Below are 144,179 nucleotides of genomic sequence, written 5' to 3' on the forward strand. Positions count from 1 at the left end.
TGGCCAAAATAAATTAATTAATTCAATAAAATATTTTTTAAAAAAATAAATAGGGACTTCGCCAGTGGTCCAGCGGTTAAGGCTCTGCACTCCCAATCCAGGGGGTGCGGGTTTGATCCTTGGTCAGGGAACTAAGATCCTGCATACCACACGGCCAAAAAAAAGAAAAGAAAGAAAAAAAATTAAATTAAAATAATAAAAAGCAAAAAAAAGGCCAAATACAAAGCGCCATTTTCAATCCACATCTGGCACACTTGCAAGTGTTGACACAGGCACCTACTCTTTCTTTAAGTCCTTCTCTTACTTTTCATGACATCGTTTTCTCCAGGTCCCCCCACCCTTCTCAATCTCCTCCAGAGATGCCCTGGAGCTGCACTCCCACTAGCCCCCTGTCCCTCCACCCGCACCCAAGGGAGATTCACAGCCACTTACGTTCTGATGACCCCCGACTTTTCTCCACCCCGACCACCCCAGCTCCTGCCTGTCTAGCCAGCAGCCCATTGGATGTCACACGCTGATAGCCGGGCACCTCACTTTCACATGCCCCTTCCTCCAGCATCCTTTATCACTCTCACGCCTAAACCCACTCATATTGCTCAGGGTTCTTAGTTGCAAATAACAGAGTCAGTCCACTGGCTTAAGCAAAAGGGAATTAATAAAGATTAGTAAGTAGTTTACTGAATGGCTTGGGGTCTGGAGAAATAGGATGGAGCTTCACATCCAGGAACAGTGCCCAGAACCACACCACAGAATCAGCTAACAAGGAAAGTGTCTCCCCCGGGGCAGATCGGCTGATATCCAGGCCCCACGCAGAGCCACTTTCTTCCTGCTGCTTCGTTCCTACAGAAGGGAAGGCACGCGTGGGCTGGTTACAGGGCGCAGGTCCCACACGTGCCCTTCTGCAAGGACCCTGGGAAGTAATCAACTCATAACTGAACACAGGGAAGATGTTCAAAGCTCTCGCGCAGCTACAAAGCATGGGTGCCCGCTGCCCCATCCTTCCTGCTGTGTTCCCTTCTCCAATAGTGACACTGCAACACACTCAGTGGCCCAACCTGGGAGTTTCCTAGATTCCTGAATTTCCCTGCTTTCATCAGTCATGTCATCCTGTCACTCAGCCCTCCCCTGGACCTCAGACTCTACCACCATTTCCATCTTCACCACCAGCGTCTCCTAACATCTTCCTGACTGGCCCCCTCCTTCCAGGCTTACCCATCTTCCATACAGCCCAGAGATCTGGTCTTCACTCTCGGAGATTCAAAGTTCTCCAAGGAGTCCTCACCAACCTCAGGATCAAGCCCAAACTCCTCGGGCCGGCAGCCAAGGGTATGAATGACCCAGCCCTGCTCCCCCTCCAGCTTCATCTCCATCACCCCCACCCTCACACATTCCCCTTTCCAGCAACACAAAACCGCTCACAGCTCCTCCCTTGGCCAATCTGCTTGGTTCCTCCATACCTTCCACCTGCTGGTCTCCTTCCTTCTTGTCTGGGTGCATAAGCCCTAGGTTTCCATCCCAGTCCAGCCACTTACTGATGGGTATAAACTTGCACAAGTTATCACACCTCTCTGAACCTCAGTTTTCTCTTCTGAAAAATGAGAATGATACCCTCCCCCCAGGTGCATTGTGAAAAGTACATGACACAACCGGCCAGAGTGCTTAGACACTATTACAGGTTGAAAGGTGGCCCCCAAAAGACATGACCCCATCCCACTCCAACCTGTGAATGTGACCTTATTTGGAAAAAGGGTTTTTGCAAATGTAATTAAGTAGAGGATCTTGACATGAGATCATCCTGGGTTACCCAGTGAGTCCTAAGTCCAATGGCAAGTGTCCTTATTAGGGAGAAAAGAGGAGAAGGCCATGTGAAGATGGAGTTATGCTATCACAAGCCAAGGAATGCTAAGAGCTACCAGCAGCTAGAAGAGGCAAGGGAAGATTCTCCCCCAGAGCCTAGGAGGGCAAATGGCCCTGCCAACACCTTGATTTCAGACCTCTGGCCTCCAGAACTGTGAGAGAATACATTCCTGTTGTTTTAAGCCATCAGGTTTGGGGCAACTTGTTAGGCAGCCGTAGGAAACTAGCACAGACACTCACGCAAAGGCTATCCATCTCTTTCTGTTCCTCATCTCTTCCAGTGGGGGTCTCATCAGGGATGCTCCTGGAATGGGGACCCACACGGCCAGGTTCTGGCCACTCGACAGCACATCAAAACACCCCATTTCCTCTACAAGCAATCGCCACAGAGATGGCCTCTCTGAAGAGCAAGTTTGAATAGAGACATTGCTCTGCCCTCACCTCGGGAAGCGAACAGGCTTCTCAGACGGTCCAGAGCAAGTGAACCCAGGGGACCAGAAATAAACAGATAGTCCACCAGCTTCACCGCTCAGGGGTCAGACAGGATGACTAGTTCTCATTTATCTTGGCTTCTTGAAGACGCCCCAGGAATTTACAGCTTATGTTTGTTTGTTTATTTCTTTTTCTTTTTTAAAATTTATTTATCTTATTTATTTATTTTTGGCTGGGTTGGGTCTTCATTGCTGCACGCAGGCTTTCTCCAGTTGCGGTGAGCAGGGGCTACTCTTCGTTGCAGTGTGCGGCCCTCTCATTGCGGTGGCTTCTCTTGTTGCGGAGCACAGGCTCCAGGCTCACAGGCTTCAGTAGTTGTGGCTCGCGGGCTCCAGAGCGTAGGCTCAGTAGTTGTGGCGCACAGGCTTAGCTGCTCCACAGCATGTGGGATCTTCCCGGACCAGGGTTCGAACTCGTGTCCCCTGCATTGGCAGGCGGATTCCTAACCACTGTGCCAGTAGGGAAGCCCCTGTTTGTTTTTTCCTCATGGAAATCTGAGGGCCCGGTGGCATCTGATTATTTTGACTAAACTCCTCCATCAGGATTCCTCAGGGTCTACATAGGAGCTTAAAGTCCCAGGCATTGTAAGGACACTGGTGTCACTGCCCAGAGTTATGATAGGCCCGGGCTGGCCAACAGCGTCTGGAAGAAGCCAGCTATGGGAAGGAGAGGCCTTTCGTTCCACTCTCGCCAGCATCCACTGTAGGTATCACTTGGCATTTTCACTCTCAAGTCTGAGTCCCAAGGCAACCTAGTGTCTCCCTACCTCCTCACTCCACAGAGAAGGAGCTCAGCTCAGAAGGGTTATGGAATCTCCTGAAGCCACATCGCAAGACAGCAGCAGAGCCCAAACTCTACATCCAGCTATGGCAGAGGAAGAAGAGAAGGAGGTGTAGAACGAAGAAGCCTGGTTTTGGATCCTGGCTCCGCCACTTACATTAGCCAGGATTCCCTCACTCCTCCCCTCCCGTGTTTTTGAGACGCCCAAAGGGAGAGGGCGTGCTAACACACTTGCCAACTGTGATGTCTTTCCCGGAAGTGGGACATCGGTCCTCAGCCCAGAGGGAGCCCCCATCATTTAGGTCTAAAGTCGAAAACGACAGTAACATGACCATCTTCTGAGGTCTTGGGGTTGGGACTCTTGTTAAAGAAAATCCGTGTTGATTTGGCAGAAGCCTGGAAAGGAGGCGACCATGCCCGCCCATCATAAGCCGTGCTTGTACCGCCTCAGTGCCTGGCCAGCATCAGACCCAGGATGCGGGCTCACTTGGGAACTGCCAGGCTGGCAGATCAGCCAGTAAGGACTGAAGAAGGGACACAGAGGAGATCAATAAAATCCACTGTCTTCTCCCAGACCCACCACATTATTCCATCCCATGGCCCCTCCCCTGTCCCACTCTGGGGCTCTCCCACCCACCCACAAAGCCAGGCTTATTGCTGTCCAGTCCAGCCCTTTCCCTGCTCCATGGAGGTTCATATTCGAGGGACTCTGGGGCACAGGAGGGACAGGACAGCAAGGGGCCTTGAGCCCAGAGGCTTGCTCCACGGTCTGGACTTGGGGAAAATGCCTGGGGGCCCTTCTCTCTTAGACTGTGTTCCCAAACTGTGGGGATCCCAGTTGAGTTTGAAGGTTAGATGATGGGCAGGACAGTTTCCTATCCCACCTGCCTTACAGTCCTTGGGTCCCACCCAGAAGTGCTGCTTGCTAATCTCCTGACCACCTGTCTCCCCAGACAGCCCATGAGTTGTCCCCTCTCCCACCACCCTCACCCCTCAGCTTCCAGACCCTCTAGCCCTAGATGGCAGAGTCCCAGAACCCACGCTGGCTCCCCGTCTCACCACAGGCCCATCTGTAGCCAGAGGGGGAATGTGGGCTGTTTTAGGGCAGGTCTTGAAATGGCAACCAAGCAACCAAGTAAGGGAGAGGTGAGGGGGCTTTAGATGCTTAAGCCTGGAAAAGCAGGCAGGAAGGCGACCTCAGTAGCGCTTCATTACTGAGCCGTCTACAGTATCACCTGATTTAATGCTTACCACAGTCCTGAGGAGGTATAATTACCCACTTCATAGCTGAGAAAATAGAAGCTTGGTAATTATCTAAGTCAAACAGATGGCAAGTCACAGGGCTGGAATCTGATCCCAAGTCTGACTTTAAACGCTTACTCCCGACCACCATGCTACACGGCCTCTTACGTAGGAGAAAGGCTGCTAGAAGGAAGGTGGCTGAAGCTCACTCTGCATTGCTTCAGAGGGCGAAAAGTGGGATGACAGTGTGGAAGTTACTGGGAGAAGTTTTGAGCCCGGGACAAGGAAGATGATTCCAGCAGGTAGAGATATGAGCTGCACAGAGGCAGGGAGCCTCTTGTTTCCAGATGTGTTCAAAACAGGAACACGGCTTACTGTCTGGGAGAGAGGCAGAGACAATTCTTGCCTTTGGTAGCTTTTAAGATCCTAAGAGACTGAATATACCAATGGGCAGTGGCCAGACCATATATAAAAAGAGAACTCTGACCCCCAATATCTGAAGCCACCAGCCCAGGAACTCACCCCTTAGCTAGAGTAACTGGCCCAGCAAGCCGGTTAGAAGTCAGGCTTGTAGGAAGCGTGCTTGCTGTCTCTAGCAATAGTCCAAGAAGCCCAACGATAACCTGCATAAACAATCAGCTCCAGATGCCCAGGATTGGATTAATAACGAACAGCTTCCCTAATTTTTGACTAACCAGAGAAAGTCAAATATACTCCCCTAGCCAATCACACAGGATGCCCCCTGTCGGCTCACCTACAGCTTCCCTCAGCCAGCGGTCTCCAAACAGGGCACACCTGAAGCCTTCTTTTTCCCACTATAGAGCTTTCCCACTCTTCTGCCTGCCTTTGTGTCCCTGCCAAAACCCAAGGCTGGTGGCTGACTCCCTTGCAATAGTAAGCTCAGAATAAATAGTCTCTGCTTCTCTCCTTTGGTCTTCGTTCATTTCCATAGTCCTTGCGAATGCTAAGTGTCAAATGTCTGAGTGTGTGTATGAGACAGGGAGAGAGATGTGTCTGTGATTTTATGTCTGTGTCCGATGGTGCACAGTCAGTTACATAGGCAGAAACCTCCTGTTATTCTTGCTTGGTAAGCCCTGCTCCTAGGCCCAGCTCACTGATTTTCTTGACCTTGGACAAGTCCCTCATAGCAGGCTCTGTTGGGGCCTCACGACAGATGTCACATCCCCTGGGCTTGTCTCTGATTTCAGGGTCAGCTGAGGTGGAAAGCTCCACACGAGCTCAGATTTACCTGTGCTGACAGGGTCGGTCTCCGGAAGACAACTTCTTCCCATCTGAGACCCCAACATCTTCTCTGCCCTGCAGGAGCTCAGCCTGCAAGTACAGGGAGTTAATTTCCACCCAGTCCCAGGAAACCTTCAACCAGGAGGGTGGGAGCCAGTCGATAAATGCTCCAACCAACCTAGAAGACCCTGGAAGAATCCAGGCTGCATCAGAGAGAACACATTTTTCATTAGCATCTCCTCCGTCCCTGCCTCCTTTCCCCTACTCCTCACTCCTATTTTCTAGAATCACCTCCCAAATAAACCACCAGCAGCCACATGTTTGTCTCAGCCTCTGTTTCTGGGGAAACCCAAGCCAGGTTGCCACTCACCATGTTCAGACTTCATCTGCATCCTCCACAAAATAGGAGTTTGCAGACGCTGTGCCTCAGGGACTCTCCTGGGGGAGGGGGAGCTCCCACGGCTAGTGAGGTCCAGCCAAGGGCCCCTACCCTGTCCCGCAGAGCAGCTACCCTCAGCCGTCACATTCTGGGGTTCCATGTCAGTTCACTTTTTCAAAGGACTTGTGCTTTGACTTGTTAAAAGACCACTAGGCAACTGGTCTTGAATTGTCCCTTAAAGCCCTAGAGGCAGTTCTAGAAAGGAGAGCCCAGTCCCCCAGAACACCTGCTGAGGTGGAGCCCCCTCATCTGGGTGGCATTACTGAAGCCTCCTCTCCATGGACATGCTCAGAGCCCTCTGCCTGTCTCGTCATGAGGTTACATCAGAAATACCGTATGCTAACACATATATATGGAATCTAAAAAAAAAAAAAAAGGTGCTGAAGAACCTAGGGGCAGGACAGGAATAAAGATGCAGACGTAGACAATGAACTTGAGGGGGAAGGGTAAGCTGGGACGAAGTGAGAGAGTGGCACGGACATATATACACTACCAAATGTAAAATAGCTAGTGGGAAGCAGCTGCATAGCACAGGGAGATCAGCTAATGCTTTGTGACCGCCTAGAGGGGTGGGATAGGGAGTGTGGGAGGGACACGCAAGAGGGAGGGGATATGGCGGTATACGTATACATATAGCTGATTCACTTTGTTATACAGCAGAAACTAACACACCACTGTAAAGCAATTATACTCCAAAAAAGACGTTAAAAAAAGAAAAAAAAGAGGAAGCATGGGGTTAGTATGTGCCCTTGGCTGGGTATTTCCAACAAATTTCTGAACATTCCTATCTGGGATGGATTTCTTCTTCCCATAAGAGTATCTCCCAGGCACCAGAAATCTCTCTGGTTCATGAACTGGTTGGTTCCCCTATAAATGTCAAAGCCACCCGTCTATGGGAGCCTAGCAATGTCTTTGAAGTGGCAGCAGCCATAAACAGGCTCGTGCTGCCTTGCTAACAGCAGGGCAGGGAGGTCTGGGAGACAGTTGCGTGACTTCAGCCTGCTTGCCCTCTAATTACTCCCAGCTCAGCAAAAGGATGGCCCAGAGATGGAGGACAAGGAAGGCAATTGCTAACAGCCAGAGGCCCAGAAACAGGGAAACCTGTGGTGGGCCAGACCCCTTTTCCTGGGCAGCTGGAGAGATTTCCTCCCCTTTGTGCAGGTCAGAGCAGGGTCCTCTGGAGAGGAAAACCCGGTGATCAGTACTCCCAGACAGTTCCCATCTGGTCCGGTCCACACAAGCAAATTCCTAGGCATAGATGGAGCTTGAGCCAAAGAAAACTCAGGGTCAGGAGGAAGGTGGGTAGAAAGCCCCTGAGTGGCTAGAGCCCCTAATCCTGCCCCTGAGTTCTCGGAGGGGGATCTCCTCTGGTCCTTGGTTTTCCATCCATGGAATGAGGTGGACGTCCCTCTGAAAGTCACAGACTGTTAGGATAGCAGCAGCTCAGAGGTCTTCCTTCACTTTGACAAGAGGCAGGGGACTTGCTGGGCTGGGCTGTGGTGGAAGCTACAGTGAGGGCCGGGACTCCTGCCCCAGCCCGGCATGCCTCCGCCTCCCAGCCTGGACCTTCCTGAGTCTGACTCTGCCGGCCAGCTTTCTTCTTGCCAGACTCCTGCTCAGCCGGCACTCCCAGGTCACTACCGAAAACTGGTTTCATGGCCCGTCTTGTTAACTCAAGGCATCTGCCCTAGCCTCTCATCACCTAGCCTCTCAGGTAGGTAGGTGACACCCAAACCAAGGGACAGCACTATTACAAACAGACCTCCTTAAAAAGCTATTTCGGGCTTCCCTGGTGGCACAGTGCTTGAGAGTCCGCCTGCCGATGCAGGGGACACAGGTTCGTGCCTCAGTCCGGGAGGATCCCACATGCCGAGGAGCGGCTGGGCCCGTGAGCCATGGCCGCTGAGCCTGCGCGTCCGGAGCCTGTGCTCCGCGACGGGAGAGGCCACAACAGTGAGAGGCCCGCGTACCGCAAAAAAAAAAAAAAGAAGCTATTTCTATGTGAAAAATGAATGGTGCTTTTATTTCACAATGTATACAAACATCAAATCATTACATGGTACACTTGAAACTAATATAATGTTATATGTCAATTATACCTTGAGAAAAAGAAGAAAGAAAGAAAGAAACAAAGAAAGAAACAAGAAAGAAAGGAAGAAAGAAAGAAAAAAGGAAAATGATCAGTGCTCTAGAGCAGTTTTTCAAACTGTTTTACCATGATCTACCTTAAGAAATAAATTATAGCCCAGCACCCACAAGTATGGATGTATGTTTATATAAAATTGAAAGCTTTCATTCAGTAATACTCATTCTTGTCACATGCAATGCACTCTGATATTTTCTGATGCTCTAGTCTGTTTCATCCTTTAATGCTTGTTGCAACTCTCTAGTCAGGGATCAGCAAACTTTTTCTGTAAAGGTCTAGTTAGTAACTGTTTAAGGCTTTGAGGACCATATAATCTCTGCTGCAAGTACTCAAGGTTTCCATTGTGGTGGGAAAGCTGCCATAGACGACAGAAAAGAAATGGGCCCTGCTGTGCTCCAGTAAAACTTTATTTACAAAAATAGGTGGTGGGCTGAATTTGGCCTGTGGGCCATAATCTAACCTGATTTCATGACCACCAATGGGTTAAACCATAGTTTGAAAAACACTGCTCTAGGAGACCATTTCCCACATCTTTCCTCCTAACAGAAACCAAATTTCATTCAGTGTGTACTTCTTCTCCACGTAGCACAACCCCCAGGGAGCTTATAAACTGTGACTCAGGAAAGTGACGGTTACTCCTCGTACCAGCGCTGGGTATACATAGGTCAAATCAGCCCATCACGTCACTCATCCAGTAACCACTGTGGTTCCAGGGTGGATGCAGGACTTAAGATGGCCCAATCAGCCTAAAGAGAAGGACGTAAAGTCTGTGCTTGGAGAGTGTTTTCTTTCTCCCAGATGATACCCAGGAGCATGGTGCCTGTTTCTCCCGTCATTGGGTTTGGAGGATTGGGCCTATCAGGGTAACCAGTCTTCAGAAAAACCCAGTGCTGAGGAAGACAGAGCGGAAAGATGAAAAGACTCTGGATCCCTGATTTGACCACATGTTAAGTTGCTTTAAGTCAGTGCTTTCTATTTCTGGTGGCCAAAATTACCCTGACACCAGGGGGCTTGGGCCTCCATCAACAGATGGAAACTTGCTCCATTCCAAACAGGTTCAAGCTTCCTGCAAAAGACCCATCCTCGCTCTAAGAAGCTGAGGCCTCAAACCTCCACATCCACGGACCAGTGCCCCTCTCCCCCAGCGGTACCCGCGCTACAGAAACCAGTGGCCTTCAGGGCATTGTAGGTTCTGAGTCTTCCCTTATACATGCTGGGAAGAGTAGGTTGGCACACTCTGAAATCAGGACCAACTCACTCCAATTTTTTATTTGAAAAAATAAAAAGGCCTCCCATTAGCCTTCAGCTGATGAAAGACAGGCTCAGCAGGAAATTTACATCTATCAAACGGGCTATTATTGGGAAATTAGACAAGGAGGCCATTAGATTGGGGTGGTTCTGATGCCTTGGTAGCTACATAAACACCCCCAAGCCTAAGTCAGAATCAATGTACTCGAACCTGAGAAAATGACACTTAGGGACAACCAATCACAAACAGCCAACTGAGCTTTCCCAAGTAAGGCAACTGCTTCAGCTACAGCCAAGCAAATAATTTCTTCATTTTGCTTCAGCATCTTCTCTATAAAAAGTTTGCCCCTAGCTCCTGTCAGTGGTGTGCTCTTAACCACCTTTGGTTTTGTGCTGCCTGATTCGGATGGATATATGTTCAAATACACTCGAAAATTTTTAATGTGCCTCAGTTTCTTTTTAACACGGAACAGAAACTCTTAATTTAAATGGGAGATATCGGACATCCAAGCTGACTCTCCCCTTTGACCCGGGAAAGAGTTTCTCATTCAGGCTGCTAAGAGCAAGGATAAAACAGAGTATTTAACACCACTGAATTGTGCATTCAAAAGTTAATCAAAATGATAAATTTTATGTTATGTATATTTTACCACCAAAAAGGAAAAGGAGAAGCAGGGAAAAGAGATAAGTGAGGGGCTCTGAGAGCAGCAGGGCAGGGGGCAGCAGGGCAGGGAGAGAGCATGTTGACATCCTACATAACCTCCTTAGAAAGGCAGCCATGAAATACTCCTGTGAGTCTGTTGATGTGACTTCATTTCCAGGAAGGCCTGGGTGGGGACTGGCTCTGGGGACATTAGGCTGATGAACTGGAAATACGGGGAAAGGCCTGGGACTGAGTCAGTAGCAGCAACCAAAGCCAGACCCTTCCAGTAGGCCTCTTTCTCCCACGCCCCAGGCTTCCACATCACACCCCTACCCCTACCAACACTGCCATGAACTGGGAGGCCAGGAGGAGCATCCTTTTATTTATTCATGTATGTATGTATGTATGTATGTATGTATTTATTTTTATTGAAGTATAGTTGATTTACTATGTTGTGTTAGATTCAGGTATACAACAAAGTGATTCAGACAGATAGATAGATACATACATACATACTCTTTTTTCATATTCTTTTCCATTATAGTTTATTGCATGCTATCGAATATAGTTCCCTGTGCTATGCAGTAGGTCCTTGTTGTTAACTATTTTATACATAGTGGTATGTATATGTTAACCCCAAACGCCTAATTTATCCCTTCTCCCTCTTTCCCCTTTAGTAACTATAAATTTGCTTTCTATGTCAGCGCCTCTATTTCTGTTTTGTGAATAAGTTCATTTGTTTTGTTTTGTTTTGTTTTTTAACATCTTTATTGGAGTATAATTGCTTTACAATGGTGTGTTAGTTTCTGCTGTATAACAAAGTGAATCAGTTATACATATGTTCCCATATCTCTTCCCTCTTGCGTCTCCCTCCCTCCCACCCTCCCTATCTCACCCCTCCAGGCGGTCACAAAGCGCCGAGCTGATCTCCCCGTGCTATGCGGCTGCTTCCCACTAGCTAGCTATTTTACGTTTGGTAGTGTATATATGTCCATGCCTCTCTCTCGCTTTGTCACAGCTCACCATATTTTAGATTCCATCTATAAGCGATATCATGTGATTTTTGTCTTTCTCTTTCTGACTTACTTCACTTAGTATGATAATCTCTAGGTCCAGCCATGTTGCTGCAAATGGTATTATTTCATTCTTTTTTATGACTGAGTAGTATTCCATTGTATATGTATACCACATCTTCTTTATCCAGGAGAAACAATCTATTGGGAAATTACTGTCAGCAGGCACCATGACAGGAAGGGCAGGGGGGATGGAGAGGACTAAGAAAAATGCCAGGCTCACCAAAGCCCTTGACTTGTTTCCACCTCTAACTTGCAGGTTCCTACTAGGGCCAGGAGGAGGGAAAGGAGGAAAAGGATGCTCAGGTCCCAGCCATCTGAGGCAGGGGCTCTCTGGTTTCACTCAGATACTGATGCTTGTGAGGGACATCAGAAAAAAGGCACAATCTCCCCTCACTCCACCCAACAGCCCAGCCTGGCAAATGCGGGTCTCTAAGGGGATGGGCTCTGGTGTGCGAGCAGCGAGGCTGAGCTCAGGAAGCAGCTCCTCTCTGTTCTTGGTATTTGGGAGGAGAGAGGAGATGAGGTTCATAGCAGTTATCCCTTTCATCAGCTACATCCCCACTAAGCAGGAGAAGGAGCCCTGTAATTCCCTATGTCCCCATAATGACCGGCTATCTGCTCTTTCCCTCAGCTTCTACAGGCTGAACTGTAGGGGCTTTCCCTAAAAATGAAATTCCACCACATATAACAAAATATGGGAGGTGGTCGAGGTCTCTCAATGCTAGGCAAGTAGAGTCATGGAATTAAGGTGCCCTATTTCAGAAAGAAAGAAAAATAATTTTTCTGGTTCTGGGAAGGACCCATGTGGGATTTCCAAAGAAAGTAGGAATTTAGAGATAGAGTCGAGTGAGGCCAGCAGCTAGGCAAGACTGCTGGGGGGCAAGGTCCATCTTCCTGCCCCTGATGGATAGCACCTCCTCAGCACGTTGACGCAAACACAAACACACACACACACACACAGACTCACCCAAAGTGCTGCCCATCACTAACATTTTCAATTTCGGACCTGACAAGCCAGGCTTCCTGACAGCTGGCCCAGTATCCAATCTTCCTGATGGAGCTTCATCTCTGACTAGAGGCTCAGCAGTTTGTCCAGAAACGTACTTTAGGTGTGGGAGGCAGGAGACCAGAAGGACCAGGAGATGCACAGAAAATAAGAGATGAGATAGGGGGACTCCCAGCCTGGTCTCTCATTCATAACAGTATGTATTGAGCTCCTGCTGTGTTTCAGGCATTATCCCCAATAACCCCATGAAGTAGCTATTCTTGTGGGGAGCAGGGTACAGGGTGGTGGAAGGGGCGTAAGCTTGGGAATCAGCTCTTGGATTCAACTCCTGCTCTGCCATACATCAGGTGGAGAAGCTGGTGAGCAAACAGACGATCCATTCCAGGAAATGGACAGGCTATCATCAAAGCACTGGGTTCAGCGGCGGCCAAATGAACAGGCCCCATGGAGGAGGGGGTGCTGGAGCCAGAGGCTGAGTGGAGTTCACTCAACAGACGTGGAGAGAAGAAGCTCCAGCCAGCATGAGTCATGTTTATGAAGGCAGAAGGACAGACAGAGCCCAGTGCATTTGGGGGCAGTGCACAGGGGTACAGATTGGAAGTGACGAGCAGCAGGGGTGAGACGGGAGCCTGGTCAGGCATGCTGATACAGGTAGATTTCTTCTTGTGGATGATGCAGGACTATTATATTTGAAGGAATCTTCAGCAAGGACGAGATGGATGAGCGGAGTCAAGTGTGGAGATGCTCTGTCGACCAGTGAGGCTACGTCAATAGATGGGGTGAGCGTGGAGAGAGCCCAGCCCTAGGTGGCAGAGGTGGGGTGGGACCGTGGGACAGGCTTGAGAAACCTGCGGCTGTGCGAGTGGGTGGAGGGGGAGGGAGAGTAGCAGATAATGGACGTTTGGGGAAATGCGTAGGAGTCGATGTAATTCACCGATTCAGGGCGTGCGGGAGAAGGAACACGCATCTGTCAGGGTCCCCGCAAGAAGCGGGGAGGGACCCAAATTAGGACAGTGCAGGGAGAGTTTTCTCATAAAAGTGTGTGTGGGTTTGGTGTAGGGGAAAGACAAGGGCTAGTGCAGCAACTTGGGGCTGGTAACGGCAGAGGGGAGGAGTTCCAGGCCAGAAGACAAGGGAGAAGACAGTTGCATAGACCAGAAGGAGAGAGCCACTTAGAGGAGTTCTCTTGAGAGGTTCTGCGACCTTCTGGCCAAGGGACTGCCAACCCAGGTGACCTCACCGGGAGCATGCCAGAGGAGTAAATGCCTAGTTCCATTTTCTTCCTTTCCTCCAGTGATGTGAGGGACCTACTAGCCAAAGCCAACTGGAGACCAGCCAGCACAGGAGCCCACGGATGCCATTCCCCAGGTCAGCCTCCAGGAGGCAAAGCAAGGCAAAGAAGTGGGGGAGTGGACCTGAGGAGCAAAGAGCAGATTAGAGGGGTGCAGCACTCTGCCTGAGAGCAAGCCCCGTCTCTGCTGCTCGTCACTGTGTGGCCTCGGCCAAGTCACTGAACCTCTCTGATCCTCACACAGAGGCTGGGCCTGAATACTTAGGAGTCATCAGCGGAAAGGTAGACACCTTGGTGTGGCCGCCATTTCCTAGAGAATGTGTAGTAGGGTCAGAGAGACTGCGGACCTGGGGGAGGTTGAGGAAGGAGCCCAGGGAAGGACACTGGGAAGGAGCAACCAGAGAGTGGGCAGCGTCCTCCTCTGGCCTCCTCAGCACTTATCTCTCAACCTCTCTCACTGGATTTTGTTGTCACTGTTTCCATGTGGCTCCACTCAAAGTGTGAGCACCTTTGTCCCCACCCCCTGCCCAGCTAGGCTGACACCTACTCAGTCCTCGTGGGTTGAGTGGCTAAGTCAAAACTGAAGAATCTGCTTCTGAGAACTGGGGGACTGGTCAGTGGGCTCCAGCAGAAGGTAGAAGACAACCTGGGGTTGGAGTCAGGATCTCAGGCTGAGGAATGACCCCAAGACCTTGCGTCCACTCGATGGACACCTACTAGGGATTGTGAAAAGGAAATCAAAATGGAGTCGGTTTTGGTAAGTGAGCTCTCTAAAACAGAGCCAGGAAGCCTCTGAGGAAGTGTGACTTATGCACGTCCCAGCCTGGGTGGAAGCTGAACTTTTGACCACTTAGTGTCCTGACAAAGACATCCAGAACTTCTGCCAGAAGCTCAAGATGCTTATCAGACCCTAACCCTAAAACAACCCGTGATGGTCTATCCCTGAAGGACAAATATTTCCTTTCTCGTGTCAGAAGGCAGCCTCATGGCTTTTGCCTTTATAAGCCCCTGATTGTTTTTTTTCCCCAGAACACTTTTTCAGTTTTACCCAAATCTTTCTCCCAAACTGCAATTCTTAAGACCCCCAAATAAAGTTCTTTGTTCTTTGCAGCCTTGATACTGGTTATTGTGCAATAGGATTACCACGTGACCGGCACTGTGCTCAAGACTAGAGGCTCTGACCTGTGCTCGGAGAGATGGCCACCGGGGTAAGTGTGACAGTTCCCCACAACAGAGCCATCCACATGGCCTCACTGAGCGCAGACCGTTGTTAGTGGGATGTGGGCCGGGGCCGGGTGGGGGGCGGGGGGTGATATTAGGCAGGTTGGAAGGTGAGGGAAGTTGAAAAGCATCCTGGGAATGAGCAGAGCCTGATTTTGGAGGGAGGGGGGAGCGTGTGTGGGAATGTGCAGAAATGAACTCAGTTTAGTGTTGTTTAAAGTTTTTTTTAATTTAGTTAAAAATTCAATGCAAGAAGGAGTGAGAGACCAGATTCGGTGGGTAAGCAGGCAGGAGCTCATGAAGGAACTGAGTGCCCAAACTTGGACTTTTAATCAAGTTCAAGACAATGGGGACCCCTGAAGTGTTTTGAGAGGAGAAGAACATAGTCAGGTGTGCTCTGGAGTGGCCTGCTGCAGAGGGAAGGTTAGCAAGCATCACCCAGATGGTCGTTATAACAACACGTACTGTGAAAAGCTTCTCTGAGTGCAGCTTTTGCACTTGCAGATGCTAGAAAGGTCCCAACCCACCTGGCTGGGATGCAAAGTCCAGGTCCCTGGTGAGGGCGAAAACACAAGAAAGAAAACATGAAACAGTTCGTCTTCTCCTACTAGGAACCCATCCACCTGGAAGAGCTAATATAAGCGCAAGACCCAACACAGCCCTCCTGCCCGCTCTGGGCTATGCCATTAAAAACCCAAAAGGCTGTGGTCTGTGAGCTGCCGTGAGGAAGCAAATGGTTGTTTCCCAGTCCCCGGAAAAGAGTGAGCTCCACAGTCCCTCACACAGGATGAGCCATGGAAACACGTGGCAAGTAAAAACTCAGGGTGGTCCGAACACGGCGATGATGGAGCATCAGAGCAGACAGCTGCAGGAGCCACCTGCCCATGCAGCCCGTGAGGACACAGAGGCAGGGCCTCACAGAAAGGAAGCAGGTATCATTTCCAGCCGGTGCTGACTGAACAATACAATAAATGGAAGCTGCTCTATATTGGGTCATAAATCTGAGCTGGCCAATTTCCCACTGAAATAAGTCAGCTGCATCCTCCTGGAGAGCCCCGGGGGGCCCCTGGCCCAGTTCAGGCCCTGCATTACTCTCTTCTTCTCATGAAAGAATAATCCTTCAATTTCTGAAGCCGCAGAGAGTATGTGGGTGATTGTTTTAATATTATTCTTCAACCCATGTTGAAATATTTCATTAAATAAAAGCAGTTAAATTAAAAACAAATAATTCTCTTGGTGGCATATTGGGGACCCTCTTCAGCCGAGGGACATTTTCTACTTTCCTCTATTTTTTTTTCTCATGTAAGAGTTAGCAACTGGGGCTTCCCTGGTGGCGAGTGGTTGAGAGTCTGCCTGCTGACGCAGGGGACACGGGTTCGTGCCCTGGTCCGGGAGGATCCCACATGCCGCGGAGCGGCTGGGCCCGTGAGCCATGGCCACTGAGCCTGCGCGTCCGGAGCCTGTGCTCCGCAACGGGAGAGGCCACAACAGTGAGAGGCCCGCGTACCGCAAAAAATAAATAATGATAATAATAATAATAGTAAGAGTTAGCGACTGAACATAACTTTTCTTGAGAACATCTTGAGATCAGCAGGGTATGAAGTGGCACAGTTGAATCCTTTAAAGTAGGGGGTCTTGGGAAGCATAGCCAGCCAGGGGTCAGTACTCGACCCGAGGGCATGGGCCAGCTGCAAATCACCAGGGACAGAGCTCTGCCCCTTGCCTACCCTCAGGAAGAAGGAAACCCCAGCCCCGCTTCAAGCTGCCCTGCCTAGAGATGGAAAAAGTCCTAGGGCTGGATGAGGAACAGGCAGGAGCAGAGGCTGCCTGTGGCAACGTGAGAAGAGTCATATCAAGTCTTAAATCAGAAAATGGTAGGAGCAGAAAAAGACGCGTGGCTCTCCTTAACCCAACTTCCTCCATCTCCCTCCACCTTTCTGGGTTAGTCTCTGATGTACAGCAAGGTGTATACATATTCTTTTTCATATCCTTTTCCATTATGGTTTACTACAGGATAGTGAATATAGTTCCCTGTGCCATACGGTAGGACCCTGTTGTTTATCTATTTTATATATAGTAGTGTGTATCTGTTAATCCCAAACTCCTAATTTATCCCTCCCCACTCTTTCCCCTTTGATAACCATAAATTTGTTTTCTATGTCTGTGCATCCGTTTCTGTTTTGTAAGGTCATTTGTGTCATATTTTAGATTCCACATATAAGTGATGTCGTGTGATATTTGTCTTTCTCTTTCTGATTTTCTTCACTTAGCGTGATCATCTCTAGGTCCATTCATGTCACCTCAAATGGCATTTTTCATTCTTTTTTTAATGGCTAATAGTCCATTGTATACATGTCTAACATCTTCTTTATCCATTCATCTGTTGATGGACATTTAGGTTGCTTCCATGTCCTGGCTATTGTAAATAGTGCTGTTATGAACATTGGGGTACATGTACCTTTTTGAATTAGACTTTTCTCTGGATACATACCCAGGAGTGGGATTGCTGTATCATATGGCAAATCTATTTTTAGTTTTTTAAGGAACCTCCATACTCTGCCCTCATTCTTATTGGGAAAAACAAACAGACAAACAAAACAGGAAATCCTGCCTATGATTATAAACTAATTCAGGAAAGTCAAATGATTTCATTCCATATGCCAATGCTGATTGATTATAATGGCTGCCTAGAGGAATGTGTTGAGACTGGGTCTGAAGTCATCTCTGGGCTCCGTGGGAGAGAACGCCAGCACTGACTGGTGATGTCTGTCACGTGTACAGGATGGGAAACTGTTGGCACACGTGCCATGTATTTTCTAATCACGGAACTGTGTTCAGAAATAATCCATTTATACTGGATTTATCCTTGAAAATATCAATGAGATAACAGCCAAAGGCTCAGGATCAAGGGAGTTTCAACTCCTAGTAGGAGGCCCCAGTTACGTTTTTGTCTCTAATCACAGAAATGAATTCTAGCAGTGCATTTAGCCTCCTGGTTCAGGTCAACGAGTTGGAATTACAGTTCTTCCTTTGAGAGCTATAGATTGTTGGTGCGGGGAATGGGGTTATGACTCATCAACGTTTTCCCCAGCTCTAGTGGTTCATGAAATAAACTGCTTAAAACAAACAAACAGGGCTTCCCTGGTGGCGCAGTGGTTGAGAGTCCGCCTGCCGATGCAGGGGATGCGGGTTCATGCCCCGGTCTGGGAAGATCCCACACGCCACGGAGCGGCTGGGCCCGTGAGCCGCGGCCGCTGAGCCTGCGCGTCCGGAGCCTGTGCTCTGCAACGGAAGAGGCCACAACAGCGAGAGGCCCGCGTACCGCAAACAAACAAACAAACAAACAAACAAAAACACCTTTTGGCAAAGAGGTCAGGGCTGAACCTTGGAAGGCTGCCCGGGAACATTGCCTCCTGGACTGCCAATCCTTTCTAAGGACGTGGCCCCCCTGGGTGGCCACCCTGGGCGGAGGCCAGGTGACACATAAACATGGGCCAAGATGATTCCCATAGGCTCAGAGGATTCACCACAAAGTGAAATACTCTTCTTTTCCTCAGTTAGTGGTTCATTTCAGCTGAAAATAAGACCTAGCATGTGCAGGTCTCAAGGTCAACAGTTCCTACCATGTCCATGCAACAGTCCTTTGAGAATTCTTTCCCCGAGGCCAGCAATTAATTCCCTTTAGGAAACAGGACTGGAGTGGCTGGAAGGGGGTCAGCCATCCTAACAGGGCTGGGCCCCATTCTCTGCTCTTGCTGTTCTGGTTCCAAATCCAGTATGGACAGAGGGGTGTGCACACAGTCTTGGAGCATCCTTGTGGGAAAGGCGCTCTCTCTCTCTCTCTCTCATAGGATTTGAACAAGATAACAGGCCCATCCTGAATACAGTTCGATAGATTTACAGACAAAAGGAGTATGTGTCACTTGCAAAGCAAGCCCCTCAGTACCAACAAGCTCAGTCTGCTGGAAAAGGCTCCGTGTCCCCCTGGGGTGCAGCCCAGAGAGGAGGCATATGGCTGGACACAGAAGAAAACAAAGTTGGGCAGAACATGCTTTGGATGAGTTAATGAGCCCAGGACTGAAGCTCCTTTATTGATGTGGGGAAATGTTAACATTATATGGCTAAGTGGAAAAAGCTGGAAACAAAAAAGAATATACAATGTAATCCCCATTTTACACGTGTGTGTGTGTGTGTGTGTGTGTGTGTGTGTGTGAAGGCATGGACACACACAAAGAACAAGATGGAAAAGAGAGGAACTAAAATGTTCACATTTTATCTTGGCAAGGAGGAACTGCTAATGACCCTGGGTTTGGTTTATTTGTCTTGGTGGTTCTTTTGTCTTCATACGTTTCTACATTTTCTGTTTTCTATTTGCGCACACATTCTTTCGGTAATAGAAAATGAAGTAAGTGTTACTTTAGAATAATTATAAAAGAGTGGGAAAGGGAATAATAAAAAAGAACATGAGTATTGGAATTATTTAGAACTAATAATAATCCTCATTCTGTCCCATCTTAGCTGGTGTCCTTGGACAAATTATCCTCCCTGGCCTCTGGTGCTCTCCCTAAAGCACCTACACAGTACATGCTTAGACAGAGAAGGCAGACCTACTGTTTTTATGGTGGTTGGTTATTGTTTTCAGAGCAAGGGTGCTTAGCAGCCAGCAAAAGATGATTGTGGTGCTAGGGAGAGATTTTTGGTTTCCCCTGCTGAGACCGAGGGTCTAGAGTGGACGTGAGGCAGCCTGGTGGATGCCAGGAAATGGTGCAGCTGGGAGGTGCCCACACTCACCATCCAAACCCTCCGCAGTGCCTCCAACCCAAGCATGGGGAGTGCAGACCAGCAGAGACCTTTGGGACCTGGTCAGCAAGATTCCAGCCGCATCCGTGGCCATGACTAATGTGAGCTGACATTCAAGAGTCTGGGACACAGCCAGCAGACATTTTCTTTGTGAAATACTGTGTAAGTGCTTATGAGTAGGGGGCCAAGCCAGGCTGGAAGGGGGGATAGATGGATTCACCTGCAAGTTGTTGAGACCCACAGCCAAGTAAAGTTGCTGGACCTCCATGGCAGAGGCACGAGGGACACAGGGGATACCAGGATGGGGCTGAGCATGGCTCCAAGGGCTTTGGGGACATCGTGCAACGTGGGAAAGATCATCCACAGTGGCCCAGCAGCTTCTGCCAAAAGGAGCAGTCCCAGGTCCATTCTGCCGTGTAAATCTGGCTCCAAAACGCTCAATTTCAGCAAGAGCTCCCCAGAGTTCCCAGCTGGGCACATAATTTCACCTTCTTAATAAATCACCAGGAGTCCTCCTGTCCTAAGAAAAACAAGAAGAGGAACAGCCAGAATCTGTCAAGAAATTAATTGAAAACAGCAAAATAAGACAATATAATTCCTTTCTCAAGGGCAGCCTTGGAAGTCGGGTACTGTCCCTCTGAGGCCTGCTGACCCAGGGGCCCCCAGCTGCTGGGAGGAGGTGCTCCGGCCTCCAGCAAACTGTAGCTCTTCCCTCTCTAGCAAAGCTACAAACAGCACATCTTTGTGCACCTCCCAACCCAGGAGCCAGGGCCACAGACATCACGTGGCATCAAGAATGGCTCTTCTAAGAAAAGCTAGAAAAAAATGCCTCTGTGTATTATATGCACCTGAAAAAGGCGCTTGTGTGTGTTCATTATATGTTTCATTTATGTGTTTGCATCCTTTCTTGTGTGATGATGACCAAACTAGGATCCGAGCATCTTAGAGCTGGACGGAAACCCTGAGATTAGACAGCACCCCCAGTGCCCAGCATTGCACCCAGGACTCAGGTGCCATGTCCTCATTTGATGGGTAGGACTATGGTCATGGTCACAGACACAGTTAAATGCAGGTCTTCTGCTCCCAAGTGGCTCTATCCCATTGGTCCTTCTTCAGTTCCATTCAGCAAACCAGAGCACACAGTGAGAAGGCAAAGCTGAATAAGACAGAGCCCCTACCCTCGAGGGGCTGGTGGGAAAAGCAAGGATGTACATGACTGTGATGTTAAGAAATAATACTAATAATTCAAAACCTGGAAATAAGGCCACAAGAGGACAGTAAGTCCTTCCAATGTCATTTGGTCATTGTTTCGCAAGTCCACCCAAGGATTATTTAATCACCCAGGGGAAGGTATCTTTGTTTAATGGCTATTTACCATAAATTAAGGGCTCAGACTCTGTGAAGTTACATGTTAACTTGTAGATCATGTCCAGTAAAGGTATAAATAATGTCTATTCAATAGAAAGCATAACATTAAAGACTGATTTTTTTAACTGCCTTGTAAGACATTAACTAGTTGTTTTGTTTTTATTTGGGTAAAATACACATAAGATAAAATTTTACCATCTTAACCATTTTTAAGTGTACAGCTGTGTCATTAACTATATTCACATTGTGACCATCACCGCCATCCATCTCAAGGACCCCTTTCCTCCTGCAACACTGACACTCTACACCCATTAAACATAACTCCCCATTCTCCCCTCCCACCAGCACCTGGCAACCAAAGTCTACTTTCGGTCTCTATGAATTTGACTATGCTACATATCTCATATTAGTGGAATCGTGCAGTACTTGTCCATGAGACTGGTTTATTTCACTTAGTATAATGTCCTTAAGTTTCATTCATATTGTAGCATGAGTCAGAGTTCCTTTCCTTTTTAAGGCTGAATCATATTTCATTGTACATATACACCACATTTTGCTCATCCATTCGTCTGTCCATGGACACTTGGGCTGCTTCCACCTTTTGGCCGTTGTGAATAATACTCCTATAAACTTGGGTGTTCAAACATCTGTTGAGACTCTGCTTTCCGTTCTTGTGGATATATATCCAGAAGTGGAATTGATGGATCATATAATAACTCTACGTCTAATTTTTTGTGGAACTACCATGCTGTTTTCCACAGTGGCTGTCCTGTTTTACATTCCCCCCAACAGTGCACAAAGGTTCCTATTTCTCCGGATCCTTCCCAACACTTGCTACTTTTTGGTTTTTTTATTCTAATGGGTATAAGGTATCTCATTGTGGTTTTGATTTGTACTTCCCCAGTGATTAGTGATGTTGAGTATCTTTTCATGTGCTTATTGGCCATTTGTATATCTTCTTTGGAGAAACGTCAATTCAAGTCCTATGCCCATTTTTTAAACCAGGTTGTTTGGGTTTTTTGTTGTTGAGTTGCAGGAGTTCTTTTATATATTCTGGATATTAATCCCTTATCTGATACATGATTTGCAAATGTTTTCTCCCATTCCATGGGCTGTCTTTTCACTCTGTTGATAGTGTGTTTCCATGCACAAAAGTTTTTAATTCTGATATAGTCCAACTTATCTATTTTTTTCTTTTGCTTCCTGTGCTTTTGGTGTCATATCCAAGAAATCATTGCCAAATCCAACGTCATCAAGTTTTTCCCTTACGCTTTCTTCTGAGTTTGATAGCTTTAGCTTTTCCATTTAGGTCTTTTGATCTGCTTAGAGTTAACTTTAGTACATGGTATAAGGTAAGAATTCAACTTCATTCTTTTACACATGGGTGTTCCACTTTCCCAGCACCAGTTGTTAAAAAAGACCATCTTTTCCCCATTGAATGGTCTTGGCATGCTTGCCAAAAATCATTTGACCATACATGTGAGGGCAACCAGTTTTGTTCTTAACCTAGATATTTTACTTGAACATTTCCTTTTAAGTGCTTATAAATACCCAGTTCCTCAAAATGCTCTTTGAACCAGCTTTGCCAACTTATTGGTTCCCTCATTCGTGAATTACTAAATCTTTGACACCTGCCCATTCCATATTTTATGAGAGCCATGTTTTTAAATGTGTGAACATTATGCTTTGACAGTAACATACAAAGTGCTGTGGGTGTCGGGGTGAAGATCATCTCTAACCGAGGGATTCAAACACCTTTTCACTTTTGAAATCAGCCTGATGATTGATGGGTAGACTTTTGGCAGATAGACATGGTGGTTTGGAGCGAACATTAAAGACCGCGGAAACAGCAGGAAGAGTGTTTTCCTTCCTGTTTGCTTCCTTTCTTGTGTGTCTTAGCCAACAAAGTCTGTTGGCCAACACAGATGTGACACTTTCCATGAGAAAGCCTTAGGGAAAAAAAAGCCTCTTGCCTCTTTCATATGTCATTTCTCTTCAGGACAGCTCCCTGCTACAGCTCCAAGTCCTCTCAAGCCTCCACCTCCACCGCACCCCCTTCCCCTACCTGACAAGAGGCTAGAAAGGGCCTAGGCCTTTCCATCCATACTTTAGATTCATCTCTGATTCTGCCTTAACTAGGGAATTGCATTTCCTGGCTGTCTCCATCCCACCACATGGGGCCTCCATGAAATATCTCCCTGACAGACTCTAAAGGTTACCAGCAACAATCACAGGGATAAACAGCAAACAAGCCCGGGACAGAGCAGCCACCTCTGTCTGATCCAAAGTGGTATTAATTAGAAACCTTAACTTCTGGCCACAGAGGATAAGAGCTGCCGCCCTCAAGTGACCTTTGCCTTGGCAGAGTGTCCCCAGCCACGGCTGGCGGCAAAGCCCCTCTCTTTGGGGATCTTTACTCTGCAGGGTGCTTCTGTCCCGCTTGAACTTAACGCTGAGACTTGTGTTCCCTGAGGATCTCAGGTGTGCACATTCCTCCTTGGGTTTTTTCTTTTTGCGTTACGCGGGCCTCTCACTGTTGTGGCCTCTCCCGTAGCGGAGCACAGGCTCCGGACACGCAGGCTCAGCGGCCATGGCTCACGGGCCCAGCCGCTCCGCGGCATGTGGGATCTTCCCAGACCGGGGCACGAACCCGCATCCCCTGCATCGGCAGGCGGACTCCCAACCACTGCGCCACCAGGGAAGCCCCCTCCTTGGGTTTTTGAGATCACATTGTTGTGGCCCCCAGGCCATTCCCACCTGAGCTTCCTAGCCCATGGCCGTGGCATTTCCTCAGGCTCTCGGCGGCCACAGCAGCCTGTACGGTGGCTTGACACTGGATGTCCCAGCTTCTGGCTTGCTGAGAGGCTGTCGCTGACCTCCCCCTCCTCCATGGGAACCCATGCACAGCGGTAACCCAGAGGAGCCTCAGCAGAGCCTGTGCCTTGCGTGCTGCTGAGACCCATGGCCTTGGGCCTGCCCACTCCTCTACCGCTCCCAGAGCCTCAGCTGTCCAGACACCCTGACTGAGGCCTCCAGGCATCCCAGACCCTCAGACTTGGCTCAGCCTCTACCACTGGTAAAGACACCTCCCCGCTGGGGTCAGCAGGGCTCCCTAAGGGGCTGACCAAGGAAGGAGTGAGTGGGGTGAAGACTCAGTGATCTCGAAGCAGGGCTGCTGGGCTACTTTCCTGGCTGGGTAACCAGTGCGTTCTCTGAGTGGTTGAGGGCAGACTCAGGGTGAGCCAGCCTCCACCCTTTCACCCTTCACTAGCTCAGCAACCTTGGGCAAATCACTCAACCTCTCTGAGCCTCAGTTTCCACATCCGTAAAATGGTGCTCATAATAACACCTCAGAAAGCTGCTCGACAGTAAATATAAAACACTTAGTACGGCACCTGGCAATAATCAATCCTCAACAAATGTTAACTATTTCTTGGGGGTCAGGGGTGGGTTTTGTCCCACTTGTGCAGTTGTATGTACACAAAGAACACGAAGTCCTAGGGGAAGGACAAGTGGAACAAAGGCCAGAGATCGTGCAATTCATTTCTCCAGGCCTTCTCTTTGCTGACCAATGTTTCTACCAACTCATAGAGAAGGCTGTCCTACTTTCATATTTGCTTGTCCAGAGAGTGATAAACTGTTATCTCCTTAAAGTCATCCAGCCTGCGTTCAGACGGGCCCTTCTCCACCTTGACAGATGGGATTACATTCATCTCCCTTCCCCTTTGGCAACTGGAAAGATCAATGAGACATTAGTCTCCCTGACTCTGACTTTCTCCTGGGGGAAATGCTGACAGCCCAGAATTAATGTGTCAATTGATTTACTCCTGGTGTCTAAAGGAGTAGACAAGACAAGTCCTCCCACTGCTGGGAGGGGAGATGGGGAGAGAGCAGCCTCTGGCCACTTTCTGGGTCCGGCTCACAGGCCTGTGCTGTCTGGACAGGTTGAGGAGACAGTTGCAGAGAGACTGATTCACCTTGGATCTACATCCTGGAGACTGGCCGGCCCTAGCTCTGGAGTCCCAAAGCCATGGACACTCTCAAGTTCTACGGCCTTGACAAGCTATAGACCCCTCCAGACCTCAGTTACTTCATCCACAAAATGAGGATGGAGATCCCTGATGGGATGACTATGGAATTAACAAGAGATAATGTGTGTGAAGAGATGTGCTTTGTAAATGTTAATTTTTTATCTTTAAGTACAAGAGTAAATGGAATGTTCTTGAGTGAGAAACCAACCAAGTTTACAGATATTAAAACTGAGGCCTAGAGAGATGAAATCCATTTTCTTTTTTTTTTTTTTTTTTTTTTTTTGCGGTACGCGGGCCTCTCACCGTTGTGGCCTCTCCCGTCGCGGAGCACAGGCTCCGGACGCACAGGCTCAGCGGCCATGGCTCACAGGCCCAGCCGCTCCGCAGCATGTGGGATCTTCCCAGACCGGGGCACGAACCCGTGTCCCCTGCATCGGCAGGCGGACCCTCAACCACTCCACCACCAGGGAAGCCCTGAAATCCATTTTCAGTCAGGTAAGTTATGAAGACTGTCCACTGCTTTCACTGCTTTTGACACTGTGATTGCGTCCCTGCCCCCACTTTCTACTGGTTCCTTGGGAGCTAGAATAATGGACAGATGAAGGGTTGGAGAGGGTCACTTTCCTGAGATTTTCAAAGGGATTCCCCGCCTAACAGAACATTTGCTGGACACTTGCTGTGTGCTAGATGCTTTCCTAGGGACCGTGGAGGGCAAAGACAACACACTCAAGTTCTGATAAGCCCTTGACCTTGAGGGTTTGGTGTTTCTCTTTTCATCCTTCTCTCTCTCACTCACTCGTTCGTGTGTCTTCTCCCTCCCAGAAGCAGCTCTGCCTGCCCCACTGAGTCCTTTCCTTACAATGTGGCCCCAGACTCGGGTCTGGGCCAGACACTCAGGTTGTTGTTGGTAATGATCATTGGTTCGAACAGCTTCTCTTACCCAAAATAAAACTTGGGTTTTGTTTTGTTTTTTTCCATGATCTCTAGCTTATTTACTGTATAGAACATAAACTCCTTGAGTGAGGAAGCTCTGCCTGATTTATTACTACTACCCACATAGAAGTTGGCAAACTAGGAGTGAGAAATCAATTTTAAAAAATGAAACTACAGATCTACAGTGAGGACACGGCACGAAACTGGCGGACATACATACTCTGAGATGCATTTCATGGCCCTTATCTCTAGAAGCACAAAGCAAAATGACCAACCTCTCGAATTCCATATTCTTATACTCAAGCAGAAGAAAGGGCAGATAGCTCTCCCCTCCCCTTGCCAGGGCGTGGAACTTTGCCCGGTAAAGTTGCTCTCTGGGGTATGGAAGGAGCTGTGCGTGCCTCACCTAAGAGCTCTCCCTCACGCAAAGAAGGAAGCCCCCTCCCTGTAGGAGACACTTGAAATGCTCTCTTGCTGCCCGGCCCCAGGTGAATACCTTTGCTTTGCTCAGGCACTTGCAGAACAGATATAGAAAGCAGACATTTCCTCTTCAGCCTCCTTTGCAACTAAAGCCAGGGATGTGATTCAGGCTGCATTGCTTAAACTTACCCACACAAGACTTCAATTCAGAGGCTCTGGGAAAATTCCACTTTGCTGGCAAGGGCAGCAGCAGGGGGGGTCTGGCTTCGGGGGCGTAGCGGGCATAGGGTTAGGTTCCTGCCACAGTAATGGCCTTGGTGCCGCAAGCTGTTGTGGGCTGCCACGAGACCAGTGGCAGGGGTGGCATGGTGGGCTTGGAGCTTTGTCACTGGAAGCTTAGACTGAGCTCTCCAGCCCTCCCAACAATTGGGTAACCGTGAGCTACCCAGTGTCATTTTAAAATTTCCTTTCCTACTCTATAAGCCAAAGTCAGCTTCTGTTGCTTGCAACTAAGAGCCCTGAATGACAGTCTAGTTCAACTTTGCCTCAGCTATCATTTCCTGAGGTCCTGGCAACAATAGTAGCTCTCACCTGTTCACTGTCTGCGGTGGCCCCAGAGACTGTGTGAGGGCCTTCACATGCATCGTCTCATGGAGTTCCCACACCACTGCTATGAGGTGGATACTATTCTTATCTTCAGGGAGAATTGAAAAAAATCTGAGATATCAAGGCATTAGAGGACTTGTCCAAGGTCTTACAAGAGGGTAATTCAGTGTTGTAACAATAGGTAAGCTCCCGAAGCTAAATTCAGATTCCAAGAGAGACGGTGGCAGCCAACAAAAAAGCTTCTCGCTCCGCTCTTCATGGCAGGATGTGCAGAACTAGATGGGTCATCTTGTCTTCACGACATTCTCTACTCTGAAGTAAGGACCAGTAACACTTCACTAAGTTCGTAGACGCTGAAATAAAGACACGAAGATATTTCACTGCCCAAGAAGGATTTTTCCGGGACAGTGGCAGACATGATTGACAAGGGAACACATTGTTACCCCACAAGCATGTTTTCTGAAACTCCCCAGGGGCTAAGGGAGTCCATGCTGGGTAGACAGTGACGGGTAGTCAAAGAAGTTGAAAGCCTGCATTTAACTAAAAGCATCAGTGTGCAGGTCGGCACTGCAAATACATTTTAATACAGGTAATTTCTTTCCCATTCATTTTCAAGCACTTATTTCATTTACACAATCCCAAGGGCCAATAAATCTTGGCATTAAGGCTGATTTGATGTGTGATGCAGACAGTCTAATTAAGGATAGGGTATTTTATCAGCTCCTCTAAATTTCCTTTTCTCTAGTCTACAATTTTTTATACTGGGCTGATCTTTTTTTTATTCATAAGGGTCTCATTCCCATTTGTCATGGCTGCATCAACTGGGCATCTAATGAAGACTTGGATATGGAAGTCTGCATCTCATCTGTCCTCAGTAGCAAAATTAATAAAGCAGCAGGAAAACAGCTTCCTGAACTGAAATGTCCTTGGCCCACCCTGAGTCATCTAAAATATATTTTGCTTGTGTCTTCCAAAATTGGGGCTTAGCTATAAACTTTAGGAGGCAGTGCTCAATTTCACCTTCCATCCACTGATAGCCTGTACCCTACTCCCCTGCCCAACCCATTGCTTGGAGAGGCTTGGACCAGAGTGGCCAGAAGCCTATTTTCCCACTATCCCCTCTGCACACATTTATTGAGCACCTTTTATAGGCCAGGCTCAGGGAGATATAAAACAGGCTCTAGAAGGCCACAGTCAAATGCGTCATGCCACCACTGTTGGCCAATGCAAGAAAAACATCTTAGTTAGCCAAGTATCAAGGCTGGAAGCAAGCTGGAATGATTATCTGCCCTACCCTTTTGCCTCTGAGAGGGTGAGCCTCCCAACCAGTTTCTCTGTAATTAAGGGCGGCCAAACGCCTGTGATCACAGACATTGACTTGTAGACTTTATGGGTATATGAGTATATTGGTTTCCCAGGGCTGTCATAACACAGTACCACAAACTGAATGGCTTAAACAACAGAAAGTTATTGCCTCACAGTTGTGGAGTCTAGATATTCAAAATCAAGGTGTCCTTCTGAGGGCTGTGAGGGAGGGATCTGCTCCAGGCCTCTCTCTTTGGCTTGGAGATGGCTGTCTTCTCCCTCTGTCTTTTTACATTGTCTTCCCTCTATGAATGTCTGTGTCCAAATTTCTTTTTATAAGGACATCAGTCATAGCGAATTAGGGCCCACCCTTATGACCTCATTTTACCTTGATTACCTCTGTAAAGACCCTGTTTCTAAATAAGGTGACATTCTGAAGTACTGGGGGCTAGGACTTCAACATATGAATTTTGGGGAGACACAATTCAACACGAGTGTCTCTAAAATTGGTTTAACTGGGCTTCCCTGGTGGCGCGGTGGTTGAGAGTCCGCCTGCCGATGCAGGGGACACGGGTTCGTGCCTCGGTCCGGGAAGATCCCACATGCCGCGGAGCGGCTGGGCCCGTGAGCCGTGGCCACTGAGCCTGCGCGTCCGGAGCCTGTGCTCTCCAATGGAGAGGCCACAACAGTGAGAGGCCCACGTACCGCAAAAAAATAAAAAATAAAATAAATAAAATAAAATAAAATAAAATTGGTTTAACTAAAGCTCTAAGACAACCTGTAGCAACACGATATAGTTAGAGCACTGCATGGAGGGTTAAGAATTCCATGTTCAAGTTCTAAATTAGCCACTTCCCCTCTCTGAGCCTCAGATTTCTTCTCTAGAGAATAAGAGAGGTGGACTGGGCCTCCAGAACCCTCTCACGTCGCCGGGATTGTGTTGCTGATGACGTAAGAGAAGTTGAGGCAGCACAGGGGGCAGGTTAATGGTGAGGCTCCACCACTCACAAGCAGGCTGATCCTGAGCAAGGATGGATCTTCTGAGTCTCAGGGAGTTTTTTTAACTCTTAAATGAGGACAGCGACAATAGCTACTTCAAAAAGGTTCTCAGGACTAATGAGGCCTGTGAAATGCCCGGCAGGCAGCTGTCCCTCCATGTGTACGAACTGCTAAGGGTATTACTGCTCTTATTACTATCAGGAGCTAGGCTTTGGATCTAGCACTCAGCTCTCAGGCAGTGACCACGATCGGAAGACAGGGGTCTGCACCCCAGTGTCCTATCCAGTAGCTCATGTGGAGTGAGAGGCTTTAGCTGGCAGGACTCTTGTGAACCTTGTGACATGCCTTTCCCCATCTCCACCTTCCAAATCCCATCCCATTCCATTTGGCTTTTCACATTCATGTCATTAGGGTTAGGGCTAGGATTTCAGGTGATTTTTTTTTCTCACTGTTTTATTAACTTTACACACCCTAGAAAAGTATAATAACACATATTTCATCATCTCATTTAAATGCAGCCCTGCGACCTCACACCCACATGAACACTAGATTGCTTGAGGTCTGTAGTGGTCATTCGGCTCTTACCGTCTTTGAACTGTCAGTTATTTGCTCACGTGTGTCCTCGCCTAGACTGTAAGCAACTTGAGGAGACATATGGGTTTTCTTACTGAGATTTAGCAAACCTTATTGATCGACTCCCACAAGGCACCGGCCCTCTTACATGAAAAATCTCATATCAACCTCCCCACAACCTGATGAGGCAGGTAATGGTGTTACCATGTCACAGATGAGCCCCTGAGGCTTGGGGGTCACATGTGTAGGCAGTGGCTAAGCCAGGATCCAATTCTACATCGCCTGACTCCGAGGCCACCAATCTAGCCTAGTGCTATCCTCGGCAAGCTGTACCAGCTCAGGAGGCTCGTGGGTCCCTGTAACTCACTTAGGATCCTCCAGCCTGAGCAGAGTTTTCCATGGCCTTGGTGCCCCCTGGTGGCATGTGAGGGCTCGTTCCCAGCCCGGCTTCAGGCTCATTCCACTGCAGGCCTGCGACCCCTAAGCACTTGAAAGAGTGACCAAGGGGGCTGGCCCTGGCGCAGCAGGGCCCTCTGCACCCGGGGAAGGGCTAGTGACACTAGAGTGTCACTTTTTAAATGGACCGCCCCCACCCCGAGGATTCTGCTCCTGATAGGTCAAAGAAGAGCGCTTAGGGTCTCAGGCCAACAGCCGTGAGATGACCTACAAGGTCTGGTTCACACCACCCAGCTTCTCATCTCCCCTTTCCCAGTCAGGACATGTGGGCATGGGCAATCTCTGCAGCACCCTCCTGGGATTTCCATTTTCCAAGAGCTTGTTTATGGAGTGGGGGAGGGAGAAGAGGATAAAGGTGGTTAAAGTTGAAGACTTAAAAGCTTCTTTACATAACACAGTCTTTTTCTCAAAAAACCCAACAAGATTCTTCAGTAAATATTACTGGAGTCCTATTGTGCTCCACAGCGCTCAGGATGCAGAAATGGAGAAAACACCCTTTCTGTCTTGAAAAGTAAACATATAAAAAATTACAATGCAATGAGGCAAGTACTCTGATATGGGTGTCCTGGGACTTCTCCTGTCACACCCAAGATGGTTATCAGTACTCAAAACTGAGAATAAAGAGTCATCAAATACCTCACAAGCTGAAGTAGAAAACAATTAGGGGTCAGACACCTTGTCCAACTAACCATCACTCCAGCCAACAGCACTTCCCCAGCTTATATAAGCCACTGCTCCTTCTGCAGGGACAAAACAGCAAGAAGACACAGAAAGAGGGGGTGGTGTGGAATAGCCTGCCCTCCCACCTCCGGAGCAACAAGGATGTTTGAGCCAGCGGTCATCCTCTTCCTACGTGCTCATTTTCCCCTTGGAGGCCTTCCTTAGCACGTAAAAAGTGATCACCAGCTTTTCCGGGAATCCTATAATCACTGATCTGGCTTTGAGATAATCACAGATATCCTAGAGCTGCATTAACCAATGGTAGCCACCCATCACACACATAGCTATTGAGCACTTGAAATGTGGCTAGTCTGAATTGAAACACGCTGTTAGTGTGAAATATACACCGGATTTTGAAAACTTAGTCCGGGGTGGGGCAGGGGAATGCAAAACATCTCTGTATTTTAAAAATTGATTACATGTTGAAATGATAATATTTTGGACATAGTATTTGGATAAATAAAATATATTATTAAAATTAATTTCACCTGTTTTACTTTTTTTAGCGTGGCTACCAGGCCATTTAAAATTACAGCTGTGGCTGGCTCACATTCAGTTGCTATTGGACGTCGCTGCCCTGAGGGTTAGAAAGCCAGAGCTGAGATGCCCCAGTCCAGCAAAGCTTACACCACATTGGGACCACAAGGGGGCGGTACTGTGGTGCCGAGCTGCCTGGGGCAGGACTTCAGCAGCAAGCAGGCCGGCTCCTCACATTTTCTGACGCTATCTTTTAAGGGTAGTTTTAAACAGCTTTTTCTAAAATTTAAATGGCCCATATTATGTGACCCCGAGGTTAATATAAATCATTTCTCTAGGGCAGGAGTCTAAAACTCCTGAATTACAATATTCAAGACTGGAATTTTAAGGCAGCTGCAAGTTTCTCACCATCACAGCTAGGGAATGAAGAGGGACTGTGAATTCAAGTCGAGAGAAGCCTTAAAGCTGGGCCCCAGAACAGAAGGTGGACTGTGAGTAAAAGGTGGAGGTAAGAGGGTTGGAGAAAAGGTAGCTCCAGGAGTGATGTTAGGAGGACTTAAGCACAAGGAGTGGGTATTGGCTTATGGGCGATGGGTGACCTCTGGACATACTCCCATTTTCATCAAAATGCTACCAATCTGAGTGTAAATTGTTACCACCTTTCTTCGGGGCAATTTGTAAGTGTATTTTAAAAGCCTTAAAAATGTCAATATCCTTTGACCCAATAATTCCATTCTAGTAACTCATAAGGAAAATTTTAAACTGCACAAATATTTGGCTATAAGGATATTCATCCAGCATTTGTAATAGCCAAAGAACCCAAAATAACAATAAAACTATAAGCAACCTAACTGCACATTGATATGGGTTGGTTAAATCAATTAACAGTTATAATATGGACTATTTTGTAAGTGTTACAGAGGTTGTGTAAATGAATACTTACTGACATGAAAAGACATTTATGCTAAATTCTGTGAAAAGGGTCAGCTACAGAATTGTATGTCCAGTATGTGTGTCAATTTTGCTTAAAAAAGAAACAACAACATTAAAAGCATACATCTGCAAAGACAACTGGCTGAAAGAATATTCTCCAAGGGATTAATAGTCATCTCTGGACAGAGGCTATGGGTGGGCTTTCTTTCCTTATTTTTTAAAACTGCTTTTATAATTAACTTTTTTAAAGATTATTTATTTATCACAAGTGACACGTTCTTTCCCAAGCCCTCGCCAAAGGGGAAGAACCAACGTTTTCGTTAAAATCCCGACACCTTCCCCATACCTATTAGCATTGTTCCATCTCGTCCTCTAGTCCCTGTGTCCAGTCTTTTCCCCTATAAGCCTGGGGACCCTTCACCGGGGTCCTGTGTCTCTCTTGTCTCTCTCTGCCCCACCGCCTGTATGAGGCCCCGTCGGACCGCCCGGGTTGTTGTAAAACTTCAACAGGGTCTGGCCCGACTTCTTGGAGTCGGTGGAATTGTAATCCAAAGGTCTTTATGGAGGAGACAAAGGGACAGGCCAGGAGGCCGGCTCCGAGAGACGACTGCAGGCCTCCCTCTTACGGCGGCATTCCGCGCCGTCCCCTCGCCTGTTGCACAGGCAGCAGAACCTCCGCCCGGCTCGCGGTGGCGGGCGCGTAAAGATGTCATCCTGGACACAACGCGGAGGCTGCGCCACGAAGTTTGTCCCTTTGGAGGCACCGTCCTTGCCCACGGCCCGCTCGCGTCATGTGAACGACCGAGGGGCACCCGAGACCAGCGGCGAAGAAGAAGGCGACTCGCGGCGGGATGGAGGCAACTTTAGAGCAGCACTTGGAGGACACGTGAGTACTATTCTCGTCGGCCTGTCCTGGGGTCGCGGCTGGGGGATTTGAACGGGACAGAGGGCGCGAGCTGCGAGCGCCGGCCGGGCGTCTTGGGGACGCCCTGTCCCGGGGCCTCCGGTGTGGGTGCGAAATGACCCGGAATTAAATCCCGCCGGGGCTCCGCACACTCCCTCCCGGGCGGGTCTCCGCGGCCCGAGCTCAAACCCGACTCTCGTGCTGAAATTGTCCGGACAGGGTCGTTCTTCGGGAGTTTTAGGAACCGGGTTCGTTTGGGAGAAGGAAGTACCACTTGTGCAGAGCCCTGCCTTATAAACATAAACACACACAGCGTATTTCCTTCCGGGTGTAACCAGTTACTTGCTGAAAGGCATCCGTTAAATTTTTCGAATGAGTAATATCTACGGAAAATCCAAAGTTGGAAAAATAGAAGGCGTACAGGGAAACACCTCCCTCGCATCAGTGCCCCTCAGCTTCCCACTACCCCTCCAGGAGGCAGCCCGTGTTACTTAAGAGTTTTTCAACAGTTGTTTCAAGTGAGTATGTTAACATATGCAGTTTTAACGAAGGCAACAAAATCCCAACTATTGCAATGTTTGTGGCCCTCCAGAGCTCAACAGTACCTGGGCACGGTCTTTATTCTCATGAGAGAGAAACTGGTTTAACTATTTAAATCAGTTATTTGTAATTTAATTTTTCTTGGGACAGGAGTGGGCGATAGTGAAAAAAGATTAACACTGATTTCAAGTACTACAATGCCTGATACAGAGAAAGCATATTTGTGTTATAATTATTTAAATTCATTTTCCCACATCATTTGCTTTCTTCTTCCTGCGTTCCTGGAATTAGAATGAAGAATCCATCCATTGTTGGAGTCCTGTGCACAGATTCACAAGGACTCAATTTGGGCTGTAAGTATCTCACATCAACCCTTTGGTGGATTGCACAGCATTTGATGTTGACTGGGAGCCTAGTGTGCTATTATTCTCTAGTTTTTATTTCCTGTTACCCTGCCACTTTCTGGGGACTTTTGCAAGCGTAGAGATCATCCCCAAATAACAAAATTAGGAAATTGAAACTTCTCTATAAAGGGAGAAATGTTCCTTGCAGTTCTAGCACTACAGAGTCGTTTCTACTAAAGTAGTATTTTAATCATTTTAAATTGGGTCTAGAAAGGACTTCAGACAATGACAGCAGTTACCATTTATTGAATTTATGCCATATGGTGGGACTGTGAAGCTTTGTATACATTATCTCTAATTTTCACAATAACCCTGCTAGATGGGTGGTGTTACTTTTTAGTCCAACTTCACTTAAGAGTAAGTGAGTAGGTAGTAAAAATGGGGCCTGCAGGGTTGGACACACCTAGCTTCAACCCCTTGCTCTTCCATTTACTAGTGGTGTCAGCTTGGACCAAAAAGAACCTTTCTGAGCCTCAGTTTCTTTACTGAGTTGTTGCTTAATAAGAATTATTATTATGGAATTGCATTTATTGAGCTCTTACTATGTGCCAGGCACCGTTCTAAGTGCTGTGTGTATACTAAGTCATTTAATCCTCATGACAACCCTGTTAGGCAGATAAAGAAATGGAGGCACAGAGGTTCACTAACTTGCCTAAGACCATACAGCTAGTAAGTAGTTGAGCTAGGATTTGAGTCTGGCTCAGAAGCCTCTTAATCAGAATACTATAAAATTATATATGTAAAGCACTCAGCACAGAACCCAGACATAATGCTCAATAAATGGTAACAATTACTGATGAGAAAATAAATCCAGAAAGGTAACAATGGAAGCCTTCAGCTAAGTAATGTCAGAACTGGTAAACTCAGGACACCTTGCTCCTTACTCCTCTGTACTGCAGGACTTTTTAAAGCTCTGAATTTTTGCTGGGAGGGTAATTGAAGGAAGTAGTCTGTAACTCAGGTTTTACACACAAATCAGTTTAGTTGGAAGAAAAAAGGCAGATTTTTTTTGAGGCACTTGCCAGGCTCACAAAGGAAAGGCTGAAATTCAAGTGCAGAAATGTAAAACTAAATGTACTCCTTCAAGAAAACTTCGCCCAAAAGACTGCACTGTGTGTCCAGTTAATGTTTTATGTAACAACAGTAAATGCACCAACTCTGCCATACTGGCATGTCTATTACCTGAGTTAGTTTCAGGCAGATGGGCTTGTGTTGCCTTTATATACAGAAAGATATTGTAAACTTAGTAATTACGTTTTGTACCTGACATCCAAGATTTAGTTATTATCTACAGGCTAAAACAAACATTAGTAAAAAGCCAATTCTGTTGCTATTTGAAAAACCAGTTTATTCTAGTGGAAATAATTGCTCACAGAATATTTATACATGCTGTTAAGGTGATCTTACAGCCAAACTCCTGAGTAAAGATCTTTATATCCTTTGAGGTTGATCTCAGTAGAAGGAAATCAGATTTTCCATGAGGAATTAATTAGTTTCAGCAAGTCTCTTGCCCTTACTGGTTTTTGTCAGTCTCACCTATGAATTTCTTCGTTTCAGTTTGCTTTCAGATTGACTTGAATTACAGCTTCCTTATATGCTTGAGAAGGTGTTTAGAGATGGTGATGGGAATGACTTGGAAAATTGAGTGTTACGGCCTTTTACTGACTTAAAAGCTGTTATTGGCTTTCTCACTGATGTAACCACTGAGTATCAGGGCAGAATCATTTTATGTCAGTACCTAACCTAAGAGACCATGAGCTGAACCTTCTTTTTGTGAATAATTCAATTCAGTTCTACTATACGTCTATACTCATTTTTGGACAGTCAGGCAACGTGATATCATCTCTGTCTTCCAGGCCGCGGAACCCTGTCAGATGAGCATGCTGGGGTGATATCTGTTTTAGCCCAGCAAGCAGCTAAGCTAACCTCAGACCCCACTGATATTCCTGTGGTGTGTCTAGAATCAGATAATGGGTGAGTAGATGGCAGCAGATCCCTTCCTTTCCTTTTCATTCAGAAAAATCAATCCCTGGGAAACTTGACTGGGGCTTGCCCTGTGTTCATCAGTGATTTCTCAAAGTACGTGGAGGAAGGTTCCACCCTTTGGACCACAGGAGCAGATGGATTTATCTCTAAAGCTAATGTGCTTTCACACCACAAAGACATTTAAATGAAGAGTCACGAACTATCAATAAAAGAAGCAATAAATAACACAGAGGAAGACTAAACAAAGAACAGAAACAATGTCTGTAGTAATAGAAATACCAAAGACATTCCAAGTGAGGGTCCTCAGAATAATAGTAAATGAAAAAAGCAGAACTATGCACAGGGACTTCCCTGGTGGTCCAGTGGTTAAGAATCCGCCTTCCAATGCAGGGGATGCGGGTTCGATCCCTGGTCAGGAAACTAAGATCCCACATGCCGCGGAGCAACTAAGCCTGCACGCTGCAACTACTGAGCCCACGTGCCACAACCAGAGAGCCCGTGTGCCGCAATGAAGAACCTTCGTGCTGCCATGAAAGATCCCACTGTGCTGCAACTAAGACCTGACACAGCCAAAAATAAATAAAAATTTTAAATAAATAAACTATGCACATTATGATCACAGTTCTGTAAAGTGAGAAAAAATGTATATATGGTATACATGCATATTAAAAAAGGAAAATATTAATAGTGGTTGTCTTTGAGTGATAGGATTATAGAATTAATTTCATTCTTATATTTTATACTTTTCTGTATTTCCCAAATGTTTTATTGTATTTAGATATTGCTTTCATACATAGAAAAGTAAGTATTATTTTTTTAGTTGTGTCCTAAACCAAACAGCATCTTTAATCTTAACGTCGACTCCCACTTGCAACACTTTACTGAATATCTTCCACTTTGCCTTTCAGGAACATTATGATCCAGAAACACGATGGCATCACAGTGGCAGTGCACAAAATGGCCTCTTGACATCTTGTATCAGTTCTCCAGCAGCTTGTCACGGGGACTCAATCGTACCTTATGTTAATTATCTTATAGAGCTATTAGAGTTCCAGTAATTAGGCCATTCATGTAATGTGCATTAGGCACTTTTCTATTAATTTTAGAGTAAGCTGCTTTTTGACACTCTGACTTATCAAAATTGACTTATCAAAATACTAGTTAAGGGAAGTATGTTTTGAAGCAAGTGTAGGTCACTTTGTATACAGAATTTTGTTATGTTTAATAAAACTGGTTGGAGGAAAGCTTGGATCTTTTCTGAATTCTTTAAACTCTTATCAAATGTTTATTTTTTCAATTATCAAATTGTAATTTTTCTTAAAAAGGTAACTGCTCCAAACCATTCTGTTTCGGAAGCTCCTGAAATACATAGATTCTCACAGAAACATCCATGGATATATAAGACAAGTCAAGCATACTCCTACCCCATAATAAAAACATAATAGTAGATATCATAAGTACTTACTATATGCTAGGAACACATTCAGTTCTCGTTAACAACCCTATATGGGTTCTCAATAGCAAAGAGGTGGAAGCAACTCAAATGTCTGTTGATGGGTGAATGAATAAACAAAATGTATATACATACCATGGAATATTATTCAGTGTTAAAAAAGGAAAGAGATTTTGACACGTGCTATATAGCATGGAGGACTCTATGCTAAGTAAAATAAGCCAGTCACAAAAAGACAAATCCTGTATGATTCCACCTATATGAGGTACCTAGAGCAGTCAAATTCATAGAGATAGTAGAATGGTGGTTGCTAGGGTGAGGGGAAAAAATGGGGAGCTACTGTTTAGTGGGTACAGAGTTTCAGTTTTACAAGATGAAAAGAGTTCTAGAGATGGATGGTGGTGATGGTGGCAACAATAATATCAATGTATTTAATACCTCTAAACTGTACACTTAAAAATGGTTAAGATAAAAAAATGGTTAAGATTGTAAATTTTGTTTTATGTATTTTACCACAATAAAACAGTTTTAATTAAAAAACATGAACTAATAAAAACACCACCTGAACTAATAAAAAATTCAGCAGAATTACAAGATGAAGATCAACTTACAAAAAGTGAAAAAGCTTCTTCTATACCTCAAAATAGAAAATAAGAAAACATTTGCAATAGCGACAAAAACAATAATGCATTTAGGAATTAATAAAGGATGAAAAAAACCTGTATGGAGAAAAAGTTTAAACTCTTAAGCATTAAAAATTGAGCAGAACTAAATAAATACAGAATATTGAATACAATGTAACAAAAGGATATCAAATCTGCAAAGAATTTTTCCTGAATTCAGTGTGTTGTAATAAAGATGGCAGTAGGAATTTTTTTTTGTAAACTTGACAAACTTTTCTAATATTACAGGGAAGCATAAAAGTTTCATAAATAGTTGTCAAAAAAAACCCTATATGGTAGGTACTCTAATTTGACCCATTTTGCATTTGTGTAACTAAGGCTAAGGAATTAGCAGAGTCACCATTTGGACCCAAGCCTCCAAGTCAGAGCCTTACTTTTAACAGCCAGACTACTACAGAAGTAGGTATGTTTGGCCAGAAGAAAATCTACCAGTTTGAAAGTATAGGACATTATCTTCTCTTCAGGCTTTATCATTCTCAACAGAATGGTGCATAAGAAGATACAAAAGACTTCATTTTGTTGAATTTGAATGCAGCTCATATTGCTGTCTAGCAATTTAATATTTGACAGTATACAAAGAATATATATCATTTATTCAAAAATATCAAGCAACTACAAATATATAAAGTGCTAGTTTAAGCACAGTGATCTCTTATAATTTAAGGAATGGTGGGAACCCTCCCCAAATCTTAACTCATTTCTTCACAAAGAGTGAGGACAGGGAAAATAAAATCTTGGTAGTGCTTGTATTATACTCTAAGTCCCTAAGTGCCAAAAAGTTTCATGGACTGTATTTATCAGTGGGGTGAGGGTAATAGTGGTGACAGGAAAATCACGCTGCATCCTTGCTGAATAACTTTAGGGCCAAGAGTTAGAAAGTCAGAGGTTGAGGGAATTATTTTAGTTAAAAATCGTGTAAGCTTTATTAAGTCGATTGGGTACAGATGTCAAAATTTAACTAATATCCCAATGGTGGCTTAAGAACTCTTTGCTCTTGATATAAAGCCCCACATGATTAATAAGAACCATTTTTAATAAACTAAGTACCAATAGCAGGTCTGTTAATGTGCAGTTACTGTATATACATAGTCCTCACAACAAACTTGTAAATAATATTAGCCACATTTTACAGGTTTGGAAACAGATTCAGAGAGGGTAACTTGCCCAGAGCGTGCAGGCTTAAATAATGGCAAAGTTGAGATTCTAACAAAGTCTGCATTTCCCACTATACCTCAAAGCTTTCTGTATGAAAGACATGTTTCAAGGGGTTCATCTCTGACAGCCTCTTTCTTTGCAGCTTTCCTAGCCTCTGGGAATGACTCATTGTTCTGCCACATTTCAAATCTGACCCAGCCCTCAGCATCAGAGCTCTCTAGCAATACAAAGCTAGCCTCATGTCATCCTGTGATCAGAATCATAGATAGCCCTGCTTTAAAAGAGCAACAAGTACCTACCAAAAACAAAGTCTTACAGATGTTTACTAAAAAATGTTTTCTAGATTACGTTAGTAACTACATATAACTCTCTGAAAAACACTCACCTTCCCTCTTTTGGGTTTTGTCTTCTGCTGAAGGTTTGTTTGATCCTTACCACCAGACCCACATAATTGCATAATCTTTTCCATTGTTAACTTAGAGGCCATCTTCCCAAACCACTAAGCTGTGCTTCTGCTAGCGCTTGAATCAAAAATATTATAGAGTTGGTTTTAAGAGCCTGAGAAGCCCCTTACCTTTTAAGGAACATGCATAATAAATATGTGCAGATTTTCCAGATAAAACCAGAAAAACACACATCAGCCTAAAATACACTCTGGTTTAAAACCTGGAACGTTGGTGCTGGGAAGATGAAAGGCAATTTCCTGTTGACTTTTTTTCTTTTTTCTTTTTTGATGTGGAGGGTGGAGCAGAGGAAGGAAATGGGATAAGAAAACTGAATTGTCCCAGTAATGTTCTAGGAGACTCAGCCTTAACCATTTCCAAAATGCAATAGAAAAAAAAGTTTCATTAAAATTAAATATAAGTATACACCTTTCACGGGAGGTGTTTGGAGTTAAGGTAACATGTATAGAAAAGTAATTAAAAGAGGGCTTGGAACTCCAAAGTACTAACCAGAATCTTCAGTCATTACACAGAAGGTACACAAATATGCTGCAGATTGCCATTTATGGCCCAGGAAACGTACTGCCCAACTCTGGGGCCCCACTCCCTGCCTTGAGCATAATGTTAAAAGATAAACTGAGGCATATTAAAAATGATAAGAGCTTATCTGAGCAAAAATCGATGTGAAGCTGGTGCTGACAAACCAGAGGAGGTTAGGAGCGCTCTTCCATTCAGGAGCTCAAGGAGAAGCTTTTGCAGAGAAAATGCAGAAGCAAAGCAAGGAAATTATTGATTGGCTACAGCTTAAAGCCTAGTTGGCTGTATGTGACTGGTTGTCCTTAGGTTTTCATTTCATAACCTTGAGGCATTTACAAGCTTAGGTTTTGGTCTGCTTATGTAGGCCACACAGCACTAGAGCCACCTTAGTCTAATGGCCTCCTGTTGCCTTAGCCAAGTGGCTTGTTAATTTCTTGCATTTGCTACACTACCAGAGGTGTTGATCCAGCTACAGCAAGAGGTATTTGCTATGGCACAGACTCTTCCTTGTTTAGCCAACAAGTAATCTAAAGCAATTCTACTATCTCAAATTATTTTACCAAGAAAACCTAGGGACTTCTGTTTTGTAGGTATGGCCTTAGCAAGATTCAGCGATAGTTGCCAGAGAAGCATTGTCTTGCCGTGCATTAACAGAGAGAAAAAAGCAAGTAGTGAAAAGGCAAAAGGAATAAAGGTTTCAAATAGGAAATAAAGATCTTGATCCGTGACCTCGGGAGAGCTGTCCATCTCAAGATGCTATCTGCTTCTGGAGAGGAACCTCCATAAGCCAATTTTAATTTTAGGTCTCCAGTTGTACAGTTCCAAGAGTCTGGAGGAGCCCTTTTTAACTGGGAGATATGGACCCAAGGTTTAAGGCCCTGAAGTTTGACTGCTGACTTGGTACGGTCCCTTCTAAGGAGGTTCAAGGATAGTCTTTGCTCTTAGTGATTTCAAAGCAGAAGGGTAGGAGAAAACTGGAAATCTTAGTTTGGAGAGTAGCCAGATATTTGAGAAAACTAGAACAATTCAGGATCCAGTCCGGTTTACAGGTATATAACAAAAGCTCAAAGACAGTGAATAGGACTAGAATCTGATATCCACAAGATCGTATTATAATTTTCTACTGCAACATAATTTTTTTTATAATCACCCCCATTTCTATCAAAGATAATCACAGTAAGACTAATTTGTTTGCAGAATAAGTCTAGTCTCATGAAGCTTAGGCTGGTTATTTACAGAGGTGCAGTAGGAAGAGTAATTGACCATATAGGCTCTTTTTAAATCTGTTTTGCTAGGACTTTTCATAAAGAATCTTAGATTGAACTTTTAAAGGCTCTCCAGATTAAGAAGTCAAGTCAAGGATTTGTCATTTCAGACTTCATCTGGAATACCTATAGATTTGGGTGAATTCCTCTCTTCTCAAGGTCCCTAAGATATCCTGAGGTTCTCAGGCCTGCCAGGAAGTGACCTTCCTTACTCACCTGGTAAGGTTTCTTGGAACCCTATAAACAAGATGCCAGGCCAGTTTTTCTTAGGAGCTTTATTGCCTCCATAAAGTCAGCCTTAGTTCCTTAAAACTGTCTGGTCATATCTGATTTTATGCATATTCTCAAATATGACATTCTAGTCAAAGCCTTGGTAATATAACCAAGGCTTCCAACTGTGTCCTGTTATAAGAACATATTCTTATTTGGCTTATGTAAATCACTATATTGCCATGAAAATAAGACTACACAACAAATTTCCAAATTCTGGAGGGATCAGGTAGGGAAAAAAACGTTTCACTTTTGTTTACAAAGGTATAATTTACCAAACTGCCTTAAGTCATAAACAGCTTAAGAGAGAAAGGTTTCCTTAAATTTGGAAAACAAAACATTAAGGAATCAGCAGTGTTTCAAAGAAAAAGTTGTAAAAAACATTATAATCATCCTCATCAGTTCATTTAATCATATGTTATTAATTCTTGTTCAGGATGAATCCAGTTTTTTCATTAGCTCTGAAAATTCTTACCCAGTTCACTTTTATGCTCTTAAACTTATCAGAAACCTGTATTCTAGATCTTTCCATGAAACTCTAAAGACAAAGAAGCATTTCTGTGAAAGCATCAGAGTAAAACAATAACTCTCTGCAAATGACAAAAAGACTTTTAATAAAGTCCTTCCATACCTTTTCTTACCCCCAGACACATTCTACTTTCCTTCCTACTTTTCACACAGTTGTTTCCTTTCACCCCTGTATTTTAGTAGTTTTAAATTACATATAACGATTAGAATTCGTAACCCTTAGAATCCTTACTTCCTAGTGAAAACTAAGCAAGCAACTGTGGACTGTTACACTAGCATTCTGTGGATTGGCACATTTATAAATACATTTCATAATTTCCAGAAGTATATTCTCCCTCACAGTAAATTTTTCGATATGGCATAAAACACGTTTACCAATAAACCCAAATATCTTTAGTTCCTCTGTAATAAGAAGCCAAAGTAGATAAAATGCCAAAAGTAGATAAATTTGTGTTCAGTAATTAATGTTTCAGTATTTTATCTTACTTGGAAATGATCTAGTCAATGAATATCCACAATTTAACTCAGTAGAACTTTCACCTAGTTTCCAAATCGCCCCCCACATACTTTTGTTTTTGTCCTTCTAATAAGAATCACCTCCCTGAAGTCCACATTTCAAAGAAATGGCTCTAAATACTTGAGATGCAGAACGCTTACATCTCAAAGCTCAAAGGCACAGAAAAAGGATGTAAGTTCCACCAAGAAGGACTCTTATTCCCTAAATCCAGATGTTTTATAATATCTGTAAGCCTTCTGAGCTGAATAGGGGAGGTTTTGAGATTGGTAAAAAGGATAGACTTTTCATTGTTTCTAGAGCTGCATTTCTGTTCTTGTCAAAACTCGATTTGTAAGACAAGTAGTTGTTCTTTATTCCTCAAAGAACTGGGCTGCCACCTGAGGCCCAGTGAACCCACCCATCCAACTATATTATCTTCAATTTGCTTCTTTATGTCAGGGAGATTTCCAACTAAGATGAAAATTAAAAGATTCCTATGTTCCAGATTTGGAGCTGTGCATCTTTTGAATGTTTTAGTAAATTCTTCCACAGTGGCCTCAGAATGTTTTTCTTTCCTTCTGGGTACATAATTTCATTTCGGCTTGGTGGAGAAGCCCTTAAAAACAGTTCCTATCAGGCTCTGAATATCAGCTTCCAAAATAACCAACTTTTTTTTTTTTTTTTTTTTTGCATTTTGGCCGCGCTACGCAGCAAGCAGGATGGCATGTGGGATGGTTCCCCGACCAGGGATCGAGCCCCGGCCTCCACAGTGAAAGCACCAAATCCTAACCACTAGGCCATCAAGGAACTCCCCAGAGTGGCCAACTTCTAACCACAAAGATCACTAAAAAAATCCTTTTAAATATTTTATTAACACGTTTTAGGTGGGACAAACAGTAACTATTCCTGGCAATACTAAACAAACTTTTCTTTTACTTTTAAACAAAAGGTATCCCTATCAAATGACTCAAAAACAAAACCATGGTTTAACCATGGATGCAAGAGGCATCCCCAAAGAAAGTACAAAAGATACTACTCCCCCAGCCCCAAGATCCAGAGCCACTCCCAAAGATAAAGAAAGAAAGACTTAGGGCTTCCCTGGTGGCGCAGTGGTTGAGAGTCCGCCTGCCGATGCAGGGGACACGGGTTCGTGCCCTGGTCCGGGAAGATCCCACATGCCACAGAGCAGCTAGGCCTGTGAGCCATGGCCGCTGGGCCTGAGCATCCGGAGCCTGTGCTCTGCAACGGGAGAGGCCACAACAGTGAGAGGCCCGTGTACCGCAAAAAAAAAAAAAAAAAAAAAAGAAAGAAAGAAAGAAAGACAATTCACCTGGTAGCTGATAACCCGCATTTCTGTCCAGCCACATTTTGGGGGTCCCCAATGTGACAGTTGAGCTGCCTGCACACATAAGAACTGCCAACCTGTGTGCCCTGATGGGCAGAAAGCCAAGCCAAGTTCTCAGGACATAACAAGATAAATGAGAAAGCTATAGCTGTCCCTGGGAGTAAAAAGACCAAGAACAAGTGGGGACTTAAATGAAAGTTCACAAACCACCATTCAAAGATCTAATTCTTTTTTTTTTTTAATAAATTTTATTTATTTATTTTTGGCTTCATTGGGTCTTCATTGCTACATGCAGGCTTTCTCTAGTTGCGGTGAGTGGGGACTACTCTTCATTGCGGTGCGCGGGCTTCTCATTGTGGTGGCTTCTCTTGTTGTGGAGCACGGGTTCTAGGCACATAGGCTCAGTAGCTGTGGCTCGAGGGCTCTAGAGCACAGGCTCAGTAGTTGTGGCACACGGGCTTGGTTGCATCGCGGTATGTGGGATCTTCCTAGACCAGGGATCGAACCCATGTCCCCTGCATTGGCAGGTGGATTCTTAACCACTATGCCACCAGGGAAGCCCCCAAAGATCTAATTCTTACAAACATTTTTCTCCTGCCAATCTGAATCTAGAATGGAAGGAACACTGTGAAATTGTACCTTCCTCTCTCAACCAGGCACCACAGGTGGAGGTCCAGAAGAACTGACTCTGGTAAGAATTCTCACCCTTTATGGGCTTCTGCCAGCTTTCCCGGGATCCCATCAGCAGGCTCTAAAGCAAGTGGAGTGTCCCAGCAGGTGTCATCCTGGTCACCAGAAACTGTAGAGGAGGAAGAATAATTTTCCCTCTACCCTTATTGTAAGGGTTGGCTGGGATCCCTTTTTCTCTAGGGCACCTCATAAGTGGATAAACTGTGGCTACTGTAGTACAAGATTATCTTTGGTAAGAATAGCCTACTTGTTCACCCTTAAAACAAAATTTCATTCACCTGAGACCTCACACAGGACCAGCCCAGTTTAAGTCCAACCCAGTCTGACCCCGGACCCAGGCTGACTCCAACCAGTTTCTGGACCCAGTTTGGAAGAAGAAAGGCTCAACTAAAGTCTGACAGTTCATACTGCAAAAGCTTGTGGAGCTGGGGTGGGAGAGGGACTTACCCACACCTCCAGAGGCAGCTAGAAACCAGCAAGCCAATGGGCTCAGCAGATACCTATCTGTGGCTGCTCGGGGTCTCCTTCCTTTGTTCCCTCTTCTGACACCAGAACTGTTAAAAGACAAACTGAGGCATATTAAAAATTTTAAGAGTTTATTTGAACAAAAATGGATTCAAACCAGGCAGTGTCAAACTGGAAGATGTTAGGAGCGCTCCACCAACGGGAGCTCAGGGAGAGGCTTTTATAGAGAGGGCAGAAGCGAAGCAAGGAAGTCATTAATGGGCCACAGCTTAATTCCTGACTGGCTGTTTGTGACTGGTCATCCTTAGGTTCCATTTCGTAACCTGTTTTGATTTTGGTTTGCTAACATAGGCCAACTTGGCATTAGAGCCACCTTAGTGTGAGGGCCTCCAGGTTTAATCAACAACAGTTACCCAAAGGATTTTCTACTTGGTTTACTCTGATGCTTGCTTTTGGGTGGAGGGAGGGCCTAGGATGATGTCAAATTACAGTCTTTCCTCCTCCCCTCAGGAAGTAAAGTCCACTGGCAGGAGTGCCTAAATTGGCTCTAACCCTGGGCTCTCACAATGCTTGCTTGTTTTCACAGGGCAGAAGAATGAAACGCCTTAGAAAAAGAGCAACATTCTGGAAAATTGTATAGTTTCTTTTTCTTCCCAGATTGTCTCAAGTCTGTGGAGGATTCCCTTGCTACACACCACATCAAAGGTAGGATGAAAATGGGTCTGTGTGTTGGGGTTGGTCCTCTATAGTGTTTTGAACAACTGGCATCTCTCCCTGCGCGGCCTGCTCACCAGACAGACGGCCGTACCACACGCCGTGCTGGCAGATTCTCCTTCCCAGGAAGAAAGAGCCTGCCTGCCTACCTGCCGGTGGCAAATAAAGAATGCCGCCCTCTCTCTCAGAATATCTACATTTTCTCTTTGCTTTTTCTCTCTCTATATATTTATTTTACTGAACCACCTGTGAGAAGGCAGCAGACTCTATGACACTTCACTCCTGAGCTTCTTAGCACACGCCTCCTAAGAACAAGCACATTCTTCGGCAGAACCACGAGACCACCGTCACCCCTAAGAGATCTAACCTGGTCTGCTATACAGTCCTCATTCCAATTTCCCCAACGCAGCTCCTAAAGTCCTTTCCAACTTTTTTCTGGCCTGGGATCCATTCGAGGAACAGTCATTGCATGTTGTTGTCATGTCTATTTAGTCCATTAGAACATTTTCATTTTAGCAAGTGCTGTGAAAGGGAATTTCCAAGCCTGAAGTTCCCCATCCCTTTTTTATTTCTCTAAAGTCAAGAGCTTACCCAGAGGACGGTGCACAGCTTGCCCTAGGATTTGGTTTGCAGACCTGGGGGGAGAATAGTGCAAGGAATGGCCACTCCACAATCAGTGAGGTCAGGCTTTGCGATCAACTCCTTTGCTATTCCTGCCTGAAGTGAACTGAGTGGTCATCTTTCAGAGGCCATTCAAGAGAGATTTATGGAAGAGAGATTTATGTGGTGGCTTTGATGTCCCTCACATCACAGCCTTTTGTTATCTTTTTCTCATTTCTCCCATGGTTCTGCCTGGATCATGATTATGGAATAAACGAGGATAAGGGGACAGTCTAGTCGGGCAGACTTTATATGTAACTAAGGACATACTCCAAGAGAACTGTCAGCTCCCTGTGGACTTCCAGGGGAAGCCAGGCAGCAGACCTCCACAAAAATCCGCCAAATGGTACAAAGCCCTGCTTGTATTTTTGAGGTTGAGATCAGAGAGTCTATAAACTCCAGAGAGTCTGTAAACTTTAGAAATGAGGAGAAATCATCTAGTTTCAGAGGTGGGCTGAAAAAAAATTACAGTACAAGTGGTTTTATACCACAGAGGAAATAAAAGTTAAGATCATTTTGTCAACTGAGTCAACTCTGTCTTGGATTCGTCACAGGGATCTTCTGCATTTAAAACAAACGAAGCGTCATGCTGAAGAGGGAGGGGAAGGTCCGACCCTACACGAAAACCCTGGATGGAGGTTGGGGATGGATGGTTGTGTTTCATTTCTTCCTGGTAAGAATTTACTTTCCCCTTTGCTACTGCCTGAAAGAAGGCTCCCTGAGAAAGGCTCAGAGCAGACTAAGATCACTTATGAAATCCTTGACATTTGAATGGAAAGGGGGTTAGAGCAAGGCCAGGAACTGCCAATGAACCCAAGAGAAAGTTGAAAATGTCCTCCTTGAGTGAAAGCAGAAGCATTCCATCCTGTCTCCTACCCCTCCTTAAACCTACAGAGTGCTCTGCTCCAGTTACCATCAGCAGCTCTGCCCTCGCTGCATGGCAATTAGGATTTGGGGACAATCGTACATTTAACCATCCCAGAAGTAGCACTGGAAACCGCTAAAAAGTGCTTTTGCAGGGGTGGGTGGGGAGGGAGTTCCCCAGCTCAGCCCAGCATAGACGTAACCCTGCTGGAAGCAACCTCCGTCTCTCCTAGGGGGCAGGGACTTTTCTTCTGTTCTGCCTGCTGTCCACTTCCCAACCCATCCCCGCCAACCATAACTTATGCTAGAGTTAGGCCCAATGTATATTTCTGACATGTCTGGAAAGGGAGAGAATGATGTGGATTCTGAAACTGGAGCCTGATTTTTCTCCTTCATCCATAAGCAGCTGGACTCCGCACTCTGTTTTTTAATTAACTTCTTTCCTTCATCCTCCCAGAAGCTCTTGGGGTCGTTATGTGAGACAGTGGTGATGTGACTCAGCATGCTCATTCTGATGGGATTGGTGAATCCCATCACAGCTATATCCCAAACCACCCTGAGAATGGCACCAGCTCCCCAATTCCTCTTAAGTGTTCCCAAGTAAGTTAACTTTGAGATGTATTCACAAAGACACCCTTCCCTCCTGATCCTCCTCCCCAGCCCAGCCCTACAGTAAGAAGCTCCCAGGGAAGGGAGTGCAGGTCCTGGTGACTACTAACTACCCTGAAGCCCACAACGTAGAAATACCACACCTCCTCCCTTATGACAGAGAAGGGGAAAGGAGGGGAAGAAGTCCTCAGCCAGGATATACATAATACAAAACTCCGAACCACAGGACTATTTGTTAAACATTAGCTTCATTACCAAAGAATGTGGAATCTCTTTTTCTTCCCTCCCAGAAGTGTTACTAAAGAGGAAACTAAGGACACCCTAAGTCTGAGAGCCTTCCTGTGACTGGGGCCACCTCCCCACATCACAGGCTTTGCAGAACTGGCATTGTTGGTGAGGATCTCTAATTCTCCCACCTTTCTCCCCAATAACCACCCTTCCTTTTCCTGTATTATCCTCTGAGGATAGGAAGTTATTTGATCAATTTAGTTGCTGGTAAGAAAAGTTGTCTAACAACCAGATTAATAAACAATGTCCCACTTTTTTGGGTGTGATGCTACTTATAAAAGCACACACACAAAAAAAACATTTTGGGTCCTCAAAATGTTAACAGTTAACTCAGACCAATCACCCACAGTGGTAATGTGGGTACTTAAGATGACGATGCTTTTGTGTCTGCATAAATTACAAGTCTACTTTTCTATAATAGATGAGCTCCTGAAAAGATGAGTGAAAAACTCAATAACATGTTCTTCAAGAGCTCCCTACTTTAAAAAAAAAAATGACTCATATTCTAACTTACCATACTTTATAACTACATACTTGCATGATTGTTTTCTGTATTCAGCCTGTGTCCCAGGACTGAATGTTCCATGAGCACAGGGGCCAAGTCTGTTTGCTCACCACTGTAAGCCCTAGTAAATAGCCTGGAACACAGTAGGCACTCAATATATACCTGTTGACAGATGGGAGGATGGATGGATGGATGGATGATGGGGTAAGCCCATGTACAGTGTCTGATGTGGACTCTGGAACAGGACTGAAACCCATCAACCTTGGTCCAAAACATGAGATGAAATAGTATAATATAGATTTATCTAGTCTGCTTAGTTAACTAAGGGAATATCTGGACCTTGGGGAAAAGATTTTTAATAGCTCTGAGTCAAAACAGAAACAAAGTTGGAAGGTTACAAGTTAAGGGAGGGAGGCAGGGTGGCTACAAAGGCTATGTCCTTGGCCTTCATGATATACACAGTGGAAGGCACAGACCCAGTTATTAGAGACAAGTCATATCCACTTACAGCTGCTATGCCCAGACACCAAGGAAAGACCAGAGAGGAAAGGTGCTAAATTGGGGGGACCAGTAGCTAGCCAAACTCAGATGGCTAAGAACATAGAGGCCAGCATCGTGTAGATGCCAGCACAGAACCCATGTCCACAGAAAAAGAGGAAGGGTAATTTTATAGAATGACGCCTCATTGTCACATTCCCTGCTCATGAGAGGAGGCAATCACCGCCCTGTATTTTAAACTGAAAGAAACAAGTCTGGGTCATTTAAGGTTCATGTATATTCTCTAGCCTCATTTCCTGATAGAGGTGCCTTTAAGGCACGTTATGATTACAAAGTGCTTGATAAAATGCTTTTTTCATTTTTGCATATATAGCCCTGGTGTCCATAGCATTGTTCACTCTAAATAAGGAAAGTCTTGTAGCTTCTATCAAATCAGAATGGGAAAAAGCACATTAAGAGACTTCCTCCTCACCACCCCATCTTTTGCAACCTTGGAGCACCACCACTGACTCCTAGTCCCTTACTCCAGACAAGAAATAATACTAGTCTGAAGTAAGAGTCTAGCGGAGAGGATGGAGGGGAAGGCCTTGGTTATTTTATTCAGTAGGTAGAGGCTGAGGGAAGGAGGTTCCTAAGTGGAGGCAGGTCTCTGATTTGGGTGAGTGGGTGGATGGTACCAATCAAGAGAAATGAAAAGGAAGAGTAGGCATGGGATAAGAGAAAGATGAGTTTAGTTTTGGATAAGTTAACCTGAGTTAGAAAGATATGGTAGACATTAATATGAGTCTCGAGCTCTTGGGAGAGCAGAATGGTTACACAAGATAACAAAAACATAGTTAATAGTTTGAGTATTAAGTGCTAAGTATTACTTTACCAGAATTTTCTCAGTCTTCACAGTCCTATGAGCTAGGTGACATTTACTTTTCCTCTACTTTATAAAAGAGGAAGCTTAACTTCCGTAGTTTGCCCAAGGTCACACCCCTAATAGGAAGCAGAGCCAGGATTCTGGCCGAGGCAGGCTGACTGCAGATGGAACACAGTATTCACAACTACACCATGAGTTCAAGGGTGGTAATTAAAACCTTGAGACTGAATGGTTGTCTATGGGACAGGTATAAAGTGAGATGACTGCAGAACCACAGGGGGAAATATTTACCAGGTGAACAGAGAAAGAATCAGTGAAAAGGAACCCAGGATCTGTGGTCCTTCCACAATGCCTAGCCAGCTTGACAGCAGAGAAAGTGGCCTTGAAACACCAAGGCCACTGAAAAAAAGGAAAGGAAAGGGGCCACTAAGAAGCCCCTGGAGACAAGAGTGAGTACAAGTGGCTCCTGGGCTTTGACTGACTGCAGAGCCTGGCTAGGCCTCCCTTCTAGTTCCCCTCAGAACCTTGCTCCTCACTGCCCCACTTCTAATCAGAATTCCAAGAAACAAACAGCTGGTACTCCACTGAAAGAAAACCTGACCTCAAAAGAGGAGCTCCCCCTAGTGGAAGGAAGGAGGGTGGTGCGGGCAAAAGGGTTAGATGGGACAGAAAAAAAGGGTGGGGCACATGACCCAACTGTAAGGTGACCATACATCCTCATTACCCTTGCTGTCCAGGCATCAATTAATAGCACTACTTTTCACTCTCAAAGAGCTTCAACTGGGTGATAAATTATTATGGTTGCCGTATTTATATACCAGGTGAGGGAGGGTACTCAGCTCAAAAGCAGAGTTAAAGCAAAGCTAACCTAAGGACTGACAGAACAATTCTTTTGGATCAACACACATCTCTCACAAAGGTAACTGGAATTAGCTGTTTTTAACAGATGCTACTGTAACAGGATGGTATAGTGGTTGGTCTGGAGTCAGTCTATCTGGGTTCAAGTCTTAGCTCCAGCATCCCCATCTTGAGCAACTTTTAAGCTAAATCTCAATTTCCTGAATTTCTAATACAATATTGACACACCTATTCCATGCCTTTGTAATGAGAATTAAATGAGATGCTTTCATGTAAAGTGATTAGACACTCTAAGTGGACAACCCGCCCCTAAAATTTAAAATGTTACAAAGAGGAACTGGCAAACAAACTGGTAAAATACAGGTGACACAGAGAATCAGAGCCTCCAGCAGTTCCAACCTCCCCTGTAATGGCTTACTCACCACCCGACTTGGACTCTTTGGTCTGCTTTGATTTAGGTAAATGTATTCGTGATGGGGATGACCAAGACTTTTGCAATTTTCTTTGTGGTTTTTCAAGAAGAGTTTGAAGGCACCTCAGAGCAAACTGGTTGGATTGGATCCATCATGTCATCGCTTCGTTTTTCTGCAGGTATAAAGCCATCAATAAGCTTGCTGTCCAAGGAAAAGGACCACCAAAGGGCAATCCCAAGAAGACTCACCTGTCAGTCAATCAAGACTGAAGCTTTGCTAAAACTCAGGTTCATTTATCAACATGTAAAGCTGAGAAAAGGACTTGCAGTGTTTAGCCTCTGCTTGACTTGGAAAAACTAGAAAAATTAGTGCTTAAACAAAGAAAGGTGAAGAATCCAACTACTTAATTCCATGATTCAATTTTCATGCCTTGTTTCTTTCAACAGTGTCTTAATAGAGGTCCAGTGAGCCAGCCTCTCAACTGGAATGTCGACCATAAAGCTCTAAAAGACAGAACCAATTCCTCTTCCTTTAGTTCTAGTTGGAGCTAGAACATGGTGTAGATAAATAATTGAACTTAGTCATAGGTCGCTAGAGGCAACCGTTTTTTGCAGAGGTTTCACAATGCATTTTCAGCAAGCTTCCTTTCCAAACCTGCTTATTTACAATCTTTTCTTTAAAACAAACAAAAAACAACAAAACTTCTTCCTAAAAGCAAAATAGTGTGGGGCTGGGAATATTAAGAAACTCAATACAGACACCTTTTTGAAGGATACACAAATGTAGAGTCCTCTTATTTCCCTTCAGTTGCCCATTTAAATTGCACACCAGAAGATAAGGGATGCCAGAGCACATTTAACTAGCATTTGTTTCTTTTCCCAAGGTCCCCTAGTTGCTGTTATTTGTGACATAATTGGAGAGAAAACTGCCTCCATTCTTGGGGCTTTCCTTGTTACTGGTGGATATCTGATCAGCAGCTGGGCTACAAGCATTCCCTTTCTTTGTGTGACTATGGGATTTTTACCTGGTGAGTCCATTGTAAAAGTTAAGACTTAAAAAAAAAAATGGAACCAGGAACCTTCCCTTTTACTCTCCATGAGTTCAAAAGGCCTACTTATATTATCTCAGGTCCAGGAGAATATCTTGTCCAGTACCAAGCCACTTAATGTGAAAGTGATTCCAAGCTATTATGTTTTTCTTTTAGGTTTGGGTTCTGCTTTCCTGTACCAAGTCGCTGCTGTGGTCACTACCAAATACTTCAAAAAACGATTAGCTCTTTCTACAGCTATTGCCCGTTCAGGGATGGGACTGACATTTCTGTTGGCGCCTTTTACAAAAGTCCTGATAGATCTATATGACTGGACAGGTGAGTCATTCTAAGTTTCTGAACCATCAACTCTGTAAGATTTAATGTTGAGCCCTCTCTATGATGACTACAGAGGAAGTGAGCATGATTCTAAAGTAAAGTATTCTTCCTTGGAGAATATATGGCAAAAGAGACTCTGAACTACTTGCAGGCTTTGCCCGTCATGCAGGCAACTCAGAGTTCACCATAGAGTTCAAGTCTGAGGGGATGGAGGGCAACCTATGCGGCTGGGGAAACACACCTTTGCAGGGAAAGCGGTACTCCTGCGGAAACAAGGATCCTCTACTCAAAGCATTCTCTTCAAATCTTCTCTTTAAGAAAAAAATCTGCATTTAAAAAAGTCTCCTCCATCAGATTCACTAAAATAGACGGAAAAAAATTGAGTGAAAAGAGGATTATGTTCCTTAATACTTAATCTTTTATATACTGTCAACTATAAATTTTCACAAATGAATAAAAACCATTCACTCCACAATTTTCTTCATACCTGAGATAAAACATTTGGATTAAAATAACCTCAAAGTATTGGGGAAAAAAATCTATGTATATGTACATATATGTGAATATATAAGCCTATTCCTATCCACAGAGCAGTTTTGTTGAACTTTTCCTTTCCTGATTAAAAAAACCACCAGTAGTCTCATGGTGAACAAGACCAGCTGACAAATCCATAAGACAGGATAGCAGAACCTACAGCTAATTCTATCTCTAGAAGCAACACACCCAGGTCACAGCTTTGGTCAGGACACGCTGAAGTCAAGCAACTACTCAGCTTCAAAGGCAACACTGGCATGTCTTCTTTCGAGGACATTTAAAACATCACGGGATGACAGGCTATCTCCTCTTCTAAGGCAGTTTCCAAATGATTCCCGTTACCTAATTCTGTATTTTCTGTACCTAAATCTACACCCTCCCTTCAGGATATTTAAAACACACTGTAATTTTCTAACATTTGAAATGACTTCCCCCCCACCCCAAACCATTTTCTTTCCTTTAGCACAAATAACTCTCCTTCCATGCCCCCTAGTGGCACAGCTTTCCCCTTTTCTATCTGCAAGGACTCCCTGTTTTCACAAGGATACAGCAGTATGTACGGCTAACAGTTAAGTCAATGGATTTAAATGCTTTCAGCTAAATACAAGGACAAAGCAGTGTTTTCAGGAATTACTGCACTATGACTGAATATTTAGTGGTGGGGCCTCTTCTGAGCCTAAGCATACAGAGTATTGTGAAATGAGAGAGGTAATTTTTAGCTTAACTTCTCAATTTCTCTCTCCTGTTTAGGTGCCCTTATATTATTTGGAGCAATCACATTGCATTTGGTGCCTTCTAGTATGCTCTTGAGACCCACCCATATCAAAAGCGAGAGCAATTCCGATATTAAAGATAAAAGTAGCAGCTTTTCTGCAAGTGGTCCAGAGGCAGCATGTGGGACAGAAACATCATGCCGCAGTGAGATACAAGAGTCTGCCATCAGGGACAATACTATGCAGGATGGACAACCTGGTATAAGTTTAACAGTCTCACAAAATCAAAATGAAGAGTTCAACAATGAACCTAACAGGAACAGACTCTTCCAAAAAACTAATGAAGAAAGTTATGGGAATAAGACTATTTTGTGGAGCTGCAAACAAAAACTCTTTGATTTTTCTCTTCTTAAGAATCCTTTTTTCTACATATTTACGTGGTCTTTTCTCCTCAGTCAGTTGGCATATTTCATCCCCACCTTTCACCTGGTAGCCAGAGCCAAAACACTGGGGATTAATATCATGGACGCCTCCTACCTCGTTTCTGTAGCTGGTAAGAAAGTCTACTTCAACCTCACCCTCAAAAGGAGAAATGAACTTAATTTTACAAAAATTTATTAAATTTAATTTTTAAAAAGCTTAAGAAGAATAATTTTTTTAAAAAAAGGAGTTGTGGGAAGGCCAGAAAAGCAAGTTTTTTGAGGCTGGTGGGAGCAGCAGGACTTTCCCTCCAACCTGTCACTGCATCTTGCACACAGGCTCTTCCCTACCAGACAACGGACCCCAAAGCAAGTCTTATTTTCATATGTCAGTATCTAAGTATTTGTTGGATACCGAACTTTAGAAAGCTGGTGCTCAGTGACAACAGCCATTTTAGCAAGCAAAAACAATCCTAGGTAGGCTGCACAGTGCAGTGGTTGAAAGGATTGGTTCTGGAGCTAGACTTTCAAGTTTTTGCAGTGTATGACAGTGTGACCTTGGGCAAGATACTTGCCTTCTCTGTGTCTCAATTTCCTTGTAATATATGAATAATAGCATCTACTCTCAGAAGGTTATTAGGATTAAGCAAGCAATGCATGTAGAGTTCAGAATAGTACATGAACCACTGTAAGCATTCAGTAATGTTCTAGTAGTATCTGTAGCTAAGAATTTTTCCCCCTTTAACTCAAAGTAAGAGGATAAGATAAATAAGCATACTAAGGCTAGTCATTAATGGGTAGGCTGACATTTAAAATGAACTAGAATGAAAAAAAAATCATTTTAGTTGAGTACTTATAAAAATGTATGGAAACAGAATGCTTGATCTAGAAGATATGGATTCTTTCAACTGACAAAATAGGGAGTCTAAAAAAATGAAAATGAATGAAATGGAACTGGTTTGCTCTATCTGGAAATTCTCAGTAGCTCAACATTAACTTTTCCCTTGCTAATTTCTGGAAAAGCCTATTTACCAAGCCCTTGCAAAACTGACTGCACCCCATTTCCAACTGCTTCAGTCAAATAAAACTTGTGTACACAAGAAAAAGATACATAGCTAAACTGACTTTTTTTCCACTAAAGCGTCTGGTAGTTCAATTTAGATCAGATTAGGGCTCCACAGCAGGACCAAAGAACATAATAAAGTTTCAGTATGTATCCTAGGAAATAACTGTAAAAATAGATATAGAGATGGCAGTATGAATTTTTAATTCCTTTTCGTGGAGCAATTTATGTTTGAACCATAGGAAGAATTTTAAGTATAAAACAACTGCAGCTCATGCTCCTCTTGGTGAAAATCTTTCAGTATTTAACTGCTACATTAACATATAATAGGATAAAGGATAAGAATGTCCTGTTATCATAAAACTAAGTGAAAAATGTTATTCTTAAATTTTATTCAAGTTACACCATAGTTCCAGTGTTCAAGAGATGATCTCCCATTTCCAGACTTCCTACATATTTTCAAGTTAAACGTAATAGCCTTTGGAGAAGGACTTAATTACCAAAACCTCATATACAATTATGAGTCTCAACATCTGTTTTTTTTCTTCACCATAAGACTTTATTATTTATACTCCAGTCTTCCACCATATGACTTCCCCAGGACACTAACCTGTGGGTTTACTAATCTTCAAGAAATCTCACTTCCTCACCACTTCAAGGGAGGCCTACTGAGCCCAGCGTTCTCTATAACCTGGTATTCCCAGTTTGGTGGTATGAGTTTCCCAAACACAGTCAGAAAAAATACCTGGTGAGTCCTCTACCCAACTCTGAAGGAGCCTTTCTGGTATTTTATTGATGTGTCTGGAATAGGTAAGTAAATGACAGAATCTATTGATAGACAAATGGAACCGTTTTTTTTTTTCTCTTATGTCCCAGCCTCAGGATGAAGTCATATTACTTAGGAAAAGATGCCTTTTACACTTTTCAAAAGGGCTAGGAAAATGGAATTAGGATTTCATAAGACCTTTTCAATATTGTTCCAGGTATCATTGAGACAGTCAGTCAGATTATCTCCGGATGGGTTGCTGATCAAAACTGGATCAAGAAGTATCATTACCACAAGTCTTACCTCATCCTCTGCGGCATCACTAACCTGCTTGCTCCTTTTGCCACCACATTTCCACTACTTATGACCTATACCATCTTCTTTGCCATTTTCTCCGGTGGTTACCTGGCATTGATACTTCCTGTACTGGTGAGTAGACGTACTCATTAATGTTCTTACACCATTTAGTAAAAGTGTTAACAATCACCTCCCCAAAAGAGAAAACATATTTTGTATTAATTTTATAATTAAAAACAAACATACTCAGAAACCTTGTAGCTATATCTTATCCAGCTATTCATCTTACCTTGGGGGGGTGGGGCCGGGGGGGGGGGGTGAGAGGAGGACTATCCCCCCGTGGGACGGGGGACAGGAAAGAAGAGCAAAATAGGGATGAGAAGGATTCCATTTTGCTTATCAGTCTCCCAGGTTAGACTTCTGTTCACTTCTTTCCTTCAGGTCAAGAAATTTCTTTGGTTCTAAGACACATCTTGGAAGAGTTCCTTAAAAGAAAAAAGGGCTTCCTGACCAGCACTGGCTTCTCTTTTGTTGAGAGAAGTTCTGTATACTTTAATAAGGACATTGTGTTTTTAACTCCTCTCCATCTTTACCCCAAATTGACATAAAGTCCTAGACCTGAACGGAACTGAGTTATACAAATACTTCTGGGTTTTTCTTGGAACCCCATGGGTTCTTAGAACTAGGCCCCCAGTGTGCTGCAACAGAATCCCCCGGAATCTTCTGACCTGATATCAGTATTAGCATAAGTGCTGCAGGATCTTATATGAGGCTTAAGCAAAAATCAAACTTTCTAAAGCTGAAATCAACTCCTGAGATATCTGATTTCTTATAAACCAATGGTTGGTATTCAGCCATAGGTGGATTCAATAATACCACTGTCAGCTCCAACTGTAAATACCATTTCCTAACAGAGAAGAGCAGTGAGGTTCAAGGGAAGAGTATCCCTGAACCAATTAAAAGATTTTTAAAAAGAAACAAAAACCAACGTTCCTTACTAATAAAATGAAAACACTGTCTGCCTACTGAAATTACTATTCCCTATCTGCCTCAGCTCTTTCATAATATCAGGGTAAAATGCCATCCAAATCACCTCAGAAGTCAACTGTTCACAGTTTCAGATGACATACACAGTATTTGCCCCTCTGTAGGCAAAGGTCTCCACAGAATTTCACCCTCAATATGGCTAACATTGGATTCTAATCCCTACAGGTTGATCTGTCTGGGAATTCTATGGTACACAGGTTCTTGGGGCTTGCCAGTTTCTTTGCTGGGATGGCTGTCCTTTCTGGACCACCTTTAGCAGGTAACAGCTTACCCACATTCTGAGTAAACTTCAAAAGCAATGAAACAAAATGCTGATCCATGATTAATGGTAACACGTAACGGTGTTATCAGGTTAAAAGAAACTGATGATTACCTCTGCTGTTCCTATACCAACTCTCACAACTCCATCACTAATCCAGGAGAATCTCAGGGTTAATTCAACAGATGTGCACTAGGCAGATTCTTACATTCTCTTGGGAGTCTTAGAGCAGGGATTGTGTGTATATCTACTTCTCTGGGGAGACAATCCAGAGTTTTATCAGATGCCCAAAGACCTATGATGGTTAAAAACAAAAACAAACAAAAGCTGTCTTGGATTAAGGCCAGAATTTGTGGAGAGGATATGTGGGGCCACTGGAGAACATTAAATACAAGTAGAGTAAAACTTGGGGGAGTTCTGTTTTTAAGTCAACTTTAAGACTGAAGCATTGTTTTACATTCACTTTTTACCTATTGGGACATTTTGTGCTTGCTGAACATTTAATCTAAGACTATTAAAAGACTGCCTACTCACACAAATTTCTTTAGGAAACAGACTTAAGCTTTAGTATCTTACACTATAGGTTCTCAATATAGTTGAATTACAAATTAGTACAGCATTTCCAATCATCCACAAAAAGGAATTCAGCCGAAAGCTTACTTCTGCTTCCCTCAGTCCTGAAGACAGAAAAAGGGTCTGATCTTGTCCCACTATCATTTTTTTAAACTAAGTTTTATAATGACAGTAGATTTACACCTCTATGAACTTAAGACTTAAAGGCAAATATCAAAAGTATAAAAACTTAATAAAAGAAATTATTACTGAAGGTAAAACAATGTACCACTATCTGAGTTTCAATTTAGGTATACCTATCTAAAGGAAAAAATTACACAAATACACAACTAAGTCCTTATTTGCATTTATGAACACACCTCTTCCCATGAGCTCTAACTCAGCCAATACTTCGTAACTGGAAAACAGGCTAGAATTTTATAGCCCAGAATTGTTATACAGGGAGTGGTAAAAGACCAAGCACCAGAGGTGGCTAGCAGAGCTACTCTATGGCTAGTATCCAGGTCAGTGAAATACAGAGTTCAAATACAGTTTGCTGATGAATTTTTTCAATTTTGACCCTTCTTCACTGGCTGTCCTAATGATGTCTTGGAACTTTTCAAGCCTATTAGGCCAAAAGTGTAGGGAAGTAACAAATACCAGGGCACAGAATATCTTATTCAAATGATGAAGGCAAATAACAAAACTACAACATGTTTAGAGATAAATGTTTTTGTATACATTTAAAAATATTTAAAGAGTTCAATGTATGAGAAGACAAAGCAAGTTTTGTGAGGAGTATTACTTAAAAGGAAAAAGCTATAGATGTATGTGTGGGTCTTGAAACCAATTTGTTGGTCATGATCTTTAAAAATTTTTTTTTTTAAATAAAAAAGGACCACGAGCAGATTAGAAATCAGAGTGCATCACTTTATTGTGAAACTTATTTCACACGCACACACACCTATGTAACAGAAAACATATGTGATGTAAAACACATTTCTTACTATTAGTGAGTCAAAAAAAAAAAGTTACAAGCCTTTTCTTACCCAATGTCCATGATACCCTAGCACTGTATGTGAGGATAAAGACAGAGCTCATGGTAGAATTTTTACCTGCTAACTCTGAAAATGTTATTTAGGCAATCATAAATTTTTTAAGTTCTACAAAAAAGTCAAAGGAAGTGATAAGGCTATTGCTGAAAGCTTAAGTACAGGTTTTCAGTCTGGGAGTTGCTCAGGGTATCTTAAACAAGATTATGATAATAATATATAATTCAGTTTATAATTAGTTTCCTGCTCTGTACCACGGTTTCTCATTGACTACAATGTAGTGCTAGGCTTCTTGCTGAAGGGAGACTTCGGGAGAGCCCTTGCTCTGTGAAGTGACAAGAGGGTTTTACGAAGGCCATTAGATTTGTTCCTAACTTCTGACTCCAGCAGCAACTACTAAAGAACATCAGAAATACTGAGTTACAGATCCACTCAACCCCCAACTGGTACAGGCAAGTTACGTTACTGTCTTTAGCTTTAACTAAATCAAAAGGCTTACTGGTTATAAAATATTAAATTCTAAACCAAACTTAGATCTTCCGAACTGTATGAGATCCTCATTTTTTACTTACCTAGACTTGTTATTACCAAATTACAAAAGGTGAAATTCCTATAAAAGATTACAGGTATTTAAAATAAGGAATCTAGCAAACAGTAAAATGTTTCACAATAATCCTCAGTCAAAAGACTAGTTAAAAATGGTACATGAATAATAGTTTTCTCCTTCCTGTATGGAAATAAAAAAGAAAAACAAGTTAGTTCTATACAGCATATTTTAAAAATTCAAGGAAAGGGGAATATAAAGCATAGGAAACCCAAGGAATCATATAACCGAGATTTTTTAAAGTTACTTTTTTCTTTAAAAAAACGTAAATAGAGCATATGGGCAAGAAAATTATTTATACATCTTTTGTAATGGTGATTATGATAAGAAATACAGTGGCAACAAAATTCTCCATCAGATCTTGGTTAAAATTGACAGGGATTGGGCTTCCCTGGTGGCGCAGTGGTTGAGAGTCTGCCTGCCAATGCAGGGGACACGGGTTCGAGCCCTGGTCTGGGAGGATCCCACATGCCGCGGAGCAACTAAGCCCCGTGAGCCATAATTACTGAGCTTGCGCGTCTGGAGCCTGTGCTCTGCAACAAGAGAGCCCGCGATAGTGAGAGGCCCACGCACCGCGATGAAGAGTGGCCCCCGCTTGCCACAACTAGAGAAAGCCCTCGCACAGAAACGAAGACCCAACACAGCCATAAATAAATAAATTAATTAATTAAAAAAAAAAAATTGACAGGGATTGAAATAAATAATAGTTTAAAAATTATCCCCCCCCACTCCCCACAAGCGACCACCCTGCCCACTCCACCCCACAGCTCTCCCTATTCTTGCCAATACTCAGCAACAAATTCAATTTTAGTTAATAATATGGCCTGCTTCAGACTGGACCAGTTTCCGGGTTTTTCTAGTTTCCTGACCTAGGTGGTCAGTAGACCCAAGGGTAGACCAAATGTCACTGTTCATCCAAACCCAAATGCTGTTTTTTTGCTGGTAGATGGCATCCAGAACTATACACTGACATCAAGATGGAAGCATTGGAAGGTTGTGGAAAAATAAAAAGTATTAATATTTTTAAAACTTAATATACATTTCTAATAGACCCCTGTTAACAAAAGTACACCTGCAGAAAGCAATCTAAATAGAAAAATAGTGCCTTCGGCAAAAAAAACAAGTATACAGTCATATTCTCCAATGTACAAGACAGATATAAGTTACTTATGTTAAATTCCTAGTCTTGTACCTGAGGTATTTTGACGTATGAGCTCAAAATGCTAAGGGCTGTTCAATTTCACTTAAAAATAAAACCACTTGGGCTTCCCTGGTGGCACAGTGGTTGAGAGTCCACCTGCCGATGCAGGGGACACGGGTTCGTGCCCTGGTCCAGGAAGATCCCACATGCCACGGGGCGGCTAGGCCCGTGAGCCATGGCCGCTGAGCCTGCGCGTCTGGAGCTTGTGCTCCGCAACGGGAGAGGCCACAACAGTGAGAGGCCCACGTACCGCAAACAAACAAACAAATAAATAAATAAATAAAAATAAAACCACCAACAGCCCATATCAGCTGCCTATAAAACAAAACCACCGAATGTAGTTCCTCTCTCTTCCACATACACCCCCCTTTCCCAACTGATGAGTGCATATATTATGCTAATATTTATTTTAATATAAAAAATTTAAATCACAAATCTCTGAAAACTCCCTTAAAATGCCATAAATAATTTTGTTTTTGTTTTCACCACCAAAAATTTATTTTCCATCCATACAGGTGATTTCCCTTATCCATTTAGCCCTCCCTCCTGCCCCTTCCCCTCTGATAACAACTACTCTATTCTCTGTATCTACGTGTTTGTTTGGTTTGGTTTGTTCATTTATTTTGTTTTTGTTTGGTTCACAAATAATCATTTGATTATAACTCAGTATTCATTCAATAATTATTAAGCAACTTATTAGCACAGAACTCTACTAGCTGCCACATGGACAAAGAGAAGACAAAATTATTTGTTCAATGTTCTTTCATACCTTATTGGATCATGGTATAGCATTCACTCTGTCACCCACATACACTGCTTAACATTAGGACTTAGTCTAAAATGTCTAAAACTGAGAATTGTTAGAACTTGCATTCTTCTTCCACTTCATGAATTGAAAATTCGGTTGAGCCACTGTAACCCATGTCTCCATTTTCTTACCTTTAAATGAAGGCACCCTAAGCTTTGGTATAATAAAAATGACCTTAAAATATAGTAAAGCTTCACTCAATCAAGCAGATATTTCACAAAAATAATATTTTTCAACAAATTCAAGGAGAGTTATTTCTAATGCCTAATAACTATAAGTTGATTGTACTCCAGAATAAGCTAAAGGTAACTAGTTCCTAAAGAAGAAGTACATCTCTCTCTTGCTATTATTATTTTTTTTATTTTTATTTTTTTTTCCGCTATGCGGGCCTCTCACTGTTGTGGCCTCTCCCGTTGCGGAGCACAGGCTCTGGACGCGCAGGCTCAGCGGCCATGGCTCACGGGCCCAGCCGCTCCGCGGCATGTAGATCTTCCCAGACCGGGGCATGAACCCACGTCCCCTGCATCGGCAGGCAGACTCTCAACCACTGCGCCACCAGGGAAGCCCTCTTGCTATTATTATTCAACCTCACAATTCATCAGAAACACCATGGAGCAAAACTGGTAATTTTGCATTAACTTTTTCCAAGTTTTTTTCTTTTTTATAAATTTATTTATGTAGTTTTATTTATATTTGGCTGAGTGGGGTCTTCACTGCTGCACATGGGCTTTCTCTAGTTGCAGCAAGCAGGGGCTACTCTTAGTTGCAGTGAGTGGGCTTCTCATTCTCTTATTGTGGAGCATGGGCTCTGGGAACGCGGGCTTCAGTACTTGTGGCATGCGGGCACAGTAGTTGTGGCGCATGGGCTTAGTTGCTCCGCGGCATGAGGGATCTTCCAGGACCAGGGCTCGAACCCGTGTCCCCTGCATTGGCAGGCGGATTCTTAACCACTGCGCCACCAGGGAAGTCCTGCATTAACTCTTTATCTGCGCTTTACAAGAAAAGACAATGGCTAAAATGGAAATTCATCCATCTAAGCTTGTCTCTCTGTCCCATGAACACAGACAAGTTCATCTCCTCATGAAATGACAGGTCATTTCCTATCTCTATTACATCCTCATTTCAGATACAATGTTAAACAGATATTCCACCCAGTCCTCACTCCACCTTTTATCAACCATGCCCTCTAGAGTTTTATCAGTCATCTTGGCCTATCAGTTGAGAATTTCTCTACGGCCTGAAATTTTATTTGGAAAACAAACACACAAGCAACTCAACCTTTTGGTCTGCTATAAGTCCATTTTGGAGATTGGGGATACGGGGGACAAGTGAGAAGGCAGAACAAAGTTCTCTGTCCTTTAAATCCTGAGAAATATATTATACCCTGAAGAGGCAAAAGGAAACAATGTAAATCATTTCTTTATCCAGTGGTTATTTTCCCCATAAGCAACAAAACCCACAGAATTTTACTTTGATACAGCATTCCTAGGATTAATGAATCCCTACAAAAGCATCAAAAATAAATTCCAAATAGCTCTCTATTGTGGTTTAAAAAGGAGAGGGGGGAGGTAGTCCTTTCCTTGCAAGGCCAAGGAATCAAGTTTCAAAATCCTAACACAGACCACAATCCTCTTAATAAAACTTACAACACAGAGCCAATACTTATAGCACTACCAGTAAATCTTATGGCAAATTTCTATCATGAGGCCTTCAGAGAGCTCCTGTCTTAAAAGGCACTGAGGTTTATATTTGCTAAACCATGTTTCCCAAGATTTTTCCCTTCATGGCACATACAGGAAATATTTGTACAGCACACCCTAAGTAAAATGACAAGGCTGCTAACAGCCAGTGGGCAGCTCCAGTGACCCCAAGAATGTGAGAAGTTCATTGTCTCTGCACACCTTGGAAGTCTGCCACTATTCTACAGCCTAACAGCTAGCTCTGGTTCAACACCGGCCAGTCACTTACAGAATCCTCAGCAACTAATTTGAACTATCATCAAGGAACTTTGGAATTAAGGGCCTTCTAGGGGTATTTCAAATCTTAACAAGATGACCAATAATAAACTTACAGTAGTAATCCTATTGAAAAGGATTCATAAATCAGCTGAAAATCAACTTCTGAGATATCAGATATGAATACTTTTTAGACAAGATGTTAAACTCATTTTTAAACGTGTATGGCTTAACCCATAAAATGATTTAGAGTATCATTTTTAAAATGTTGACATTTAAAAAAATGAATTTAGATTCTATATTAAACATCAAACTTAAAAGATTATTCCAATCCCTTTTTTGTTGACTGTAAGAAAACTGGTTTGCAAAACTGTTTAAGGAAGTTGAGGCCTATCTTCTTAGTTGTTTTAAATTATCACAGGAAACATTATTAGATATTCCTACCCAGAACAAGGGTTACAGCTATAAAGAAGTAATTTGGACAACAACTTTATTGTATGTAAGAATCAACTGGGTGCCACCTAGGAGGAAGTATGCTTAGGAAGCCAATGAATTTGCACAATTAACATGCATCTTAAGTGAATCTGATGCAGGTAGTCTGGAGACACCAAGGAAATGCTTAGAGGGGACTTCAGCTTAGGAAGTCTGCACCAGTAGGCAGCGTACTCCTCAGAATGCTGGCTACATACAGTATTCCTTAGCATGGAGTGGAGGCTCAGATCCATTGCACGCTTTGCTGGACTGTGGCTGGTATTCTCTGCCACTCAAATGCTTTTGCTATGACCACAAAGAAACCCAGTCTTTTGAATGTCAACTTATGCGTGCATTTCCATTTGAAAATGATTAGAATGCAGTGGTTTCTGAACTACCAACAATAACCCTGAAACTGTTTAGGGTTGAAAGTGCATTTGTATACATCTATTTCGTGCTATTATAAAAAAAGTACAAAGACCTAATAAAATCAGATCAAATATACAGTCTTCTTCTTTTTTTTTTTTTTTTTTTTTTGGCTGCACCACGTCGCGTGTAGGATCTTAGCTCCCTGACCAGGGATCGAACCCGCGTTCCGTGCAGTGGAAGTGAGGAGTCCTAACCACAGGACTGCCAGCCAATTCCCTATACAGTCTTATTTTACTTTCAATGGTGGGGAAAGGCTAATTATTCCAACCAAACAGAGATGTTTGGTTAGAGCAGCAAAGCTATGGATTTAACTTACCTAGTAGCCACTTAAATTTAAGCTTGATTATGAAGCTAATATTTTCATAGGACAATTAATTAATAATAGTACAATATAGTCCTGCATCTTACATTTCACCTCATATTTGCTATTATAAATAACATCTCAAAACTAAATACTCAACTGCACATTATTATCGTATGGAATGGCAATTAGATCTTAGAGACAGAATTTTAAAATATACTAATCTCTCAACAATCAAGCATGAATGGGAGAAACAGATTTAAAACAAATTATTTCATTAAACTTTGCATTGGTTATTCCCTGGCAGTCCAGTGGTTAGGACTCAGCGCTCTCACTGACAGGGGCCCAGGTACAATCCCTGGTTGGGGAACTAAGATTCTGTAAGCTGTGCGACACGACATAAATAAATAAATAAATAAATAAATAGAAACTTTGCATGGAAATACATGGAAACAGTTCTAAAGCATGCTAAGTAATTCCCTGCCCTGGTAAGAAAATACACTAAATATATCTTAATCTTTCACATTTCAGAAACAACATTCTGACTTTAAATGTGTGTGAAATGAAAGGCTTATAAGCAGTTTTCTCTTAAACTGTTTTAGTCCCTCCAGGATTTATAAAACAACTCAGTTTCACTATTTTTAGCTTTACCCTCCTGACCTTTTAGCAGCACTATCTACCTCCCTCTCCAAGAATTTGTAGTCTTTTCCTAGAGTGTTACTTCAAATACCCCTGTCTTACAATTCACAGGTTATATATAAACTGGTAAACTGCTATACTAAGGGACGAAGGCAAGAATGACAAAGGATAAGAGGGGGTGCTGCTGCTTTCCACAGTTCCTCCTTCATAGAAATTTCTAGAAAAACTGACAGATTGGTCAACCGTTTCTTAGATATCTAAAGGTCAATCAACATAATACAAAGACTTGTCCCAGTCAGTTTCACTATTTTGCTTAACTCCAAGAAACATTTAATTGAGGTCACTGATCAAACAGTAAAAGCAAGTTAAAGTTAGCTGAATTTAAATAAAACATTCCATTCATTCATTACATTAAGGAAAGGAAACAAAAAGCTAATGAAGCAAACAAACAAAAATTGAAAGTCTCTATCAGAGCCAAGTAAGAGAATAAAAAGGAGAGGAGATAGAGACACACAATCAGACAAAAAAAAAAAAAAAAAAGGGTATACTTACTCTACACATCCAGTGAGAAATCATGTTCCAAGACATAAGTGAAAATCAAAAGATACAATGTAAGCTCCATGCAGACAGATATTTTCATCCATTTTTGTCCATGGGTTTATCCCTAGTAACCAGAACTGTGCTGGCATAGAGTACCAAAATTTTTTGAATAAATGATCAGAATAACATCCTTGACTTAAGGTTTTTCAAGATTTTAAATATAAAAACTTATAAAAGCCAGATTGTAAGTTTGCATCTACAAACATAATATGCATACAATAATCTAGAAAAGACTGTGACTCCCCGAGAGGTCCTGAGCCCTTTTTAGGGAGCCTGAGGTCAAAACTATTTTCATAATAATATTGAGACATTATTTGCCTTTTTCACAGGGTTGACTTTTGCAATAATGTATAAACATTGGTGCCTTGCACAAATATTCTTTGCCACCACAAGCTCACACTTTTTTTAAAAAAAAGCGTTTCACCTAAGAAGTTCTAGTATGTGCCATTAGCCAAATGATTTTGAGGACCCTCCCAATTCTTGCTTTTAAAAGAGCACTTTGAGATTTCAGGGGGAATTATCGTCATTGTTTAACCCACTTGGCCAAGTAAGTCAGTTCCTTTTCATTTGTTCTCATAACCTCCTGAACCATCCATCCCCTCACAGCCTTTATCGCAGGTGTAATTTATGTGGTTAATACCAAATCCCCACTAAACTATATGGTCTACGAGGGCAGGGACCATGTCTGTTTTGGCTCATTATCATATCCTCAACACCTAGCACGTTGCTGGGAACACAGTAAGAATTCAAATGTCTGTTCAGTGAAGGAAAAAAAGATAATAATCAGTTCTCATTTTTTTCTTTGGAAAATAGTAATTCACAAAACTTTTCTTCGTAAGAATAGTGGTCTTCTAATAAAATTCATTGTAAAATGAAATGGTACGTGTTCCTAATTTTCTCCAACTTCCAATACAAGACTAGAGATGGGCTCTGGGTTCACAATTACTTTTAACCCAACGTTTAAACCCCTAACTCAGATGGAATTGATTTAACTTCATCAATAGAAAATAAGACAGGTAAGCAGCTTGACTAACTTTCTAATGGGTCACAATACAGACTAGTAAGTACAGGAGGCTCCTTCCTTCAAGGAACGGTTCATGGCTGAGAACTACTAATGGAAAGGTTTGCATCACTAACAGAAATCCTTCCTTCCGTATAGGCTGGTTATATGATTATACCCAGACATACACCGGCTCCTTCTACCTCTCGGGCATATGCTATCTCCTCTCTTCAGTTTCCCTTTTCTTTGTACCACTGGCTGAGAGATGGAAAAACAGTCTGACCAGAAAGAGAGAGGACTGCAATCAAGTGAGAGCTTAACAAAAGAAAGTCTAAACTAAAAGTCACTGGAAACAAAAGCATGGAAGAAAAGTACCCGCATTTGTAAACTAAGAAGGTGAACCACATAATTTTTTAAGGTTCCTTTTTGCTTTAGCACTCTGAAGAATGTCTAACTGGTGGTAAGAAAAGAGTAATAGCAACTTAAATTAAACTCTGTTAGTATTTAATCAAATAGGCTAAAATTTTAATCAGTTGAAGCAGTTACTTTAGATATTAAATGAAAATCAGAATGTACTGTAATAATAAATTAACCAAACTCTCAGTTGTGCCATGGTAATTCAGTCGCAAAAATATGTAAAGACAGAAAACCATTTTCCTTCATATAAAGCAGTATTAAACAGAGCCATTGAACTCTGGAATGTGAATGAACATTGAAACATTGTTTAGTGACTGGAAGAGTATACACCCCCCAAATAGTTTATCTTTGCTTCTTAACTAGAGATAATCTTTGTTTTCTTTCATTATTTTGTTTCTTAAATTTTCTATAATAAACATGTATTGCTATGTAATAAAAAATAAATAAGAACTGCTAAAAAAAGAAAAAACCCCACAAACAACAAACCTTTATTGCAAGATCATTTGAATAGTATTCCTACTCATCCAAACAATGTTACTTTTTCACTATATCTAATTATCTGGAATGTTCAAGCTAAATATCTAGACATATCTTTAGAACAAGTTTTATATGAAAGTTGAATAGGTGGCTCTTAACGGGAGATAAACCAAAAGATGTTTCTTAAATATGGAATAATTATGTTAACTAATTAATGTCACTTAGACTAAGCAACTGCATGTAGATAGAGAGCTCTTCATTATCCGGGTGATTTTAAAAGGAAAAAAAGACCACCCTAGAGTTCTCTGCAATACCAACCTCCTCTAGAATCTCCTTCTGAATGGTCCTCAAGACTATTATTACTATTATTATTCCATCTTTCCATTCCTGTCTGCTTTGAAATATCTATTAATTCCCTATAGAGAAAAATCCTAAACTGAAAGCCTGGTTTTAGCTCCAAAATGCCACACCCTCTCACTCTCTACGTGTGCCTTTGTACAAGCTGTGCCACCAGTTACAATCCCAATGGCTTGCCATTCTCCACCAGGCACGGTCTCACTTATCCTTCACAATCTGACTCACCAAAAGCCTCTGAAAAACCTCCCCCAGCATTGTCATTCTCTCCTCCGTAATCTCATCTAACTTTTTTTTTAATTAATTAATTTATTTATTTTTGGCTGCGTTGGGTCTTCATTTCTGTGCGTGGGCTTTCTCTAGCTGTGGCAAGTGGGGGCCACTCTTCATAGCGGTGCGCGGGCCTCTCACTATCGAGGCCTCTCTTGGTGCGGAGCACAGGCTCCAGACGCGCAGGCTCAGTAGTTGTGGCTCACGGGACTAGTTGCTCCGCGGCATGTGGGATCCTCCCAGACCAGGGCTCGAACCCGTGTCCCCTGCATTAGCAGGCAGATTCTCAACCACTGCGCCACCAGGGAAGCCCTAACTTACTTTTTTTTTTTTTTTTTTAAATCTGTATTGGAGTATAATTGCTTTACAATGGTGTGTTAGTTTCTGCTTTATAACAAAGTGAATCAGTTATACATATACATATGTTCCCATATCTCTTCCCTCTTGCGTCTCCCTCCCTCCCACCTTCCCTATCCCACCCCTCCAGGCTGTCACAAAGCACTGAGCTGATCTCCCTGTGCTATGCGGCTGCTTCCCACTAGCTATCTATTTTACGTTTGGTAGTGTATATATGTCCATGCCTCTCTCTCACTTTGTCACAGCTTACCCTTCCCCCATCTAACTTTTAACAGAGCACTATATGAGCTGACATGTCAATCTTTTCCATCAGTCTGCAAGATCAACAAGATGGATCTATTTCCCAAGGGCCAGCACCAATTCTGGAACCAAATTAATCTGGGTTCACATCTGGGTTATCTTAAAAACTGCAGTTGGTCCTATTTAAAATGTATAGGTTTTACACTTAAATGTAAATGTCTAACATTCCTTTTACATTTCAGATGTAAGACAATATGAATAGAGCAGAAACAGTGCCGCCTCACACAAACAGCAAAAATAATAATAAATCCAAGCTCTGCTACCTGTTACTATGTAACCTCGTGAAAGTTAGCCTCTCTGAGTCCCAATTTCCTCCTCTGTAAAATGAGGATACCACCAAGCTACCTCACAGCTATACTATGAGGATTAAATGAAAACATACTTGTACCAAGCAAAATACCCTTCATACACAGTAGCTGATAATTTCCTTTCTTCTTCTTTCTACATCAAAGCACAAGATTAAGAAAATCAATGATTTACTAGGAACCACTCTCATCCGTCCCCCCTTCCCTCTTGAGCAATAACTGTTCTCAAAAGACGTTAACTACCTAGGGCAACTAGTTTCTTTCCTCCTATGAAAGCAAACTATACATTTTAAGCAGAACCAACTACAGGGAGTTCCCTGGTGGCCTAGTGCTTAGCATTCAGGGCTTTCACTGCCATGGCCTGGGTTCCATCCCTGGTTGGGGAACTGAGATCCCGCAAGCCGCGCGGCCAAAAAAAAATAAAATAAAATAACCCACAAAACAGTAAAAGTAGAACCAACTAAAGAACTCCAAGTTGAATTCTGATTTACATAGGCTTTATGATTCTTACACAACAGAGCAGTTCTTCATCCTACTCCATGCTAATAGCCCCTCTAAACCTGGGCGGTGTGGATCAAGAAAGACTGACTCCCTAGACTACAGGAAGCTAAAGACTTCATAGCTAATGTATTCACTATATTAACAATCAACTTTAAATGTTCCTATTCATTTACTCCTGCCCTTGAACAATATTATAAGATGTTAACACATTTCTAAGTAACCATAATCTAGAAATACTATCTCGGACAGATACAGGGTTTCAAGAAAAGCAAGAGTACACCGATTTTCTATCTCCTTCCCCCTCAAGATATCCCATGGGACAAAGAGGAAACAAAGAGGCTTAGCATGTGTTTGGAGAAGTAGGCTGGTGAAGAACTTTATTTCAACATCTAATACATACTAGTCACTGAGGCAGACACATTTTATATTTAATCTTAATTTAATATTCACAAACTTTGGAAGAAAATACTATGATGACATTTTACAAATGTATAAACTTAAGGTCAAAGTAATTAAACACCCAGTAAGTAGAGGAGTCATAACTCAAACTCCAACTGACAGAAAACCCTACACTTTCCCCTTCAGACAACCCTTGCTTCTTAGCAGTGTCACAAGATTACGAAGCTAATTTAATTGTAAGCAGTTATCTTATAATAAATTCGTTCTAACTCAAATTGGCATAAACTTTTAATATCTAGATTGAAATGAAAATGAGGATGCAAAATACCTAAGAACCAAAACAAACAAATTAAAGTCACAAAACACATCTGCTACAATGCAATAATAATGTAGTTGTTAAAGATAATGAACTTTTTTAGGTCTTCCAATATTCACCAACCCTGACCAAAGGAGGTAATGCCTAAGTATGTGCCACTTATAATTCCTCAATACTAAAATATTAGTTGAAATGTTTATAAAGTATTATCTATAAACATACATATTTAGTAGAGCATGATAATTTGAACATAAAAGTTCAATAATACTTTCTTCACAGTTACTTGCTGAGATATTTAAAACTATTAAGATACCATTTCTTGCTGTTCTTACTCTAAGAAAATGTCATACCACCACTGTAAAAGGAATTTTCTACATACGCTGTTCACGAAATACTATTTCTGATACTAAAACTCTACCCACATGGAGCAACTAAGCCCGTGTGCCACAACTACTGAGCCTGCTCTCTAGAGCCCGTGAGCCACAACTACTGAGCCCGCGCACCACAACTACTGAAGCCTGCATGCCTAGAGCCAGTGCTCCGCAACAACAGAAGCCACCGCAATGAGAAGCCCACGCACAATGAAGAGTAGCCCCGGCTCGCGGCAACTAGAGAAAGCCTGCGCGCAGCAATGAAGACCCAATACAGCCAAAAATAAATAAAATAAATTTATAAATAAATAAAACTCCACCTTATAGTACTTTTCAGTTTTTAAAGTTCTTTCCCACCTATTACCTCATCAGCATCATGCTAATCCTGTGAGGAAGATGGATAGGTATTAATATTCCTGTCTTACACCTAAGGACAAAAGCAAATTAAGACCAAGTTATTTGCCTAAAGTTACAAAGCTAGTCCTAATGGAGCCAATTCTAAAAACTAATTAACAACGCTGATTAGATCACAGCCCCTGGCTTTTCTTCTTTAATGATTTCCTAAAAGTATAATAAAAGCAACAATTACTTAAATGGACTGAAATAATTTGTGATATTTTTCAAATAATCTAGGCATATTAACATATGTGATGCTATGTTTGTTTGCAAAAAATTAGCTCCTTAGCACATAAACTTGCCTAATTGTAAAACTGGCTTTTTCCATGAGAAAAAAAAAAGCACACCGTGTATTAATATTTGATTTTAGATGTAATTTTTAAAAATCCAAACCTAGTTCCTCTGAGGACCTCATTATAAAACCAAAGCTCAATACTTATTAAAAGCCTTGAGTGTTTCTCTTAAAACAGAATCAACTTGTATAAGGCTTTAAGACATATATACATATATATTTGCCTCATTTGGCTACTCATTCACCACAAATATCTACCTAAATGTCTCACATTTATCACCCATGGTCTTAACATGGGGACACAAATGAAAAACAACAAAAGTCCTTGTAATCACCTTTAAATTGATCAGTTTAAAATTCATGTTTTAGGGCCTCCCTGGTGGCCCAGTGGTTGAGAGTCCGCCTACCGATGCAGGGGACACGGGTTCGTGCCCCAGTCCGGGAGGATCCCACGTGCCGCGGAGCAGCTGGGCCCGTGAGCCATGGCCGCTGAGCCTGCGCGTCCAGAGCCTGTGCTCCGCAACGGGAGAAGCCAAAACAGTGAGAGGCCCGCGTACCACAAAAAATAAATAAATAAAATAAAATTCATGTTTTATTTCTATGAGAGGGAAGCTGGCATTACCTAGGATCACTGAGACAAATAAGACTATCATTTCTTTAAAAAGAAGAACTTACCCTCTGGTACTTTCCAACAGAAGCTAACATATTGTAAAAATCTACTTCTATCCAAAACGATGATCAGTAACAACCTAATGACATTGTTTCAGGCATGCAGAGAATAAGACAGGGTGACCAACTGTCTGGCTTGCCTGGAAATAAGTGAGTTCCTGCGACCTATGACTCTCCGTTTTAAAAACAGGACAAGTTGGCCACCCTTACTAAGGAGTAAAGACACATCTGGATGTCTGGATACTTGACAGCAGGCAGCTAGAGACTAAAGTTTTTTCTGTCCACATTTACCAACAGTCACAAATTCAATTTATTTTTACATCATTCAAGCTCCAGGGAGCAAACAGAAACAAATAGGATACACAGTAGTACTTAAGGAAGGGAGGCATACAGTTTTAATGAAAATCTACTTTCAGGCATTAACTGACCAAGGACTTGTGAAGTGAAATTTTTAAAACTGAATTAACTTTCCCTATTGAAAAATTTCCAACTTTCGCTTTTACACTATTTTTACAAAACTAACAATTTGGGCCAAAATAAAGCCAAGATGTCCCACTCTTTGGTTGGTGTCAACCAACTTCAACATTCTCTTAGCAAGGAAAAGAGAAATCTATCCCTTAAGAGCAGTATTTCATGACCAAGGAAATGACAGACAAGTTTTAAAGAACAAGAGCTAATATTACCTTCCTTCAATATCCCAACTAGCCAAAGTTTAGTATAAATTAATTTACAAACACCAACCTGTAGATCAGAGGAGTTTATCACACTTGATTAAACCATTTCAAGCCTAAATGCCCCAGCTGTGCAGCACAGTCCTCTGAAGCCATAGTAATAAGATAACTCACCAACTGGCAGGTGTCTTAGGTTCTACGATTAATGGGTGTCTGCCTGGATGAGAACACATGTATGTGCCCAACAGACGACCTCGTCCTGCTTGGCTAAGAGAGGAGAGAAGCTAAAAAACTAGTCAGTTGTACAGTACTTGTTTTATAATGGAAAGAATCAGACTTTGCCCCAGAGAAGAGACTTACAATTCATGCAGCCTTTTAAAATGTCCTCTGTACATATTTTATACCCCAATTTTCACTTACCAGAAAACGACAATAAAGATCTAAGAGGATAAAAACCAATTTTATCACCCCAAAATGAGATATAAGTGAAAGTGAAAATTATCATACTGAGTTCACTGCTTCAAGAATGTGAAGTCAGAGTCACGAGAAAAATAAATCCATATTTAAACCCTCCTATTACATTTAATGACTTGATGTCAGTTTCCACTCAAGTAAAAATCAGTAGTTCATATTTGCGTTCTAGTACACTAATGTATATATCCTTATGTGAAAACTGATACCATGCCACAGTTAATACGGGTTTATAAATATGGAGTTTAAAAGAAACTTACCCTTTCCCTTTGTGCAGCTCTGACTTCCAACCCAGTTTCTATAGAAACAGAAGGACAAGTGCCAATGCCAGAAGTCTGCCAATTAGAACTCATCTTTTAGTTGCTGAATAATAAAGCCATATCCCAAAGTCGGCTATAGGTTTTTGATTGTCAGTAGTTCCTAAAAAGAAACCCAGGAGGAAAAAAAGACATTTTAACCAATTACTATACTTACAAATGTTCCCTCCTTTAAACTTGGCTATTAAAAAAAAATAGAGGAGGTAGATCCAATACCATGTGTTAAATTTTTTTTTTAAATTAGGGCTTCAGACATCTCCAAACTTAAGGAGCAGCAAATAGAAGAAAAGGTGTCTCTGAAGGTTCAAAATAACTTTAAACCATTAATATTAAAGAAAAAACACTCATGTATCACAGAAATAAAGTATTTTCAACCACCAAACCTTAAAGTTCAGATGAATTCATCCTTTTCGTGGAATGAATTTCCAGTAAGATTAATAACACTGCAGAGGATAAACTTCATAAATGAAATTTGTCAGGAGAAATAAATAATACAGGTAAGTCTCCACTAAAAAATAAAAAAACACCTCTCATGTCTCAGGAGAAATCTATAAATCATAAAACCACCCTAGAAAAGTTTTCTAGAGACGCTGACATTGCTGTGCTTAATGAAAAATCCCTCTAAAACACATATGCCAATTTAAAAATTAAAAAATTGTGGGATGAGAATAATCTGGCTGCAATTTTTCATTTGATATCAACATGGTTGCTTGGTTAATGTATTTTAGAATATTTTATCATAATGCATTAAAAATAGCATTTCTGTATCCAAATTGATATCATGCAATTTACAGTATTTTCTGAACATTCACATTGGTCCATTCCCTTCAATATATACAAATCTTAATATTTATTATTTGTCACTGTGAACTTTAACATAATTAGATTCTTGTTGCTATGTGAGGAAAATCAGTTTATTAATGAAGTTATTATCATACAATTAAAAACAAAAGCAATTAGGAACCACTCCTCAGTCCTGTCCATGCCCATGCCCTCCATAGAAAGCTCTGAACCTACCTCTACCAAATTTTCTAAATTATGGGGCACCTATCAGTACAGTGTCTCAAATATCCTCACCTGTATCTATAAAAAAATAACATATTCTATCTCACAATGAAAAGAGTGGGCTAGAACAGAATAGGAGGGAGAGAAAAAAATATAAGTGTAACAAAATAAGCAAGAACCAACCAACTAGGAAAGACAACAATAACCCCTCCCCTATCTTGGTGGCAGAGACCCTCTGGTAGTTCTGTAGTCACCAGAAGCTCACTACCTATGAACTCTTGTTCTTACTTTTCTTATTGAAATATTTTTTTAAAATCTTTAAAGTAAATGTCATTGACTAATGCACAAATCTGAGAATCTTATGCATGAGGGATAAGATTCTAATCACCCATTTTTACTACAAAGGACATTTATATATCTGCATTTTAGTAAGTACTTCTCAAACCTTCCAGTACAGAGGAATCACCTAGGGATCTGAGTCCATTCAGTGGGTCTGTGTGAGGCCTTGCAATTCTACATTTCTTAACAAGCATCTAGGTGATGCTATTACTGCTGGTCTGAGGGCCACACTTTCAACAGCAGAAATTCTAGAAGACTAAACAATATACATACTCTACTGAACCCAAATTATACTCTGAAAGTTTTTCGCTTTGATGTTCAAACAGTTTTTAAGAGGCTGATTGTGCGTGTGTTGGTCCGTATGTTTAAGATTTGTCTCTAGGGCAGTGGTTCTCAACCCTGGCTACATACTAGAATCAGGTGGGCACTTAAAACAACAGTGGGGCCTTGACAGAGCCCCACTGTACCTAGATCAATTTAAATAATCTACGAGAGACTCCCAGCTATTGGTACTGAAAAGTTCCTCGGGTGATTTTAATGCATAGCCAGGTTTGAGACCTCTGCTACAAAATGCAAAAAAATTCTAAAGAGTGTATTTATTGAAGTGTTTCTCTATAAAAGAATATACACAAACGATATGCTTATCTTGGGAGCAAGGTAAAACTACTGACAGTCAATTTCTATATGCTAAAATACAATTTTATCAAACAACACTTTTCTCAATATGCCTTAAAAATATGTAATAAAAATATATATGTATATGGTGCCTCAAAGTGTTAATTTTACCTGTAATAATATTTCTACCCTGAACATAGATGCAATAACAAGCTTATGCATGACAGCTTTTCATTAAGCCCCTGGCTTGGGTAAAAGGAAAATCTGCTGGTTACGTGAGAAAGGTCAGATACTAATTCAGTACTTTAAAACTGTATACACACATGTAACTGGCTTGCACAGGATGACAGCCATTCCACAAAAACCCTCTAAATTGATTTTTAGTATGGAAGTTTGGTTTGATACCACTAGAAAAATTACAAGTTATGAAATAAAGAAAACACGGTCAGTGTGTTATAGCAGAAACTATATGTGACTATAGTGTAAACTGTCATGACAGTTTGCTGAAAGCAGAAAGAATAAAAAATGACATGTTGAGAAAATGAGGATGTACAAGGAGGAAGAACTCAGGGTAGTCAACAATTATGAGCCTGAAGAAGAAATAAAACCTCTACTACAGTATTTAAATAAAAGAACACTGCTTATCTCTGAGCAAGAACATATTCACCGTCTTGCAGAGAATTTGAAATGTTCATTTACCTTTGACGTGTAAATGGTTGAAAGATTTCCTGTTTTGAATTACTCATACTGTTTGTCTTCAATTTCTGTAGCTAATTAATTAATTCTTCCAATATTTGGGTACCTATTATATACGAGGCAGTATTCTAGATCTTGGGAATAATTGAAAGAAATCTGAAAGACATTTATTCGTTACTTCCCTGAGACACGTAGTCAAATCTTGATCAAATCACTTCATCCCCCTGCTTAAAACCTCCAATGGCTTTCCACTGCATTCAGCTTTAGAAAACAATCTAAACCCTTTGTTCTTGGCAACAAGGCCCTAACTTAGTTTACTACCTACCTCCCTTCTTTCATCAGAATATGAGCTCCATGAGACATAAGGAGCTGTTTTCCTCACCAATATACTCCCAAGACCTAGAATACTACCTGATACATAACACGTACCTAAATATTTGAAGAATTAAATAATTAGCTACACCAATCAAAGACAAACCAAGTATTGATAATTCAAAATGGGAAATCTTTCAACCATTTACAAGTCAAAGATACACTCAACTTCACCTATAATTCCATTGTATCTCAATCCTATTAGTAACCTAGTTAGGAGGTAGTAGAGAAAAGTGATGGTTCATTGATGGAAAACAACTTACGTCGTGTACATACACATATACTCACTCAATCCTACAATTGCTTTCAATTTCAAGATAGACTACAATCACATTATTTTTTAGATTAACTGAAAACTCAAGGATACCTCAATCAGTTTCTGGCTATGTACCCCTCAGCCAAGTCATAAAACTTTTCTGGTACCCCTTTAGCATTTCATAAACTAAACAGCAATGCTTCTTCACAGACAGTTATAAGGTAAAATTAAATACTAAGCTAGACTGAATTCCTGGGAGATATAATTACATGACTATAAAACAATTACTTAAGTGACAATTTTAAGTAATAAATTCCACGGCATTTGCAGTTTCATTCTGCTTGTCTCTTCAATAGCTCTGAATTTATCTTCTGGAAGCTCCTCTCAGCTTCAGAATCTGAACACTATTCTGGCTCTCCTACCTGAGCCTCTTTTCTAGCACCATCTTCCCTTCCCATGCTGTAAATATGACATTACCCCAAGTTTATAACTTCAACACTCTACTCTCTGTGGGTTAGTGTTGCTCAACCCATGGCCACTGACCACAGACTACATCAGAATTACCCGGAGGGCTTGTAAAAGAACAAAGACTCCTAGGCCATGTTGGCCCTAACAAAGCCCAGAATTTCTGGGGTTGGAGCCAAGGGCCTGTATGTTTCCCAAGAACCTCAAATGCTGATACACTATAGTATGAAATACACTATCCAGACATTTTCTCAAGTTTGCAGCTTTAATCCCATCCCAGCCGCTGGAAAAAAGTGAGGTATGACAGTACAGTGACCAAGAGCCCTAGCTAGAACGAAAGCCTGGTTAGAACCCTGGCTCTATCACTTACTAGCTGTCAGATTGGTCTGTGGTGAAAAGTGGATGAGACAATGTTTGTCGAGGACTTGGCAGAATGCTATTTAATAAGTGACTGCTATTAGTATTGTTGCTTTACATCAGCACCCCTCAATTGATTATCCATCCTCACTCCCCACCTGCCTAAAACTGGCTTGCCTTTCAGGACTCCCTATTTTGTTGACCCAACTACGTTACTAGTTTTCTAGACTCAGCCTGCATCTTTTCCATGTATCAACTTCTATTATTACTCATGCTTCTTGGCCTGACATCTCAATCCCAACCTCCCTCCACCATTCTATATCCTTCTCTAACTAACAAATTATTTTGTAAAGCCTTTCTTGACCACCCCAGCTTAAAGTTCATATACTCAATCATATACCCATATGGCCAGTAAAAATTCAATTAATCAAATTTGACCTGTGACATCTCTCATAGTTGTCTTATTAAACTATGAACTTTTTTCCCCTGATATTTAACTATTTACCTGTTTATATCTAGTTTCTCCAATTAGAGTACAAGTTGCTGACAGGGGTAGACACTATTTGATACTTTGTTCTATATACTCAGCATCTTAGTTCTTAACATACAGCCAGCATTTAATTTATACAGGAACCCTACCTGAATGCTTAAAATCACAGCATTTGGGTACAGAAGCATGTTAAGTAATTTTACCTCAAAATCAAAATCTCTTTTTGGTTGCTTCTTAGCAACAATCTTGTCTGAGGTTTGAAGGAATTTTGTTGCTCAATAAACTCCTCTGCTTAGAACGTATAACTAGGTTATAATCCAAGTTTTTAAGTAAAAATCCTATTTTAACCAGGAAAGCTTAAAAAGAGCAAACTTGAATGGGAAATGGTGGTGATGGTCAGATAAGCCATAACCATATATCCTATTGCAAAGAAGAAAAATAGATGCTGTACAAGCCATAAGCACTAAATTTATTGCCTCAGATAAACAGCTTGTAAATAATAATGTGCCTTAAGCTACTGAAGTGGCAATTTATAAAATCTAGGTTGTTTTACTAAACTCAGGGTAATCCCCATTTTCAATTTTAATACAACCAGACTTTTCAAAATGAGCACAAGTCAACTCAGGGGTGTTCTTGAACTATTTCCTTTATAGTAGAACCCTAAATTCAGATCATACAAAAGACACCGGAAAAACCACACATATAATTCCAAAGGGCACTTTCCAATTTATAAAACCAGAACTCTAGATCTAATACTCAACCCAATTAATATTTTTTCTTCATGGTGCAGCTGGAAATAAAATGATTTCATGAGTAGTTTCAAAAAGCTGTGTATCTTTCCATTTTGCATGACATGGTTTCAGATACAAATAAACAAATGCCCTGTCTGCAACATTTTTTCTTCTTGAAAGATGAAGCCTGAGATCTTAGAAAGATACCAAACATGGAGAAATATGTAGAGTGTAACAAAATCTTCCTCAAATTGCCACAGTGATTTTAAATATTTTTTTACTAATTGTAAAAACTACTTAATGGGCTTTCAGTAGTCAGAGAAAGAAAACACACTGGAAATTAACATTTCCAACAGGAATAAACTGTTTAAAGAAATGTACATGAGAGATCATTTACCAACTCATGTTTTAAAAACTGTTGAAAATGACATACTGAGAACCTAAAAACCATCGTACTTCACTTTTCCCCTTTGGAAAGAGATGAAAGACAAAAATCTCATGAAAAAGAAAAATTCTCTTCAAAATATTTGATCCCATTTAAAATAAAGCAAGGAAACCTAAGTTGTATTATACATTCAAGAAGTTGTGCTTGTATTAAGCGGCCAAAGCCTCACACCTGATTAATGTTGGAGGGAGGGGCTGGAAGGGCTCAGAAGGCTGGCAGGGCTAAATGGACAATGAAAATGGTTAAGCGCTAGATCTTCCTCAACACTGCCCATTCACCTCCTAAAGTTCGTTGTAGCTACCTAATTTTATAATTAAATAAATCTCCCTGTGGAAAAAGAAAAAAATTAACTATTTTGGCTAAGTTATCGGTCATTCCCAGTCTGATAATACACTTTTTTGCTATACATACTAAAATATTCTTAACTTGGAGGTTTAGAAATCAGTGTTTGTAATAAGCAACATTTTTACACCAGCTGAGTTCTTCCAGCACCATTAAATCACCACTAAGGGTGAAGGCTATGGCTAAAAGAAAACGTCAATTTTTTGTAGATCCAAATCCATAACCAGGATTTTAATACTTTGGCTCTCACATTAAAATAATTTTTTCAAACGTTAAAACAAATTTTAAAACTTAAAAAACTCAAAATACCAAGTAGAACAAAAGTTCTGGCCTGCAACTTTGTTAATACAACACTTTGGTGAGGGGAGGAAGCTAGTAACAACAGCAGAGTACCTAAAGACTTCCAATCAGAGAAACATACCCCAAAACATTAAAAGCCCTCACCCTAATAATTATAATGCATTTTGACCTCTAAAAACCCTCTTACCTGTTTACAAGAGTTTATACAGCTGTTTGCCACTGGAACACCACCTTGCAGAGTATAAGCGTGGCATCCTTTGTTGATAATCACCTGTTGCCTAAGTAATCATCATCCCGCATGGAGACAGACAGCACTAGGCCTCTTCCATCCGAGGTTAAAATTCAAAACAAGCCCAACAAGCCTGCATTTCAAGGTGGTCTTCGTCTGCAACTAGTTAAGTTTAAAACTGGCAAACAACAATGGTGTCTGAAGCCAATGGTGCAGCACTGCTGGCTTCCTCTTGAACTCCAGCGTTGTCACTGTGCACCGAAGTCTCCTGCTGCAAACAGGGGAGTTGTTCTCCTGTACTGGAAACAGCTTCCAAAGCTCAGGAGCCCCTGTACAGGATAATGCAGGAACTAAAGGCAAACACTTTTTGCTCCTTAAGGATGCCTCCATTTTTTCCTCACAATCTGTACTACCAACCGAAGTGACTGGGCCTGAGTGTGCGTTCGTACCTATGAAACCGTCACGGTGCATGCACATCCAAGGCATGTGGAACCACAGGTCAAATAAGGCACAGATACCAAGTAACGGTTCTAATTACAAACGCTAGCTCTCAGGAACTCTTCATCCATTCAGAACTAAACCCATCACTGCATAACTCTGGTAAGAAGCCCCTGAAGATGGAGGAGCTCCTCAAATGTGTCAGGAAAGGCTTTATTAACATCATCATTAACATTTAAAAAGCAAGCGGAGCATTTCTCCTTCTTTTGGCAATTTGGTGCAAATGTTAAGAGCAAGATAAAGCAATTTCAAACTTTTCTTCAAATTAAAAATGAAACTAAGGCCAAACGTGATGGGTGAACAAAATAAATCAAAACTTAAATTTCAGCAACTCCGGCTCTTCAAACCAGCAAAGCCCCCGACTCGTGCACTGTGGTGAGGCTTACGGTGCTTGCCCCGGCTTCTTGCGTGCCAGCAAACAGCACCATTTCCTCATCAAGTTGAGGACTGAGAAGCAAATGATCCCCTTCACTGCAAACAAAGGGGGTCACAGTAACACTAGTGATCCTTCAGAATTGACACACTGTGATAGTCAAAATGATGGTCTCCCTGCTTCTTGCTCAAGACATACAAGATCTGAGCAGCAGCAAGTACCCCCTCAGCTGCAAACAAAGGGGTCAAAGGTTTGCCGTCAATTCACTTCCAGGCAGAAAAACATTTTCCTCAAAAGAAACAATTTATTTAGAATAAAACAAAAGCAGCTCAACTGTGAGCGCACGTTTGAGTGACAGCTACTTTTAAGCTGTGTGAGCCATAAAAAGGGTTTTTCTTTTCCAGAAATCTTGTGTACACAGCACAAAGCAAGGTCATTTTTTTTCCACTTAAAACACCGGCATTGGCATCACAATAGCAGATACACAACTTTAAGCTGCCATTTTAGTAAAATGCACAAATACTAAACAGATTAGCTTTCTTCCATCAAGAGGCCCATGTAAACTCCACATAAGCCACAACTTCTCTTCAAAAAGGTCCATTAGAGCTTTGAATTCCGTATCTTCATCCGTTGTTCACCAGTTTTGCTTGCGGGGGGGGGAGGGGAAAAAGGTTATTCAGTACAAACGTTTACAATATTAAAAATATATATATTTCCCCTATGCCATTATAGCTAAACATAACATTAACAAGACCTTCCTGGATAGTCCACCTTGACTTCAAAAAGCACCAATAATACCCACTGGCACAAACCTTGAAATGAATTTACTGTATGAATAGACAACAAGTAGAACAATAGGGTGGATTTTTTTTTAAAGACTGCAATTAAGTGAGGATTATAGGACTGAAAATATCCTTGGTACTCATGTAACTGAGTAAAACATATCAGAAAAAAGCAAGTTTACAATCAATTTATAATCAATATATTCTAAATATAACTTAAAAAATGAAACTATAAAAAGGTGGAGTTTAGTCAAACTTTTACCCCCTCTATTTTCATTCTGTAATTTATATGGAGCAATACAGACCTGCTCCATTACTGTACAAAGGGGTCAAGATACAAAGCCTTTTAAAAATCCACCTTAATCTGTGTTATCAAAGACAGCAGCTGTTATTTTCTTTTAAGAAAACCCTCATACAAACAATCGCTAAACAGCCAAAGAACACTGTAGGACTTTTACTTTCCAACTCTGTTTACATCATACATGTAAAACTCTTCATTAAGCTAGACAGTTCACCGTGGTTACCTGAAATCATTTTCTCCCTTTAGGCACATCACTATAACCAGAATGTTAAGAGGGTCAGCTCCATTTCTCTTCTTGTTCTCATACCTAACTCCTATCTCCAAACCAAACACTGTGGCAGAGACAGAAAAAAAATGTCCAGAAATTCTCTCCAAAAATTTTTTCACAAAAAAGGTCATTAAGGCCCTCTTCTCAACAGGATTTCCTAGTTCTGTTACCACAGTTTTTGGTGAGTGGGTCCTATAGGGAACCAAACTGCAGTTCAAGCTGTATCTGCAAATGAGCAATTTCACTGTCTGAAGAAAGTGGATTTAAAGTCAAAAAGACAAAAAACACAAAAATTGTCAGTGAAAACCTGCTCATAAAATAGTTTTTAAATAAACCTAAACAAGCGTTTGACTCAGAAAGCAACACACACCTTACTTTTACTATTGTACCTCAAATGATCTGAGTTAAGAAGGTCCAGAGTATATATATTACCTTCAAAATGTGACAAGAGCTTATACCAGCCAGAGGATGGACATTTTAAGATATAATCCTTAAAGGGAAAACTCTATCTACTCTCAGGTGAGAGTCAAAATATACATCTTAAACCAGGAATTTAAATTTTTTGTGTGGAAAACTCTTTATAGGGATCCCAGTTATAACCAACAAAATAATATAAAAAAATTGGCTAGGAGCTGAATGATTAATTTTTCATAAACTTTGAAGTTGTGATTAAAAATCTAAATTAGCTTGATGGTTTATTTTTTTTACCAGTAATACTTAATAAGTCGTTGAATGATATCCTGAAGAAATTCTTTCCATTCATTTGAACTGAGTTCCAAAAAAATCAATTAAACAAATACATTTTTTTAAAGTAAAAGAAACAATTGGTTGTTACAAAGAACATCCAATGTTGAGATTACGAAATTCTGGCTAATGAGAATTAGAACCAGATAGTTTTAGACATTTGTTTTCATTACACTCTGAAGTTTTAAGTAGTTTACCAATATTATGAACCTGCACAACAGAACAAGCAACACAAATTAAGAGATTCATCTGAATGATGGCACTCTGCAGGTACACACTAAACTAAACATAGTTATAATACATACATTTAGAAATGGTATCAAGCCATTGTTTCCAAAACATTGAAGCACAAACTGCCCAGATCTAACAAAAGCCACAATGTCAGATTAAGGTTCAAACAAACATGGAGCAAAACCCACAGTACTCTGCTCTTCGGTAAGCTGTCACATCAACTTAAAAAAAAAACAATAACCACACACACTTTGGATTAGAGTAAAATTAGATGTCATGGACTTCACTCCCTAAAAGAGTAAAATTATTTGTCCAGCCATCTTATCAAAAGATATTCAAAAGTTAATGGTTAGTGAGATTATTTAAACTGGAAAAAATGTATCTAGCCGCAAATTGTACTCTGACCCCACTTATGCACAGACTGCACACTTGCAGAAGTTTCTGAACAGGTGTCTACTCCACATTAGAATGTCAAGCAAAGCCTTTTAAAAGCAAAAAGGACGAAAAGTCTTAATTGTAGGATTTCAGGTATTTTCCCTACAGGCACACCAAGGACCTTTGTGCTCATAGCCTAGTATCTTCCTTCTCTCAAAATGGCTAGTTTTTCCAGTTTAAAAACAAAAAACACAAAAACTTCCAAACTTAAAAAGAAAATTTACAAATGCATAGTGAAAACCAAAAAGGATGACACAGAGTGATGAGGCTTTCATGCTGACATGCATTAGACACCTGTCATAACGGACAATTAAAAATTACATGACATTTCCCTGGGTTATTATTGGTGCTATTTCAAAACTATCAGCTTTGATAACAGAAAGAAAACAGTTGGGTTCTGCCAGGCTTTCAAGAAGTCACTTACACAGACTAGAAACATGACCATGATCCAAAGGTCCTCAAGTTTCTAATCATAATTAAATATCAAAGGCCTTAGCTAAAGTCCTCAACATTTAAATCACGGGGGAAAATATACCTACAAATGACCTGAGAAACTAGGGGTGGGGGTGATGGGGGTAGATGAAAAAAAAAGACAGACAAGGAAAACACTCATTACTGTTAAGCAGCAAAAACCCTTGTTAAGAACCAGAAGTTGATATAATCTTCAGTTTTGGAAAAAAACTGTCAGGATGGGCTAAATTATTTTGTATTAATTCCAGGTGTCTGAGAAAATAAACCACTAAAAAAGGGTTTTCCTAAACTGACATTTCAATTTTCTGTGGTTGGACACCAGTGAAAATATAAACATAAAATTTCAAAGATATTCAAAATATTTTCAATAATGTAATGTCATTGCTAGCGTTTAAATATGAAAATAAAAATACAAGCAAAATTTGGAGAGTATGTCAAAGGCATTTCACGATGACATATGGCTGATTAATGCCCACTGAAACAAAAGATGACTTATGAGCCTGCAGAAAACTCTTCTTTCTATTATTGAAATCAGAAATTTGAATGGATACAAAAATAAAAACTCATCTCTGATGAAAAACACAAGTTTTGAAATATGCACAATTAAATTAGAACTGTACCTGCGACATCTCTCTGAAAAAGTCAGTGAAACCACCACCACACACCAACAACTGACCAAAGAATTCTGATTTTAAAAGCACCTACTCACTTCCTGCATACTACTGTAAGCATAAGACATATGTGGTTTGTAACATACTCCTCAATTTTTACTGAACAGTTACTGCTACAAACCAAAAGTGCATATACAGGATACAGAACTCAAGAGCCAATGATAAAAACGTGTATGTTAAAGCAAACTCTCTGGGAATAAACCACGTATTTTAAGAGAAATACTCAAATACCTGAATAAAATAATCACAATGCTATATGATTTACCAGCTTATACTAATGAGATTCCTGATCAAATTTCAGCCACACAAACATTTCTGGTACAGGAATTATTTACCTACATACCAATCAAGCCATTTTCAGGTGTATATTATCATCTTTATATAGTCAGTGGGCTCTTTGTTTTCCAAATTGACTTCAAATTTCTGGTTTTGTAACTTGGAGGATTTTTTTAAGCTTAAGGTTAAAAAAGAAAAAACTGCAGAAAAAGAGGAAAAAAGTTACTCATAAGAGTGGGAACTCCTAATTAAAGTAAATCCATTTGCCTGCTACCTTTAGGGCATCCCTTTCACTTAAAATAATAGCTAAACTCTCCTGACTTCTATTTTAAAGAGGTTTATAAAAATATAAAAAAGAAGAAAGCTACAACTAAACAACTAATTAAAAAGAAAATTTCATCCAATGCTGTATCCCATCACACATCACAGAACAGGAACCATGTCAAAGTACTAAATACAAGTTACATATGGACTTTAAGACGCACCACGGACAATGATCATGACCAGGTAATCTTCTTCAGATTTGGCCAGTGCCTTGGCAGGGGAATCCAGGAACTGCTGGGAGAACTCACAGGGTGGGAAGGCATGAAGGACTCCGGTGTTTTCCTTGTCTTTGTTGCCCCCCACAGGGAGGCTGATCACCCCGGCGGCCTGCTTTTGCTTTAAATAGGACACGAGGTTCCTAAGTGGCCTCTGAGTAGAGGTGGCAGTGTCTGAGGTGGCCGAGGAAGAGGAGGACCTGCTATCAGAACTTCCAGGCACAGCCAGAAGAATAGCATAACCATTGGGCCCTGCCACTTTGATGCGTCGAGTTACTTCATCCAACTTGGGCTGGTCCAAACGAAGACGCTGAGTGATTTTGAGCTGGGCCACTTTGCCTCCAGTTGAGCCCTCCACAAGAAGACTACTAGCCACCTGGAGATCACCCTGCAACAGATGCATGTTGGAAGGAAAGTTGCTGTTCTTCAAAAGAAGCATGCCCTGCCAGGCCAAACAGAGTTTGGGAGAGGCTGCTGCTGCAGGGGCTGTCCCACCATCCTGTTTCTGGGAAGGGGACTTCAGCTTCGATGAAGCCGTGCTGGTGCTGGGTGCACTCCCATCAGACCGGTCTTCTTTTTTCAGAGGGCTTTTTCCCTCAGTGGAAGCAGCTGTCCGGTGCTTCCTATCCCGTTCAGCTGATGCAGAGTTTTTACGGTCTCGCTTGTCACCCTGGCTCTTCTCCAAACTACCTCGTCGGTCTCTGACTGGAGAGGGCCTTTCCAAGAGAAGACGGGAAGATCGATCATTGTCACTGTTGTAGCGATCCCGGCTACTGCTCAATTCTGGACTGCGGTCAGGAGAAGGTGCACAATGACGTTTTCGTGGACGGTCACTCTCCGGGGACCTATCCAGATGCCGTCCCCCGCTCTCCTCAGGCAGCCTTCGCTTCCTAGGTTGGTCTCTGCTGCTGGGCAGATCTCGATCACCTCTGTCCCGGTCCAAGGACCAGCCATCCCGCCTGCGATCCAAGCTATCCAGTGGCTCATAAGCAGGCACAGCAGTAGCTGCAGTCCGAGTGCTGCGTTCACGAACTGGGGGCGGGGGTGGCACCCAATCGGAGTCAGGATAAAGGTCCCTATCACGATCTCTGTATAGTAACGGTGGTGTCCTGTCCCGAGCACCCCTCAAAGGGTCAGGTGCCCGGTGTCCAAAAGCATCTGTCACCAGTTCATAATGAGTTAAGGGCAGAGGCTGCAGATACTGCTGCTGGTAACGATGTTCTGTGTCTGCAAAGTCTACTCTAAGGCGACGATCTGGGCCACCAAGCGGGAAGCCCCGCATATGGGTCCAGGCAGCATGAGCTGCATCCAGGCTTTCGTACTGGATATACGCCCAACTATCACCCTTGCGGTAGTCAATGGTGCGTATGGTGCCAAATCGGTCAAACTCCCGTGCCAGGGCAGCAAGAGGCACCCAAGGACCCAGGCCACCTACCCAGAGGCGGGTGGTGGGTGTAGCTTTGCCATAACCAATTTTTATAGGATTCCGAATTATAATTTTGCCAGACATTGCTAGTTTGGCCCGGTGAGACATATCTAGGTTCTCAAATTTGAGAAAGCCATAGGTACTGGTCTGGCCCCGAGAAGGCCTCTTGATATCTACTTCTGTGATGACTCCGAAACGGTCAAAAGCCCTTCTTAGATCACTCTCTGTCACAGTGATGTCTAGGTTGCCCAAGAAAAGCGTCCGGTTAGCGCGCTGATCATCCTCGGGTGAGATCTCATCCACTTCTCTGAAAGGAGCAGCACCTGCTCCAGCTCCCACCCTTGGCTCCAGACTGTAGGCTGGGCGTACTCTCTCATAGAACGAGTAGTCTCGCTCCCTCTCCAGGTCTCGGGGCAATGGTGGCGGAGGTGGAGGGGGCAGGCGGCCAAGAGCCAACTGCTGCAACCGGTAGTCTCTGTATCCCAAGGCTGCGCCACCAGGGGAAAGTGATCTCTGGCCTCCACCACCTCCTCCAGGGGGGTGCCGGTGACCACCTACAGAGGACCCGACAACACTGGCTGATGGAGGATAAGAATCTTTGTCTAAAGGGGAGCGGCTGCGGCGCCGGCTCACATACACAGCTTCTATCTTCAGGGGCCGGTCATAGAGCACTAGACGGCCTCTGGCATGCTTGGCCGCCCGCGCGTCCTCTGGCCGCCGGAAGTTCACAAAGGCTACTCGCTCATCCCCGCTGCCAGAACCCGAGAGATGACTGATTTTGACACTTACATCACCGAAGCGTTTGAACTCGTGAAACAGTCCGTCCTCCACCGCTTCGTCACTCAGCTGAGACCCCAACTCGCTTATCTTCAATGTCTTGTATTCCCCGCCGTCCCCGCCGCCAGGAGCTGAAGAGGCGGCCCCAGAGGAACGTGACTCCCCGCCTCCACCCCGGGAGCTGCTGCGCGACTCGCCCCCGCCCGAGGAATTTTTGGTGCTTGGGGAGCTGTAACTATGCAAGCGGCTACTGGAGCTGCCCCCACCGGTGTCGTACTCGCGGCTACCACCTCGGCTGCTAGACTTGTCCAGATGAAGGCTGCGCCGCGACCCGCCGCCGCCGTCGGTCTTTCCACTGCTGCTCCCATTGCTGCCACCAGAGCCCCCTAACTTCTTGCTCCGCTCCCCGCGGGGAGTCGAGTCCTCACCACCACGGGAGCGTTTCGGCTTGACTGGGGAGCGCTCTTTTCCCTTCATTGTAGCGGGTCGTCGGAGGTCTTCTCCGCGAAACTGACTAACCCGCCGCCCCGCGCTCGTTTCACACAGCGGAACCGCACGCCGCCATCTTGGACTCCGCCGCGGCAGAGGTTCCCGCCCCGCAGTCTTCATTGGTCAATTAGCTCCTCTCTTCTACAGTCTCATTGGGAAAGCTATTTGTCTGTCTTTACATCTCCCCGCGCTCCGGGAAGGCGCCCGCCCGACCACTGTTATTGGGTTCCCAACGCCCTAGTCAGAGTACCTCATTGGTTATAGTCGTTGTCCATCTTAACGGTTCCTCGCGCCAGACTGTAGCTCCGCCCCCCGCACTCTATGGTCACCTGACCCGAAGTCTGGAGGCGTTGATTGGACAAAAAGTCTGCCCTGTAACGGTACTTCTTGCGCGGTGAAAGCGGTGATCCCACCTCCTCATCCCTTTCATTGGTTTACGACCCCGTCCTTTAGCCTACTATTTGGGAAGTCGGGCCATATGTTCTAGCATTTTTTTCTGAGAGGCCGGGTCACTGCGATCTCGCGAGAGAGACAGAGTGCGAGACAGAGAGAGAGAGAGAAAAAGAGAGGGGGAGGGTTCCCTCCTTCTACCCCCTTCTTCCAACTCCTCCGGCGGCTGAAAGAAGTTTAAATCTGATTGGACGTTGACGAGGAAATTGATAGGCCGAAATAACTGTCCATCACTCGCTTAAAGGGGTAGGCCCCTACACTGAGGAGGCTGCCTGAAGGTGAAAGAGTAGAATACGCGCTTGCTCTGCGACGTCAGTTAGATGTCGCGAGACGGTGACCATAAACCAGTTCCGCCTCCCCACGCTTTCTGCGTTCTCCTCTCCAACATTTGTTCGGTCCCGCTGCGTACTTGGTTGTGCTTTGGTCCTCGGACCTCAGAACTTCTGGGCTTCCTACTTCCTACCTGTGTGGGACAAGGGTCTGGGCAGGCTCTCCGGCTGTCGGGACCCACGAACCCTTCAGGAAGCCGTCGCGGGGCGCCCACCGGACACCATCTTAGCCCCTCTGGCCTCTGCGGGAACAGCCTGAAAAAGCCCCGCCCCCCCATGCGCCAGAAAGCGCTCTGGGGCCCACGGGGCAGGTGGGCGGGGCCGGGAGTTCACAGTTCACAAAGCGCCGGCTCACACTAACGTCAGGGGCGGGGCGGAGGCAGGACGTGGGCTCTTGGGGACCCGCAGCGAGGACGCAGCGGAGGTGGGGCGCAGCCCTGGCTCGGGAGCCGGCCTTCCTCTGCGTGTTCCGTTTTCGCCTGAGTGCCCCCGGGCAACCCAGGAGAGTCACTGACGCTTCCAGTTTCGCCGCCCGCGGGCGGGGTGGGGACTGTCAGGCCACGGCGGAGGGGTCAGGGCTTCCTGTTTTGTGTTGCAAATTTACGTGGATTTGGGGTTTTGTAGTTCCGTAATAGAGCTGCGTTTGTTTTTCATATGTAGTATCCCTCCCTGTTGAATAATCGAGTGCAATTTACGCTCCATGCAGATGTGTCGCGTTTTTTTCTGTGGCTTCTTGTACGTCACCCCACCCCGGGTTAGTCTATACTACAACCCAGTAGAACAGCCACCTTTCTGTCTGTAAACCCATCTCTTTTAGTTCTTTCAATCGTTAACCGCTTTAAAACCCAACTTTCTTTCCACAGACCTCCATCGTGTCAGACGATAAAGCACTTGCGCGAGGTGCCGGAGACCAAGATGATAACAGGTACAGCCTCTGTCCGGCTGCCCACCGTCTGGTGAAGGGAGGTAGTGCTGAGTTCATCACAGGGGTTAGGTTTCTGCAGTCCTCCCCGATTTCCTCCCGGCAGAGGTTAAGAGGATTCTTGTATTGATCCTCTTAACCACACCTCTCAAGATCCTGTCTGTAAGGAGAGAATGTGAGATGTTTTTTAAAGGCATTTTTCAAGGTAACAGGGTCCCCCAAACGGAAACCTAAACTTGAAACTTTTAAGATTAGGGACTGCAACCTGTTTACCCCAGCCTTAGCCATCCTTCTTTTTATTAAGTAATCTTGAGGAAGGTGAAGATATGAGCCTTTTGTCTCTTGATTACATCAAAAAACTTGAAAGAAGCCCAGTATGTAAAAGCATATCTATGATATTGTATTGTGTAGACATAGTCACTGTATTAAAACCAGGTAGTGAAATAACTTCATGAGACATAGTACGATGTGTATAATATGCTACCATTTGTGGTTTTAAAAAATGATATACCTGTATATGTGTTTGTACATTTTTTAATATATATTCATAGAAACTTAATTGAGAATACTTAGGAAGTTGTTACTGAGATCATGCTAAGGAGGGGCTAGGTGGAAAAAGACAAGTTTTCATTCTATACCTTTATGCATTATTAAAAGAAAACTTTTGTTTACCATGTGCATGCTATTGCTGTTTCATTGTTTTCAAAATAGCAATTATTTTTAGCTTTCCTTAAAAACTTTTTATGGAAAAACTAAAAAATATACAAAAGTAGAATGCTATAAAGAATTCTCTTGTGCCCAACACCCAATTTCAACAGTTTTCAAATCATGTCAATCTTGTTTCATCTACACTGTCCTCTTGCTCTTCCCCCTCTTCATTACTTTGTTCCAGGCTTATCTGCCCCTGACATGGAATCAGCCATTTCTCCTAGGAGTTCTGGTTCCTTTTAGTGGGAAATGATACTTAGAGATAGAAATCTGGATGCTAGGGAATTAAAAAAAGCACATTATTCAAAAGAAAAAACTTTGCATAGTTAGGGGGTTTCAGTTTTCATCTCTTTCAAGGTTATAGTAACACAACACAAAGTTGAAGTTAAGCCATTATCTGATTACTTTAATCAGTGTTATAGCCAATCCAAATAAATCAGGTTCCATCCAAGGTGACTATTTTTGGCCTAAATTGACCTGCTTAGATGACTCACTGATCAAAAAAAAAAAAAAAAAAAAGGACCAAATAAGTATAGTTTCCCAAATTTCATCATAGGGACTGAGGGAGCACAAGAATTGAGGGAGAGAAGTCAGAGAGCAATACCAGTATGTGTGGCAGTGCCTGAGGCTCTGCTAGGCTTAGTGGCTTGCCATTTGAAATACTAGGGAACTTGATGGAAGATACTGCCCACATGTGGCTGCAGTAGGAAGGTTTATCTAAGGGGTGGGGAGCTGACAGCCTGTCTGGTATCAAGAGGACTGGTAAGTTTAATGGGTAGACAGAAAAGGACTGGATTCCATTATCAATAACAGAGCCAAAATATAGCCTGTGGGGTGTGTGTGTGTGTGTGTGTGTGTGTGTGTGTGTGTGTGTGTAGGTAGGACAGAACTGAATAATGACATGATATGTTGATCCAAGATGTACTTAAAATAAGTGATTTATTTTGTTTTCATTTTCTCTGTGTTTTTTAAAGTATGAAGTGGCTTAGTGAGGTTGTATCAGCCTATGTTCACACATGCACTTTAGAGAGAGCTGAGAGAGGATAAAAGTGACCCATGGTTTAGAGGGCCAAGACTTTAAACACTTTTTCTTGTGTTGGTGAGCGAGTTGTTGAGGTCCAGTCCAGGCTTTCATCTGGTCTCCTTGTGATCTATGGCCAGATTTGTGAGGATAACTGACTGTGAGGAGGATCTTTCAGTGGTCATGAAAACAGAGTTAAGCTACCAAGCTATCGTAGCAGCATGTTGATCTCTCCTTTTAGTGCCTTGTCGAAAACGAAGAAATAGTGTTGAGGAAAAGCTGCCATTGCCCATTGTGGTGTCAGTGTTGGCCCCTTGGAGCTGTACAACTCAAAGGCCCTAGAGGCCGCACCCAGCAGGAGATTGGCCACAACTAGCTGTCTAAATGCAGTGCTTTCTCCGTCTCCTTTAAAATCAGTTTTAGATTAAAAAGGAAAGCAAAATAAAAGTTATGTGCATGGAAGAAAGCTGTGCAATTAAAAGGTATCAGTATGTTTTCAATCAAATGTGTTCTTTCCACCCTCTTCCTTCCTAGGTTTTACTGTTTGTGTATCCTCAGTACATACAGAGACAGTTATGACTGCAATATGAAATTTATCTTGGGAGCCAAGAGCCCTTTGATTTCCCTGACAGATACAAAAAGGCCTGAAGCTGGGAATTTAAAAAAAAATTTTTCCCACTCACAGTAGTGGATTAAAATTTTCTGCTTCATTTTCTTTCATAAAGTGAGTGGTCTCCTAACAGTAAGGTTTGTTTTGTTTGCTCTACAGAAAAAGTGTGTATTTTACCCATAGACATATATGAAATCCCTAAAATAGCGAACGATCATTTGGGACACAGTTTGCATTATAAAGTCACTTATTTGTGGTTTGTAGAATTTTTAAAAACAGCTTTATTAAGATATAATTTACATACCATAAAATTCACCCATTTAAAGCATACAGTTCAGTGGTGTATACTTAAAAAGCTGTGCATGTGGTTCATCCTTTAACATTGTTACAGAAAGCCTCTGTTATAATTTCTCCTACATGACTAAGCCCTAATACAATTATCTCTTTCATTTATTTAGACATAGGGCAGTGTCTAAGAGCATGAACTCTGGAAACAGCCCGGCTGGATTAAATCCCAACTCTGCTGTGGGTCTCAAGAGTTACTGTTAATCTCTCTGGGCCTTTGTTTTCTCATCTGTAAAATGGGAATAATCATAGAACCTCTTTACTGGGAAGATTAAATGGGTTAAAACACACAGTTGACGCTCAGTATCCACAGGTTCTGCATCCTTGGATTCAACCAACCGTGGGTCACCTGACTGTATTAAGAGCTTAGAAGATGTCTAGTGGTGGTGCAGTGTATAAGACTCCGCGCTCCCAATGCAGGGGCCCAGGTTTGATCCCTAGTCAGGGAACTAGATCCCACACGCGTGCAGCAACTAAGGAGCCTGCCTGCCACAAGTAAGACTCAGTGCAACCAAATAAATAAATAAATATTTTTAAAAAATTATTACTCTAAAAAAAAAAAAAGAACAGTGCCCAGTACACAGTAAGCATGTATTGCTATTGCTAGTATCTTTTCTCTCTGAACTTGAGTACACAGAATTGGATTAATCATAATCCTTAGTTCATGACACATAATCATCAATGGTCCGTCCATGGGCCTTTAAATTTTCATTTACTTATCGAGAACATAGTGAATACCCATGAACCTATCATTCAATGCAAGAAAAAGACAGTTATCAATCATTTACATCTACATAAATGTTCCTCCCTTACCCACTGCCTACCCTCATAGATGGCTACTATCCTGAATCTGGTATTTAGAAATCCCTTGTTTTGTTTTAAGAACTTAAAAATTTTTTAATGGAATTTAAAATTTTTTAAAGTAATTTTAAAATCCCTGTCATGAGGTTTGGGGAAAAAAAATATATATATGAATTCTTTAAAATTCCTTAATATATATGTATGTGTGTATGCATGTGCGCTCATACACATGCACACACATCACCTTAAAAATATGTTATTTTAGTTTTGCTTATTTTGTAACTTTATACTAATTTGTATTTGTAGTCTTCCTGAGACTTGCATTTTTCATTCATAATGTTACTATGACTCTTCCATATTATCAGAAAACTTTCAAGGAATGGATCATTTCCTTCTATTTTGATGCCCTGCAATTCTTACGCTACCACACAATCTAATATGGCTTTTCAAATTCCAGTCATCAAATAACCATTCCAGTCACCCAACAGGGCAGATGATGGGAGGAACAACAGCATGTCCTCCTCCTCTTAAGACACTACCTGGAAGTAACACACTAAACTTCTATCTCACTCGCCAGAAGGTAGACCTCTGGCCACACTTAGCAAGGAAAGCTGGGAAGTATATTCTGTATCTACTTTAGCCCAGCTAAAAATCAGAGGTCTTATTTCTAAGGAAAAGGAGGAGAACAGGCATTGGGGTCACCAACGGTCTCTTCCACAACTACCTACTGGGTGAATTACATGACACAATGCATGGAAAGCTCAAGGTACTTAGCAAGGTTCAATTAAAACTGTCATTTCATGATTTCACTTACATTATCCAATTTGATCTTCATAGCAATCATATGAGTTAGGGAAAATATGATTATCTTAATTGCAGATTGGGAAACTGGTTCAAGAGGCTAAATACAGTTGTTGCTGGTGGTGGTACTTTTTGTTTGTTTTGTTTTAAAGAAAGTCCAAGGGAAAGGAGCAGTAGTAGCCCAATTCTGGAGTCCTGGCTTCTCTCGACAAAATCTACCTTCCACAAAGTCCTGTAATTCTATGTTCTGTGACTTTCTGAATCTGGCACATAAGTCTGCAAGGTGGGGGACAGAACTTAAGTCCACTAACTAAGTCCCACTGCGGGACGCTTTCCACTGTACCCCATATGAACCAGGTTCTTGAAAATGACATGCATGGTTCTCCAGCAGCAGCCTCTCCTTCCCACAGGTTGAAATCTGAACAAGTACATCGGATTACATAATTCACGAATAGATAATAAAAATAGAAGCCAGACTTTACTGAGCGCATACTACATACCAGGCATTCTGCAAAAACTTTCCTTGCATTGGCTTGCTTCACCCTCACAACAACCCAAGGAGATAGGCAGGCTTATAATCCCTCCCTTTTTATTATCGGGTAAGGAAACTGAGGCTTAGAGATCCCATATATTTTACAAATATTTAAGAAGAATAAAATGTGTAGGTTTGTTTTTCCCAGTCTGTGAAAGCATTTGATTTGAAGTCATCCCTACATATTAGGGGTGACACTAGAAGGCTGATTGCCTCCCCAATATCCATTCTCCCCTTCTATGTTGTGAACAGATACAATACTTTGACAGGGAAAATTGTAACAAAAAATTTTACAACAAATGACATAGACAATTCCTTAGCTCACTAACATAGTGGGAAAATATATAGTAACTGTGTTAGTATCTGCCTACTTTAAGAATGGTGTTTTAACCTCAGCAGTTTATAGCAACTGGAAGAGAGTATTTCATTTGATTGTAGTCAATTTAGAGGCAAAAATTAGCTGACTTGCAAAGGAGATGGGAACTCACAGACTCTCAATTATTGGACAAAACTTCTAAAGTCAGAGGCAATCAAAGCTTTATTTGCTGCTCCTTATTGGGTATTAGGCAAAATCCTCTTGCTGCTCCCATGTCGGGTGGAGATTCCAATTTAAGGAATTCTGGATGGTGTGTTGTATGTAGTCTTCCTGTATCTTTCATGGCGAATTCCATCCACTTATAAACACTGGTGAGGTTATAAAGTTAATAGAATATGACAAAAAGTTGTAGATTCTATATTTTCTGGTGTGTTTAGTACCTAAAATTTCTCACACAAATGCAATTAAGTTCTGAGATCTCACAAGTTATCTCTGTGAGCCCACTATTAGCAAGAAGAAACCAGCTTCGGGGAAACCCAGCCCCTCAACACAACTGTAAATAACCTAGTAGAAGAAATGGATTTCTGCAAATGTTTGCATGTGTTTGTCCATGACCATAGACAGTATTTCCATGACATTTTAAAAATTATGAGCTCCTTTAACTAATCAATCAATTAATCTTTTTAAAAGCATGTTCTATGTGCCCAGCGTAGTGAAAATACAGGGAGAAATTGTATGACATGATCCCTACCCAGAATTTCCTTGGATGAGGATAAAAATCAGGTACACTTAGGGCTTCCCTGGTGGCGCAGTGGTTGAGAGTCCGCCTGCCGATGCAGGGGACACGGGTTTGTGCCCCGGTCCGGGAGGATCCCACATGCCGCGGAGCGGCTAGGCCCGTGAGCCACGACCGCTGAGCCTGCGCGTCCAGAGCCTGTGCTCCGCAACGGGAGAGGCCACAACAGTGAGAGGCCCGCGTACCGCAAAAAAAAAAAAAAAAAAAAAAAATCAGGTACACTTAAAATTAGTCACTGAATTATTAAAATACAAAAAATTTAAAGTTAAGTATAAAAGTTTAGTGATAAGAGAACTCAGTGTGGGCTGGAGTAGTCAGGGGAATTATACGTGTTCATTGTAAAATTCCAGACGACATAGAATGCACAGGGTAGAATCGTATGTTCCAAGCAAAGTTTCATAAGGGTGTGACCCTAAATTTCCTTACTGTGAGCATGTCACTTAAACTCTGTAAATTGAAGCTATTGTGAGGAAATGAGAGAGTATGTAAAATATGAGAATGAGAGCAATTATTATGGGTGAGTTATGAGATAGTGTTTAAGCTCTAAAGACCCCAGAGGCTTGGGGACAGGATGAGACAGCTTATAGCTAGTGTAATTGGGGATAGAATGAATGGACACCTGTTTGAGGTGTTTTCAAATATGTAGAAGAAATTCTTTTTTTTTTTTTTAGAAGAAATTCTTGCCTACGGTTGAGGGTGAAGATGATCTCTGTGACACCTCCCAGCTTTGAAATTCCCAGATGCCTGGAAACAAACCTATAGTCCCATAGGGTAAAAGCAGACCCCAAAGAACATGGTTACAGGCAAGGGCTCTCTTTGGATCCTAATGACAGATGCTCCAGAGAGCATCTCTAATCTGAGGACAAAAGCTTCTATACAATGATTTGCTTGAATGAATTGAGGTAAGAGCAGACCACCCCTTTCTACACCCCCAATCCCTCAGGTGCAGAGAGAAGTTTTCTGGTGAAGTGGATGGTACCTGTGTATTATTACAAACCCAGCTCTGTGTGGGTTCAGCTGCTTTGTAGAAGAGGGACTTGATCTAGACCAATGAGGATGAATTCTTGTCATCATCTCTTCCACCGCCATCACCAAATAGGCATCATCCTAGACCACTTCAATAGCCTTTTAAACAGTCCACCTAGATCCACCCTGGCCCGCCTCCAATCAGTTGTCCACTCAGCAGCTTGAATGATCTTTCCAAAACACAAATCGATGGTTTCCATTGCTCCTCAAATAAAGACCGGAATTCCTAACATGGCCTATAATGTCCTATATGGTTTGGCCCTTTATACCATTCTAGCCTCATCTTGCTCCCCATCCCCCATTGGCCTTCTTTCTGTCCCACACACTCACGGAACTCCCTCCCATCCCAGGGCATATGCTCTTCTCCACCCTCATCACCGGGTGAACTCCTATTCATACTTCAGGGATCATTTCCAGGTTACCTCCTCAGAGCAGCCTTCCCTGACCAGACTGAAGTCCCCTATTATAGGCTCTCACTTGCCATGTAGTGTGCCTCTCCTTCATTGCATGGTCACAACTGCAATTTTACTGTTGTAATTATTCGACTTACAATTTAGTGCATTTGATTTATGTCTTTTTCTCCCCCCGGTTCTTCATAAGGACAGTCCTGTGTGTCTGGTTACTTACCATATTATCCACAGTTCTCAGCACACCGTCAGGCACATAACTGACACAAACAATTTTTGCTGAGTGAATGAACATACATAATCTATATCAGTATTTCCCAGTATCCCATAAAATGGTCCCAAGAAGAAAAAAATGAGTTTAGAAAACACTTTATACTGTATTATCCAAGCCTCCAACCCTGCCCCCATGCATCTTTGCATATAAAAGACTGGCAAAGAAAGAAAAAAAGAAAACAAAAAGGACTCTCTCAAATCCTGCAGTAAAGAAGCCTTCATTTTAATATGACCCAGAATGTAAACCAGGGTTCCCTAGGATGTACTCTGGGCAATGTTTCCACTCAAGGGAGACATCCTAGCTGCCGGAGCTAGTGCTGTTTTTGGTACAGCAAATGGTAAGAAGAGTTTTAAGTGTTTCCCGAGAGGAATTTCCCAGGAGTTAAACTGCCCTGGGAATCCCGGCAAGTCTAGGATTTAGGATTTGAAAAATGGAGCCACAAGTACACATGAGCTCTACTAATAGAATCTGCCCCATTAGCTGAAGAATGGACCCTACTCAGCACAGTTTGTAGCATAATAAATACGTGCTCAAAGAATGAATGGAGAGAGAAAATATCTGTGGTAATAACCCCTCAGCTAGTGGTCCCATTTTTTCTTAGGAAAGATAACTGTATGGTTATCTTGGTTAATGTACGGTTAAGCTTAAAATTCAAATGTAAGTGAAAGATTTTTAAGCTTTGATGGTTAATGTATGGGCATTTTAACTAGCTACTTAGTGAAGACTGTGGCATAATAAACTGCAGGGTTCACGGGAGCTCACCCAGTCACAGGATGTAAAGAGGTACCACTAACACTTGGAAGGTAAGTAAACACTGATCTTCACTTGTTGGTTTTGTGATAAACATTTTGTCAATTGCTATTTTTTTTCTAGGATTTAACATTAACTTCCTTTTTGTCAAATCCAATGTTTCCTTTTTCCCCTCAGTGTTCACCCTTCTTGATCTTTTGGGATCTTTTTGACTGCGTTCAAGAAACCTTCCTTCTTGAAATTCTTCCTGACCTTGTTTCTATAACCCGTACTTTCAGTTCTATAGCATTTCAACCAATATTTATTGATCATCTCTGATGTGCCAGACACTGGGCTATCATGATTCATTTATGAACTCATTCATCAACATTCATTGAGTTCTTACTAGATATCGGGCACTGTGCCAGTGACTGAGATACAAAGATGAGCAAGATAACAATCCCTGACCTGAGAAGCTGCACAGTCTAGGGAAGGCGACAACTAACACATCATGGCAGGACGAGGCTAGGATACAAGTACAGACTCAGGGGCTATGGTCCTCAGAGAAAGAATCAATTGCTTCTCTCTGGGAGGGAGGGCTACGTTGCATAGCACAGTGCCTGGCACATGCTAAATCTTCAACAAATATATGGCAAAGGAACAAAAACCCTTCCAGGAAGAGAGACTAGCATGACTGGGGGATCTTCAGGGAGCCCTACTGGCTAAAGTAGTGGTTTTTAGCTCAGTGGGACAGAATATCAGATTCTCCAGGGGCATGGAAGGGGTGGTGATGGGGATGTTTATCTGAAAGAGATACTTTTTCCTACTGTTACTACTTAATTTATAATTTTTATGCACATGCATATTTAAAAGCACATTATGTAAATTATTAATTTACAATTTCATTTTATATATTTTTATATTGAGAATACAATTATTGTTTTCATCATACAAATTACAGAAATTAAAGCTCAAACTATGAAAGCTGGTAGATAAATAGAGAATACAGAGGTTCTGCAGCAAAGCCATTGTCTTCTTGAGGGTAGTGGTGAGATGTTTAACAAAAGTGGGAGCAGACTATTGGGTTGTAAAGGACTGTATCCTGTAGGCTAGGGTTTGTCAACCGGTGTCAGAATCAAAATCACCTGGGGAATCAATTCCCAGACTCCAACTGTATTAGTCAGTGTTCTCCAGAGAAACAGAACTAGTAGGATATAGATAAAGATAGATGATATAGGGCTTCCCTGGTGGCGCAGTGGTTGAGAGTCCACCTGCCGATGCAGGGGACAAGGGTTCGTGCCCGATCCGGGAGGATCCCACATGCCGTGGAGCGGCTGGGCACGTGAGCCATGGCCGCTTAGCCTGCGCATCCGGAGCCTGTGCTCCGCAACGGGAGAGGCCGCAACAGTGAGAGGCCCGTGTACTGCAAAAAAAAAAAAAAAAAAAGATAGATGATATAGATAGATATAGATACAGATTAAGACACAGATATAGATACAGATAGATACAGCTATGTCCCAAGACCTGCAGTCGGCAAGCTGGAGACCCAGAAAAGCTGACAGTATAAATTCCAGTCAGAGTCCAAATGCCTGAGAACCAGGAAAGCCAATGGTGTAAGTCCCAGTCCAAAAGCCAACAGGCTCAAGACCCATGAAGAGAGAAGTTTTCAGTTTGAGTCCGAAGGCAGGAAAAGACCATAATCCCGGTTCAATCAGGCAGTAGGAGGAGTTGCCTTTTACACAACCTTTTTGTTTTATTTAGATCTTTCATTCGATAAGGCCAGCCCACACTGGGGGGCAATCGGCTTTATTCAGTCTTCCAATTCAAATGTTAATCTCATCGAGAAACACCCTCACAGACACATCCCGAATACATTTGACCAAATGTCTGGGCACCCCATGGTCATTACAGTTGACCACCGTACCACTTTATAGTACATACTGAAATTTGAGGACCTTTGCAGGCCATTTGGAACTGTGGAAGGTTTTCAAGAAGGGAAGCGATTTGATAAGATTACTTGGGAACCACTTAAGAAAGAACCCTGGCAGTTCCGTGGAAGGTGAGTGGTGGTAGGGCAGGGAAGGTGAGGCAGGATGCAGTGTCATGGAACAGATTAGAGGACGGGAGCTTATTATGCAGAACACAATGATGAGGTCCTACTCTCCCCTATGCTAATGACCCCTGTTCCGATTACTATTGCTATGTAACAGATTACCCCAGTGCTTAGCAGCTAAAAACAATCATGGATCAGGAATTTGAGAAGGGCTCCATTGGGTGGTTCAAACTTCAGGTCTCCCATGTTGTTGCGGTCAGATGTTGGCTGGGGCTTTAGTCATTTCATCTGGGCTGGATATCCAAGGTGAGTCATTCACTTGGTTGGCAGCTGACATTGGTTGTAATCTGCTACACACGGCCTCTCTGGCAGAGTAGTCTGAGGGTAGGCAGACTTCTTACGTGGCATCCGGCTTCCATTCCAAGACAACCAGGCAGAAACTGCATGGCCTTTTCTTATGTATTTATTTATTTATTTAATACAGCAGGTTCTTATTAGTTATCTATCTTACACATATTAGTGTATATATGTCAATCCCAATCTCCCACTTCATCCCACCACCACCACCCCCAACCCCACTTTCCCCCCTTGGTGTCCATACGTTTGTTCTCTACATCTGTGTCTCTATTTCTGCCTTGCAAACTGGTTCATCTTTACCAGTTTTCTAGATTCCACATATAAGCGTTAATCTACGATATTTGTTTTTCTCTTTCTGACTTATGTCACTCTGTATGACAGTCTCTAGGTCCACCCACATCTCTACAAATGACCCAGTTTCATTCCTTTTTATGGCTGAGTAATATTCCATTGTATATATGTACCACATCTTCTTTATCCATTCATCTGTCAATGGGCATTTAGGATACTTCCATGACCTGGCTATTGTAAACAGTGCTGCAATGGACATTGGGGTGCATGTGTCTTTTTGAATTATGGTTTTCTCTGGGTATATGCCCAGGTGTGGGATTGCTGGGTCATATGGTAATTTTATATTTAGTTTTTTTGCATGGCCTTTTCTGACCTAGGCCCAAAAGTCACACAGCAGAACTTCCACTGTGCTCTATTAATCAAAGTTTTCACAAGCCTGCCCAGGTTCAAGGGCAAGGAAATTAGACTCCACTTCTCAATGGGGCCAGTAGCCAGGTCACAATGTAGAAGAGCATGTGCAATGGGAGATATTGTCATGACCGTCTTTGAAAGATATAGACGGACATAGCTCCCAAATCAAGCTTTCCAATCCTGACCTCTTATCCACTCTCCTGTTTTAGATACACAATTGCCCACAAGATATCTCACTGGGAAGTCTCATTGTCACCTCAAACTCAAGTCTAAAACAGAATTTAGGACAACAGTCCTCCATCCCGTAATCTTATTATTTTGGTAATGTGATAACTTAAAGAAACAACATAGACTAACCCTTTTATCTCTGACCTTTCTTTCTCTGAAAAATAACCTGCTACCAAATCCTGTCTTTTCTTCCTTCTTCATATGGATTTCTTGTATTCTCTTCATTGCCTGCATTCCCTTTGGTCCAGCTGGCCCTGAGCTGGTCTTCTCACCTCCACCCTCTCCCTTGCTCTTACCCATTTTACATGCTCTAGCCTGGTTAGTCTTTACCAAAGCCCACATCCGACTTTCCTGCTCAACATTCTGGAGTGGTCCCTAATGGAAATCCATTTACCTAACTTTCTGATAGTGGGTTCCCTAGAAAGAGTTTAGCATGCAGGGTGTTTCTTAAGTAGTGACTTTGAGATTGACACCTGTGGAAGGAAAGGAAAAGAACTAGGATTGGGAGGAAGGAAAAGTGGACCTGCAATCAGACCCAACGCCAGCCTCAGCTGACCCCATGAGGGGCTCTGGAGTTAGAAGGTCTCACTAATTTGTGGCCTTCAGAGTTGTCCCAGGATGAGCTGAGATGCCTGGGCCTTTGTATTTCTGCATTGTTTAGTCATCAGACCACTGTGGAAAGGATCGTGACCTTGGGGGTAAGGCAGCTCTCTGCAGTTGAGAAAAGCCCTGAAATGGCTGACAGCTGCAGGTGTCTGCTCACAGCATTCCCAGGAGCGGGGACAACAGAGTCCTCCACATTCTCCACATTCACTGGTACCCTTGTCTCTTCAATCACACCACCCAAGGCTCACCTTCTCCTTGGTGCTCCCAGGCTCACCTTCAAGTCCTTCTTTCTTTTAACCTTCAGCAAACTCCATTCCATATCACTCTCTCCATTTTGGCTTACACTCTAATTATTTCCTGTACGTTATTTTGCCTCACTCCACCCAAGCTAGGTTATGCACTCTTTGGGGGAGGAATGGAGGCGTGCCTTTTTCCCAGGACGTCAGCACAGAGATGAGTCCCCACATACTTACAGCTGGACCTCAAGAGATGCTTGGCGAGCGGTTAAACAGAGCCTCTGGTTACTGTAGAGATTGCTCAGAGAGTACCGTTTCCAATATCCATTACCAAAGCAGAATGAATGGTTTAGGAAACCACCACTTCCTTGTCCCTCTGGGGAAGAAGAAAGCTAAAACCCTTGCCAGCTGTGCAGAGCTTGCTGTGCTGGGTCTGGGGCGGGAGCAGGCGCTGGGCACAAGCCCAGTCTGACTTGAGCCACAGCCTGAGGTTACTCCCCGTCCCTTTGTTCCCCCCCACAAAGCAGAGCCAGGGATCCTTTGGTCTCACAGGGTGCTGTGTACATTTAACTAATTAGTGGCCATAAAGTGTTACCCAAATGCCAAGTGTAATTATGGTGAGCAATTATTTTTGCCTGGAGAGACAGCATTCTAGCCATTGTCGAGGGAGGGAGATAAATGTTGGTGCATTCTCTGGAAGCCCATGGGAACAAGAGCTGTTTTCCTGCCCTCACAGCATCAGAAACCCGGATATAGCTTTCTTACACCCAGGGCACACCTAGGCAGGAATCCCCCAGAGGAGCATCTTTCTGTTTGCAGTGTCATTACTGCTTTGGGCAGAGGGAAAGTCATCCCCAAAGTGCACCGCCAGAAGCCACCACTCAGGCACCTTTGTGTGTGCTTGGGCTCTGAAGGCCACTCACAGCAACCTCTCCTCCCTTGGACCCCAGAAAGGTTGTGGGCAAAATTCACTTGGGATTTTCCTACCACCCCACAGTGTCTGAAATTTAACAATAGCCTCCACAGTCATAACAATAAATTAAAAATAAAGCACTTTGGAGCTCCCTAAATGGAAGTTTTCACGTGGTTTTTATATTTAGAGTTTTGTTTCCTGCTCTGGGTAGATTTTATAAATAACCAGGGAATGCTGGAGAGAATTTCCATATTGACTTTCCTTCTTTTTTCACATAAGAAACTCCAAGCAAGTTTATATCTTGTGACCTTTCTCTCTGAAAGTCTATAGAATTAGATAATGTAAATAGAAAGGTAAATAGGAAAGGAAGAAGAGACAAAGGTATGGAGACAACTTAGGCAATGTGTTTATTTAAAAATAAATTCAATTCTGTCTTATGTCTTGAGATAAATGCAGATTCATCCCAATATCCTAACCTTGCTAGTAAGCCTTAGGCTAATACTAGTTCACACTGGTTGAACATTTGTCATGTATCCAGCAAGATTCTAAAGCGTTTCTTAGGTGTTATCTCATTTACTCCTCACATTAACCCTGTAAGTAGATGCTATTATTGATCTGTTTTATAGAGTGGAAACTGAGGCCAATAGAAATGAACTAACTTATCCCATGTCAATCTGACACCAAAGCCAAGGCTCCTAACAAGATCACTCTGCTACTAAAAGCTGGAACACACCATAAATGTGTATGAATTGTCATTTTCTAAAGGAGAACCAGGGCACTATAAGGTCCTGGGATCGTGAAGATACTCTTATGCCAGCTCACTGGACACCAGAGAAGCAGTTTTCACCCTCTTTACCCACGAAGGGACTATGCAGCCTAAGAAGCCTTCTTGTGTCTAGAACTCTGAGCCTCTTTAAGAGGTGGGAAGTAAGTACTGAATCTCTTTTCTCTGAGTGAAATTTGAGTCCATGTCCATTGTTTATACTCACTCAGAAATAATCTTAGAAAAAGATGTTCTTGCATATGAAAAGCTTTCATTTACACACGTACAGACAAAAGTGTTCCTGCCATGTGCCCTTTCCCCCACCAGTCTAGGACAGTACCTATGCCCATCACGTACTCTCAGAGCATCCTGGACTTTTCCTTCAGAGCACTCTTCACGGTGTGGGATTATATGCTGCCACAACTACCTGTCCAGTGTCTCTGCCTCACCAGACTGTAAACTCCACGGGGCAGTGGTTGAGTCTGTGTAGCCTCCCCAGGGCCTGGTGCAATGCCTGGCATGAAACAAGCACCCAGATACTGCTGGAGGAGCAAGGGATGCTATCCATGTCACCATTTGGTTCTGAGAAAATGCTGCCACAAACTGAAAGAGAAAAGACCCAGTTCAATTTTCAGACAAAATAAAGAATTTTTCAATACACAATTTCAATTATTTCTGAAATGAGTGGCTTTCCCTTGTGCTGAGAGTACTGGTTCTGGAGTCAAAGGATCTGGTTCTCATTCTCTGATCACTACTCACTGCACGGTGATGGTCAAATATTATAATGTGTCCATTTCCTCCTAGGTAAAGTGGGGCTAAGCAGTGTCAAAGCAATGATGTAAAAATTAAAAGAGTTAACAAGCAAGTGTTCAGAATTGGGCCCAGTGCATGGGAATCCATAAATGTTGGCTCTTATTATCAGTGCAGCTAGCAGCCTAGAGCTCATACAGTTCTACAGCAGGTTTGGATCATGCCTAAGAATTCACAGGATATGAAGCCAAATTGAGGCCAGGTGTAAAGGCATCTGGACTCAATATCCCTGCTGTCAAGACTCCCTAAGAGGCCAAAGGGAACCTCTCCCAACCCCAGCCTCCCAAGTGTCATTTATTTTATTGCAGTTGTCCTGTGGTCTCAGGAACCGGGGAATTCCTGGTCTTCCCAGGCCTTTGGCTGAGACTCCTGCCTGCTCTACTGCTCTACTGCCCGGTTGGGTTAGATGCCTCGGAAAGATCCTCTTAATTCAGAGAACTCGTGACTCCATGAAAAGGTCAGTTCCCGCTGAAAGTCATTCACATCCTCCATCCTTCCCCCCGCCCCACCCCCTGCCCATTCTCCCTGTGCCTCCACAGGATGCCCCCTGCTTTGACCCACCCTCCAGACTTTGCCCCACCCTCCAGGCTTTGCCCCAGTCAGCTCAAATGGCCAGAGTTTCCAATTTAATAATAAACATGCACTGCTCTAAGCGCTTTACAAAAATGTTAACTTACAACCCACAGAAACCCAACAGGGTGGGTGCTAGTGCTACTGTCATTTTACAGATGAAACCGAGGGGAAGAGAGGTTGACTGACTTGCCCAAGGTCACTCAGCTGGAAAGAGCAGAGCCTGAGTCTGAACCAGCCTCTGGGTTCCCGACTACCACACTGCCTCTGAAGGAAGGTCTCCCCACCCTGCCCCCGGAGGACGATTCTCGAACTTTCTCCTCAGTATCACCCGTCAGGTAAAAGAGAGGCAAGGAGAGAAACAGATGTGAGCACAAACCCAGGCAAGTGTGGAGCGGTGTGGGATGTGGTTAGAAGGGCCAACTCTACAGCTGGGCTATATGGGTTAGAATACTGGACTTTTTCTTACTAACCCTGGTAAGTAAAATGGGAACAATAATAATAGTACACAACTTATGTGGTTATTTTGAACATTAACACATATTAAGCACTTAGAACAGTGCCTGGAAAATAGTAAGTGCTCAATACTTTTTCTCTGCCTTTTTTGATCTTTTCACATTCTCCGGAGGCAGAAGCCACAACAAACACTTTTGTAGGAAGAATGTTAGACTTGGAATCAGAAGATCAGATGTGAGTGCCAGCTATCATCCACTTACTGTGTGATCATGTACAAGGTTTTTTCCTCTCTGAGTCCTCACTTTTATCATCCCTAAAATGGGTGTGAAAATAATTTCACTCAACTGAGATAGCATGTAAAAGAGCTTTGTAAGTTGTAAAAGAGCTCTTTGTAAAAGAGCTTTGTAAATTCTAAATCTAAAACACTGTGAAATAGTGATTAAAGAATTATCCCACTTGTTATTTAGGGCTTCTCCTAGGAGTAAGCAGATAGGTGCCTTTCAGGAGGTCTTCAGACCAAAAGACTAGAATTCCACCATTGGAGAGTCACTGTCTGTGTCTCCCAGGCTTTTTGGTTTTCAAGACTCCCCCTTTTAAGGAAGCCTCAGGAAGTGAAGAGCCCAGCATGTTTGGGGCGAGAAAGGAGAAGTCTGAGGGATGTGACTGCCACCTTCAAGGAGCTGAAAGGCTGTCACAGAGTGGGCAGGTCAGACTTCTGAGTGACTCGCCCAAGAGGCAAGAACTGAGTCTCTGAGTGGAAGTAACAGGGGTCAGGTTTAGTGTCTGGAAGAAAGGAAGACAATTCTTTTGATTATAGCTCTCAGAAATGGGGAAGGCTACTCTGATAGCGAGTGTGCTGTCATTGTAGGCATTCAAGCAGAGAACTGGGACCACTCAAAGGGGATGTGGTAGAGGAGATTGTAAGAGGTAGGAGGGGGGAAACCAGTTGACCTGAGCCTGGGACATTCTAGTTCTTCTGAGGAATGCAGCAGGCTAGTGAGGGAGGGAACAGGAGGGGCAGGCAGGAAGGGAGAAAAGGACAGCCAAGGGGGTAGCTAGCAGCTAGCAGGAGCCCAGGCTCAGCTCCAGTGAGTTCACTGTTTTGTCAAGGGCAGTCCCTGTTTATTCGGCCAATTTGGACCCCAGAGCCTAGAACTGTAAACAATCCACTCACTCACTCAGTTAATTCAGCAAACATTTGCAGGCCTGAGAGTCAATGCACCGAGGCCCCAAGTGGGATCGCAGACATTTGAGAGCCTCCTGCACAGTGACCGACAGGGGGCAGGAGAGACACACAGATGTCAAACTGCGCAGCCCGCCAGCTGAGCTTCCCCGCTGGGGAAACTGGGTCACTCGGTCCAAGCGGCAAACATTGCGAGGGGGATGGGCACCTTGGGCCTCCCAGCAAGGGCTGTGAGATCCCAGATGCCACCTGACAGGGCCGTAGGAGCCCTCAGCCCCCTGTACTAGCAGACATAACCCCCCGCTTGCAGAAGGATGGATGAGATTGATAATCTGGGACGGCTGGGACTGGGGGAAGACTAGAGGGAACTAGTCCCAGCAAAACATGTCATGCAACTGGACACATCCCAGGACGTGTATTAGAGAAGAAGGCCTGCCAGGTCAGGGCTGGGTGCGGCGGTTTGCTTCAGAGAGAACCTGTGACCTCACTAAGGAGTTTGAGGCTCTAGGGTCTGGTTGAAAGCTCCATTGGGGTGGGGGAAGGGCTCACTGGCTGACCACGAGCCAGCGGATGCTAAAACTGGTCACTCAGTGGATAGGTGGCAGGTTTGGAGTCAGATTTGCTTTTGTGTCCTGGTTTTGCCACCTGTACCTTATAAGACCTTGTGTGAGTCATTTTCAGCCTTCAGTTTCCTTTTCTCCAGAATTTCTGGTGGTGCTGTTATAAAGATGAAGTGGGGGAATGACAGGAGCCAGAGGACTGCCCTCGTCACCTCTTCCAACCTGGGGCACATCTGGGCACAGCAGTGGAAGAGAGGCCTTTTGCACCTGGCAGTGAGGAGGGGATGCCCACTGTACTGTTAGTCTGGGCACTGTGAACTCATCCTGCAGGGACACTGCCCTGGAAGGTGTGGAGAGGCCCTCCCCATACCCCTCTCCATCCCACGGCACCCCGCTGCAGAGAGGTGCAAGGACCTGGGGAAAACAGGTCTCTCCACCCTCAAACCATGGTCCCTTGAGGTCTTTGAGGGCTGAGAAATCAGGCAGGTGGAACACACATGGAATGAGAGGGGACCTGGAGGATGGAATGGGAAAGAAGCCACTTCCGAAACTCTAGTTCCTCCCATGGATCCTATAATGGTTAGAAGGGCCCCTTGGACCCGAAGTCAAAGACCCACGTACATATTCTTCCAGACTGTGTGTTTTCTCCACTCATCCAAGCCCTTGAAGCTGGGAATGCGCTGCCCCCTCCTCTCCGGGAGAGGGATGGTGGGCACTGATGCTTCTGTATGAGGGCTCAGCACAGTACTCCATGCTTGTTGGCTGTTAATAAGTAAGGAATCTTGGAGAACTAATTTGAGCCCCCAGTTTTACTGACTAAAAACAAACAAACCAAAAACACATAAAAACTGAGGCTCAGAGAACAGTGGGACTAGAGAAAGGAAAGTTCCTGCCCTTTTCAGTTGCCTCTAGAATCTTCATGACTATTTGGAGAAAGTGACTGGACCCCTACAGTGAGCTGCCCAAACTGAGGAGCCTGGCCTCTGGGGCTCCAAGGAGCAGCCAGTGCATCTGAGGTTGAGGGTGATTGAGCAGCATAATGTCGTAAAGCCAGCTGCCTGAGTTGGAACCCAGCACTAGCTGTGAGACCTTGGGCAAGATACTTCCTATCTGGGAGCCTCTGCTTCCTCATCCATCAGATGGGACAATAATAGTTTTTTTCCTTATAGATACTATTCTTTCCATTACCTCTTAGTCTGAAATTGGAAACAACAAACTAGATAGCCTTCTTTTTCCCTGAAAAAGCCAAATAGCAGAGGACCCAAAAGGAAAGGGGTGGAGCCAGGCTTTGGACTCTTCTAGTCCAGGCACTGGGACCTTTGGGGAGGAAATAGCCCAGGGCTGGGGAACAGGGCTGTGGCCCAGCACACTTCTGCCCCTACATTGCAGTGTGACCCTATTCTGGTTGCCGTGCCTCTTCGGGCTGCTTTGAACAACAGAAGGGTTGAACTTGGTGGCCCCTAAGTTCCGTGCAGCCCTGAGCCCCTGAGATCCCCAGCCGCACAGCTGGGCCCTCATTCTCTGGGATGCAGCCCAGGCCTCAAGCAGCCTCAGCAGCTAAAGAAGCAGCGCTTTGCTGGGCTCTGGCCCACTGCCCAGAGGAGATCACTCAGCCCCGGGGAAGCCCTCGGTTTGCTGGTTTGGATGCTGAGAAGGGCCAGGCAACAGGGACTTCGGCCTATTGGCCTCTGGTTCCAGCCGAAGCTTTTCAGGGATGGATGCAGAGCAACAGGACTGGCAGAAGCCGTGAAAAAAGCAGCCTGGAGCTCACATTCTGTAGCCTTGCTTTGAAGTCCATAACCTCGGCCACATGGGAAGTGATGAAGGCCTGAAAGGAAACAATGGCTAGTGGGCCACAGGGGAAGTTTCCTGTTTGAAAAGGCCTGGGTAAGGGATGGATTCCATGTGTGGGGACAAGTATTAGTAGGTGGAGGCTCTGTAAAGGCCAACAAGCAGGGACCAAAGCAGGTACCCCAACACTGATTCAGTCAGTCAAGAAGCAGGGATCTAGTGTGTTCTCTGTGTGTGACACTGGGTGGCAGCTGTGGGGATGTCATCAAAGGGGTCAGATGGGGCTGGCTTGGAGGACTTTATGATCCATGAATAATGTATGTGGTATAGACCACACACAAATGATGGGGGGGAAGGGGGTGGGGAGGGGAAGTACTCAATCCCAGGGGGCTCCAAGGACTGCCAGGTGGTGGCCCAGAGCTGGCTGCTCTCCTCTGTTGGGCAGGTGGTAGGTCGGTTTTCCTCCCTTGGGCAGTGAATCATCCGAATACCCCCTCGCTCATTTCAACAACTACAAACACCAAATCGCCCTGACTCTGAATTGTGCCCCATGCGTTGACTGGCTGGCTCTAGTGACTGCTCTCTGGAGTCACTGGAGGCTGGGTGAGTATGATCATCCTTGTCTGCAGACAAGCAAACTGAGGACCAGTCAGAAGTACCTCACCCAGGCCACCCAGCTTGAGGCCTGGAACTGGGATTTGAATCCATGTCTGACTATCTTCGAATCCTGTATTCATTCCAATAAGATGCTGACTCCCACTGTCTTCCCATTGCCTTGTAGCAAGGATAGACAACACCCCCAGGGCAGATTTTGTCAGAAATGTAGACATTTCCAAGGAAAATCGGCTGCTTTGCTTGCCTCTCCCCACTGTAAGCAGGAAGACAGCTCAGTGTTCGTAGGGCCACCAGGAGAATGCCTAGTGGCCTTCTCCTTCCACAGATACTTCAGCTTGGGACCCAATGTCCTCCAAGGTCCCCCGGGATCTTGATGCCTCCACTTCCACTCAGCAACTCCAGGAGTTCTTGGTGACTCATGCAAAAGAAAAAGCAAGGTCCTTGCAGAGCCAGGCAGAGCCCACTGGAGTCCTCGTGAGGGTCTCTCCAATGACCTTGAGCAAATTTCGGAACACTCTGAGCCTGGGCCCCCTCATCTGTTAAGACAGTGACAACCAACCATGCCAAACAAAACGTACAGCTTGGTTCTGAGAACTGAATGAGTTAACCTGTGTGAAGCCACCTGACTCTAAGAAGATATTCAATAAATACTATTCGTCATGAGATAGAATTGGGGTATTTTGTGGCAAAAAGAAAGATTATGGGAATTATAATCATTGAACACTTAAAACATTCCAGTTACTATGCTCAATCCTTTACTTGAACAATTAAGCCTCCCAACACTCCTTCGAGGCAGGTAGTATCCCCTCACTTTGCAGGTAAAGAAACTGAGGCTCCAAGACATTAGGTTATTTTCCCAAGATCAAAATCAAGAACCTGACCCAGAACCCAGGAGTTTAACATCTAAGATGCTCTGCAACAATTCCCACTTTCCTGCCATGACTGGAGGATCCTTCCCTGAAATACGCTTTCGTCTATCTTTAGATTTTTGTTTAGATAAGCAAGACCTTTCTGAAGGGGCTTCACATCCCTCATGACAATAGTTACTCCTTCTCCTACACGCTCAGGGCACTGTGGTTATTTTTATCCACTGCATTTTCCAAGTATTACATATATTTACACATCTGTCTCTGGCACTAAGTGGATCCTCTTGGAGGGCATGGACAAAATCTTATTTTATTTCTTTGTTTCCTCTCCAAGCAACCATTACCCATAGCACTGTGCACACCCAGCTTTTGCTAAATGTTTGTTGACTTGAGGTGTGTGTTAGGCAGAGTTGACCAGAGAGCGTGACGGACCTTGGTCCGAATCCCTATTCCCACTGACTGCGTGACTAGGCGAGTGACTCAATCCCGCTGGGCCTCCCTCAGTCTCCTCACCTCTAAAACAGGATAATAGCACCTACCATCATGAGGTGTTGTGAGGATGAAATGAAAAAATGCAGGTGTTGCGTTTACATAGTGCCTGGGCACATGTTACACAGTCAGTAAATGTGTGTGATAACACCTGAGGGGTAGAGACTGGACAAGGTGGATGCTAGTGACAAGGAAAGAAAGAAGTAGCCCTGGGAAACATGCAGAAACAGGGATGCTGCTGAAGACCAAACTTGCTTCCTTTTTAGAGCATGGTGGAATAGAGAGAGATAAACAGGTTGGAGATAATTTAGGGAAAGTTCAGTAAAATGTAGAAGGGCCAACAAAATGTGTTTAAGACTGCCGTGACAAGAGGGGGAAAGGAATTGGTTAGAAGTGAGAGAAGCCTGAAGCAGTGTCCCAGAGACTCTGTCCAGGATGAAAGAAGGGGCCTGGAGAAGAGAGAGATATGCCTATTCTACCAAAATAAGGAAAACGCTGGGGGGGGGACATGCAGCTGGGAGGACATTACAAACTAAGGTGGCTGTGGAAGGAGCAGCTCCTGTTGGATCCAAAGGGAGGATCTGAAAGCCAAAAGGAATGAATAATCCAGGCATTGGGCTCAAGGCGGGAGGCAGCTGTCCATTTATGGCTTGATGAACACCTGACTAAGCCCTTTCAGTTAAAGAAACTCCTTCTAATGCAGTTTGGACTGAGATGTCTTTAGCTGGAGCACACGCCTCGCCAAAGATCCCACCCAGGAGGGAGCAGAGAGCAGTGGAAGCGGGGGGACCCCAGACCCATGGCACAGTCTGTGGAGACTGCCGCCCACTCTCAGCCCTGGGGTGGGGCAGCTGAAAGTTGCCAGGTGGTACGAGGAAGGCCTTCCATTGGCAGTGCGCTGGGCCTCTTTGTCAAATCAAACAGGGTCCTTCTCTGAGCTTCAAACCTAATCTCTGCAATTTAAATCAAAATTTGTGGACACAGAGGCTTCTACCTGCAGGAGGTGGCGGGAGGGAGAAGGTTAGGGGCCTCTTTCCGTAGTTTAGAGACAGGGGGCTGCTCTGAACTGAAGTCCTTGCTCCCTCCTCTGACCATCCCTCAGCTCTTTTTTCTACAGTGAGAGAGGAAGGAGCTTGCCAAGTGGCAGGAGCCAAGTCATTAAGCAGCCTGCAGGGGCAGAAATGGTCTTTCTGGCCTCAGGACTGGAGCGAGGTTGTCCAAAGCAATTTATAGGCTCACTTGAAAGGTGACATGGACGGGGAAGTGGCTGGGGAAGAAAAATTCCTTCATCCACAGACCGTGGAGGCAGACCTGCCCTGCCTGTTAACCAGAAATAGTACTGGGAGCTGGGAGCCTGGAGGAACACCTCCAGCCAGATGTGAAGAGACCCTGTGGACAGATGTGTGCATGTGTGAATGCCCCTCTCGCTCTAATGCAGGCCCAGGTTGCGGGGGGCTGGTGGGTGGTGGTGGTTATGCTCTACTCAGTTATTCAAGGGCCCAGGTGGCCCTGGCTTTACCATGTTCAACACGAGGCTGCCCTGTGTCCCAACATCCAGCTGATGGGGAGAGAACACAGAGATCATACCTAGGTCATGGTACCTGAAGTGGCACGCACCACCTCACATGCCATTGGCCAGAACTCATTCCCAAGGATGTGCTAAACTGCAAGGGAGGATGGAAAGTGAAGCTTAGCTGTATGCCCAGGAAGGAGGTGAAATGGATTTGGTGATCCGTCAGCAATCTTTGCCACATGCCCCCAGTAACCCAGAAAATTTGGTGATAGAGGGTTGGACAGAGGTGCCTGAGAAATAAACAGATTGCTGAGACCTGTAGGGCTTGGGACAATATCCCACCTTGGGGTAGCCTTAATAGGTGACCCATCCTTAACCTTAGGAGCAGGGGGCCCTGTGGGGAAGACATTTGGGGGGGCGCGGTCAGGTAAGATCCAACTTGGAGTGCTAGAAGAACTGTGGCAGCTCTTGGCCTGGGGCAGAGGTGCTCTGGAGGCCTCCGGGGAATGCTCTGAGGAGAGGACGAGGGCCTGGTCACTGAGGGCGAGGTCTGGGTTCCTATGAGGCAGGTACAGGGAGCCTTAGGTCCAGCCCAGGTCACCAGGGTAGAAGAGAAGGCAGGGGTCAGGGACACACACTCCACACTGCAGTACTTGTGTGTAATTCTCCTGTGCCCCATCTTCATGGAAGAAGAGCCGGGGGGGGGGCCAGGGCCTAGCCGGATGAGGCCACCTAGGGGTGAGCAGACAAGAGATGTATCACTGCTCAGGACGCTGGGGTGAGGGTGGGAAAGCAGGGCGCCTGGCATCTGAGGAGGAGGGTCCCAATGTAAGGAGAAAGGGCTCTACAGGAGAACAGGGACACGGCGCCAAAGAACCCTCTTCTGTACGGGGTATAAGGTGTGGCTTTTCATTTTTATGCTGACGTTGTTACTTTTGGGTGTCCCGAGCTATCCAACAGAACTTTCTGCCATGATGGAAGTGCTCTCTATCTGGCTGTCTCACATAGCAACCACTAGCTGCATGTGGTTACAGAGCGCTTGAAGTGTGGCTAGCATGACTGAGGAACTACATTTTGAATCGTATTCAATTTTAATTAATTTAAATGAAAATAGACACAGGCGGCTAGCAGCTACTGAGTTGGACAGCACAGGCATAGTTTCAGCCCAAGGGAAGTAGGGTGTGGGTTGTCATTACTTTGTCTGAGTCTCCTCATGCTGTGCCTGTCACTGCTCCTGGGCCCTCCGCTCTGTCCCAGCTTTGGCTTAAGATGAGCCCTGGGTGGACAGAGGGTCTATGTCTACCCTCAGGTTTGGGCAGATTAGAGCCTCTGAAATCTTCATTTGCTTTCATCCCTGTGGGTCTGGGAAGAGAGGTCAGTCAGAGTGCTGGGCAGCTGGGAAGCATTACTGAATCTTTGTGGTCCTAGTGCTGGAGATGGAGAAGGGGCTTGGACCCTGAGCTCTCTGTCCTCGGTTTCAAGGTGTTGGGCTTCAGTCCCGGCTCCTTCGTTGATAGGAGGGTCAGAGACATTGAGGCCCGACTGATGCATCCGCAAGAGGCTCAGGGGCGGCTCACAGCTCGCGGATGGGAGATGTAATTGCATCTGCCACTCATCTGCTCCGTGCCCAGACTGTCTAATTGGTAAATGCTTTGATGCCCACTATTCACCCGCCACCCCCGCTCACTCCTCCAACCATCCCCCCAACTGCATTTTGAATCATCAGCACTTTGTTCCTTTCTAGCACATCCCCTCCCCTGGTTCCCAGACCAGCTGAACTAGCTCTGCTTCCAAGCCTATTGTCACTGTCTGCCATCCTGTCATCACTTCAAACATTATCAATAGACATGACTGTCTGTCTCTGTCCCAGAGGGACCCCCAGGTCCAGGGCTGCCTTGCCAGTGCTCTGGGCAACACCCGAGTCCCCGGAGTCTGCTCTACAGTCTAGACCATCCCCCGCCCTCCTCTTGGCTCAGGCGCAAAGCTGGAGGGGCGGGACCTCCACCGATTCCTGTCCCTCCTCTTAGCAGCTCTTCCTCTTCTCTTCTTTCTCTTTATTCTCCTCCCTCTGGAGGAGTTGGTTTTCAACCTCTCTACAGGATACAAGGTGGGCTGGTCCCCAAAATAGTATTTGAAGTTGGTGAGAGGGAGATAACAGGAGAGAGGTGGAGCCCCGTGTGGCTGCAGGGCCCTGGAATCCAGGTGGGTCTGGTCTGCTTCCTGCCCCCTTAAACAGGGTCATCTTTTAATCAATACCAAACTTTTCTTCCAACCTTGAAGGCTACCCCAGTCTCCACAGGCCTGAACTGAAGTTATCCTCAAGTCCTGGTTCAAGTCCTACCTGAGTCCCTGACTCTGGTCTCACTAGGCCTCCCAGGCCTTCTTAGAATGGGCACCAGAAAGCTCTTTCTAAAGGGCAAACGTAAGGTATCCTGCTCTGTGTAACATCTTCCAGTGGACCCTCAATGACTCCCCAGTAAGGGCTGGACTCCTTAGCAGGACTTAGGTGTGTCACAACGTCTTCCTCTTCTCCAGCCCCATACTCTCACGAGGCCAGGCTGCTCACCTTCATTTTCCCCTCTAGCTCACATATGACGTGTGATGGTCCTGTGAAAGGCCTGTTCCTCTGGGTATAGCCAAGATTATTCACAGTTCACCGTGGGCTAGCTCTAAGCCCACTCATTTCTCTTCTACTCAGGAAATGCCCTCACTCTCCATCACCGTTCAGATCTGCTCAGGCACGCCACCTCTGTAACGTATTCCTTGTCTCCTAACGCTAGACAGGCGGCAGTAGTCCTCGGTTCTGTCAAAAGCACCCGCGTGAGGTTTTGTAGTTTTAATTTCCTCATCTCTCCTGCACCTACCCCTAGCACCCAGCACCCAGGTGGGCTCCTTCATATCAGCTAGCAGAATGGAATGAAGCCCACCCTGACCATCAGCCTGGAGGCTTTCTCCCTGCCTGAAGCCGGATTGCAGGTCCTGGCTCAGAATGGACAGATGAGAGGATGAACGCAGGACCTATGGTTGATATCATTCGTCAAGTGCCCTTCAAGCATTGACTGGTACTGAAAGCTGTTGTTTTCCAGGCGTGGCCTCGACCCCAGCCTTCTCCTTTCTGAAGGATGGAGACCCAGGTGGGGCCAGTGTAGTTTCTTTCACAGAGCAGATGCTCCATAAACATTTATTGGATGATTAACTCCCAGTGTTCAGCTCTCAGGATGATGCTGAGCTCAGATTAAGTTCTGTTGTTTTCGTTCTCTTCTTTGTTTTCTGGTCTACAGGGAAGTGCAAACGATAGTCTTAGGGAGGACCAATGTAAGCCACTTCTTCCCACCCACTGTCCCCTTTACGGTTCTAGAGTCAGAGATTTCTGAGCTGGGCCCAGCAAGCTCTCCCCCGTCTCTGGACTGCTCTCTTGGGACCAGCTTCCCACAGCCTCCCCCGTCCCCAGGAGGAGCCAAGACATCTTATTCATGGATGCTCCTTCTGTGCAGGGCTTTGGCGGTGGCTGCTCTTCCACCACTCTGCCACTCGCTCAGCCGGGGCCCTGCCAAGTTTCCTCCTCCACACCTGATGGCGTACCTGGCCGGGTTCTCAGCCTCACTTGGGATTGCTTTCTTTGGTTCCAAGCTGGGTTGCCTTTCCTCTTCTTCTCTGAAGGAGCACCCATGGTGCCTGGACCTTTACCAGTTTGCCACCCAATTCCTTTTATCTCCTGACCTCGTCCCCGTGTGCATCTCTTAGAGCACGGCCAGGGCCCTTCTTACTTGGTCTTTACTTATTTATTTTTCTGGAAGATTTTTTTAAATTTGTTTTTTAATTGAGGTAATATTGGTTTATAACATTATGTAAGTTTCATACGTACAACCTTATATTTCTACTTCTGTATACACTTCAGTGTACTCCCCACCAAATATTTAGTTTCCATTCGTCACATGCAGTTGATCCCCTTTAGCCATTTTGCCCTCCCTGCTCTCCCTTACCCTCCAATCACCACTATGCTGTTCTCTGTATCTCCCTGTTTGGTTTGGTTTGGTTTGTTCATTTATTTTGTTTCTTTGTTTGCTTGTCTGTTTTTATTCCACATATGAGTGAAATCGTATATGGTATTTGTCTTGCTACATGCGACCCACTTCACCTAGCACCAATACCCCCAACATCCATTCATGCCGCTGCAAAGGGCAAGACCCCATCCTCTTTATGACTGAGTAGTACTCCATTGTGTGTGTGTGTGTGGTGTGTGTGTGTGTGTGTGTAGATATAGATATGATATAGATATACACCACATTTTCTTAATCCATTCATTGGAATATTTTTTCACTTTCTCGGTCTTTAGCACCAGACTGCACTCGTCCTCCTTGAGCCTCAGTGGTGTGTGTTACCTCCCTCTATCATGCTGTGGATTCCTTGAGAGTGGGCTCTGGGACTAAGTACAGCTCTTCAGCCTCCCATGCTCTCCACGTTCTCCCTCAGGACCTTGCCCATGGTAAGCCTTAATGCCTTTTTATTGATTACTCAGAGATGGAGGTTCATTAAGGGGTTTTTGAAACTTGGGATCTCTTCCATTAAGACAATGGTACTTGGGATCTCTTCCATGAGGACAACGTTTCCCAAGGTGGGTTGTAGGATATCAATAGGTGTTATAGGATAAAGAGACCCATGATCAACTAAAACATTTCGTAGAGCCCTTAATGTGTTCATGTACATTGTGGTTTTCCAAGTTAAAAGATGTGGGGGTCTAAGTTCCCCATGGATTAGGATCCCCATGGACACAGGACCCTAAGACAGGTACTCAGGATGGTAGGAGACATCTACTATATCAGGTAAAGGATAGAAGGCAACTGGTTAGGGCAAAGACCAGGGTAAGGTCAGCAAGTAAAGCCAACCTCACAAAGATGCACTCTGGATCACAGGGCTCGCACAGCTAACGCCAGATGGGACTCCCAGTAGGTGAAGGGAGCTCTCAGAATCTTATCTCCCCCCAGCACCAGGGGGTGGTGCACTGTCATCAATAGCTTAACCAATAAACTTTCACTCAAACTACCATACACCTGGACCCAACAGCCAGATTACAGACAGAGAATTTCTAATTAAGGACTGCCAGGACTTATAAGCAAAATAGATGGCTTTCTATGAAGCTGGACTGGCCATAGCCAAACAAATTTGGCCAAGAAACCCTTTTTTTTTCTTGAAACCCCTCAGGGGATTGATGTGTCTGGGAACACACCTTGGTAAATGTGCCTTAGAGGCACTAATCTCTCTTCGCATCAGGGAGGAAAATCCATATGACCACCACTGGTGTTCTGTGGACCTTTTGTTTATAAAGCACCTCTGGGTACTTATCCTATCATAGGAATCTCCCAGCCTTCCCCTTGGTAGGACTAACGTGGCCATTGTCCCCATGGTACAGGTGACAGAAGGCAGGGAGGGCCCTGGGTTGGAGAGTCCTGAGTCATGCATTTGAAAGTCTGCTCTGCTAGTTACTATTTGTGGGCTATCTATCTCTGAAATGGGAACATCTGTCTCACAAGGTTACTGACAGGATGAAATGAAAATGTGTTAGGTTACTATGTAAAACCCCCTACCCCAATATGTGTTTATTGGACCCATGCTGTGTGGCTCTCCATAAAGAAGAGTTACCACTCACTGGGTGCCATACACAGTTCTTGGCACTTTCTGTATGCTTTTTTTTTCTCTCTCTCTTTTCTCTTATTTTTTCTCTTTCTCTGTATGCTATTGAATGTAATCCTCCCAATACCCTTGTGGTGAGGGTTGGTTATTATAATCCCCACTTTCTAGATGAGGAAACTGAGGTTCAGAGATTTGAGATTTTCCCAAGTTTACATACCTAAAGTAACAGTCAGAAAACTTGAAGTCAGAGCCAAACCCAAAGCCCATGTTCCATGCTCTTTAATGTTGAGTTAAGATGCTAGTTCTAAAAAATAAAAAAACAAGGCCTGGGCTTCCCTGGTGGCGCAGTGGTTGAGAGTCCGCCTGCCGATGCAGGGGACACGGGTTCATGCCCCGGTCCGGGAAGATCCCACATGCCGCGGAGTGGCTGGGCCCGTGAGCCATGGCCGCTGAGCCTGCGCGTCCGGAGCCTGTGCTCCGCAACGGGAGAGGCCACAACAGTGAGAGGCCCGTGTACCGTAAAGAAAAAAAACAAGGTCTACCTCACATGCAAAAACAAAAACAGATGAAAAGGGTACTCATTCTAGGCTATGCTGAATAGGGTTCCATATCATAAACATCAACAGTATTAATGTTAATCTTTAAAATTAAAAGCAGTAAGTTGGGGTTAAAAGAAGTGTGCCCAAAGCTTAGTTCCACAAGCAGCAAATCTTTCTTGTCTGTCTTCCACTTTCCTGCTCTGGGAAACAGGGGATATTGCCACTATTTCCCAAGGCTGTTGCAAGAAGTAAATTGACCTAGAATATGCAAAGCAGCTACAACAGTGTCTGGCTCTTGGCAGACACTCAGTAAGTGTAGCTGAATGAGATTCTTTGTAGCTTATAATCCAGCAATAACACATAGGAACATGCCCGCAGATAACAGTGATTTTTAACACTGAATATAAGGGCGGTGAAGACATCAGTGCTCATTTCTATTACTGTGTTTTAACAATCAGGCGGTGAGACATGAGGGCAGGGCAGGAGCAGGCAGAATAACCTAGGGGTTAAGAGTACCACACAACCTGATCAAATCCACTTACCAGTTTGGGGCCCTTGGGAAAGTTACTCGGCCTCTCCGTGCCTGTTTCCTCGTCTGTAAAATGGCAGGTTAGTTGTGAGGACTGAAGGAGTGAATATATGCAAAGCACTTAGAACACTGACTGGCACAGGGTCAATGCTATGTAAGCATCCACCACCCCCCACTACCAGCTGTCTCTCCCTCCTCTGAACCCTTGTAACTCTCATGAATGCCAAAGACAGGTTGGGATAACTTTCATGCTTTGGCATTTTTTGGCGTATACGCGTTTTATTGCTCCTACTAGATTTAAGCAATTTGAGGGCAGGATGCTGTCGGATTCGGCCCACGCAGAGCTCATACAAAAGCAGGCGCTCCACAGCTGATTGTGGAATCAGTGAAGAAACCAATGAATTAGAACACAGCCTTGGGGTCCAGTTCTGAAGGGCAGGGGGCATGTGCTTCCCCCTCCCGTGCAACTCCATGGCCGGGCCCTTTCACTACGCTGGTGTCCCTCTGCTTCTCTCCTCTTGTCCTGGCTACAGAGATCCCAAGAAGTGCACCCGTGCTCTGAAGAGGCAGACTGAGGCTGTAGGGGCCCGGCCGCCCCTCCCCACAATGCTTTGGCCGGTCAGCCAGCACCCGAGACCGCAGACCAGCCTGACAGGCCGGCGGAGTAAGTGCTCAAAAGCATGTGGGAGTGTGAGGTAAGAAAGTGTTCCCCCCACTACTGTCTGAAAGCCCACCCTTGCTCTCCAGGCATCCTCTGAGACAGCTCAGAGATGATTAGCATAGGAAGTCATTAGCTACGAGGCTTTCTGCAGCTCAGGGTAGGAAAAGTGATCAAGGGCCCAAGGGACTGAGATGGGGAGGAGGAAAGGAGGCAAATTCTGGAGCCTGGGAAACAGAGGATTGCTCTCTCTCCTCTCCAGGGTCCTGGTAGTTAGGGTCTGGCTCACAGGGTATCAGAGGGGAAGGAGCTCCAGAGGTCCTCAGTATCCAACCCTCCTAGGGAAATGACCAGAGGGGGCAGACCACACTGCTCACATCTGTCCCAGGCTCATTCCTCACCCCTGTCTTCCCATCCTCTTCCCAACCCCCTCCACTGATGTTCAACACATGGGCCATTCTTCCGGGAGGCCACCTGGCACAGCTGCCCAAACTTGGGCTTTGGGAACAATCAGACCTGATTTCAGATGAGGACTCTCTCAATTATTGTCTATGTGATGCTGGTCAAGTTCCCTAACCTCTCTGGGCTTCAACTTCCAATATTACTAACGTTACTATGCCAACAACACTAATTTCACAATATTGTTGAAATTGACGAGGGCTAATTACATTGTCTCCAATGGTGCCTAGTACATAGTAAGTGTTCAGCAAATTATTATTGGGGGGATACAGTTCCAGGCCTAGTCATACCGTACAATCCCTTTCCCTCTGTTTTCAGCCAGCTGAAAGCCAGCCAGAGTCACGACAAGGCATCAGGAGATCTGGGGTGGGCAGGACAGTCCTTCCTGTTCTCTGGGTGACCTGTCAGGGAGAGTTACAGGCTGAGTGCTGAACCGAACCTCGTGTTTGTATGTGTGTTGTAGGCAAGGGCATTTGCTAATCAGACCAAGCCATCCTCCTGCCCTGAACCCTCTAGATGAGCTGTTTGTCTCCCCTCCCCCTCAATCCCTACTTGCTTTTCTCCAGTAAAGACCTTGGGGTCTGAGTAGACAGATAGGTTGGATGCTTGATTGGGGAAAGAAACATTGCAAGAGTGACATCAGTAACAAACAAGAACAATAGCAAATTTTTGAGGGCAGACTGTTTGGTAAGTTGTATGCCCATTACTTCATTATCACAACTCTTAGAGAAAGGTACTCTTATTATTCCCATTTTATAGATAAAGAAACAGGCTCAGACAGATCCAAAAACTTGTCCAGGGTCACACGGTTAACAAGTAGGGACATCGGATTTGAATTAGTCTGACTCCAGGGTCCATCTACCATGAACCCAATACCTTACCAGATGCCTTAAATAATTTCTAATCCTCACAACAACCTTATGAGCTGGATATTGCTTTTTTTTACTACTAAGAAAACAAAGTTAGAGAGGATAAATGACTTGCCCAAGGTCATACAGCTGGGAGCCGTGAAGCCAGCGTCCAAATCTGAAGCCTATATATTTTCTCCATTCCACTCTACCCTAGAGCCTCTGATTCGGCAGAGCTTGGAAGGGGGACTCTGAAGAGAAGGGAAACTGACCCTGATAAACACCTAGTATATTGTTGATGTTTTTACACAAGCACCTCATTTAATGCTCACAACCACTCCATTTAGAGGGTATAATTAGCTCCAAGGAGAAAATCAAGCTCAGAGAGTGCAGTGACTTTCCCAAGATCATACAGCTACAAGCAGTAAAATGAGGAATCATCTTCACTACTGGCTCCAGAGGACTTGCTGTTTCTACTGGAGTGTACCATCTAAAACGCCCCTTTTGCAGGCTTTGTGACTGCACTTTGTTCCCAGCCCAAGGCTCCCTCTGTGCTTCAGGAGACTCACCTCTATGGATGGCATCACAGGGCTCCTTGCCCTCTGCCTTCCGCTTTGGGTTAGATGAACAGGAAGCTTCGGGAGGAGATCAGAAGCCATCCAAGAAAGATCAGGGTATTTGCTCCGCTTGCTCTCTCCCTCCCTTGCTTTGAAGCTACAGCTCCCCCTCCTCGCATGGCTCCAGCTCTCCCTGGGTCCCCAAGAACACTATTTCAGGCCTGGGGGTGGGAACAGCTTCCTGCTGTTTCCCATCTCCAGCTGCCTCAACATTCCTTGTTGAGTCCCTTAATGCTGTCACACCCCTGCAAATGGTCCCTTCATCACTTACTTTCATCATCCCAGTTAAGTGTCTTTCTGTTTCCTGCTGGGGCCTGACCAAGTCTCCTAAAGTCCATCTGAGGCTGCTCCTCTTGGTCTACTTGGAAGGAAGGCCAGTGGCTTCTTTGCGGGTCAGATAGGTCCAGGGCTTTCCCAGACGAATTAGTGATGGGCAGGACAGTGGGCAGGCCCTGGAGGCAGGCTCCTGATACTGTCCTTGCCTCTGTCCATCTGGAACTGCAGTTTGGGGCAGCTCAGCCTTTCCACTTCCTCATCGTTAGTATGTGGGCTTCAACTAGATGTTCTCTCTTAACTGGAGGGTAAAGGACTTGCCGATCCTGCACAGCAAGGCAATGATGTGAGGACGAGAACTCCTGGCTTTTAAATCAGTAACTGGTTCTCTGCTTTACTCTGCAGTGTTTCCCTTCACAGCTCAATAACTATTTCACCAGCGGTGACTCAAAATAATCACCCCCTCCATGCCATACCAGAGAGCTTAGGTCCTGAAAACAGTCACAGCTCTTTGACTTATTCTGCCACTTTGCCTTCCCAGGTCCCTAGCTTCTGGCTTTCCTCACATGGGAGAGCTGGTTAAAAGTCAACATTCCCAGAACTGAATGAGGAGAAGCTCGGGGAGAAGGGAAGAAGCCTGATCTCTCCCCAGCGGTGTGTGTACCAAGAGAAGATGAATGTGATGCTCTGGGAGTTCAGCTATCTCCCGGGAGAGAAATGCATCCGTTGATTACATTTCCGTTCTGAAAAACATGGTCCTTGGAATAGTGCTTAGCTGATCCTGGCACTGGGCTGTGAAAGCTAAATTGTCTCTGCCCCCAACTCATCCCTCCCACATGGTGGATTTGGAGAAAGAGCTGGATTTGGAGAGGTTGAGGAGGAAGGGGGGCCCAGGACATGGCAGGGGCTGGAGGTAGAGCATGTGAAGACATGGTGCTGTGGGGTTATGCCCCTGGCACTCCTGGGGGGCAAATAGAAGGGCCCGCGCGGGACTGCGCAGGGGCTTAAGAGGTGTGCACAAAGTCAGAGACCTCTCGGCCCGGGCGCCGTCCATGGAAGGCAATGTCGATTCAGCATTGCCCCTCTGCTTCCCACTCAGAACAAACATTCTTTCCTGTTTACACATTAGGGGGTCATGTCTGGAGGAGGTGGAGAGGAGAGCCCCCTGCAGCTCCTCTAGGAAGCTCCTGGGAGGGAGTGATAGGGAACAGACAAGACCAGGGCCAGAGAGCATGGGAGGAGAGAGGATCCATCCATGTTGAGTCCTGGGGGAGGAGGGCTGCACTGCAGACAGCTGGCAGTGCCAGAAGCTGGGGGCAGAGGGCACATGGCAGGAGACAGGAGGAGGAGCTACACTTCACGTCTGAGAGGAGGAGGTAGGCTTTTGTTGTTTAACTGAGTGATTCCTGGCCCCGGGGCAACACAGAGCATTTCTCTGACATGCACTAGAGAGGTGACTTAATTGCCTTCAGATTCTGCTTGGGGTTTTTCCCTCTGAATTTCACCAAATGGTCCAGGTTTACCCTGACTGCCATTTTAGTGTGTTTTATTTTCTCTACCACCTAATGTCCCAGAGGTCCCCAGAAGCTGCACACCTTTCTGTAAGCCCCAGGGTGAGCCTCCCTCTGAAAGTCTGGACCAGGCCCGGGAAGATCTGCTCATGGGCTGTGATTTGGGCACCTTGCCCCCTCCCCTGCCCACATGCCCTCCTTCCTAGAGCACACAGCCTCTCAGGCAGTGTCTGAGATGCCATAATATGGAAAGAGCTAATTCCTTGGAAGAAAATGTAGGCTCCTCTTTGGGCCTTGGATTTAAAATGCAGACTCGAGGTAGGGTAGACTGCCTTGCAGTTTAGGGTGAATTTATCAGTTAGCTTTTATCCTCTAAGAGAGACTGATCTGACAGTACCTGGTATCACCTGGAACTGCTCCACCTCTGAACCCTTGACTTCAAACATGCCACTCTCTGGGTACAAATCTTCTGTCCTTTCAGCTTTTCCCTAAACCCCTCATTCTTCCTCAAGACCTTCAGCTCTCAACCCCTCTGAGTCTGTCAGCTCCTCCTGACCTCACCCCTTCCCTGACTAGGTCTCCGCTCCTTGATTGACCATTTGACCCAGCCTCTTCTGTTCTTTCTTTTTTTGAATTTTTGAATTTTTTTTTATACAGCAGGTTCTTATTAGTTGTCCATTTCATACATATTAGTGTATACATGTCAATCCCAATCTCCCAGTTCATCCCACCACCACCACCACTACTTCCCCCCCTTGGTGTCCATATGTTTGTTCTCTACATCTGTGTCTCTATTTCTGCCTTGCAAACTGGTTCATCTGTACCATTTTTCTAGGTTCCATATATATGCGTTAATATACGCTATTTGCTTTTCTCTTTCTTACTTCACTCTGTATGACAGTCTCTAGATCCATCCACGTCTCTACAAATGACCCAATTTCGTTCCTTTTTATGGCTGAGTAATATTCCATTGTATATATGTACCACATCTTCTTTATTCATTCGTCTCTCGATGGGCATTTAGGTTGCTTCCATGACCTGGCTATTGTAAATAGTGCTACAATGAACATTGCAGTGCATGTGTCTTTTTGAATTATGGTTTTCTCTGGGTATATGCCCAGTCGTGGGATTGCTGGGTCATATGGTAATTCTATTTTTAGTTTTTTAAGGAAGCTCCATACTGTTCTCCATAGTGACTGTATCAATTTTCATTCCCAACAACAGTACAAGAGGGTTCCCTTTTCTCCACACCCTCTCCAGCATTTGTTGTTTGTAGATTTTCTGATGATGCCCATTCTAACTGGTGTGAGGTGATACCTCATTGTAGTTTTGATTTGCATGTCTCTAATAGTAAGTGATGTTGAGCAGCTTTTCATGTGCTTCTTGGCCATCTGTATGTCTCCTTTGGAGAAATGTCTATTTAGGTCTTCTGCCCATTTTTTGATTGGGATGTTTTTTTAATATTCAGCTGCATGAGCTGTTTATATATTTGGAGATTAATCCTTTGTCCATTGATTCATTTGCAAATATTTTCTCCCATTCTGATGGTTATCTTTTCGTCTTGTTTGTAGTTTCCTTTGCTGTGCAAAAGCTTTTAAGTTTCATTAGGTCCCATTGGTTTATTTTTGTTTTCATTTCCATTACTCTAGGAGGTGGATCAAAAAAGATCTTGCTGTGATTTACGTCAAAGAGTGTTCTTCCTCTAAGAGTTTTATAGTGTCCGGTCTTACATTTAGTTCTCTAATCCATTTTGAGTTTATTTTTGTGTATGGTGTTAGGGAGTGTCCTAATTTCATTCTTTTACATGTAGCTGTCCAGTTTTCCCAGCACCACTTATTGAAGAGACTGTCTTTTCTCCATTGTACATCCTTGCCTCCTTTGTCATAGATTAGTTGACCATAGGTGCGTGGGTTTATCTCTGGGCTTTCTATCCTGTTCCATTGATCTATATTTCTGTTTTTGTGCCAGTATCATATTGTCTTGATTATTGCAGCTTTGTAGTATAGTCTGAAGTCAGGGAGTCTGATTCCTCCAGCTCCATTTTTTTCCCTCAAGACTGCTTTGGCTATTTGGGGTCTTTTGTGTCTCCATACAAATTTTAAGATTTTTTGTTCTAGTTCTGTAAAAAATGCCATTGGTAATTTGATAGGGATTGCATTGAATCTGTAGATTGCTTTGGGTAGTATAGTCATTTCACAATATTGATTCTTCCAATCCAAGAACATGGTATATCTCTCCATCTGTTTGTATCATCTTTGATTCCTTTCATCAGTGTCTTATAGTTTTCTGAGTACAGGTCTTTTACCTCCTTAGGTAGGTTTATTCCTAGGTATTTTATTCTTTTTGTTGCAATGGTGTATGGGATTGTTTCCTTAATTTCTCTTTCTGATCTTTCGTTGCTAGTGTGAAGGAATGCAAGAGATTTCTGTGCATTAATTTTGTATCCTGCAACTTTATCAGATTCATTGATTAGCTCTAGTAGTTTTCTGGTGACATCTTTAGGATTCTCTATGTATAGTATCAGGTCATTTGCAAACAGTGACACTTTTACTTCTTCTTTTCCAATTTGTATTCCTTTTATTTCTTTTTCTTCTCTGATTGCCGTGGCTATGACCCAGCCTCTTGTAATCTGGCCCTGTGTTAGTGTCCTAGGGCTGCTGTAACAAAGTACCATAAGCTGGGGGGGGATGTGGGGGGAGGTGTCTTAAAACAATGGGAAACTTATTGTCTCATAGTTCTAGAGGTCAGAAGTCCAAAATTAAGGTGTTGGCAGTGCCGCGCTCCCTCTGAAGGCTCTAGGGGAAAATCTTTCCTTGCCTCCTCCAGCTCCTGGTGGTTCCTGGTGTCTCTTAGCTTGTAGCAGCATAACTCCAGTTTCTGCCTCATCTTCACATGGCCTTCTTCCATGTGCATCCTTTTCTGTCTCTTATAATGACACCAGTCATTGGATTTAGGGCCCACTCTAATCTAGTATGACCTCATCTCAATTCTTACCTAATTGCACCTGCAAAGACCCTATATCTGGAACCAGACTTCAGAGAGATAATGGAGCTCAGTGAGCAGGAACTCCCTCGACCTCCAGCCCTAGGGCCCTAAAAATTATCCATCTTTTCACCTTTCCCACCTTCCTTCCACACATTTAAGGCTCTAGGCCTCCCTCCTCTTCTTGGAGGTTCATTCAGATCTTTACAACACTTGCCTGGTCTACGGTAAATTATCCTGACTATATTTTTCTGCTTCCACATTCATCCCACTCTTATCTCTCCTCTCATTCCACTCCGCTGCTTAAAAGCTATTCATTCATTCATTCATTCACTTATTTATTAAGCACCTACTATCTGCCAGCCATTATGTTAGCTCGGGTCACCACTCTGGCCTCATTTGCTGCAACCAATGAAATCATTGCCAGAAAGAGCTTTCCATGGCTTTGCCATAGGATAAAGTTCACTTTCTTACGTTGTGGATAACGCCCTTAATATGTGACCCCACCTACCCTTGACCTCTGTCTCCCATAGCTCACACATCTAGCCAGGCCAAGCCGCGGTCTTATACTTGCACACCATGGTGCTTTTCCTCTGATTGAAATGCCTCTGCCTCCTGTCTGCCTGGAAAGCTAGTCATCTCCAAAGATTCTGTGCTAATGTTACCACCTCCCAAGAGCCTTCCTGGACAATCCTGTCCTGGACCCCCTATTTTTTGCCACATAAAACTCTTACTGCATGAATCATACTGCCTTTTGATGATTTGAGAGACATGTCTCTCTCTTTTCCCTTGGAGTCCAGGACAATATTTTATTCATTTTTATATCCTCTGTATCTGGAATATGTTTTAATAAATGTTTAAGTTTTTCATAAAAGAGATGGTGGAAGTCTCAATTCAGCTGAGTGCTGAATCTGCATAAAAGAGTTAGAACCTCCCCATCTCACCCCATCCCCTGCACCTGACCCCACTGTGCGTTCTCCTTGGCTTCCCACTGCCAAGGGAGCTCCACTGGGTTAACGGGGTTGAATTGTGTCCCCCCCAATTCATATGTTGAAGTCCTAACTCTCAGTATGTAGAATATGACTTTATTTAGAAATAGTCTTTGCAGATGTAGTCAGTTAAGATGAGGTCATACTGGAGTAGGGTGGGCCCCTAATCCAACGTGACAGGTGACTCTACAAAAAGGAGACATTTGGACATAAACACACACACAGGGAGAATGCCTTATGGAGTTGAAGGTGATGCTGGCACAAGCCATACAACACCAAAGATTGCCATCAAACCACCAAAAGCTAGGCGAGAGGCATGGAACAGACCCTCTCTGTTCCATGCCTCAGAACCAACCCTGAGGTGGCCCTGATCTCGGACTTGTAGCCTCCAGAACTGTGAGAAGATAAATTTCTATTGTTTAAGCCACTCTGTTTACGGCATTTTGTTACCCCAGACCTAGGAATCTAACACAGGAGATAAAAGTGCTCAGAGAAAACACTGCCTTTGATTTCCACAGCACAGCCCTTCATCTTTCATACCCATGTGCCATTTGATCCCCCATAAACCTGTGAGGTGGTGTCCTTGGTTATTACTCTCCCCACCTTCAGATGAAAAAACTGAGGCTCAAGAGTGGCAAAGCCATTTGGCTTACAGTTTTCCCTGGGTTTTCTTTTTTTTTTTAATGGGCAGAAACAGACTTCAATTTTGGTCTCTTTCCACTACTACATCAGGCTGCCTTAAGGCAGCTTTGAAATGTCCAAAATATTATGTGATTTGTGAAGTTGTTATCATTATTCATGAATAACAACATGCGGTTAGTCTTCTCCAGGAGAGCCCGGCCTTCAAGGCTAAAGCCTGTTGTACTCACAAAACAGCTCCATAGATCCTGTAGGACCTCTTTCAAGGCCCCCAGGAGCAGGGGACTGTTGACCCATCCGAGCTCCTAGAACCACTGTGTGCCCACCCTGCCCCAAGCTGAGGACCCGGGGAAGGCATTCACCCAGGCTACACTTGCTCTCCCCACCCTGGCCAGAGGAGCTTCCCCAAAGAGTGGCCATTTCTCTCTTCTGAAGAAGGAGTTCTGGAGACCAGCCCAGGCCTGCTCTTATACCTCAGGGTCACATCTCACCCAGACATCCCCCAACCATTCTCTCAGGCCCAGTGACCCTCCCCCAAGGGGATTTCCTTCTTAAAGCTGCCATCACCCACTCTCATGCCCAAGACTCTCCTACTCACTCCACCCTGGCTGCAAGGGAGCCAGAGTCCCCCAGTGACTCCTTCCTCTTGTTACCGAACTGGACTCCCGTCCACTCGCCCCAGTGTAGGAAAGTCAATCTACTGACCCCGCAGTTGTGGTGAAGGACACTACAGCATTTTTTTATTGTAGGGCACCAAGCAAGGGGAACAGGCAGCTAGCGCTCAAAAGACCCGAGCTCCCCAGTGACTTTCCAGCAAGAGTTTTTAAAGGCAGCATTAGTGGTGAGGGTTGCAGGGCACATGATCAGCTCCTGGACATTTTTCTGATTGGTTGGTGGTGAGGTAACAGAGTGATGCTTTGGGAATCTTAATCATCAACCTTTTGGTTCCAACTAGTCTGGGGTCTACGTGCTGGTGGTTAGCATGTAGTCACCATCCTCCACCAGCTAGGGGTCTTAGTTTCTGCAGGACAACTCAAAGATATGCACCAGATTGTTATGTATATTCCTCGAGGCAGAACTAGGAGTCCTATGACTCTATTGTTCTAATTCTTAACTGCTTGAGCCTGCTCTTTGGAACTTGGGGAAGGTCAAACAAGAAGCAGGGGACAGACATGGAGGGGCTTATAGCCAGGAAGGCCCCACAGGGTCCTGCTCAGTTTCAGTCCCCTCTTTTTTTTTTTTTTTTTTTTTTTGCGGTAGGCGGGCCTCTCACTGTTGTGGCCTCTCCCGTTGCGGAGCACAGGCTCCGGACGCGCGGGCTCAGCGGCCATGGCTCACGGGCCCAGCCGCTCCGCGGCATGTGGGATCTTCCCGGACCGGGGCACGAACCCGTGTCCCCTGCATCGGCAGGCGGACTCTCAACCACTGCGCCACCAGGGAAGCCCCCGCCCCCCCCCCCCGCCTTTTCTTTGATGCTCCTCAATGCTGAGGGGAAGAGGGGTGGGATAAGAAAGAAAATAAAGCTTTGGATAGAGAGGTTAATCATAAGCTCCTCAGGGGAACTCGGTTTTAGGGGGACTGGGTTTCACTTTCTGTCACTAAAGACAGGCACACAAGCCATTTCCCTCTTTTACTGTGGATCACTGCACGGAAATAGAGGGTGAATGATTAAAGTAACAACCATGGGTATGTTCCAAAGCTTTAAAAAATTTTCCTGACACCCAACTGGACCTCTGATTTTCTTGCTGGAGTGACAACAGCAAACAGTACTTGGAATCTTGGTTTTATTCCTTGGCATGCGTCCCATCAAACCCATTTTTTAATGAAGAGAGAAGGAAGATGCCATCAAGGTAGACTGCTAGCTGCCAGCCAGGACTACTCCGATGGCCACCGTGGAGGCATGTGATTTCTGGGGCTTTCGAGATTGGGTTGTAGGGGAGCAGAATTTGCCACCATAAAACATGTCTCTTTGGCATTTTGTTTTAAGCTGTTGATTTTCTGAGAAACAGCAGACACGGGAAGGGCTCTGAAAACCAAGCAGGAATTGGTCTTTTGTAAGAAACATTTATATGTATAAGGGAAATCTCCATTTGTAAGTATGTTTCCTTCTGTATACTTAGAAGAGGAGGATGACCAAATCCCTAGAAACTCTTGGGCTTCCCTGGTGGTGCAGTGGTTGAGAGTCCGCCTGCCGATGCAGGGGACACGGGCTCGTGCCCCGGTCCGGGAGGATCCCACATGCCGCGGAGCATCTGGGCCCGTGAGCCATGGCCGCTGAGCCCGCGCGTCCGGAGGCTGTGCTCCGCAACGAGAGAGGCCACAACAGTGAGAGGCCCGTGTACGGCAAAAAAAAAAAATCTCTAGAAACTCTCATCCGTGGAGAAAGCTATGACTTAAATCCGCATAACAACCTTTCCCTTGTTTACCGTGCTTTTCCTGGTAACCTCCCGTACCTGACTCTCACCACCCTCAACATCCTCTTTTATTTTTAGCTGAGGATGATATTTAAGGTGAGGGCTTTGGCCATTTCGGTGAGTTAACTCAGCTTTCCTGGGTCTCTTTCATGTATACATGTTATTAAACTTTGTTTGATTTCCTCCTGTCACTCTGTCTCATGTCAATTGAATTCTTAGGCCAGCCAGAAGAACCTAGAAGGGAAGAGGAAAATCTCTTCCAATTTCCCTGACAATCGGCAACGAAGGTGGAACGCAACTTTACAGGCTGTGTTGCAGGAAAGAAAGTGGGGCCAGAGAGGATGGTCACATCGCAGGTCTCAGGCGAGTCCTTGGAAAGGCCACCGAGTGTGGGTTCTTGGCTTTGCGCAGGAAAGAATTCAAGAGCGAGCCATGATAAAGTAAAAGAAGGTTTATTCAGGGAGATACACACTCCATAGACAGAACGTGGGCCACCTCAGAAGGCAAGCGGCACCAGGGTCTGGGGTTGTTAGTTTTTATAGGGGTGGGTAATTTCAAAGGCTAATGAATGGGAGGAGTATTCCAGCTATTTTGGGGAAGGGGTGGGGATTTCCAGGAATTGGGCCACCGCCCACTTTTTGACCCTTTATAGTCGGCCTTGGAACTGTCATAGCACCTGTGGGTGTGTCATTTAGCTTCCTGATGTGTTACAATACTGAGGCTCAAGGTCTAGTGGTCTGCCACCTTGGACCTAGTTGGTTTTAACCAGTTTATGTCATGTCTTCAATGGCTATGTCATTCTTTTAAAGGCTGTGCCCTGCCCCTTCCTATCTCAGCCGGACACTACTCGCCCCAAAGCTGCTGCCGTTAAGAAATCCTAGGACACCTAACAAAAGCCGGCAGAAGGTAAGAATTCTTACCATGTCAATCAGTCTCCCGGATCTCTGCCTGCAGGGTCTGTTGAAAATAAGAGTGGCAAGAGTTTTTCTCTTTTTAAAATTAGATTAGTGGAAGAAAATATTTGTAGGGCCAGCTCCTTGGACTCTTGGTTTGAAATCTGATAGAGTACCCTTGGTTTGTTGATTCTCCTCCTCCCAGAGATGGTCACTGTCTTTTTGTGTCCTTTGTCACAAAGAGGAAAACCATAGGTCTGATTAGGTTTTCCTTTCATCTTGTTATATGTCCTGGGAACTTGACTTGTTGACCAGTGAGGATATTATTCTCTCTGGTCTCCGCCATCTGGCAGGTGTACGTACTGGTGTGCATTTGGCAGTCAGTTGAATAGACTGGGATTCTGAGCTGACTGTTCATTGTCCAACCATGTCAGCTCTCAGGGGAGTTCGTCACAAGGGATCTCAGTCCATAAGGGGCCTTTGTGGTCTCAACCTTTGTTGTTTCCACTTGTACATGGAAGGTCTTTACTGTCTTAGACTATCCTTGGGAATGAACTTTCTGGATCTTACGAGGGCTGCATCCTTTGCACTCTCTTGTGGGATGCCTCTTATGTCCTTGGTTAAGCCATAAAAAGGCTTATTGGTTTGAGTAGCTATTAAGATACTACTTGTCAGTGGCCAGACAACGGATTCTTTGAATTGGAAAGACTTCTAAATTGTCAAAATTTTAGAGAATGATCATCTTAACCAACTGTACCTATTTTAATTGTTATGCAAAAGCCCCCAAAGGCTTCAAATTTTCAAAATAGCTTCATTGAAGGATTTGTTGTAGAAAGCTAATGAAAGATTAAAGATATAATAGGTACCTAAAACAAAAAAGCTATAAGACTGATGTAACTACTGCTCCCCTCCATCCTCCTTTGCGTACTCATTCTAGTAATTCTCTGTCTGAACTGCCTTTCTGCTTTGAAGACAATTGAAAGGGTACCTTCAGAAATGGGATCATCTGAGGCTGTAGGTGATTCTCTTCAGGTCAAAGGCTAAACTGAGGACCATAGTTAAAGTCTTAAACCCAGGGAAGATCCTCAAAAATTTCTGTAAATGGATTACCCAGATGAGTGGCCACGGGTCTATCATTTAGGTGGCCACCCAATTCTTTGAGGAATTAAAAACAGCTGTCCTTGATTTTACAAATCTAGTCTTTACAGGACCAGAGGTGTGGCTCCAGAAACAATTTAAAGCCCACTATCCTTTTTACCACTCCCAAAGCCTCCCCTGTTTATCTTAAGAGGCTTGTATGTATTGAAGAAAAAAAAAAAAAAATTCTGGCCTTAAGGGAACAAAAGTCCTCCTAGGAGGAACTTCTATTTCTCTCCCTGTACCTTTGAGATGTAAATGTTCTACCTGGTCTTCTCCAGGAACTCTTATTTAGGCCAGCTCTTTAAAATGCAAATTTCAGGAAGGTAATTCTTATCAAAAGAAACAACAAAAGGGGGATGTGTTATTGAAACTTGACTTGTCAAGGACAAATATAAATCTTATGTCTTCTCCATAAATGTTAGTAAAGAGGGTTTAAAAATCTAAACAGATGACCTTGATTTGTTCCATCTTCCAGAAATCCAACTTGAATTCAACCTCTATTGTAACTGACGGGTTTTGTATTATCGTATCTGATTCATGGCTGAAATTTTGGAATGGGACTGTGTGGTTTCTTTGCATCTGTTTGTGTGTTTGTATGTGTCTATATACATGTCTATGTACATGTGCTATAGATGTGTGGTAATTTATACCTGCAGATGGTATTGCCAAAATTAATTTGTAAAAGAGCTCTATTTTGTTGGCTTAAAGAAAATTAAGTGCCTATATAAATTCTCAGAAATATAAGAGAAACTAACCCAAATGAATTCCAGCTTCATGTGATCTGGGAAAATATTAAAGCTAGTTTAAGTTTCTTGGTTCAATGCAGACATGTCTTTAGAGTCATCAACATTAAGTATAATACTTTTATTGTACCTAGGTTTACTGGAAGTCAGATAAGATCATGTTACCGCTGTTACAAAATTTGTCAGGAAGAAAAATAGCTTGGGATGATGGTTGACTTTGTCTAATGTCTCATGAAGTTTTTATGGGTAATCTAAACATAATTGTTGGGAAGAAATAAAATAAATAAATATAAATGGGTTAAGAGTTTTTAGGTGAATTCTTTAAGAATAATTATGTTTTATGGTATGTCTACTTAAAAATAGTTTCTTCTCTTTTTGGTAACTTAAAACTTTAGAGTTTGCTAAGTTAAATGATGGAAATTTGTTGAATGTCTAGATCATTTCCAAATAAGATAAAATACTGAAACATTAATTGCTAAATAAGTCTAAGTGTACCTATTTTTGCCTTATTATAGAAAAACTAAAGATGTTTGGGTTTATTGGACACACGTCTTGCACCACACTGGAAAAAACATGCTATTGAGGAATGTATGTTTTTAGAAATTATGAGACATATTCATATTGTCAATCAAGAAAAAATGCAAGTATAGCAGTTTACAATTGCTTACTTCTTAGTTTTCACTAGAAATTAATGTCTCTAAGGGTTAAAAATTCTAATTAGTGTATGTAATTAAAAGTACTAATTAATAAGAAAACATTCATATACAAGGAAAAAAAGGTAAAAGGAATGGAAATGCATTTTGTGAAGGGAAAAGAAAGTTTGTCCTATAGAGAGACCAATTAAAAAAAGAGAGAAAGGGAAAGCACAGGACAAAATCAGAAGGTAAAAAAGGAAGTTATAGAAGGTTTGTGAAAAAGGAACCCTGAGGAAAAAGTCAAGCTGGTTAAGACTGGAATGAATTTAATTGAGTGAGTGCTTTTTTTTTTTTTTTTTTACTTTTTAATTTTTGGCCATGCTGCACAGCACATGGGATCTTAGTTCCCTGACCTGTGCCTCCTGCCGTGGAAGTGCTGAGCCCTAACCACTGGACTGCCAGGAAATTCCCGAGTGAGTGAATTTTAAAATCAAAAGTAAGCTGGTGCAAAGCTGGAATTTTATTTTCTCTGTTGAGAGGACAAAGTTTTCTTGAACTATTGATCTGCCTTTGATAACAGATTGTAAAAGCTTCTTTACCTTTTAAGTAATCTGCTGTAACTTTCTGTACTTGCCTTTGAAATCTTTTGTCACTTGGCTGAATAGATAGCTAAGTATTGTTTAACGGTGACCTATGATCCTACTCGACCAAGTATTTTAAAATATTTTTGATATGTTTGACAAACTTTGAAGAAATCAAATTTTAAATGAAGTGTTATTGACCTGGAAATAATTTTGAGTTTTTATAGAGGGTCCCTGGAACACCTCAAGAGATCTGTTTTCTCTCCTTATTAAAGAGATATTAACTAATTAGGCTTATTTGATATGTTAAATTACATGGGAAGCATTGTCAAATGAATGATAATAAACCATGTTCGGTTATACTGTATGGGTAAATTTTATCAACATAAATGTTTTAGAAATTATATGAAATTCCTAAAATTCTTATGTCCTAGTTTAATGCTATCCGTCATAATTCTAGTTGTTATCTTAAAATGTTACATATCAGAGATAACCAAATTTCTTTGTCAACTGCATTATAATCAGATCTTTAACCATGCCATTTTAAGTCTTTTATTCAAGCCAAACTGAGGACTATAGCCCAGAGACAGATTCAAGAAGCACTTGAATTGTGTTCTACCAGACTACAAAATGGAGGAGGCTTATATAGCCCCAAACTGCAAGACTTACATAAATTGTCAGAAATTAGGATTGGAGCTGGCAAGAAGTAACAGTGCTTGTTAAGCAAGGCTTGGCTGGGGTCTGAAATGATGCATAGTTACAAGGGGACGCCTTGAGACCATAAGGTTGCAGCTGGCAGCTGCTAGCAGATATTGTTTTGACAACTGCTGGTGGTATATCCTTAAGTCTGATACAGTTTAGAAAATTCAAGTTCTCAGTGACGCAGGAACGTGTCTGAATCCACATCCACAATGGCTATTTGGCTTCATTTTGGATGCCTGAACAGCAGTTACTCCATTCTGATTCTTAAATGCATTATTTTCTTCATGGTTAAAGCAGATATATAATACATGTTTGACAGGCCATAGGACAGGCTGTTCTAGTTAGCATAAAGTTCAAGTCCAATCATGTATAAGCCAGAATGACTTCCCTTTAACCTCAATATGTGAAAATTTCTTCCATCAAGGCCTATGGACCCTTCTAGAATAAAGTTTCTAGTGTATTAAAAAAAATACATAGGATTATATAGGAAGTCAATTCCTTTGACATAGTTATCAAAAATACTTTAAATTTTTATCATATAATATATATACTTCATTACTATCAAACAGCGTGATCTAGCCTCAGATCTAATAACTAATATAATTTTGCAATAGTGGTGAAATATATGCTATTTCAAGATATCTAAAACAACTGTAATGTTGAAAATGCTCATGATTTCTATTGGTGACAAAGTCACAGGTATTGCTAATACTTCTGTAACTTGTTGCCTACATCCATGGTTGAAGTAAATGCTAAATTTTGGTTAGTGGTTAGTGAAAATAAAGATGTAATAGTTTTTTCCCATTCAAGTTCATGGAACCCAGGTTAAGATCCCCTGCCCTAGGTCTGTGCTACTCAAACTTTCTTGTGCATATGAATCACCTGGGGATCTTGTTAAAACGTAGATTCTGATTCTGTAGGTCTGGGGTGGGCCTGAGGCTCTGCATTCTTTAAAATGTCCTGCAATGCTAGGCTGATGGTTCCCCAGGACAGGGACACACTCTGGGTATGAGGTGCTAGATGATGGTTACCACCCGGAACCATTATCAGGAATTTGAGAGCAGAAGCATCAGTTGCTCTGGGCCTGAGGGTGGGAGGGTGGGGTCAGGGCCTCAAGTGATTCAGTGAATTATCACTTTATATATTCTCAGTATATCTCCTGAAGAGAATGCAGAGTATACTCTGCCTGGCAGAGCTTCAGGGAACCTGCAATCTCTTTAATGCTGGAGCCTGAACAGAAGACCTTTCACTTTGCCTGGCAGAAACCAGGCTGGGCCAGTTAGATAAGACCTGACTAAAGGAACAACAAATGAAAATTAAATGCAGACAGTGAAACAGGACCATGCAACGTGATTTCAAGATACCCTGCCCACTCAGGGATGGCCTTCAAAGACGGTCTTGTGCCTTCTCTCTGGCTGGACCTTTGGAAGTGAAAGCCCACAGAAGAGGCAGCAGTCATTATCCAAACATCCCCAGGGTTAGGTATGAATCTCTGAGTCAGATGCGGTGAGGCCTGGCCCCCTTACTACTAGTTTTGGAGGTCTGGAATTTTATTAAGGGAGATGGCAAGTTTTCCTGGTTCACTGGCCCTGCCCCCCTTCCTGGTTCCCAGATGCTGCAAAATGGTGGATGCCATCTTCAAACCTACCTTCCTGGAGCCCACACCCACACCCACTGCCCCACTCCCCAGATGGGGAAATCCCTCTGCATAGACCTAGGGTCTACCTCCTGAGTTCTGGTCTGAGAATCTTCTTGGTCCTCCTGACGGCTTCCTTCATGACTTTCACCCTACTGGGGGAGATCCTCTCTCTACTCACCCACCCAACCCACAGTCATGTTTGAATACAACACATTAAATTTAAATAACCAAGCAAGAGAATCACACATACAGTGCAAGGAGACCTAATTTGCACCAATCTTGACTTCGCATTTGTAATCTATACCTCTCTGAAGCCATGGTTAAGAGCATGATCTTTGCAGCCACAGAGATCTGGGCTCCAAAAACACCACAGTCGAGCTGTATGACCTTAAGGAGTTTGGTTAATTTCTCTGAGCTTCAGCGTGCTAATCTGCAAAATGGGGATAATAAAAACTGGACTGAATAAAAAAATAATAATAAAAAACACTGGATTGTTACATGGATCAAACAGAATGATGCCTGCAACCAGTACTCTGGCACACAGTAAATTCCCAATATTAGTTATCAATGTGCTATCCTCACCTCCCACAGCAAAGTAGTTATTTGCAACATTTAAGAAAATTGTTTCTATCAGGGTGCGTATGATGCTTGTCACATAGTAGGTGCTTGATAAATGCTTTTTGAATAAATGAGGTAAGCTTATTCGGTTTGGGAAAGCATCCCTTCAGGCTCCTGACTGATGAAAGTCACCATAAGAACTGTGCTATTGTGATCTATAATGAGAAATACATGTTTGGTCTTTGTCCCATTACCTGGCACAAAGCTACTCTTGGAATTTCCTGTGACAAGAGCAATAAAGGTGTCTTCTGTTATGTTCATGGGGTGATTTTTGGAAGGTACCCGAGGAAAGGAGGCTGACTGCCAGGGAAGCCAACCACGCTTGTGATTAGAGAGTTGAAACCTTCAGTCTCCTTGTCCCCCTCATCTGCAGGAAGGGGAGAAGAGGGGCTGGAGATTGAGTTCAATCACCGATGCCCAATGATTTAATCAAGCATGCCTATGTAATGAAACCTCCATAAAAATTCCAAAGGACGGGGTTTGGAGGGTGGTCCCCTCAGAGGGCATGGAAGCTCTGAGCCTTTCCGCACACATGGTGCTATGAATCTCTTCCATTTGGCTCTTCCTGAGTTGTATCATTTTACAAAAAATAAACCAGTCATCTAGTAAGTAAAATGTTTCTCTGAGTTCTGTGAGCCACTCTAGCAAATTAATTGAATTCAAGGAGGGGGGTTGTTGGAACCTCCAATCTATAGCAGTGTGGTCACAAATACAGGTGACAACCCAGACTTGTGATTGGCCTCTGAAGTGGGAGCTCAGGGGCAGTCTCGTGGGACTGAGCCCTTCTCGTGTGGGATCTGATCCCATCTCCAGGTAAATAGGGTCAGAATTGAGTTAAACTGTGGGAAACCAAGCTGGTGTCTGAGAATTGCTTGGACGTGTGGGAAACTCCACCCCCCCACACATTAGAATTGGTGTCAGAATCATAAGGACACAGTCCATTCCAATACATGATTGAGATAACAACACTTTATGGTCTCCCTTGATCCTCACACCTTGTGAGATCATTGATATCCCCATTTTGTCTCAAGGAAACCAAGCCTCATGGAGGTTTAGTTGCCCAAAGTAACACAGCTAGCAAATGGCTGAGATAAGCCTCAAACAGACACCCAGGAGCACCCTGAAACAACATAAAAATTCTGTCTGAGGGAGGGTGGCAAGGACTCTTTGTACCTAGGTGCTATAGAAAGATATTCCCAGAACCTGGAGCTTAAGTCATTTTCAAGAAAGTAAAACAGCTAAAATTAACAAAAAAGGGGATACATTTAGCCATTTATAGAAAAAATCCATTCTAAATGATGCTTTGTAGATGTGTAATGAAGAGATTGGGAAATACTCAAGACCAAAAAAGGTGACCAGGACTGAAATGTAGCTAAAGAGACTTGCAGCCCAATCAATAGTGCTGGAGCTGACCGAAAGAGGGGTATGCTAACTGAAGGTGTGATCTGCCTAGAGCCCTGGAAAGGGGGCAGTCAGTGTGGCTCCAGTTGCACCTTAAAGAGACACTGGCTCTGGATAGAGAGACTGCTGTGGGCCCGGCATAGTTCATTACAATTTTCTAATGCCTTGACAAAATGTCTCTTAGCTCTGCACTTACTAAGCAACCTTCTTTTTTTTTCCCCCTTCCATTTTTATTGAGATATAATCGACACATAGCACTGTATAAGTTCAAGGTGCACTGCATGATGATTTGACTTACATATATCATGAAATGATTACCACAATAAATCTAGTGAACATCCATCATCACATACAGATACAAAAGAAAAGAAAAGAAAATTTATTTCCCTTGTGATGAGAACTCTTAGGATCCACTCTCAATTTACATACAGAACATACAGCAGTGTCAATTATATTATCTCGTTGTTACATCCTAGTACTTATTTGTCTTTTTTTTTTTTTTTAGAGTTCCCTGTGCTATACAGCAGGTTCTCATTAGTTATCTATTTTATACATAGTAGTGTATATAGTTTTCTGGGTTAGCTTGATACTAGAAAGGGGATACCTGGTAGGAATGTCACCCTGTTTTACATTTGCCTTGAGTTTCTGTCTCTTAGGAATTTAATGATTGCGAGTCAATCCCTATTGAGCTCTGTTCCCTGTTTTTTTTTTTTGGTTTTTTGTTTGTTTGTTTTTTTTGCGGTACGCGGGCCTCTCACTGCTGTGGCCTCTCCCGTTGCAGAGCACAGGCTCCGGACGCGCAGGCCCAGCGGCCATGGCTCACGGGCCCAGCCGCTCCGCGGCACGTGGGATCCTCCCGGACCGGGGCACGAACCCGTATCCCCTGCATCGGCAGGCGGACTCTCAACCACTGCGCCACCAGGGAAGCCCTGTTCCCTGGTTTTATACTAGCCTCAAGTTCATCAGTGTCTTAGGAATTTACTGTTAGTAAGTCAGTGCCTCTAGAGCTTGAACAACTACAAGCATGCTTAGAAATTTATTATCTGGAACTGCAACGGCCACCCCCTGGTCCACAGCAACCCTGCTAAGGTGCCTCTGCCCTGGGAGACTCTCCCACCCAACTTGCACACAAACCCTATCCCTCCTCCTTCAGCCTCTGGCCACATACCTGCAGAGTTGAGTGAGGGTCACAGGTCACTTCAGTGATGCTCTGCCAGAGTCCCCCCACCTGTGGTTGCACAGGGCTCCTTCAGCAGAACCAAGAGCTAAGGGAGGGCCAAAAGAACACAGACTTACTGGAAGAGAACAGTGTCACAGGCACTGAAGTACCCAAAGGCAGAGGGAAAACAAAGAAACGCTCTGATCTTTTTCCTATTTATGGTCAGACATGCGTGAGCCCTGCTCCTCCCCTTCCCCACCCCCACCCCCACCCCCCCCAAAAAAAGGAAGCAGTGAGGCAACAGATGGAGTTAGAGTTTTGGAGACAAAGAAGAATTTGTAAATACTGGAGGCTGTCTCTCATGAAGGGAGAGAAGTCACACAGGTGGGGCAGGGTCCTTCAGCTCCACTCCAGGGATGACAGTTTCCTCTTATCTTTCTTCCCTCTGGGATTAGGGGGGCGATTGAGATATTTTACCACTTAATGTGGGCAGATGGCGTAATTAAGCTAAATCAAAAGGCATCTGCAGTGGCTGTGAGTGTGTGAATGACTCCGGGTGGGGCCTGCCGGATGTGTCCTCACCCTCTGCTGGGTCTCCTGCGTGGTCCCAAGGCACTGGAGCGCAGGGCGCCATGCGTGGCCCACTTGGGAATTCAGGATCCTGACTTCGGAAGCAGGTTCCTCCTTCGGCCTCTGCCAGAGTAGCCTGGATGGGTCCCAGCTCACGTTTGAAAAAGGCCTCTGGCTCTGTGGGCAGCCTCCAGGTCTAGGGACAGCGGCCGCAAACAGAAGCTGGCATTGGTGGACCCTCCAGAGGCTTCTCCTGAGGTTTCTGGGTGCTCAGGCACCCAGGGATTGAAGCCAAGTCCGGACTGAAGCCAAGTTCCTGCCCTCGGGGAGTTTATAGTCAGGTGGGGATTCCAAACTCCGGGACCTTTACAGGCAAGGCTGAGAGATTCTAGTCCTTCTCCTAAATTTGACAAATGAACGCACGGAGGCCTAGACTGGGAAAGCAACTGGCTGACAGCGAGCAGCATAAAAGGCGTAAGAAGCAGCTCCCAGCTCCCGTGCTGTGAGCGTGCGCAGGCTCATGGCTGCATGAGCGTGCGCGCACATGTGCGCATGTGCATGCGTGCCTGTGTTGGGTGATAAAACACCAAGGATTGTGGAATACAGAAATACGCCGCTTCTCCAATTCCTTCGCCCGCCCTGCTGCCTGTCTTCTTCAATTCATGGGATTCCTGCCTGAAGGCCGAGTCCTCTCCTGTTTCTACAGTTATGTCTGAAGGGAGGGGTCGGAGCATCCCACAGGCAGTGAACTTCTAGTTTCCGCCAGCTCCAAGCCCCGAGATTTACATCCTTCAGGCACATGCTCAAGGGGGTGGCCGCACATCATTTCCTGGGTGAATTCTACTTCCACGGCTCATTAACCTATCCTGTCTGCAGTTGGCAAGTCTGGGGGAGAAACAATCCACCGTCCTCTCAATCCCCCACCCGCATCCTCGAAATACCTTAAAATGATTGTTTTGGTCCAGAGCCAGGGAAGTGATGAAGTTTTCCAAACAGTAAGGCAATGTTTCTTGGCTCATCAGGTTGATTACTTTGCCGGCCAGAAACCCCCTCATCACCCCCACAGGAAGCCTGAGTCTGCCGCCTCCCCTGGGAGGATCTGAGGGATTCAGGAAAGGATGCTTAGGTCCCTGTCCTCAGGGCTGCAGCTGACTGCTTCAAGGAGGGCTCCAGGAGAGGCTAAAATGGGGAAAGATCACCAGGCAGCTCTGGGCAGGCTACGTGACAGTTACTCAGGAGCTTCCGCTGGGGGTGGTAGGGCAGTGGAACAGGGGATGGTGGACCAGTAAACTGGGAGATGGTGGGGCAGTAGAACGAGGAATGTTGAGGCAGCCAGCCAGTAACGATGCTATCTAGTGGATAGAATTGCTACATAAAATATAGGATGGCCAATTAAATTTGAATTTCAGATAAACAATGAATAATTTCCTAGTATAAGTATATCCCAAATATTCAATGGGTCATACTTATACTGAAAAATTATTTGTTGTGATTTGAATCTCAGAGTTAACTGTAAAAATACAGGCCATGCTGTATTTTTTTTTTTGGCTGTGTTGGGTCCTCGCTGCTGCGCGCGGGCTTTCTCTAGTTGCGGCGAGCGGGGGCTA

General features: G+C 43.8%; 3 protein-coding genes and 2 long non-coding RNA genes across 10 annotated transcripts; 4 read left to right on the plus strand and 1 right to left on the minus strand.

Annotated features, from left to right (window-relative positions):
- The first annotated feature begins 10,089 nt into the window (after positions 1-10,089).
- Positions 10,090-15,911, plus strand: LOC115801820 (uncharacterized). Of its 5 annotated transcripts, none has more exons than XR_016394518.1 (4): positions 10,090-10,480; positions 12,867-14,219; positions 14,574-14,670; positions 15,295-15,911. It is a non-coding gene; the product is annotated as an uncharacterized LOC115801820 (long non-coding RNA). The 5 variants fall into 5 exon arrangements; XR_016394514.1 differs by having other exon boundaries at positions 10,103-12,950; positions 13,466-14,219; XR_004022175.2 differs by having other exon boundaries at positions 10,100-14,219; positions 15,188-15,911.
- Positions 15,905-92,198, minus strand: RBM15 (RNA binding motif protein 15). 2 transcript variants are annotated; one of them, XR_016394501.1, is made up of 3 exons: positions 90,538-92,198; positions 32,651-82,860; positions 15,905-27,194 (listed from the first exon to the last, which is right to left on the minus strand). XR_016394501.1 is itself a non-coding variant. In XM_022584116.3 (2 exons), exons 1-2 carry the CDS (start codon positions 89,742-89,744, stop codon positions 82,838-82,840), a joined length of 2,889 nt encoding a protein of 962 aa, XP_022439824.1. In that variant the 5' UTR covers positions 89,745-89,954; the 3' UTR covers positions 59,668-82,837. The 2 variants fall into 2 exon arrangements, 1 of the variants encoding a protein (XP_022439824.1); XM_022584116.3 differs by lacking the exons at positions 15,905-27,194; positions 90,538-92,198 and adding an exon at positions 86,879-89,954 and having other exon boundaries at positions 59,668-82,860.
- Positions 33,082-37,382, plus strand: LAMTOR5 (late endosomal/lysosomal adaptor, MAPK and MTOR activator 5). The gene is made up of 4 exons (XM_022584112.3): positions 33,082-33,190; positions 34,040-34,101; positions 36,009-36,126; positions 37,047-37,382. Exons 1-4 carry the CDS (start codon positions 33,156-33,158, stop codon positions 37,105-37,107), a joined length of 276 nt encoding a protein of 91 aa, XP_022439820.1. The 5' UTR covers positions 33,082-33,155; the 3' UTR covers positions 37,108-37,382.
- On the plus strand, positions 47,429-68,811 carry SLC16A4 (solute carrier family 16 member 4). The gene is made up of 8 exons (XM_022584113.3): positions 47,429-47,515; positions 51,788-51,920; positions 52,626-52,769; positions 52,947-53,108; positions 54,393-54,908; positions 56,821-57,032; positions 58,113-58,206; positions 67,978-68,811. The coding sequence occupies exons 1-8, from the start codon at positions 47,429-47,431 to the stop codon at positions 68,136-68,138; spliced, it is 1,509 nt and encodes a 502-aa protein (XP_022439821.1). The 3' UTR covers positions 68,139-68,811.
- On the plus strand, positions 90,016-114,853 carry LOC111180054 (uncharacterized). Its single transcript, XR_016394523.1, has 3 exons — positions 90,016-93,778; positions 97,927-106,816; positions 107,088-114,853. It is a non-coding gene; the product is annotated as an uncharacterized LOC111180054 (long non-coding RNA).
- Positions 114,854-144,179: the final 29,326 nt, after the last annotated feature.

Source organism: Delphinapterus leucas, chromosome 1 (genome assembly GCF_059928025.1).
Source record: "Delphinapterus leucas isolate spDelLeu-1000000601 "Yukka" chromosome 1, BTC_Dleu_Yukka2, whole genome shotgun sequence".
Taxonomy (NCBI): Eukaryota; Metazoa; Chordata; class Mammalia; order Artiodactyla; family Monodontidae; genus Delphinapterus; species Delphinapterus leucas.

Bases quoted from the DNA above. Each gene is read 5' to 3' on its own strand.
- LAMTOR5 (XM_022584112.3), top strand. From the start codon at position 33,156: ATGGAGGCAACTTTAGAGCAGCACTTGGAGGACAC. The intron at 33,191-34,039 runs GTGAGTACTATT...TCCTGGAATTAG, and splicing joins GAGCAGCACTTGGAGGACAC to AATGAAGAATCCATCCATTG. The intron at 36,127-37,046 runs GTGAGTAGATGG...TTTGCCTTTCAG, and splicing joins TGTCTAGAATCAGATAATGG to GAACATTATGATCCAGAAAC.
- SLC16A4 (XM_022584113.3), top strand. From the start codon at position 47,429: ATGCTGAAGAGGGAGGGGAAGGTCCGACCCTACACGAAAACCCTGGAT. The intron at 54,909-56,820 runs GTAAGAAAGTCT...ATATTGTTCCAG, and splicing joins CTACCTCGTTTCTGTAGCTG to GTATCATTGAGACAGTCAGT. The intron at 58,207-67,977 runs GTAACAGCTTAC...CCTTCCGTATAG, and splicing joins TTCTGGACCACCTTTAGCAG to GCTGGTTATATGATTATACC.
- RBM15 (XM_022584116.3), bottom strand. From the start codon at position 89,744: ATGAAGACTGCGGGGCGGGAACCTCTGCCGCGGCGGAGTCCAAGATGG. The intron at 82,861-86,878 runs GTGCGTCTTAAA...CCCCCCCGCAAG, and splicing joins GGTCATGATCATTGTCCGTG to CAAAACTGGTGAACAACGGA.